Genomic DNA, 126,909 nt, shown 5'->3' on the forward strand with positions numbered 1-126,909 from the left:
CAATTTTCACTCCAATACATCCCACCATACGGTCCCTTCCTTAAACCCATTGAGGAGTTTTTTGTTTGTTTGTAAACCTTCCATGCCAAAAAAAACAACAATCTCCAGCCCTGTGTCAGGATGTGCCTCATTCAAGCCATGGAGAAGGCCTGACCGAACTGATGCAGGATCTGTGCAAGGATGGATTCACCTTTCAAGAAGATTCTTCCCTCGCTGTCTTGCGTGAAAGGACATCGCCTGGGATGTGGATGAAGCGCTATGGCCAGATCCAGCTAGGCCAAGAGATTTGGTGTTTTGTCTCCACAAATATTTTTGTTCGTGTAATATATTATATTTGGAATATGTTCTAATTTTCAGTGCAAAATATAACCTTTGGATAGGCATTGATGTATTGAATGGTTTTGCAATGTGGTGAGAAATAAATATTTTCATCAATGTGCAGTACTGATCTTGTGTTCATATATATATATATATATATATATATATATATATATATATACATATATATATATTCATGTACTTTACTCTAACAATATCTCTGAAAAATCAAATCCAGACTATATAATTAGAAAAGTATAAAAGTTACAAGTGTTTAAGATTGAGCACAGCAGTGTGTAAATGAATCAAACAGAATCAGAATGCATGAACCATGTGTGTTCCATACGGTGTCAAAGTTGGGTTTTGTTAAATTAATGTAAAGTTTTGAATGAAGTGTTTCATTTTGCAAATGAAACTGTTGCAAATGATCCGTTGTGTTGTGCTACTTTGGTGTAGGGTTGTGTTAATTGTGTGTAGTGTTTTGACAAACCGGGCCCGGTTTTCAAAATTGTGCTTACAGTTTTTTCCAATTGCTAACACACAATTTTTCAAACTAGTATGGTTTTATCAAAACACTTAACACAATTCACAAAACCACACACCCAAACTGCAAAATACCTCATATATCCTGCAAAATGAAGCACTGCAACCGAAACTACACAGAGCATTATCAAAATCAAACTTTTGCATGAAATGGCACACACTTCATTCATATTACCAGATTTTTGCCTAACCACCTACACACTGTTGGGCATAATGAAAAGCACCCCCATCTTTAGTATGCTTTGCCATAATACTAAAATATGTATCAGATTGTTCACATGCACAGAAATATTTGCAGATACACACACATGCTGTTGCAACATTTTTATTTTTTTTCCTTCACTACAGTAAACAAGTCAGTACAACATAAGCACAGCAGATATATTTACATGGGACTGAAAAATATTCTTACAAAAAAAGTAAACTGAAAAAGAAAATTTCTGAAAAAAAAAATATTACAGTAAAAAAAAACAAAAAAAAAAAAAAAGGCAAGAAAAATAATTAGGCAGCATCTTGCCGCACAGCCGGGTCTGGCCACAACGCCTCGTCAACATCACAGGCAATATCTTCCCTTGCCAGACATCGAGGGAAGAAGCGCCTTGAGTGCCTTATCCATCCCTGAATTGCACCCACATCAATCTCATCACATGCCTCTTCCATGGCCTGCACAAGAGGCATGCGCACAAAGGGCTGCCGGTCGTATACCTTCCACCGCCATGCCGAAAAGAATTCTTCTATGGGGTTCAGAAATGGTGAGTATGGTGGGAGGTATTGCACGAGAAATGTTGGGTGGTCAGCAAACCAGTTTTGGACTGGGGCTGCACGATGAAAGCTCACGTTGTCCCATACTACAACGTACCGGTTTCTTTGATGGTCTGCATCATTCATACGCTCTGGTGGTATGAGAATGTTGTGAAGTCTGTCCAGAAATGTGAGAATATGGGCTGTGTTGTATGGTCCAAGTTTGGCATGACGGTGGAGGACACCATGCATATTGGAGATGGCAGCGCACATTGTGATGTTCCCACCACGTTGGCCAGGAACATCAATAATGGCTCTGTGGCCAATGAGGTTTCTCCCTCTTCTTCTGGTCTTTGCTAGGTTGAACCCAGCCTCATCTATAAAGATGAACTCATGTGGGATTGCATGAGCATCCATTTCCAGTACTCCCTGAAAACAAAGAACAAAAATCACTCAATATGGTGTTATCCAGTACACTGGGAAACAATGTTGTGTGTAGTGTACTGCAGTCAATATAGTACTTACATCCACATATGCTCGTCTGAACTCTTTGTTTCTTTGAGAGTTTCTCTCAAACGGCACTTTATAAAGTTGTTTCATTCTGATTTGGTTTCGCTTGAGAATGCGAGCCAATGTGGACAGACTAACTCGTTGAATGTTGTTGAATAAGGTGTTGTCTTGGATGATGTGGCTTTGAATTTCTCGTAATCTGATTTCATTATTTTCCAAAACCAAGTTTACAATGGCAGCTTCCTGTACCCCGGTGAACATTTGGCCCCTTCCTCCACCATGGTGTCGTCTCTCAGTCCTTTAGAAAAAATAAAACAATATATAGGGCTTGGACAATGCAGCCTAAATATTTTCCCCCACAGTAGAGTACATTGTACAGGAAACTTGTACAGTTCATGAATGGCTGATGTCATACACTAAGTAAACAGGTGTCACCCAACTGATACACTATGACATGGGGTATACTACATGTGTACTACATGAAATTTTGGTTACATACCTGTTCTCCAGTCTAAAGGTCCGGATGACAGAGGCGACAGTAAAACGGCTCAAGTATGGCTGCACTCTCTGTCCAGCCTCACGCATTGTCAACCCATGGTTGATGACATGATCTACTAAGGTTGCTCTGATTTCATTTGAAAGTGTTTGTCTTCTTTGGCCATGAACTCCTCTACCTGCTCTACCCCTACCTCTCACTCTTCCTCCCCCTCTTATTCTCAACCTCCCTCTTCCTCTTCCTCTTCCTCTTCCTCTCTCTGCAATGTCTTCCATTGTTGTTGTAAAAAAAAAGGTTCTCACCTGTGGTCTTTTCATAGTGCTTACATCCTGATTGAAGTGTTAACAATTAACCACTGAGGTGTTTGGCCAGGTGGCACATGTAACTGGCCAATTAGCTCATGTAGTGTCATTTTGAATGGCAGTGTTTTGAAATGGCAAACATGTGACTTTATGTCAGATTGTTGTGTCTTATGCAGAGAACTGTATTTAGTGAATTTAAAAAGTGCTATTTTGAAATGCAAAATGTGTGTAAAACAGAAAAGGTGTTTAGACTTTTGGAGACTTGAGAAGAAGTTTTGCTCTCTGTGTGTCAGTTTAAATAATTGTGCTGTGCATGTCATTTTAGTGTGTTAGCAATTGGAAAAAACTGTAATCAGATCTTCAGAGATTTAATGTTTTTATCTTCAGTTGATTTCAGGCTGTGGCTGAAGAAAGTTGTAGTTTGTGTTCTTATTTTTCTTTCTTTCAGTGCTTGTTCACAGCAGATGTTTAAATGAATGAGAGACGAGAGAAGATGTCTGCTGTTAACAAGCAGAATCACCAAAGGAGCCATCATGGGGACCCTTGACATTTTAATATTAGATTTTGTTTGGGCTGAGTTATAACAGCCAAACAAGCAAAGATGAAAGATGATCAGGTGGTGTTGGTTATGTTTTCACATAATCATTATTTGACCTGAATCACTGAAGTCATTTAGAGATTTACATTATTTATTACAGCAGCACTGTGACTGTACAGCAGAAGATTTAATATAATCCAAATGATTTCTCAAAATTTGTTCTGAATAATAAAAAAAAATCTTTATTTTAGGCACACACACCATGACATCATGAATCAGCGTATGAATCTCAACAATTGATAAACAGATCAACTCTGAATATCAGAAAACAAGCTACTAAAAAGTCACATTAAAACAGAAAAAAAAAAATTGTGAGAATAAAGGAAATTATTAAGACAATTCAGCTCATAATTTATTAATGCAGCAATGCATGATGGGAGCCATGGATGAATTTTGATTGGTGGCACCCAGAATGCACTGCAACATGCGTTATTATTTTCACAATTGTTGAGATTCACATTGTTGAGAACTCAGTTACAACCGCCCAAACAAAATGTAATATAAAAAAGTCAAGGGTCAAGTGCCCAACTAAAGCAAACCCTAATCTCCATGATGGTGACTTAAAATTTAGATTTTCTCCTTTGATTCTCCAGATCATCTTCCTGACACATTAACTGTGTTAAAGTCATTAACACAATGAATGTGTCAAAATTAACACAACAAGTGTTGTCCCTTAACTAACACACTGATGTGTAAGAATTTAACACATTTTGAGTCAGTTTTAACACATTCGTATGGCAATAGTTAATATTTTTATACACTTGTATGGCAAGTTACTATTTTTACACACTCGTATGTCAATCACATATTATTAGGCCTATACTTAACACATGTGAAATTGGGGCTAGTTGTCAAACTTTTTACTCCAGCTATTGGTGGCAAGGTATACTTCTGATTTTTTTCTCGTATCCTGTGAGTTTATAACTCACAATTTTGACTTTATTCTTAGAATTGTGGGATATAAACTCTTATTTTTTATTCTGTGGCGGAAACAAGCTTCCATAACTAGACTATGTGAGTGGTTGAGTGTATAGTGTGGATATTATGTTGCCACTAGATGGCATCAGTCTCTTGCAGGAAATCATTTTCCCTGCCCCAAAGGGCACGTGCGTGGTAAGTACAAAAGACAGTAGGGTGTCCCGTTTGTCATTTCAAGTTTCAGAAGGGTGCTCGAGAACACCCTTTTTGCAGTCGATATGCGCTCTCGATGCGCACTTTTTTGAGACTTTTATCTGACTGACCAAGCGGCATTACGTCACAAAAGGTGGGCTCGGAGGAAGAACGCAAGGGATTAGGGTTACATTTGGAACAGGGACTGTACTTTTTTTTCCAAAGTGAAGTGAACCCATACTCAGAATTTGTCCTCTGCATTTAACTCATCCAAGTTAATGCACACACATTAGGAGCAGTGTGTAGTGAACACACACACTGCAACCCGTGGACACACACACCCAGTGGGCAGCACCTGGGGACAGTCTATTAAGAATTGAACCCACGTCCAACTCTCACAACTGCCCCCTAATGTTTACCCCTCGATGGGTAGAGAGATCGACCCCCTAATGGAGAGAGAATGTTTATAAACCATAAAAGAAATGCATGTTAATCAGTATATGAACTTGCATGTGCATTAACAATTTCATATAGCAAAAAGGTTATGTAATTCATGCTTCAGCCTCTTCTGCTACTGGGAAAGAATGAGACAAACGACTTGACTGAACTTTGAAATCACACTGTGAGATATAAAATCACAATTACAAGTAATCATGTGGTGGAAATCATGTATAGTTTTGTTAAACTGTGTGACTACAACATGGTAACTGTTTAAAGATCATTTAATTTTCAATAACCAATATCTCTGATCACATTCCAAGGCACACATATTCAGACAGATTGAGTGTTATTGTAAATAATAGATCAATACAAAAGTGGCTCCAGTGCATTTACAGTGAAATACAACTAGTCAAAATAAATTCAGTAGTCTCTTATATAGTCTCTAAATATCAGTTCTGACCCAAAGTGAGGAAAATAATTAGCTTCAAAGAATTATGTGTCTCAAAGGCCAAATATCATAAACTGCACCTCCATTATTTTAACATTCTGAGGGCACATGCTTGTTGAACTTCATTAGTGCACCATCTTTAAAAGTAAAAACTCAATCATAAGAGTAGCTTTCCAAGATTATTCTTTATAATTTAAAAATATACTAAATGACAATATAACAATATACCTGCTCTCTTCACCTATGAGAACTTGTACAGTACAATTGTCTTTTAATCAAAGAACCCTGAGTGTTGTCATTCAAATAATCTCTATGAAGAGAGAAACACGGAGCATATGAAAGGAATAATGGAGAATGTGAGAGAAATGGAAAATAAAATCAGGTTAGGTGAGCTTCTGAATCCATCGGAAGTGAAGGAGACATATCCAGGCTGGTTGCTTCCCATGTAAGAGTTGATCCAGTCCTGGTATCGAGACACTCGGGCGTACACACCAGGATATTTGGGGTCAGCACATCCTATACCAAAACTCACAATGCCAGACTGAATCCACAGAGAGCCGTTCCTACTGACCATTGGACCTCCAGAGTCTCCCTGCATTGATAAACACAACATTTATATCTGAAAATATACAGATAACTGTTAAATCAAAATCATGAAATCAAAATTAACAATTCTTATTTTTAAGAATATTGCAGTGTTTATTATAAATTATTTTCTCTGTGCATTTTTTTTTTTTTTTAATTCATGTGCCCTTGTATTCTTTAATCAAAATAACTTCCCCTCCCACTTGCAACAACATCTTGATGATGTGTTTACTGGCCTGGCATTTCACTCACATGAGATCACAGCATTAGCAAACCACAAAAATCTAATCACTTAATGATGGACAAAGTCAAGTCCCACCCTACATTTCTTCTTGTTTGAGAAGCCGCTTATTTGGATTAGGGTCATTGGGTAATTTTTGTAATATATAAATTAAAAAATGAATGGTTGATGTCATACCTGACATGCATCTTTCCCTCCCTGATTCAACAATCCAGCACACATCATATTGCTTGTGATGCCACCTCTATAAGCATTATTACAGTCGCTGTTGCTCACAATTGGTATCATCACCTCCTGCAGAATGTCAGGAGCTGTGCCTGTGACATGGACGAGAGGACCAATTTAATGTCATTTAACAGCCATTTAGAGTAAATTGTTGAGCTTTACAGAATTTGCAAGTAAATATTCACTCACCTCCAGACTGTAGCGCTCCCCATCCAGTGACCCAGCTCTCTGTACCTGCAGCAAATGTACTACCAGCAGCAGCCAAACAGACTGGCTTAATATAATCAGAGAAAGTCACGGAGGAAGAGAGCTGGAGCAGGGCTATGTCGTTGTCATCGCTAGGATTGTTATAGCTAGGATGGTTAATGAATCTACTCACTGTCTTGAATACCTGATTAGGGTTTGAGCCTGATTGGCTCTGAAGTCCTAGGTAGACCCCAATAGTACCAAGGGAGGAGCTGTAAAGAGGTAAAGTGAGTTTTAATTCCACTGCGATCCATTTGTAATTGTGTCTTGAGTTGTATTTAAAGGGGTTCCACCAAAAATTAAAACTCTGTTGTTACAAGACTTTCATTCACCTACGAAACACAAATGAAAATATCTTTGATGAAATCTGAGATTTCTGTCCCTCCATTGAAAGCCTATTAACCCAAAACTCTGACTTTTTTTTTTGTGGAACAACAAAAGAGTGAGTAACTGATGACAGATATTTTTGGGTAAACTAACCCTTCAAACTTGAATACCTCTGGAAGCAGTGAGCAGCAGACAAAACCCAGTCTTTATTAATCAGACTCCCGCCACAAAAATGGCCTCCAAAGCTGGCACTTTGAATGCTGACTTGCCATGGCCAGGACCCTGCCGCTGCATTTTGTCCTCCAACAATCTTGTTGTTGAGGGGAGCTTGACCACATACTGATCATAGGAAATAAAAGGTTTGAATACTAAATTAAAGTCCCCTATAAATAAATAAATGTAGAAAAAGAGTTTTATGGTCATTAAGACTATGACAACTTACCATCTAACTGGCAGAGAGAACCTGTCAGGGAGACAGAAACCAAATATTTGAATAAACACACACAGAGCTGATAAACTGGTTTGTTTGTGTTACCTGTGACCTCATTGTGTTAGTACATACCATTGGTATGAATCAAGATAATACCTCAACATTAATTAAAAAGGTGTTACAATGATTCAATTGTCATGAGTAACTGAACTTGTTCGTCCTGTGAGCTAAATTAGGCCTGTACCATACTAAGTAGCAGTGTAACTACAGGCTCATCTCAATACAGAAATTACAGTAATTTCTGGGTTACTGGATTAAATATTTGTTTAAAAAAATGGCCATAAATTATAAAATGGTTATCGGGAGCTGGTGACTGAGAACTACAAAATATAATACATCTAATTTATGGAATCAAATTTACACCCAAAGGAAAATTTATCAACACAGTGTGTCATGTTTGATTTATGTGATTTTTTTATTTTTAGTATTAAAGTATTTTATGCTGCTTAATAAAAGCTTTTGTTGTCAAAGATTCTGTTGGTTTATGATGTATTTTCATTACTATGCTGCACTGTAAACCCTAACACTCCAAATAATTAATTGGTTTGAGTAGGACAAACATAAATTGAACAAATTAGTTCAGTCAAATTAACTTTTATGAGTATTTAGAACTTTCTTTTTCTTTCGAGTTCACAGAACTGATATATTTTAAGTAAACTGAACTGTTTCATTGTTTTGAGTTTCATGAACTTATTTCTTTTAATTTAGACGAACTTAAGTTTAACTGAAACTGCATGTGGCTTAGTTTGAAAGCAAGTATGTTAAATGCTGTTTATTGTTGCACTCGTTCAGCAAGTGCTGTACCATGCTATTGTTAACATGTTAGCAAGTTAGCTTTTTCTGAATTAGCTTATTATAGCTAAGTTTAATAAAATGTTCACATTGAGGTTTCATGAAAGTTAAATGTATGAATTAGTGTACTCAAACGTTTCAAGTTGTACAATTCAAATGTAGTACAAAATTAAAATCTGCCAGTTCTGCTTACTTAAACTGTGAATTTCTTAACTTAAAAAATTTGCGGCAACTGTTTTGAGTTTTGCCAACTTATTCAGGTTTACAGTGTGCAAAAGATCTCAGTCACCTTAACAAATGATTACGACTTTGACCCTTCTTTGTATCATATATTTTTAGACCAGTTGAGCTTGTTGTTTAAATATACACCCAGATACTTCTAACTTGTTACAATCTCAATTTCTGACTCTTGCATATTCACTTGTACCACTTGCTGAGGAAATCTGCTAAAATAAACCACTATTTCCTCTGTCTTATCATTTAGCCTGAGACCGTTTATCTCACACCTATGTTTAGATTCATTTTCATGGACTTTTAGTTGGTTTGTCTTCAGTCACATGTTTCCTTTGTTCTAGTTTCCTGCCAATCGTTAATTGTCATGGGACACTCATTAACTTTTCGTCATTGTCTCTTCATCACGAAATTGGTCGAAAATAGATAGATGGATAGACTACTGCCACCGTAAAAACTCCTTTGAAACCATTATTTATTAGAGTATGGAAATCTTGATTGTTTATAGCTAATGCTGATTTTAAATGAAATATCTATAATTCAAATATCTTTCAAATATCAATCATTAATGTTATTATTTTTACAATAGTGAAAGAGAAGTATAAAAAGATAGAATGTTTGGGCTTTACGCATTCTTTATTATCATACCTGCTTTCCGAATTTTAAAACAATTTAGCTTCTTTAAAGTCGCTGTCCTTTGTCTATATGCCAGTTCATATTAAAATAGAATAGTAGGCTATATAAATACATTTTACATTTGTAAAGAAATTAATTTGAAAAGCACAATGTATATTTTATCTCCACAACCCTTAAGCTTAAGCCTTCAGATCAAAAGGTGTTTACGATCATGACAAACCTAAATTCAGTCAAGTGTAAAAGCCATTTCAGGTATTGGTGTGTGTGTTACAGAGGTCCTTCATTTCAGTTAAATTGGCTTGTCATTATTCAACCATTTAAATATTATTAAACTTAAACTTAATTTTATAGACTTTAGTAAGATCTTACCTGCTATGTTGAGAAGTAAGGCTCCAGCAACAGTCAAAGCTGTGTTAAACTTCATACTAATGCTCTGGTCTGTGTTATGACTGCTGTAACCTCTACTCTAATGAGATGTAAAGCAGCTATTGTGTGTTTATCAGGAGTTCTCAGCCCCCACCTCCATGAGACTCTGACTCAACATGACATGAGACTTTTCAGGTACCTTTATCATACAGCACACACCCCGGTCACCTTTACAGGTGTTTTATGGATCACTTACTGAGTGCCTTTTAGTTCGCTTTCAAGTCACTTTACTACAGGTTAACACATTTGTCTCTAAATAGATTTACATTTTGTCACTTGCGATTTAGGACCAAAAATAAATAAATAAATAAAAATAAAAATAAACAGCATACTGGATGAGCATACTACATTGAATATATATTGTAATACACAAAAGTCTTCAATTTTCTTTATTTGGTGTTATTATCTTTTGGTATCAATTATCTTTTTTGCTCTCATCAACCTCCCTGTTTGCCTCTGCCTCCTAATGGACATATAAACAATAAAGTTATCAAGTGAGTCTAAGACTCTTAGTCTCTTATTTCAATCATGATTTTAAACTTAATTTTTGCTTCACCAAGGCTGAATTTATTTGATCACTAATAATACAGCAATATTGTGAAATATAATTACAATTTTAATATCTCTTTAAGTTGTAATTTATTCCTGATGAAAAAGCTGTATTTTCAGCATCATTACTCCAGTCTTCAGTGTCACATGATCCTTCAGAAATAACTCTATTTAGGAAATATTTAAAAATTTGGTGCTCAAGAAACTATTTTAATGTTGAAAACAGTTGTGCTGCTTAATATTTTGTGGGAACAATGATACTTCCAGAATTGTCTAATAAATAGAAAGTTCAAAAGAACAGCATTTATTTGGAATATAAATATTTTCATTACTGTCACCTTTTATCAGTTTAGCAGTAAAACAAAAAATCTTACTGACCCCATGCAGACTTTAGAAATGGTAATGTATAATCATGCATAAAGAACATATTTGTGTTGAGTTTCAAAGATAAAAGTTTTGCTGGTGAGTTCATTAGGGCAAAGAGAATATATGAAAGAAGAACAGTGGAGTCATGAACAGTATAAATAAATAAAATAAAAAATAAATACTTTTATTTTCCTATACTTTATTTACGTTTTATTGCTTGTTCAGTGATCTAGTTTTACCGGATTTATTACAATGGACAACCCAGAATGTTTTTTAAGCCCTTAAGATAAACATTCTGGGAGATAATGGCATGTCATTAAAGGTATGTGAGAGGTGATGAACTGTACAATCACAGTTCATCACCTTTTTTTTTTTTTTTTATTGTTTCTGCCACAGAATAAAAACAAAAAAAAGGTAACTGCCACTTTTTCACTAATCTGACTTTTTTACCTCAATATCTCACAATTTTGCATTTTTTCCCCAGAATTGTGAGATATTGTGATAGAAAAGTCAGATTGTCACACTTACAAAGAAATGAAGGGTCTGTAATTTAATGGTAGGTTTATTTTAACAGACAGAATATCAAGCAAAAAATTTATCTGCATTTCAGTGGAGAATCTCTTGTTGGCAAGGTAAGACGTTTCTTGTAGTTTGTCACCAGGTTTGGTAGTATATTTTGGGTCATTGTCATGCTGGAAGACCCATCCATGACCCATCTTCAGTGTTATGGCTGAAAGAAGGAGGATCTCATGCTGAATTTTACAGTACATGGCCCCGTCCATGGGCCCCTCAATGTCCTGTACCCAAAGCAGAAAAAAAAAATGTTTCCACCTCCATACTTGACTGTAGGGATGATGTTTTTGGGGTCAAAGTCAGCATTTCTCTTCCTCCAAACACAGCGAGTCGAGGCCAAAGAGCTCAGTTTTGGTCTCATGTGACCACAGCACTTTCTCCCAAGCCTTTTCTGAATCATTTAGATGTTCAGATGGGCCTGTCCATGTGCCTTTTTGAGCAGGGGGACCTTGTGGTTCCCCCTTGTGTTCAATCCATTGAGGCGTAGTGTGTTACCAATGGTTTGCTTGGTGACTGTGGTCCCAACTGCCTTGAAATCATTAACAAGTGGAGAATTCTTGAATTCTTGCTAGTTGGTAGAGGATCAAATACTTACTGAAGTCAATTTATAATCGGTGTCCAAGTGGCATTCTACTGCCCCCACGGCTCTCCCCTCTTCACCCAGAGCCATCTGGATGCTTTTTCTGCTGCCTCCACGTTGTTGTCTATGGCTCTTCTTCGGTTAGCACCTGTTATGCCCAGCGTGTAGGCCTTGCTCAGGGAGTGACTGGCAAATCCCCTGCTGCCCACCTCTACTGGCATGCACCTGGCCCTCCATCCATTCCTCCGACAGTCCTCTACCAGTTCTTGATATTTCTCCCTCTTTCTCTCTTGAGCCTCCTCCCTCCTCTCCTCCCAGGGCACTGTCAGCTCCAGCAAGATCAGTTGTTTCATGGCCTCAGAGACCAAGATGATGTCAGGTCTCAACTTGGACAGTGTGATCTGTGTTGGGATTTTCAGCTGCCTTTCCAGGTCAGCTGTCATTGGCCAGTCCCGAGCTGTGGAGAGCAAACCTACAGAGCAGTTTTTCGATGCTTTCTCTGGCTTTTGTCCTTCCCGGATGAAGTGAATGGCCTTGGCTGTATTGGGTATGTCGGCTGTCCTTAATCTCCTTGCTGATGGATTTGAGGACCTGGTCGTGGCTCCAGCGATACCGGCCCTCACCCAGCGCCTTGGGTAATGTTAGTTATCAGTAACTGGTAATCCATTTAGGCAGCAAAAGATGGTTAAAAAATAACTTCACTGGATATAGATAATGGTATATTAGTGTAACATATCAGCATACCAACATTAATCATTTTACCGGCTTCAGTTCGTTTTCCATGACGGATTGAATCCCATCAATACACCTTTGCCCTTACAGATTGTATAAGTATTACTTAAGAAAAGCCTTTCTTAATACATTTAAGGATAATATTTCACCCCTATGTCATTTCATAATCAGTAATATTATAATTTTAACTGCACTGGCACTATCCTGGTGAGAACAAAATAAGCTAATGACACTATCATTGACACTGTTATTGAACCGAACTGAATAATGACACTATACAGAAACACTAATGATAAGACTGAAGTATTACTTATTGGACCAAAAACCTGTACACAGAATCTCTCAGACTACAATTTGCATTTAGAAGTTACTGTTACTCCATCCTCGACAGTTAAAGACCTGGGTGTTATATTAGACAGCAACTTGTCATTCAAAAATCATATTTCATATGTTACAAAAACAGCCTTCTTCCACCTCAGAAACATTGCTAAGATACGGAAAATGTTATCTATTTCTGATGCAGAAAAGTTAGTTCATGCTTTCATGACGTCTTGACTAGATTACTGTAAATCATTACTAGCTGGTTGTCCTGCTTCCTCAATAAACAAGCTACAATTAGTACAAAATGCAGCTGCTACAGTTTTCACCAGGTCAAGAAAATATGATCATATGACACTAATTTTATCATCTCTATCTGGTTACCTATTAAGTTCCACATCGACTATAAAGTATTGTTACTGACCTATAAGGCTCTAAATGGTTTAGCTCCTGTATATTTAACTGATCTATCACCCTACAATCCTTCACGCTCTTTAAGATCACAAAACTCTAGACTTCTGGTTTTACCTCACCCAGTTTAAATCTAGATTAAAGACGCATCTCTTTAGCCAAGCGTTCACATAATGCATCTCATATCCTTGTACTCCAGTTATATCAGATCAAAGGCACATGGCTATCTTTGCTTAATGTTATAAACAGCAGCTATACGCTTCATATATACTGCATTATATATGTACATTTCTGAAATTACATCCATTGGACAGTCACCTCCGATACCAGATTCACTAAATTGTAATGTTGACATGCATTCTCTGTAAAGCTGCTTTGAAACTATATGTATTGTAAAAAACCCTATACAAATTAATGTGAAATGAATTGAATAATGACGCTTGTGAAGCTGCCTTTAAATGATCTGTATTGTAAAGCGATCTATAAACAAATGAGAATTGACTTGACTTTTTTCTGAGCCAGAATCTCTTATAATATACATACTTTTAGCAATTCTTGCAACTACTCTAACCAGATATCTATTTTAATACATTTTAAAACTAGCTTTTCCCATAGTTGACACCATAACACCATAAAATTGTTATATTTTGTTTAGGAAATGTCATTTGCCTGAATAAAAAATGACAGCCATAAAATTATGTTTTAGATTAGCATTATTTTTGTAGGCCTATAGTTGCTAAAAATGTTTTATGACTCAGTCAACAAGCTGACATGTACCATAGGAATTCATCTCTTCTATTGAAAAGAGTACTCTGTTTAATGTAGCAGTGTTATAATTAATGCCAAACCTTAAAGTTGTGCAATGTATCCATCAGTTGTCATTATGTATGTACATCGTTGTAAACTTTGCCCTTATCAAGATGGCAGATTCCCAACGCCACTCTTCACCGGAAACATACGGCACAGCATTTTGACCTTCCTTCCGGTTGGCTCCCGCCCCACGTAGCCATTTTGCGTTTCCTGGACAAAAAAGGGGGTTAGATAGAAAGACAGTCAGACACAGAATAAAATTAGTCTTCAAATCATATCGAGAATCAAAAGTGCGGATGTAACTGTGCAATATGATAGGCGCAGGAGCGGGCGAGCAGGTACACCAGCCGCGGCCCGTATTCAAAGTGGAAACAGTTGGCTAGCTGGCTAACGAACCGTTAGCGAGAGAGTGAGATAAAGACTCCATAGGCACTAAAGAGTTTTAGGACATTCATATATATAAATTATGCTCTTCTGCACGTTAGAAGGCGGACGTTGGTAGAAAAATGGACCGTGTATTGATTTGAAACGTCGCAGCGGGCAAAAAACTGCAAACGCCACGGTTATTTGCGGAGGAAGCCGGATAACTGTTTATTCACAAGGAATAAAGAGGAGGATCGCGGCACGCCACGGTAAGACACATTGTTTTTAAGCACTTTTGAGTTTGAAACCTAATAGTGATTGTGAGAAATTTATTATAGCTGGATAAGACACGTTAACTCAGACTTTCTGTTGTTGACAGACGCTCATCTTGAGCCTGTCATGAACTAGCCGGACATCTTCCATCATAACAATATATAATCAAGGGTTTGTACTACAATCATAACACTAGTTTGTGCATGTGTCTCAAGACCTAGTGAGCTGCCCAACTAAAATAAGCATCAGGGACACTATTTTTCCTCTCTTTCCCCAAAATGCATTTCTCTGGGTTTTTAGAGACAGCCGGGATGTTTCTCTATTGTTTAGTTTCCCCCTTTCCAGCAGAACACCGGAAACTGATTGTGCCCCCATCCCTAATTAGCATTTATACAATAGTATGCAACTTTTTATACATTTTAACCACACTTGACAATTCATTCAGCTCCGAGGCCAACAAAAGCGCTCCACACTACACAAAGTCCACAGGAAAGGTTTTAGTAGTGTGAAAGGTGTGCTTCAACTGCACAAACACATTATAGACTTAAGTGCACTCAGTGAGTGGAAGGAAGAGCATTACTGGGTACCATTTAAGTACAATAATAGCACATTAGGGCAAGTGTAATCAATACATGGTATTTTGTCATGCAATGTTAGTAGACTGTAACTAGGAGGAGGGGTCCTCATCAAGACCTCATCAATACTTTGCAAAGCTGTAGTTCTCAATGCTGGTTGTGGTTGACACACCCAGTTCAGCTCTTGGAGCATCTACTTGTGAGCTGAAGATATAAATCAAGAGGGGTAAAAGGGTTAGTCCACCCAAAAAGTGAAATTCTGACATCATTTACTCACCCGCCTTATGTCGTTCCAAACCTGTTGAAACACAAAGGAATATCTTTTTAATGAAACCTTTCTGTCCTTCCTTTCAAAGTCTATTAAACCAAAACTTTGACAATTCAAAAGTTCATAAAACATTGTAAATGTAACCTATATGAATCAAGCCATTTAATCCAAATTTTATATAAAAATGGATCAATGTTTTTATGAACTTTGAGTCATCAAAGGTTTGGTTATGTGGACTTTCAACAGAGCAACAGAAATCTCTGATTTCATTAAAGATATCTTCATTTGTGTTTCAGAGAAAACAAAAGTCTTATGGGTTGAATTACTCACCCTCAACATGAGGGTGAGTAATTCGACAGAATTTTCATTTTTGCTTGAACAAACTCTTTAAAATAAAAGACATCCAAAATGTGCAGTATGATCATCAGGATTAAAGGTTTAGTTCACCCAAAAATGAAAATTCTGTCATTAATTACTCGCCCTCATGCCGTTCCACACCCGTAAGGCCTTCGTTAATCTTCAGAACACAAAGATATTTTTGTTGAAATCTGATGGCTCAGTGAGGCCTCCATAGCCAGCAATGACATTTCCTCTCTCAAGATCCATTAATGTACTAAAAACATATTTAAATCAGTTCATGTGAGTACAGTGGTTTAATATTAATATTATAAAGCGATGAGAATATTTTTTGTGTGGCAAAAACAAAACAAAATAACGACTTATCTAGTGATGGTCAATTTCAAAACACTGCTTCAGGAAGCGTCGGAGCATAATGAATCAGTGTGTCGAATCAGCAGTTTGGCGGTTTGACACGTGATCCAAATCATGATCTTACGGGTGTGGAACGGCATGAGGGTGAGTAATAAATGACAGAATTTTCATTTTGAGTGAACTAACCCTTTAAGACCTACTGTTGTAAAGAGTTTGTTTATGGATTGGTTAGCAGCTGTGGGTTTCCCTTAGATCTTGCGTGAACCTTTTTTCTTTAAACAGGAAATGCGAAATAGACTTCTCCATCCCATAGGCCCCCAACACCCTGTAATCATGCTGTTGAACCTCTGGTGGTCATCCACAGAGCTCAGATGACGTGCTTTTCCTTGATGTGTTTTCTAGTCTTCATTACAGCAACCAGAAATGTTTCTGTGCTGCTAAAAGCTTTGAAACTCAGATGAACTTATGAGTACAGTTGCTTGTCTCCCGCGGTGTTATTGAGTCACCGTCTGTCTTATTGTGCAGGGGTGTCTGGTTGAAACCTTATATTTTAATCTGAGCATCTCTTTTTCTAGAGTTGTTTTCTGAGCTGACTGTCCCAACACGTTTTTCAGGAACTGCCGTGTCTATCATTGTGTTGTTGACCATGTCAAATATATTTTAAGTTGCTGGCATGAACTGAAAATTCACCTTGTCTGTTTTCTAAATGCTTGTAATTTATTATAGTGTGAACAATTCACAATCATCCAAAAAAAAAAAAAAAAAAAAGGCGTAAAATAATTGATCTTGTAATGTTTAGTCAAAATATCATAATAAGAATAACAGACTTCTCTCTGGTGATATATGCAGGATTTCTCCAATCATTTATCCACTTAAAATCCGCTCTTGCAAGCTTGTTCATCTGCTCCACTTTTGAGTGCAACACCCACATCTTAAATTCCAATCAACAACTGATGCATAGAACCAGCTCCACGCCCTTCATTTCCCCCCCCCCATTTTTTCCGTTACACTCAAAAGGTACATCACAATACCAAAGAGAAGATTTGTTGTTACTTCTGTTCCATCACGACTGTAAAGACAATGTAAAATAAATAAACACTATTTGCTTTCTTAAAGTTGGGGTATGTATTTTTTCAACTACACTGTTTGGAAGTTAGTTGGGCTGACAGCAACAACAAACGTCTAACCAATCAGCATTAGGGGGCGTATAACGGTCGAGGAGAGAGGAGCAAGCGGGAGATTTGAAAATAAGAGAAAAAAACTGCATAGCGAGAGATGGGACACAATACAAAAGAATATCACTGGAATGAACGTTAATGACTGGGCAAGTGCTTTAGGACCAAGTTTATATTCGAAAAGCTTTCCAGTGCTGGAGGTTTTGAATGTCTGGAGCTGCTGTGCTGTTTGCAACTAACAATGAACACTTTGTATTTACTCTTGTGTACTGTATGTTCATTTTTTTGTGCTTCCTTGTCGTATGTTTATCAACTGCGATTTATTTTTCATAAAACATTTTGTTGCACGTCAGCTGTCATAAACAGACATCCACTCGCATTGCGTGTGTAACAGTGGCCAGATAGTGAGAGTTTGCAGTTATAAACTACTGTACACCTGATGATCGCTAGAGAATGCAGTTTTTTTAGAGTCATTGGTAGTGCATTCGCTTCGCATGCCAGCAGCGGACGGGCCGGGATTTGAGACCGACTCGGAACAGGGTGGTTAGAACTGTAGTGTGAGTTTTGGAGGTGGAGCAATGAAGAGAGGGTTGAGTTTGTTTGGGTTGATTTTCAAATATCAACAATGTCCAACAGCGTTGTTCAAAATCTACTTACTACACCTTTTAATGCATGTTAATCCTTTTACAAACAAAGTTCAAAAATCCCTCAATTTTTGACCTCCCCTCCAACCATCTGACTCCATTGTCAGTTCCCAATGGATTAAATCAAGTCCCACCCACTTCATTCAGAAACGTATCGATTTACTGAAGTAAAATAGGTTTCGAACTGCATTTAATGTTGACTTTATGGACCTCACAAAGGTCTTAAATTGAATGTTCATGTGATTTCTGTTCCTGCCCGTATATATTCACTGTAAAGTTTTTCTCACTTTTTCGTTCTTTGCGTTGGGTTAAAAAGAAGTTTGAAATATGTAAGCAGCAATATACCGTTAGCAAACAGCTACTGAGAGAGGCTTTAGATGAATAAGTAAATATGTACTTTGCACTTTCGATAAAATAAACGCATGCACAACAATAATGACGGCAATAAAAAAACAGTAAAGAAAGCATCTAAACATAGAGATGTGGATGTTTGCACGAGCTCTGCAATTCGGCATTCCAGTGAAGTCACATTGTGTTTATTTATATATGACTTTATACAATAGATTGTTTAAAAGCAAGCGGCTTTACAGTAGAAAACATGAAAAACAGTGTCAGTGTCTTTTTTCAATTAGAATTACAACTTACTTTTCTAGTATAAAGTGATTCTCCAGTGTGCATGTTTTTACTCGCGAACACCAGACCTCGATGGACTGAACAGAAGAAATGAAGTGGAAAACATTTCAACTAAAGAAGGCGGAGCCTCAGAGGCACACCTACCTATTATGCCGCTTTCCAGGCAACCCGTAACCTGTGTTTTTCCAACCTTCTACCCGTGAAAGTGCACTGGAACGGCAGTCAAACCCGTGACTTCCCACCCGTGAGCTTGTACTAGATCGATGTACTCCCAGTTACGGGTTCTGACGTCACATAGCCCGCGAAACAACAATGGCAGCCCCTACGGATGTGGTGTTTATGCAAGTGCACAGTAAAATAAAAGATATAACAGCATCTCTTGCCTTATGCGCCATTTTCCTCCTCTGTTTCCCTCACATAAGCAAGGAGTAAGCACCTTTGGCGATAGAAATAATTGTTAATGAGCATAAGCCCCGTATGGTCCGCCATGTTGGTTTGTTTACACTTTTACGCAGTTTGGCGTGACTTTCCTGGAATGCTACAAAGTTGTGAGTCGTGATTTGAAGTCGTGACTCACGGGCTCAAAAACCTGCCTGGAACGCAGCATTATATCATCACCACAGACCAGTGGTAATTCAATGGTGTTTACCAGCCAGAGCGAACTTTTCCAAACTCTTGAAATGAACACAAAACGAACTTCGTTTTTGGCCTCATTTTGATCAAAATGACATTCACCAGTTTGTTCTTCAATTTCGCTTGAAGTACATCAGGGTCTTCTTAAATCTTCAGGCCTTGACCTCAGACTGATAGCCTATTATGTTGTCAGTTTAGTTTACAGTTTAGTATGTGAGTTCTCAGTGTTTCTTGTATAATTTTTGGTGATTTGACAGATATTTTATTAACAGTTTAGTGTTTTGTGATTTTTTTAAAGTTCTGCAACAGACTCAATGAAGTCAGGGGTGGTGATAAAGTGCATAGAATTGGTTGAATTTTATATTTGTACTCTAAAAGCTTGAGCCTCAGGAGCCAGTGAGAACATCAAGATAACAATACAAGAATCTCAAAAAATTGCAAGACTCCACCTGTCTGATAAGCAAGCTAATGTGTCTCCAATGTGTCTGTGTTTTTTTGATTACAGTTTAGATGTGCTGCATCAACTAGCCAGTAAAGATTCAGATCATATTTCAGTATCGATTATCGTCACCAGAGCATAGATCAAATGAATGGGTTCATCTGGCCAGGTTGCTGGTGGTATTCTGTTCAGTGCTATTAATTTCTGTATGTACGGTGTTTTAATAAAAACATTTAATAGCATTATTAAATAGCGATATTTACGTGAAGATGATTATTTTTTTTTTTTTACCTTTTAATTTGCAAATTGTTTATTGGAATATTTCTGAAGATCTCGAATAACGCGATTCAGTTTTTTTTTTAGTAAAAATCAAATAACTAACCAATCTATAATCAAAATAGTTAATTAATTGCTGCAGAGTTTAACCCAATGATGTTTTTCGCTCCCTCACAAACCTTCTACCAAACCACCTCAATCAGCCTGAAGCCTAAATACATATTTACATTTCCACTGTGAATTTGAAATGCATATGCAAATTAGAAGGTCCATCAGGATGTTCTTTACGTTTTGATCAGAGTGTGTGTATTTTGGATTATGTGTTTGGATGTGAGTAAACTAGATGTGTGATGCATTGAAGTGATGGTCGGGTTTTCTCTGGTTGGCAATTCAAATAGTGTGAACAAACAGAATTGGATGCATTAATTATAAGAAGATGAAAAAAGGAACCAAACATCTGATTTTTAAACTCCATCATCCAACCAGGGCAGATTACAGCATCTTCTTCATTAATGCGCTGCACAGAATCTCACAACTTCTAACTGGGTCACAGTCTTCTGAGTCTTTTATAGTGTGCTGCAGATGCCAGATTGTGGCATATAAGCCAAGCCAGCGAAGAGATGAGAGGAGTTCACAAGTTTAGAGTGACATTTTGAATATTTTCACATTTGGTTCAGTTTTTGAAAGCCACTTTCACCCCAACCAAACAAACCTTTTTTTGTGTTTGTTTTTTCTCCCCCCTTTCTCTTGGTTACCTGTAGTTTGGTTGGATTTAAACTGTGCTAGGTGTTATCAGGTGCACACAGGGTCCATATTTAACTTTTTGCTAGGTAAAAGGTAGGTAGGTGGTTGCTTAACTGTTTCCCCGTTCTTGTTTGTGCAAGCAACACCTGATAAACAAGTCTTTTTCTCTCTCTCATTTGTTGACTTGGTGCGAGGAATATAGTGTCTTTGCGTTGGTGAATTTTTGCGATGAGATAATCTTTAGGTGACTTATGATTTGGAACAGATATTGTCTTACAAGACAGTATGTTCTTGATTTCAATCACTCACGTCACTGAGGCTACATCATTGTCGCAATCTTTCTTAATGCCACAAGGTGACTATTTACTCATCTAAAGCAATTTAGATTTTTCTATTCAAATCAGGGCTGTGAACCAGTTTAAGGAACGAAAACAAAAAAGAAAAAAAGGAAAAGAACAAATTTAACTGGAACAAAAACTAAAATGAAATCAAGTTTAATTGTTCTGTACAGAAACGCTTATTTGAAATTACTATTTGCCAGTTAATGTTATTTTATCGTTCTCTTTAATATTTTATTTTGGAAAAGTCAACTCCTCATGAATTCGCATAGTACAGCATGTGAGACGTAGATGCATCCAATATGAGCGAAATGCCCGTGCTCAGTCATAGGCAAGACATTTTAATCGCCACAACGACCTTTGTCTTGAATAACCACAAAGAAGCATCCAAAGGTGGTACAGAGTGATGTTTAGAGACTTGTTTAGCCACATAAAGTAAAGCACTTTTTATATGGGTCACCACTAAGAAAATCTTGTCATTCAGTACTTCTATGTCAAGTCATCTAATAAGTCAAGGGTACAAGGCAGTATTAGTCTGTCCAGTGGTTCAATAAAACAAACAGGTCAATATTTTTTTCTTTATGTTGTCTATGCTTTGTAATCAATGCAAGTAATTCTGTTGTGGTTTTACAATTTTATGCATTAAATGTTAAAAGCTTAATTATCTTTTTATGTGTTTTGTGAGTGAAATTTTGCACAAGTCTGATTATAAATTTGCATAAAGTATAGGCTAAATGAAAATAACATTGTTAACTGGTATTTTTTCTAATTAAACCATTTTCAGAATGGTAATGTTTAATAAGGACCGCAAGAACAGAAACGTTAAAATACCGATTCTACTCGGGAGTTAATAGTTGATCCAGACTTATGTCTTAATGAATGAATAGATAGCCTGTTGAGAAGTTCCCTGACTCAGTGCCTTGTTTTTGTGCTGTTGCAGATGAACATAATACAACATGATTGCTTATTCAGCATACATGCATAGTTACTAGATCTCTTTCTTTATTTTTCTCTGTCTCAGGAGCCAGCCATGCCTGCCAGTGTGCGTACTGGGACCCTGAAGGACTCGGAGGTGTCTGAGCTTTTCTACAGAGATGATCCTGAGAAGCTCTTCACTGATCTCCGGGAAATCGGTCATGGCAGCTTTGGAGCTGTGTACTTTGTGAGCAAACAATGGCAATATTTATTTATCCATGCATGTGAATGTACTAGGGATGTGCGCTTCGACTAATTTGACAGTCGTTTAAACAGAAGTTTTGTAACCGACTAGTCAACTGGTTTAAATTAAGAAACCCCCAAAGACTTGTGCCTATATATGATCTGTTTGAAACAATGATTTAAACAGTCAAATCCCATAATTAATGGCACTAAAAAACAGTCATAAATATGCAGTATGCTTGCCTTGCATTATGACTTTTCAGGAAGCCTTCTCCCTCAAAAAACTGAGTGGGAACATGTCTGTTGCTGTCGTCTCGGAGATAAGATATTTTTTTCAGAGTTGAAGTCAATGACGCGATGGGCTTCCTTCAGCTATCACGCATACGTGCATGTGCTGAATATGGCTACACATGGCTCCAGTGGAATTATTCCAGTTTGACTTGTTACAGCTTCCAGAAAACTTTTCTGGTTTTCTAAATTTGAAATTCTCCCATGCCTTGCTTGTCTTTCAAATGTCATTTCTGAGCTTACCTCTTAAGGTATTATTTTCCCCAGTGTTTTATTTTAATGTGCTGTTTAAAATGCCTTCGAATATTCATGTAACAAAGTTCAGAGCTCAGGGAAGTAGGGAGGACCGGCGAAATGTAAACTTAAGTTTTATTGACAAAGTAATTAAAACGAATGTAAACGGCAGGTGCATCATGGCTGATATACATAAACAACACGCAACTTAAATGTCCCAGGCCTGGTTCTCTTGTCCTCCACTGTCCAATGCGGCACACACTACTGCGCAGGTGACATTCATTTAACACTCGCACCACCGGCCTTGCTCCATTTTCACGGCTCTTGGCCGCACTCTGCTCAGCACAGTAACGTTAAAATGACAGTAAACTGAATGATAAAATCTTTTTTTTTTTTGTAATTGGCTATTTTCAGTGTCTAATAGTAGCTGCTGTACCATTTAGTTGACTTGTCTTGCACATCCCTAGTATTTATGTGTTATAAGGCTCTATATGACCATATTTTTTTACCCAGGCTCATGATGTGCGTTCAAATGAAGTGGTGGCCATCAAGAAGATGTCGTTCAGTGGCAAGCAGTCCAATGAGGTCAGAGTCAAAATACAACTTGTATCTCAACAGTATTGAAGACAAACACTTCAAACTTATTCATGGAAACAAACCACATTTTTGCTACTGTTTGGTGTGTTCTCTCTCTTGGCCCACAGAAATGGCAGGACATCATAAAGGAGGTGAAGTTCTTGCAGAAGCTCAGACACCCCAATACCATCGAATACAAAGGGTGCTACCTCAGAGAGCACACAGCATGGGTAAGTGCATATACATATGCCTGTGAGTGATGTGTTTGTCTGACGTGTGCTAATGTTGTCTGTCTCTCCTGTTAGCTGGTGATGGAATACTGTCTAGGATCAGCCTCTGATCTTTTAGAGGGTGAGTAGTTTGTTTACCCATCCTCACGTCCTCCCTTCTTTTCAAATAAAGCTGTTATGCTCTTCCTCAGCTGCCCTGTCTGACATTAGAGGTATCCATTTGTTTTTGCTGTGCTGTATTTGTACCATCATCAGTTCACAGGGAAACATGCAGGTGTAAATCATCAGATTTCTGTTATTTTCCCACGGTGAGGTATTTTCTTTTTTCTTTTTCTCCCACAGTGCATAAAAAGCCTCTGCAGGAGGTGGAAATAGCTGCTATTACCCATGGTGCACTTCAGGGCCTCGCCTACCTTCACTCTCATAACATGATACACAGGTGAGACCGCTGACCCTTTCCTTGAATTTCTGTTCTTACACCTACTCACTTTGAGATTTTCATTCGGCTGTTCTTTTGTAAGTTCCATCTAAGTTTTTTTACTCCGTTGTCATTATATATTTATTTTCAGCAAAATTTTTATTTTCAGCTGCACAGATCCTTATTTCATTTTATTTCTTTTCTTTTTCCAGAGATGTGAAGGCAGGGAATATTCTGCTAACTGAGCCTGGTCAGGTGAAGCTTGGAGATTTTGGCTCTGCCTCAATCGTTTCTCCTGCTAACTCTTTTGTGGGTACACCTTACTGGTAAGTTGTAAATACAATTTATTATTTGGTTAAAGGCACAATATGTAAGTTTCACCGCAAGATGACGCCGTGAATGAGTGTGGAATCATAGGAGTTGTCATCTTCACCTCCACAGCCAATGGAAAGCATTCAGACTCAGAAATCATGTTCATGGATGAGCTAATGAATTGAAGTTTTATTGACCTAATTGTAGTTTGAAGCAGGGCGGGTCAAGAGAATAGAATGAGCGAATGCTAATGCGACACTTGCTTGACACAACGTTCTTACAGGTCAGTTTACCCGAAAATGAAAATACGTCATTTATTACTCACCCTCATGTCATTCCGTAAGACCTTCGTTCATCTTCAGAACACAAATTAAGATATTTTTGATAAAATCCGATGCCTCAGTGAGGCCTCCATTGCCAGTAAGATCGTTTCCTTTGTTAATGTCCAGAAAGGTTCTAAAGACATATTTAAAACAGTTCATGTGACTACAGTGGTTCAATCTTAATATTATAAAGCGACAAGAATACTTTTTGTGTACCAAAAAACAAAACTGCGACTTTATTCAACAATATCTAGTGATGGATGATTTCAAAACACTGCTTCATGAAGCTTCGAAGCTTTACAAATCTTTGGTTTTGAATCAGTGGTTTGGAGCACATATCAAACTGCCAAAGTCACGTGAACTATTGAAATTTTGAAACACTTATGACATTAACAAAGCCTCGTTTACTGAAATCATGTGATTTGTGGCGCTCTGAACCACATATTTGAAACAAATGTTTCTTAAAGCTTTGAAGCTTCATGAAGCAGTGTTTTAAAATCATTCATTCGCTTCATAACATTAAGGTTGAACCACTGTAGTCACATAAACTGTTTTAAATATGTCTTTAGTATCTTTCTGAGCATCTGAAAGTGTTAATTATTTTGCTGGCAATGCTGGCCTCACTGAGCCATTAGATTTCATCAAAAATATCTTAATTTGTGTCTTACGGGTCTTACAGCTGTAGAATGACATGAGGGATAGTAATTAATGACAGAATTTTCATTTTTGAGTGAACAACCCTTTAAGTCCCATGCTATATGTAAGACTATATTAGCATTCACACCAGCAGACACATAGTTACATCGTCTGTCACTTTATAGGGTTGAACTTAAGTTTGGGTTGATTCTGATTGGCTGTCAATGTTTTTTTGTTTTTTTTTTTAAATGATTCCATCGATATTGTTCCACTGTGTCATTATGGTTATACTTGTGGTGTGGATTTCTATATTCTCATAGAATTATAATGATTATTAAAACTTTATAGTTAGTTATTTTATCCATGGTGTGGCTTTTTTTTATTTATTATACTAATATTCCCCAATATTACTGTTTTTACTGTATTTTAAATTGGTCACCCCAAACTTTTGAACATTAGTTAACATTGTAAACATATTATGTAAATATTACTGTTTATTACTGTTTTTGTCCATAAATGGTCTATGTAAACTGAGAGGAACATTTATTGTGAATATTAAAGTGTGTCTGTGCAGTAGATTGTGCTTTTATTTCTTTCAAGGCAGCAAAGAAAGTAGTGTTTACCATGATCCATCCCCTCTCGTGTTTAGGATGGCCCCAGAAGTGATCCTAGCCATGGACGAGGGGCAGTACGACGGGAAGGTGGACGTCTGGTCTCTCGGCATCACCTGCATCGAACTAGGTTTGTGATGTGTTGAAACTGCTCCATGACTTCCCACCTCCCACTGACCCCTGAAACTTCAGGCCATCTCGGGTATTAAGAGGGTTTATTTAGGCCAGCGTGTTTCGGTGCTTGCGAGTCTGTGTTGTGTCTACGTCTCTTGCTAGGGAAAGGGATTTGGGTTTTAGTGTCTAAGCTGCTTTGGGTTGTAAGCTAACTTCTCCTCTTTCTCTTGGTCTCACCCACTCTTTGTGCCTCCCTCTAACTCCTAGTGCTTTCATTTATTCACTCCTACCTCTTGGTCTCTGTTTGTAGCACTAATTCTGGTCTCTCATCCTTTTATTCTGACTTAATTCTCTTTTTGTGTCTGTGTGCTTGCACTGGTTTTATATTTCTGTTTATCTCTCTCTAGCTGAAAGGAAACCACCCTTGTTCAATATGAATGCTATGAGTGCCTTATACCACATTGCGCAAAACGAAAGCCCTGTCCTGGCGTCAAACCATTGGTGAGAACTTTGGTCTACATTTTTTTTCTCCTGTTCTTTCATTGTCTTATCTTAACTGTTTGGTTATGTCTTTCTATCTCTTTTGCATTTGCAATCAATTTTATTTGTTTTTCTGTTTTGCAATGAATGGGTAAAAGCCCATTTTATTATTATTACACTTGGAGTTATTTATTGGTAAATAACTCCAAGTGTAATACTAGAATTTAGTAGTGTTACACAACAGCAGCAGCATAATATAAATGTATGATTAATTGAAATATAGCAAATTATCATAGTAATTAAATAATAAATCATTCATTATCAACATGTTCTCTTATTCTGAGAAGAAATGAGAAGATAATGTTATGTCAAGATGAAACTGCTCTCTCTCTCTCTCTCTCTCTCTCTCTCTCTTTCTGCTGAGACACTTATTCAGAGCTTGTGGATGCCATAAGGAGGAGATACATAACGTGGAGTCATGTATTTGTGTCTGTCACATATGAGTGTTTTTTAGGCACTGTCAGTTTTAATGCTCTCTCATTTATAGTCAAGTCTACAAGCAGCCGTCAGCCAAAGTAAATCTATATGATGTGTTTGATTACTAGCCTAAAAAAAATTAAAGCAGCATAATCAATTACTTTCGTACAACTCTGTTTAAATTGCTTACTGGAAGTCTTCCACAAAGACTTTCAAAATGGCCTGTGTCCATTGACTCCATTCGTCAGTTTAAAATGTTTGATATTGAATTTTATATGACTGCTTATATTTTTATTGCAGCGTCATGTTTTTCTGCATGCTTGTCTTTTTATGTTTTCTGCGTATGTGTGTGTGTGTTAAACTTGTACTTTTCTTTTTCTCCCTTTAAAATGCAGGTCGGACTACTTCCGTAACTTTGTGGACTCTTGTCTTCAAAAGATCCCTCAGGACAGGCCTACCTCAGATGTGCTGCTCAATGTGAGGCTTGAAAACACACTTCCCTGTTCTAGCTAGGCCTGTAATTACATAATTGCCTTTTCGTGATAAGTTTGAAATAACTGCTATTATTGTGCACTCTATATTCCACTGGAATATAGAAATGTCTTGTGATGAAATGTCAAAAACTAAAAATGATTTCATGGCAAGACCTATGAGAAATTGCAAGTCTTTGTCAAATGGGGTAGAGAGTTTTGGATTAAAAAAAAAAAAATTATAGTTTTTTTTAATTTTAAATAGTGCAACCACTAGCTGCTAGGCAACCGTACTTCCAATCCATCCAAGAATATTCAGGCATGGTATGTTTGGTGTATTTTCACCATTGGAGTAAAAAGTATAAGAAAAGCAATGTTGCAGGGTTTAAAGGATTATTTCACTTCAAAATGAAAATATCTTGATAATTTACTAACCCCCATGTCATCCAAGATGTTTGTCTTTCTTCATATAATGGACTTCAACGTCTACCAACGGGTTGAATGTCCAAATTGCAGTTTCAGTGCAGCTTTGAAGCGCTCTACACAATCCCAGCCAAGGAATAAGAGTCTAATCTAGTGAAACGATCGGTCATTTTCCAAAAAAAAATTAAATTATAAACTTCAACCACAAATGCTCATCTTGCACAAGCTCTGCGATGCACATTAGGTAATCACGTTGGAAAGGTCACGCGTGACATAGGTGGAAGTACCGACCCAGCAGCAGAGTAGGGTAAACACTGGGTCGGTACTTCCACCTATGTCACGTGTGATTAAAAAGTATATAAATATTTTATTATTTTTAGAAAATGACGGGTCGTTTCGTTAGATAAAATCCTTATTCCTTGTCTGGGATCGTGTAGAGTCCTTTGAAGCTGCATTGAAACTGCAATTTGGACCTTCAACCTGTTGGTAGCCATTGAAGTCCACCAAATGGTGAAAAATCCTGGAATGTTTTCCTCAAAAACCTTAATTTCTTTTCTGATGAAGATAGAAAGACATAAACATCTTGGATGATGTGGGGGTGAGTAAATTATCAGAAAATTTTAATTCAGAAGTGAACTAATCTTCTAAGCTATATGTGGATTAAGCTTGTATTACAGGTGACAAAAAGACTATTAAATCATTAATAGCTATTATTTGTATGACATGTAACCGGTTATTCCATGTAATTCTAGCTCATCCATGTTTACAAACACTGAGATTGGGTCATGAAGTTCATCTATACATATAGTTCTGTGGGTCACACAGTGTATTCTCTTTGCAGCATCATTTCCTATGTCGAGAGCGCCCCCATTCTGTAGTGATGGATCTGATCACGCGCACCAAAGACGCTGTGCGAGAGTTGGACAACCTGCAGTACAGGAAGATGAAGAAGATCCTGTTTCAGGAAACCCACAACGGCCCCACACAGGAAGGAGGAGAGGAGGAAGAGGTACATCCAGAGGCTTGTCAACCTTTGTCTTTCTCTTCTTTTATCCTTCCATCTAGCTCAGCCCATTTTCTGCTCTTTTGTTATATTGTTCTACACCACAGAAAATAGGAAAAGATCATTAAATGTTTTCTTTTGTGTGTGTGTGTACAGGAAGCAGAGCAGTACCTCCTGCAGACAGGCACGGTGAACAGTATGGAGAGCTCTCAGTCTGTGCCCTCCATGTCCATCAGCGCCAGCTCCCAGAGTTCCTCAGTCAACAGCCTGGCCGATGGCTCGGACGACAGTGCTGAGATGGCCATGATGCAGGAGGGAGAACAGACTGTAACCTCTAACAGCTCGATTATACACCGCCCCACTGTACGTAATCAAAGCCAGAGAGCACACAATCTTCAAAAATTGTCCTTTCCTCAACTAATTTGTTTTTGTTCATTAGGCACGTGATAATATTTACGACGACCCCTATCAGCCGGAGATGGAGTCGCAGCAGCAGCCGTCGTCGGCCGCTCGGAGGAGGGTGCATAGAAACCGAGACCATTTTGCTACCATCCGCACAGCTTCTCTGGTGAGCACCTGATCGCAGTCCTCCGACTGAGTCCATATTTTGATTTCGGATCTGAAGTTAGGATAGACAACCTTCTCTCTCCCTTTCTTTCCAGGTGACCCGTCAGATTCAGGAGCATGAACAGGGCTCAGCTCTGAGGGAGCAGATGTCCGGGTACAAGCGCATGAGGAGGCAGCACCAGAAACAGCTGCTGGCTCTGGAGAACAAACTCAAGTCTGAGATGGATGAACATCAGCTCAGACTGGACAAAGAGCTGGAGACCCAGAGAAACAACTTTGGCAGTGAAGCAGACAAGCTGAGTAAGAAACATCAGGCCATCCTGGAAAAAGAGGTGAGGGGATTTAAGAAAAATGTTAATAATAATAATGATATTAAATGTTTGGTGATCCCTCCTTGTCTTGTGATGTGCAAGAATGGGATTTTTAAGAAAAATGCTTAAATACCATCTCAAATTTAAATTACGCTGTTTAATTTTTTTGTGTATTAAATTATTTTATTAAAAGTGTAAATACTACTAAAAAATAAATAAATACTACTACTTTTAAAAAAAAAGATAAATAATATATACTATAGGTTTGGTGTAATTTTTTTGTTTGTTTTATTTTGAAAAAAAGTCTCTTATTCTCAACAAGGCTGCATTTATTTGATCAAAAATACAATAAAACTGTAATATTGTGACTATTAATAAAATATATTATTTAAAATTTTTTATTTTATATATTTTTTTTTTCTTTCTGTATCAGCAAAGCTGAATTTTCAGCATCATTACTCCAGTTTTCAGTGTCACATAATCCATCAGAAATTTTTCTGATATGATGATTTTGTTTTCAAATTACAAATTAATTTTTGTGACATTAAAAATGTCTTTACTATCACTTTTGATAATTTTAATGCAAACTTTTGAGCATTTATGTATGTATTTATATGTATTATTTGTGTTTTTTATACTTATTTATCTGGTGTTTTTATTTCCTTCCAGATTAAAGCTGCACAGACAGAAGAGAAGAAATTTCAGCAGCACATTTTGAACCAGCAGAAGAAAGAACTCGGCAGCCTGCTGGATACCCAGAAACGGCAGTACAGGCAACGCAAGGAGCAGCTAAAAGAGGTACACAAAGAGTCCATTCTTCTCAGAGCTTCATGTTTATGAATTCAGAGTAACTGTACTTGATAAATCATTAACTTATAAAAGCATATTTTGATTTGCACAATATTCATCAACCCCATTACCGATCTTTTAAAGGGGACCTATTATGCAAAATTCACTATTATACAGTGTTTGAACGCAGATGCGTGTCCACAGTGTGTGTGTGAAAGCAACCAGCCTATAATGGTAAAAATCCACCACTCCTTTTTATAATCCCCATAAATCATAAATTGTCTCTCCCAGGGCTCTGAACCGGTTCAAGGAACGAAAACGAAAACCGGAAACGAACGAAATTTTGACCGGAACGTAACCAGAAATGGAAACTAAATCAAATTGAATCGTTCTGAACAGAAACGCTAATTTGAAATGCCCATTAACCGGTTAATAACGTTATTTTATCGTTCCGTTTAATATTTTGATTTGGCAGTCAACCAATCACGAATTCAAATAGTACAGCCTATGCAAATGTGACGCTGACGTATCCAAAGTGAGTGAAATGCTCATGCTCTAAAGTGAGATGCCCGCGCTGATGCGCTCAGGCTAATCTGTCAAGTCATTATAGGTTAGGTAAGTCACAATGGCAATGCACTGGCATTAGTTTTTCCGATGATATATATCACCAACCGTGTATAACACATATAAAATAAAAGGGAATATTTAGGCCTATAGGCTAAAAAATTAGGTCTACAGATTAACAAAACGAAAGTGGTTTGTTATTTGTGGCGCAGTCCAAAGATCTAGAAAAGGAAACAGACATTCTGCTAGTTTTCGTTATTTGAGAGAGTCTTTTATAAATGTATGAAAACAAATCTAGTGATCGCGCCGGCGCCTCACGTGCGTGCACAAATTCTTGCATTGCTTACTTGATACCGCAGCCTGTTAAATATTAAAATAAAATACAATCTACACTGCTCAATTCAATCCTGTAATACAGTCTGCAGTTTACCACCCATGACCACCGCCTGACTGTGCTGTTATATGTGAAGGATAATGCGAGTGAAGTACAAAGCTCATATAATAAATAATAGTTTAGCATTCGTCTCAAATGAAAACAGTTGGATTCGTGTCGAATGAGAAAGGTAGGCTACAGATTCACTTTAAATTAATTCGTTTTGCATCTTACTTAGTTTTATTTCCAATAAATAAATCTGTTTCTCGCCTTGAATATAGCAATAGAAGCTGGAATGGCGTTAAAAAAAGAAGAGAATTTTTTTTATTCGTTTTGGCTTGACGTTTATATAGCCTGAATAGTCCAACTGTTAACTTTAGAGGTTTAGTTGTGGAGTAGTCTACATAAGTGGATAGGTAAAATAATATAGTGCAGTTTTGTTCATAATTTATGTTTACAAACTTTATAAACAACTATGTAGGCTAGGCTTTTTGTAAACATTTTACTTTATTTACCGATAACTTTATTATCATTATTTCTGAATGTAATAATAAAATGCGACGTATAGGCCTATGCGACTTATCTTTTTTCCTCTCAGGAATAGCATCTGTATTTTTAACCATGCAGCAAACATTAAAATATCTTGAAAAAAATATTTTAATTTATAGACCATTGTTTTTCCTTTCGTTTAATAGGTTTACATTTAGACAGAATCTTGTTATAAAGATAGCCTAATTGTAGGCCTATTGGCTAAGACGGCAAATACACTCTTTGTTTTTTAATAAATAAAATCTTATTATTATCATTTAAGTAGGCTACATGCAAAAAAAAAAAATAATAATAACGTTATTAACCGTTATTTTTTCCTGATCAAACCGGTTTTGGAACGTTTATAATACAGAAGGAACGCTGGAACAAACATATACCGATTCTGCTCGGAGTGGAAAGATTTATTTATTTATTTATTTTTTTTAAGCCCTGGTCTCTCCAAATGAGTGATTTCCTCTTACTCATATGTGAGAGTTGGGAAGCCCTGCCCATGACTGGTCGTTTATCTGCTTTGTTAGCAAAGATACCGCCCTGAGTGAGCCGCAGGAGTCCGCCATTTCTGTTTCCTCGCTATAGCAGCTGTAGATGTACAATATCTGTGCCAAAAAACATTACAAATGTTCTGTTGTTGGATGTACAAATGAACATAAGAGTCTTCATAGACTCTCTGCATCTGAGCCACTGAGGACACCATGGTTGAATTTCATTTATGAGGGAAATGTGCAGAAGAAATTCGGTAAAGTGTTCATTTTACGCCGGACTGCTTCACAAACGAGGGTCAGTTCAACTCTGGATTTGCACAAAAGATTAACTTGATGGCACATGCTAGTCGATGCGTTGAATCAACTCCACAGCAACTGCATAAATTTATCCACTAACCATTCAGAAATGTCCAGTTGCATTCTAAAGGTCTCTCCATCAGTTTCCAACTCCGGTTTGAACAATGTAAGACTGAACACTGTTTCTGACAATCGTCATTTTGGCTGCTTGAAATTCTCTAGCTTTGTTGTTGTTTAGCAACCGAAGCATGAGCTGTTAAAGCTCCGCCCTCTTCTGGAAAGGGGGCCGGGAGCAGCTCATTTGCATTTAAAGGGGCACACACAAAAATGGCGTGTTTTTGCTCACACTTAAATAGGGGCATATTTGACAAGCTTTAAAGGATTAGTTCACTTTCAAATGAAAATTAGCCCAAGCTTTACTCACCCTCAAGCCATCCTAGGTGTATATGACTTCTTTCTGATGAACACAATCGGAGTTATATTAATAAGTAAGTCTTCGTAAGTTAAACACAGAAGGTGGTCTGGCGGAAGCTAGATATGTTACTTCATAACTTGCTAAATATGGATTTCTTTTTTTTACGCAAACGCTTCTCTTCAGAAGGCCTTTATCAACCCCCCAGAGCCGTGTGGAGTATGTTCATGAAGGATGAATGTGGATAGACACACTTTCTTCAGCTCATTCTCGTTGGTATCACTCACTGCTATTATAAAGCTCAGATGCGTCAGGATATTTGTTAATATATCTCCGAGAGTGTTTATCAGAAAGAAGAAAGTCATATACACCTATATGGCTTGAGGGTGAGTAAAGCTTGGGGTCATTTTCATTTGAAAGTGAACTAATCCTTTAATAAATAGTCTGTGGGGTATTTTGAGACACATTCTGGGGACACCAGAGACTTCTATTACATCTTGTGAAAAGGGGGATAGTAAGTCCCCTTTAACTTGCTTTTGCCACCCTGAAAATCCTTCCCCATGGCAACAGGAGCTGAATGAGAACCAGTCCACGCCGAAGCGAGAGAAGCAGGAATGGCTGGTGAGGCAGAAGGAGTGTCTGCAGCAGATCCAGGCTGAGGAAGAGGCCTCTTTATTACGGCGACAACGGCAGTATTACGAGCTGCAGTGCAGACAATATAAGAGGAAAATGCTGCTCGCGAGACACAATCTGGAGCAGGACCTGCTTAGAGAGGTGAGATGGACATGTGTTAGTGAGTGCTTTTCCCTTTCATTTTTACTTTCCTCCTCCACTTTTTTGGCTTTTTTATCTATTATTCCCTTTCTTTGCATAATTCATTCTTTTTTTTGTCTTGATTTGTCCCTGTAGGACTTGAATAAGCGTCAAACCCAGAAGGATCTGGAGTGCGCTATGTTGTTGAGACATCATGAGTCCACTCAGGAGCTGGAGTTCAGGCAGCTGGCACTGGTTCAGCGTACTCGGGCTGACCTGATCCGAACGCAGCACCAGAGTGAACTGGCCAACCAGATGGAGTATAATAAGCGACGGGAGCAGGAACTCCGTCAGAAACATGCTGTGGAGGTCCGCCAACAACCTAAAAGCTTAAAGGTGGGGATAACTTTTTTACATGCTTGGTGAGGTGCTCACTAGGTTTGGACAAACTGTAGTGCCATATAATTCTAATTCTAATTTCCCTTATGGGAAAGTTATTTTATTACAGTGATAGATGGCAATAAATATAAAAATACTCTTCATCTCTGTCTTTATTGTTCAAAGTGTTATTTCAAAATGTACACTTGAATTGATACTGCTCTGCACTTCACATCATTGTAGCCTAAATGTAGTCCCTCTGTGCTGTCACATTCGTCGTGCAGCTATGCCACATAGATTTTGATAGCTGGACAGCTAAATAAATCAGGCAGTGTTTCAAATATGTTGGCTAGGGGTAGTTGTGGTTGCAGATGTGAAGTAAATTAATATTTATGAGATAAAATAATATTTCACGGCACACGTAGATGTCTACACAGAAAAAGCTTTGTCTAGGCTCTGCCCCGGTACGGTTTGTGTCAACCCATTTGTTAGTCTGATTGTTTGATGAGAAAGAGATGAAATTGAGTTGAAATAAACACTTTAAGAATTCATAAAACTGTAGCAGCGGATGACTATTATTCTGTTGCATGGAACTGAGGAACAACTGATGACAGCATGGTTTGATATTTGTTTCACCAATCAGTGGAAAGGGCAGTTTTATTCCCACCCATGTAGAGATCTAATATTCAAGCTGTTTATCCGTTTTAGTTTCATTGTGTTTCCATTTGGCGAATTAGAACAAAGTGTGATGAAAACAAATTATCCGAAGGTAAACAGACCCACCAGATGAATGTGAGATGTTTGTTTGGATGTTGACTTTCAAAGAGTGCTTTTTTTGTTTTTTTGCGTTCTATCAGACAAAAGAGCTCCAGATCAAACGTCAGTTCCAAGACACGTGTAAGATTCAGACACGGCAATACAAAGCCCTGCGCAACCACCTGCTGGAGACCACGCCCAAATCAGAGCATAAAACCGTACTGAAGAGACTCAAAGAGGAACAAACTCGTAAACTGGCCATCTTGGCCGAACAGTACGACCATTCCATCAAAGACATGCTGTCCACACAGGCTGTGAGTAAGGCAAGGAGAGACCATTTTTTTAATGCTTTGTTTCTCTTTTATTGGTGAATACTCGCAAAATGATTTGCAGTACCAGAATAATATATGTATAAATTCACATGCATGGGTCAGTCTCATAAAACTGGACAAGAACATGTACAAATCATGATTCACCCCAAAATCCAAAGAATAATTTTTAGGGTTTTTTTTCTCAGTTGCTTTTTCTAATATGTTTTTTTTATCTGCATAAAATAAAGGCAGTTATTAAATGCTATTAATACATACATAATGTAAAAATTAAAAGAAAAATCTAGTGGCCCTAAAATCAGTATTTTTTCTTTTGATTTTGAGGTGAAATATGATGGAAAATGTTCTTGACTGGTTTTGTGAGGTTTGCCTACTTATGGTTAATCTACAGATCCTAAAAACCTCCAAGTTAGACCTAAATCTTTTCATTGGCTGCTTCTCTACTGATATCACACCTTTTCGTTTTCACAAAAGTTGCGATTGGATGAAACGCAGGAGGATGAGTACCGAGCACTGCGCATGCAGCTGCAGCAGGAATTGGAGCTGCTGAACGCCTATCAGAGCAAAATAAAGATGCACACAGACACACAACACGAGAGAGAGGCCAAAGACCTGGAGCAGAGGGTGTCTATACGGAGAGCTCTCCTTGAGCAGAGGGTGAGAGAGAGCGAAATGGAGTGAATGTTAGTGAATGAATGGTATACAATGGCTCTGTTCTAAAATCTAATGAGCTGCCTTAATATGAGACCCTGGACCACAAAACCAGTCATAAGTCGCACGGGTATATGTGTAGCAATGGCCAACAATACAATGTATGGGTCAAAATTATCGATTTTTCTTTCATGCCAAAAATCATTAGGATATTAAGTAAAGATCATGTTCCATGAAGATATTTTGTAAATTTCCTACTATATATATATATATATATATATATATATATATATATATATATATATATATATATATATATATATATATATATATATATATATATATATATATATAATAAATTTGAGTACATATGCATTGCTATGGACTTCATTTGGAAAACTTTTAAGGTGATTTTCCCAATATATATATTATATGAAAATTAAGCTTTGACATCACGGAAATAAGTTTCATTTTAAATATTATTAAAATAGTTATATTAAAATTTAAAACACATTAAAATAAAGTATAAGAGTCATTTCAAAAACATTTGTATCACACTGACGTCTAAAGCAGCATCCTAACTGAAAATTGACCTTTTAAGTGACTGATTTGAAATGCTTTACATAGGCAACAACTCAAATGCATCAATTAATTTCAGTAAGCTGACACTATGATGCTATAATGAGCATCAAAAGATATCCAATGTCTCTTCTAATTTTCTCTCTTTGTCACCCTTTTGTCTTTCTTCAGATTGAGGAGGAGATGTTGTCTCTGCAGAACGAGCGTTCTGAGCGAATCCGGGCTCTGCTTGAGCACCAAGCTCGAGAAATCGAGTCCTTTGACTCAGAGAGCATGCGTCTGGGCTTCAGTAACATGGCTTTGAGCGGAATCCCTGCTGAGGCTTACAATCAGGGTTACCCCAACCCTCCTTCCTCCGGCCCCGGGGGCTGGCCGTCCCGTCCCGTGCCTCGCTCAGGCAGCCAGTGGAGCCACGGCGTCCAAAACTCAGCGGCGCCGCCCTCTTGGCGAAGTCAGAACAGTACAGCGGGGTTCAGCCGAGGGGAGCAAATCTCCAGCCGGGAGAGAGATCGAGAGCGGGATTTAGATGGAATGGGTGCCCGTGGCTTTCCGAGCTCGCGCTCCTCCGCCTCGTCTGCGTCATCATCATCCTCGCATCATCACCTCCGCTACATGCCGCAGCATTACCACCACCAGAGTACGCCACACCTGTACCGCGACAGCCGAGAGAGGGAGTGGGGAGGTGGTGGTAGTGGAGGAGGAGGAGGTGGTCACCACTCATCTTCATCCTCCTCTCATGGCCACTCACATCACATTTCTTCCCATGCCTCTTCCCAATCCCTTGCTCTCCTCCCTCCACCACCTCCTCCTCCACCCATCTCTCTTTCCTCATCTTCTCCCCCGTCCTCCTCCTCCTCTTCCTCCTCTCAGAGTGGCTACGGTGGAAGGGGCGAGAGCTTAGCTGTGAGGGGCCCCAGCCTGATGGCTCTGAGAAACAGTCCAGGACCCCTTCGGAGAACCGCCTCGGGCGGAGGTGCTGGTGGGTCTGGCGGGGACGGAGGTTTGAGCCGGAGTACATCAGTGACGTCGCACATTTCCAATGGATCCCACCTCTCCTACTCGTAGAAATCAGGCAGGAAGTTCAGAATGTTTTGTGGGCTTTAGCAGGGAAGAAAAGGCCTTCACATAGCTCGTTTAGGAGTTAAACGGAGGCGAGGAGGAGAAACAGTATTTAGATGGGCACACCTTTACTTAAAAGAAGATAGATCTCAGGGTTTCTGATGGGTTAGTGATTCGGGAGGGCTCAGGGTTTAGATCGGGAACAGAAAAGATGAGATGTACCGTTACAGGAAGCTATACTGTTGAGTGTGTGGGAGGGAAAGAATGAAAATAACACAAGTGGTGCCAATGCTGTAGATTGGGCTCATCCTCGACTGGTCCATTTTAGTTTTATTTTATTTTAAATGGTCAGACAGACCCATTGAATTCTGCTCTTTCATGTCCAGGTATTTTCTTGCACGTCTAAAGGTTTAAGATTTTAAGTTTTTCACAGATATTATTTTATGCTTAATCCTGGATCATATTAAGCTGAATTCATTTAGTGCAATTCATTTCAAGAGGGTTTTATTTTTTTAAAGAATAGTTTGCCAAAAAATGAAAAATCTTATCATTATTTAGTCTCTTTCTTGTCATTACAAACTCTACATACTGTTATTTTTTTCATAGAACACGAAAGGAGAATTTTTGGAGGATCTTAAAGCCGCACTTTTATAGAGTTCTTACAAAATCCAAATTAAAATTAAAAAAAAAAAAGGTAGTTTTTTACTCTTGTGCCATATTGAGTCTTCTCAAGCCATTAGAGTGTTTTGTTTGAGAAGACCAAAACTTGGGTCTGAAAATTAATAGTACTTTCATGCATTAACGACAAAACAGCTTTTCATGCATCAGAACCAAACGTAGTTCGCTTTGTCTTGAGCTATGAACTTGTATGGGGAAAAAAATTGCTTTAAAGGTAAAGTTAACCCAGAAAATGAAAAATACTTGCCTGAATTTCGCTCCAAACCTTTATGACTTTCTTTCTTCTGTGAAAGATATCATAAAAGATATTTTGCGAAATGTCTGTGTTTCTGTCCATACATAGAAAGTAAATGTTAAAAAACTCTTCAGAAAGTAAGTCATGTTTGACATTACAGAAAATTTCATTTTTAGGTGAACTACCTCTGTAAGCTTTAATATTGCAGACAAACGACAAAATAACACCATGCCGGTTTGAAATGACATGAGGGTGAGTGAATAATGGCAGAATTATTCATTGACTCTGATGAGCGTCCCTTGAGTTTGAGCCAGAGGATCTGAGCCAGAGGATGAGTCCTACTTTTCAATTTTACTGCTAACGAGAGCAGAGCGAGCGAGTCGGATGCAATAGAAGGTGCTGTAGCATGTGCAGAAACTTGTTTCAGGGAGACGAGGCGTAAACTGAGGAACTAAAAAGGTGATTAAACTGATTTTTGTGTAATTATGTAGATAGTACTAAAACAATACTAAAATAACATCTATCAGTGATGGGTTTTAAACTGTACATTTCTATTCGAGTCAAGGACGGGAGGCATATTTTTTTTTATTTTGAAATGATTTTTGTATTCTGTATTCTTTTGTTTATTTTTTTTAAACAATGCCACATGTCATACTGCCATCTAGAGACTCAGCTGACCTAAAGCAACTCCGCCCACTGTCCTTATAAGGGCAAGCTGCCATTTAAGTTGCAGTTGGTTTAAACTGGGCTGTAATTCAATGTCTGTTTTTAGCATAGGCGTGATAAGATTACTTTTAAAAAGAGATTGAACCTGGCTAGGTGAATAAGCCATCTCCTTGACTCTAAAATGCACACTGTGTAAATATAATGTACATGTCCATAAGAGAGTTGGGTTACAAGTTTCTGTGCACGAGACTGATGTACAGAGACCATTTGTATACAAACATACACAACAGACGTTTATATGACTTTGAGTATATATATGTGTATAATACATCACCTGTGGATGGTTTGACGGGGAAAGTCATCCGATTGTTTCCTGTTCGACACTTTTGATCTATATTGTACTTATACAACATGTGTATATACAAGCACTAACTCTTATTTAGGGTAATAATAATTTTGCTATGTGAATTGGAAAGTGGGACATAAAAAATAGATACTGTCATTATTATTACACCTACTACTGCCGCTGTAATATTTGTGTTGTACACTAATTTTTCTTTTTGCAATTTTTCTTTTTTAAGACATTTTTTTAATCAATGCTTACCACTAGGTGGGAAATGTTGGCAGTGTCACAGTGAGAATTTTGAGTCTCGTTTTAGATTTAAAAATAAGTTTAAAAAAAAAAAAAAAAAAAGACTACCTATCCCAGCATTCCTTGTTACATCTCAGGGTAGGAGTCTATTGTGCAGTGCGTCGTCAGGAAAGTAGTATTTTAGAGCCAGTATTAAACTTGTACAGAACATTTTAAGAGATTTTAGCTGTATAGAACATTTCTAGACGACTGTAAAGTGTCTCAAACACCCCCCTCTGATCCAGCAGGCTTTTCTCCCTCCATCTTATTTTCTGGAATGCATTAATTTTGTTTTCGCATACTAACCTTTTATGTACAAAATGGACACAAGGCAACACGAGATGTTTACATTGACAACCAAAATCTCCAGCATACCCTTAAGAACGTGGTGAATGATGAAGCTAGATTTTGCCGGTAATGTTATTTTTTTGCCCTTTGGGAAAACCGAAATCTTTTGTGCTCCCACACTGCCAGCCCTCTTTAGACACCAGCGTTCACACGGACTCTCCCTCGGCCTCCTGAACCAAGGAGACGTGCAGTACCTCACTTCCCGGTGCCTGGCCAATCACTTCTCGCTCTGTTTTCAGTGTTCACTTCATTCCTCTACCATTCCCTTATGTCCTTCCTTACTTGGTTACTAAGATCTATGGACAGAAGAGGAAAAATAAATCCTCAGCCCATCTGTAACTCTGGGCTATCATGTAATGTGTTTACAGCAACACATGCTGGATTCTTATTAGTGTATCCTCTTTTAGGAGGTGTTTCAGTATCTGGTGGTAGAAACTTGAGGTAAATGTATGAAATTACTGTCATCATCCTGCAGTGTTTGAAGGACTGGAGCTATAAGGCAACTGTGGTTGCATATGTGTGGAAAAAGTGTGTGTAGCCTGGGCTGAAATGTATTGCAAAGTTGAGTTGTTTGAAAGGCTGATGGAGAGCATGGTTGTTCAGGGAGCTCAGAAAAAAGGCCAAATTACATTCAGGTGAAATGATTACAGGAGAACTCTTTAACACATGGGCTATAGAACTTGTACAGAAAATGATTAAGTCATTAAAAAGGATACAAACAAAATGAGTTTTCCTGTGTGTTACGTCTAGGAATAACACTCAATTTGTTTCCAGCGCTTCTAGTCTGTTTTCTGAATGGCGAGAATGCGGATCTGCTATGTACCGACACCCTGGTGCTGCTGAAGGTAAAGAAAAGACAGTTTCCATAGAGACAGAGGCGATACTTAAGTGGAAATTACTGGTTTCTGACAAAAAAAAGCACATGTTTGTTCTGGTGTAGGGCTATTTTTAGCCCTAGTCAGAAAATTACTTCCATTTATGGGATGTTTTGCAGTAATATTCTGTATTTTTCTGATGTGTTCTCATATAAAGGGTTTTGCTATTTCATTTTTGTCAAAATAATAATAAAAATAGCTAAACGGATGCAGTTGGTACAAGATAATTCTCAGGTTGGAAATTCTTGAACGTGGCTTAAAAGATTGTGGAGATGTTCAACATTGTTGAACGTTTCCATTTTTAGTTGAATTTTATTGCTGTTTTTTTATTGTTCCTCTTTTGCAGGGAGGTTTTTGTGATTAACCTAACTTAAAATAAATAATAGAAAATGATAAACAGTTAACTCCCTAAATATAAGAATTTACATTATGTTCTCATTTTATAACTCACCTTCCCAGAATGTCGCAGGGAGCCTTTTATGTGAAAACATTGAAGACATGATTTTTTATTAATCATAAACTACATTTTGTAAAATTAAACAAGTCTGACATAGATATTTGTAAAAATACAGCATTCTAATTTATTCTAACAAATTATTGCAAAGTGCCCATATCCTTATTTAGTGATGGCCGACTGAATGAATACGATCCTTTAAATATGAATATTTCGGCAAAAGCTTTTCAAATTGACCCAAAACCACTGTTAATAGACAAGACTTAAAATAGTGCACGATAGATATACACACAGATAGATAGGAGGGTGGATAGAAAGACAGACAGACATAGATATACAGATAGACATGGATATTCAGATAGATAGGAGGGTAGATAGAGTGGATAGACATGGATATACAGATAAATAGATAGGGTGGATAGACAAATAGATCGATAGGGTGGATAGACAGATAGACTGATATACAGATAGATGGGAGGGTGGACAGGTAGATGTATAGATAGGAGGGTGGATAGACAGACAGACAGAGTGGATAGACAGACATGGATATACAGATAGGAGGGTGGATAGACAAATAGATCGATAGATAGGGTGGATAGACAGATAGACTGATATACAGATAGATGGGAGGGTGGATAGATAGATACATAGATAGGAGGGTGGATAGACATGGATAGATAGATAGATACATAGATAGGAGGGTGAATAGATAGCTATATAGATAGACATGGATACACAGATAGAGTGGATAGACATGGATATACAGATAGGAGGGTGGATAGACAAATAGATCGATAGATAGGGTGGATAGACAGACAGATAGATAGACAGGTAGACGGATATATAGATAGATAGGAGGGTGGATAGACAGACATAGATAGGAGGATAGGGTGGATAGACATGGATATACAGATAGGAGGGTGGATAGACACACAGATAGATAGGAGGGTGGATAGATAGATACATAGATAGGAGGATGGATAGACATGGATAGATAGATAGATACATAGATAGGAGGGTGAATAGATAGCTATATAGATAGACATGGATACACAGATAGAGTGGATAGACATGGGTATACAGATAGATAGGGGGTGGATAGACAAATAGATTGATAGATAGGGTGGATAGACAGACAGACACAGATAGATAGACAGACAGGTAGACAGATATATAGATAGCTAGGAGGGTGGATAGACAGACAGACAGACATGGATAGGAGGGTAGATAGATAGATAGATAGATAGATAGATAGGAGGATAGACAGATAGACATGGATATACAGATAGATAGGAGGGTGGATAGACACACAGATAGATAGGAGGGTGGATAGATAGATATATAGATAGACAGACAGGTAGACAGATATATAGATAGCTAGGAGGGTGGATAGACAGACAGACATAGATAGGAGGGTAGATAGATAGATAGGAGGATAGATAGGGTGGATAGACAGATAGACATGGATATACAGATAGATAGGAGCGTGGATAGACAGATGGGGTAGATAGACACAGATAGATAGATAGATAGGAGGGTGGATAGACAGACATGGATATACAGATAGATAGGAGGGTGGATAGACAGAAGGGGTGGATAGACACACAGATAGATAGGAGGGTGGATAGATAGATATATAGATAGACAGACAGGTAGACAGATATATAGATAGCTAGGAGGGTGGATAGACAGACAGACATAGATAGGAGGGTAGATAGATAGATAGGAGGATAGATAGGGTGGATAGACAGATAGACAGACATAGATAGGAGGGTAGATAGATAGGAGGATAGATAGGGTGGATAGACATAGACATGGATATACAGATAGATAGGAGCGTGGATAGATAGATAGATAGATAGATAGATAGATAGATAGATAGATAGATAGATAGATAGATAGATAGATAGATAGATAGATAGATAGATAGATAGATAGATAGATAGATAGATAGATAGGAATGTTGAAAGGTAAGCACAGAACTACAGTGCAAATTTATAATGTGTCTTGAAAAACTTAACGTTTCACTAAATATATGTTTTCATTGCAGTTATAGCGCGTCTGGGTTGAAGGCAGTTATTTCACTGTCACGGTGCTGTCAGTGACACACAGCTGATTTGGGGTCAGCCGTGTCACGTGATGCTTTGGGTGACATCGAGGATAGAGCGAGTGCCAATTAACACTAGAACTACCAAGGCAGTCATTTTGACCGTTTTAAAGATTTGCAGTGTAATAACTTTGTTGAAATAAAACCCATATAACTACAGTTCCATGACTTTTCTTAAATTAATGTAAATTTTATTTTAACATTGTTATTTTATTAAAATTACAAAACACAAGAGTTCTGAGTATTTCTACCTTGAATGGCCATAGCGGTCAATTTGACCGCACATAGCCTATTACAGGCGTTGTATCTCCTCAGCGCTTTTTCCCGCCGTTAAAGATGTGCGTAGCTGTTGCCTAGCAACCTTTCTCTGGCAGTTTTGTATGCTTTTGCTAAGCTAAAACTTAGCTTTACCGTCAAAATGGCAACAAGAAAGAAAATGACTGTCACTGAGGTTTTATCCTTGCTTGAGAACATTGATGATGCAGAGTCTGATTGAGGAGCAGAGAGCGATATCTCTTGGTCTCTTGACAGTTCGTCTGACACTGATTCTGAGAGTGATTCAGAGATAATTCTGGTTCGTAAAAAAAGGAGAGTGGACACTTCAAATTCGACAACTGTCATTTCATCTGCTACTTTGGGTATGTTATCGATACTATCCTGGCTGTTATCAATAATTACGCACTTCAATATCTTTGTATGAATAAAGACAGATGTAATCATTTCCAAAATTCACAATATGTTTTTATCTAACGAAATATTCTGCTTCATTTTATATTTGTTGACATTTTGACTTTCAAAAACAACATTTTAACTGCGGTGAAAAACTTTGATCTCCAGCTTGCCGGATGCAAATTGCGGAAAGCAAATTGCGGCATGCACTTTTGTGGGAGGTCTACTAGATCTTACACAATAATATCACGAACATATTATATTATGTATGCTTAAATTACCCCACATTTTTCATAAAACATGACCATAGAAGCTTTGAAGTAAATATAACATGACAAAAATGACATTCACTGCTGTCTGGTATGAACAGTCAAAATGACCGCTATTGGCAGTTCTAGTAGTTATAGAATTCCGGTAGTGCTAGTGTTAAAGGGGAGGATTCCTTTGACGACGTACGCGCGTACAGGAAACATGACGTCACGCGCCACGCTCAGCTACAGAAGAGGGAAATAGAAACCCAGAAGAGACATTTCAGGGAGCTCCGTCCAAATAGAAACGCTCGTTGCCATGGCCGAAGAAAATATCTTCCTGTTCGTCCCGAATTTGATCGGTGAGTCAGTCAAATGAGCGAGTTAACGAACGCGAATCGCCAGCGCGCGACAGGGTTCTGCGCACAGTACACCGCGGCTGCCGCACAAATAATAGTTATCTCGTTAAAAACACACGAGTATAAAGACCACAGAGGTTTTGTTTAAAGATGCGTAAAGTCTGTACGACTGTACTAGCGTGCGGTCTGCATGATTGTTGTGTTATAGGGGTTGCTTTGACTTCCTGCGGATGTTTGACATGATGTCACTGTAATCCACTAGAGTCAATATCGGATATTACCATCTGACCAATAAGAGCAGAGGAGTTTAGAGAGACTGAATCCTTTCAGACACTGAGAAAAGAGGTGATGCTGCAGTGTTATGCATTATGATTAATGCATTTATTTATTTATTTACCTTGGATGCATGTAAATCTGTTGTAAGAGACCTCCAAAACAAAATTAGGAACTTTTAAAATAGCTTTAAATTTTCAACTGTCCCTTCAAACTTGAATATATCTTCCTCCTCTTTTGAGTGCAATGCCCACATCTCAAAATCAACAATCAAAATAACTTCCCTTCCCTCTTGCAGTGACGCATCTCTTTTCTTTTAATGTGTTTTTTGGCATGAGGGTGGGATGACTTGTCACTTACATTATATCACAGCAATAGCAAACCACAACCATCCAATCAGTCCCCACCCTGCATTTCTGTTGTTGTTTGAGAAGCCAATACATAACATCAGGGAGGAAAAGACTATACACAGACTTTAATACACAGTACCCATGTATGTACACTCCCCGTTCATGTACTTTCTTTGAATCTTTTTAACGTTTTTAATAGGATATGCCCGTATTGTACTGGCTCTGGTATCCTTCTACTTGATGCCCTGCTGCCCGGGTCCGGCTGTGTTTTGTTACCTACTGAGTGCCCTGTTGGATGCCTTCGATGGACATGCAGCCCGCGCTCTTAATCAAGGTAGTGATCTGCAGCTCTGGTGCTGTACATTATTCCTCTTTCTGTGCTTTTCTCACTCCTTGGACCCATCCCTGCCCTTTTCTTAGGTACAAAGTTTGGTGCCATGCTGGATATGTTGACTGACCGTTGTGCAACAATGTGTTTGCTGGTGAATCTGGCACTGCTGTACCCGTCCTACACTTTCCTGTTTCAGCTCAGCATGTGTCTGGACGTGGCCAGCCACTGGCTGCACCTGCACAGGTGTGTCCAACACATTTTGTTCTGTACACACACAGTTCAGTAATATAAGGGAGTTCTACACTAAAATGCCACAATTTAACTATTTCTTAAAGGGTCAGTTCACGCAAAAATGAAATTTCTGTCATTAATTACTCACCCTCATTTCGTTCCAAACCCTTAAGACCTTTTGTTTATCTTCGGAACACAAATTAAGATATTTTTTGATGAGATCCGAGGGTTTCTGAGCCACCCATAGGCATCAATGACATTGCACCTTTTGAGGTCTGGAAAAATACTAAAGGGATCATTAAAAGGTGGTTCAACCTTAATGTTATGAAGCGACGAGAATACTTTTTGTGTGCAAAAACAAAACAACAATAACTACTTTAGATAGTAGTTATTTTTGGACCATACAATTTTTTTTTCTTCCCTGCTAGTCTCCCACGCTGTTGACATTTTAAACGCAGTTCAGCGCATCCAGGTTTTTGCATTTACAGATTATCTCACCCCAAGCTGGTACTCAGTATCCATCAGAGGCAGATCCTGGCATAGCCTACATAGTCATTTTGTCTAGACTGGCACTCTTCGCTTGTGCAACATGAGACACAACTGCAACCCCCTCACATAGCTCTCTGACGCACACTCCACTTGACTAATTGCTAATGTGCAGTGAAATGGCTAAATTAAATGTGCCCCCATTACCACTACACATCTACTGACAAACAATTTCAGTTTTATTGTTTAAAAGGTTTTGAACTAGATTTGAAACCACAGTCTCTCACATTTTTAGGAGGAATTATACCTCTAGACCCCCAGTATTAAAGGGGACCTATTATGCCCCATTTTACAAGATGTAAAATAAGTCTCTGATGTGTCCAGAGTATGTATGTGAAGTTTTAGCTCAAAATACCCCATAGATAATTTTTTATAGCATGTTAAAATTGCCACTTTTTGGGCTTGAGCAAAAACGGGCCATTTCAGTGTGTGCCCTTTAAATGCAAATGAGCTGCTGTGCTCGGCCTAAGAGGGCGGAGCTTCAAGAGCTCGTTCTCCAGTGTCAGGAGTCAGTCAGGATGCACTATAATGTCAGAAACTGCAAATATATGCTGCATGGAGACCGAACAGGTATAGTTTAGTTTAATTACAGTTCTAACTTATATTGTCTTATTGTTTTTATCCACTATATTAGTACAAGCCTGTTGTACTGGACCCCCTTCAACTGTATTGTTTTATGACGTTTATTGTACTTCACACAAAAGATGAAGCGTCCATTTTCACTCTAGAAAATCTCTGTAAGAGCTTAATAAAATACAGTGCAAGTGTGCATTAAAATATTATCCATAAACTCTCTCTCTCCCTTCACATTATCATCAACATACATAGCGAAGTACACAGAAACACTCATTACAACTAACAGTAAACAAATATATAAAGACCTTATGCCTTTTCGTGTGGTTTTTAATAAACTGGTATACTTTATATCTGTAAATCAACTCCGATGAACTGTAATAAAGTGCTCTCACCTTCATTACTGCCGTATCCAGTATCACTCTGGAGGCTGTAAGCTGGATCATGAACAGTTTACTCATCTATCCTTGAGTGACAACTTTTTAGCACAACCTCTGTTTTATACTGTCCCTTTTATATTGACATTCGCTCACAAAGCAGTCCGTTTGTGAATTGATTCGCGCAGACATAAATGAATTTTTCGGTAAAGTTGAAGGAGCATTTTCTTCAAAAACAAAATTAATCCACCTCGTCTTCAGCGGCTCAGATTTAGGGAGTAAATGGAGAGAGCTATGTGGATTAATCCATCCAGTTACAGAACACCAACTGGCTGTGAACTCGCTCAGGGCGGTTCTATGTTAAAACGTCAGTGTCTGTCAACATTCGTGGGCGGGGCCTGTGGCTAATGTGACGTCACATACCAGGGATCTGGAAACAGCTTGTTCTGAGACACTGCTTATGATTTATGGGGATTTAAAAAACGGAGTGGTTGGATTTTTATCATTATATGGTGGTTGTGTACACACACTGCCAACACACATTTATAGCCAAAGTGAATTTTGCATAATAGGTCCCCTTTAAAAAGCTATATATACGTTGTAACAATTTATATTAATCTTTGGTGAAATCAGTAATTTATTAGATTACAAAATGCATATCAGAATATTGGCTAATGTTCATTCAAAAAGTCAGAAATGACAGAATATTCTCTGGATCTCCACTGACCCCTAGAATTCAGTTTTATTATTTAATTTATTTATGCATTGTATAGAAAAATGTTCCTGCATAAATCATTGTTGAAGTCACCAAGAAGTGGAAACCTTATCTATTTTGTAAATTCATTTTAATGATCTTACTGTGAATGATTCATCAAAACAAACGTTTCCTTTTTTTGAACTTGCAATTCGCAATCAAAAGAAATACTTTCTTTTAGCTACTAAAATCAATATCTAACACTAATAGATTATTTAATGCATTTCAAAATATGAATGTAGATACAAATAGTCAGAAATATCAAAAAACCTTCTTGGATCTCCACAGACCCTGAGAAGAATCCAATTTTATTAGATATTAGTATAATATATTATATTGTATACAGTATCTAAAGGATTAGTCCACTTTCAAATTAAAATTTCTTGATAATTTTACACACCCCCATGTCATCCAAAATGTCCATGTCCTTCTTTCTTCAGTCGAAAAGAAATTAAGGTTTTTGATGAAAACATTCCAGGATTTTTCTCCTTATAGTGGACTTCAATGGACTCCAAACGGTTGATGCTCAAAATGACAGTTTCAGTGCAGCTTCAAAGGGCTTTAAACGATACCAGACGAGGAATAAGGGTCTTGTCTATTTTTGAAAAAAAAATTGAACACCTTCTTACACCTTCCCTATTCAACTTATGGGAAAAAAGGAACTGGCGCAGCGTTCGTTCCGTAAATTCAATAGTGAAGGTGTAGGACATACAGCGTAAGCTTTTTGAAGAATACGGAAAGCAGAAGCACGTACAAGGTGATCATTTGTGTTTATAAAGCATATACAGTTGTATTTTTTTAGGAAATGACCAATCGTTTCTCTAGATAAGACCCTTAATCCTCATCTGGTATCATTTAAAGCCCTTTGAAGCTGCACTGAAACTGTCATTTTGACCTTCAACCGTTTGGAGAGACTATTGAAGTCCACTATAAGGAGAATAATCCTGGAATGTTTTAATCAAAAACCTTCATTTCTTTTCGACTGAAGAAAGAAAGACATGGACATCTTGGACGACATGGGGGTGAGTAAATTATCAGGAAATTTTAATTTTGAAAGTGGACTAATCCTTTAATTTAAGCACCTCTGTGAACTACATAAATCATGTTAATGTCTTTCTTTTTTTGTCCTGCTCTTTTCTTCCAGTTCCATGATGAAGGGAGCCACCAGTCACAAGACCATTGACCTCTCTGGCAACCCCATCCTACGACTCTACTACACATCGAGGGTAACGGGCGCACTCACGCTCATTCTTTCACACAGTCAGAAACTCCCATCAGAAGCTTAATTAGTTGAGTATGCATATATCTAGTGAAGAAGTTCACATGTACTGTCTGTTCTGACATCAGTGTTTTTCCACAGCCGGTGCTGTTTTTCATGTGTATGGGGAATGAACTCTTCTTCTGTCTGCTTTACATAATGTACTACATTGAGGAGCCCCAGGGTGAGTATCAGCAGGCTCTTGCTGACTGTCTTGCTTTCTAATTTCACTATTGTCCCACTTTTTTTTTCTTCTTTTACTTTCCTTTTGCCAGTTCTAATCATTGAAGTGCTGTTGAATTCATATGCACACACTACAGCAATGTTAAAGGACACTGACGTCATTTTACTAATATACTGGTTGCATCATGACTTCTCTCTCTCTCTCTCTCTCTCTCTGTCCAGTGTGGCTGCAATGGCTTTTGGGAGTTTGCGGCGTGGTCTGTCTGCTGAAGTCTGGCATAAGTCTCCTCCACCTCATCACCGCCTCCCGCAACATGGCTGCCATCGACGTGGCTGACCGCGAGAGAGAGCGGAGCAAAGCTCAATGAGAGATGAGAGCATACAGAAAACAGAGATGAAGGCAGAGCGAAGAAGATGAGCAGAAAAAAGCGCTATGAGAACATTGGCCCGTATAGACGAGGATGAGATGGTGGAAAACAATCATTGGACCTTGCAAAGCCTCACTGAGCATTTATATTTATTTGAATATAGATTATCAATGGTATGACACTAGGGGAAATACCTTACGCGTTTTATCCATATTCCTGCAGTTGTGCTTTTCATTGCTGTTGATGAAACTAGTTGCACTATGAGTGTACCATATATATGTCATCTTTGGGGTGTCATCATACTATTATTATTATTTTATGGCTGTTTTTATTTGTTATTTGAATAATCATGCATAATTTTATTAGAATAGCTCAGCTGTTTAAAAGCAACATTTCCACACACGCAGACACATAAAAGACAGGTACATTCCACACTTAAACTGAAAGCCACTTGAGTGTTACTGTATTTGGTGTTTGATTATTATTATTATTATTATTATTATTGAACTGAACTGTCTGTATATGAGCCTGTCTTTTATTAGACTCTTTTGTTTCGCTGCAGGTCTATCAAACTGAACATGTACCTGTATTCAAAGAGTGTGAAGCCATTATTATATTATACAAGAGTGGCTCTGGCATAATTTTCGTCCATAGCCTTCTGAATGTATTCTTGGGTTGTGTTAGAGGATTAGACATACTGTTTTAGAGCTGTTATATAAATTATGAGAGTTATATGATTGTGGAGAAATGCCCTTTTGTACTGTAACAGGTGATTTGACAATAAAGTTATCCTGACACCAAGATCGAGCTGTTATTTCTTTATTTTTCTTATTACAACAGCCCACAATGAAACAATACTGTAGTAATTTATAGTAAATACTACAGTGTTTCTGAACCATACTATAGTAAATTGTAGTATACTGCATATATTATAGTATTTACAAAAACTTTGTTAATAAATGCTTCAGCATACTGTAGTATTAACCATAGTGAACTTATCACCTGTAATAAATACTGTAGGTTTTACTACAGTAAACTAGTGTATTCATTGTAGTATAATATACCCTATAGTTGTAGAAGACAGTATTGGGTAAAGTAATTTGTTTACTATAGTTCTTATATTACCAGAACAACTATATAATAGCACAAACAAATTAATTCAAGTACTTTACTATAGTATGGTTCGAAAACACTATAGTATTTACTTTAATTTACTATAGTATTTTTTCATGTGGGTGATGATATTCCCGTCAGCAACAAAAACAAAACGCTCCCCAGTTTCAAGAACATTTAATTAATTTAATAAGAAATATTATGTGATATGGTTGGTTTATTTCGTGACTACAGCAATGTCTGAAAACAAACAAGATGGTGTAATGTTGTAGAGAAGTTATGTGAACGTTAAAATAACGTTCCCTGAACCATCGCGCACAAAACAAACGTTTATTTCCGTTTAAAAAATGCGCTGATCTGGGAAGGTTGAGAGAGAAAAATTATATCACACTGGGAAACTAAAAAACGAGTCTGAGATGTGTGTTTAATCCCACTGGACGCGTACAATTATTATCGGCAGTGATCTGGAACCGCTTATTATTTACCGCGGCTGCGTCTGCGTGCGTCTTTACCTTTAAGGACCTGCGACATTTTCCCCCATACGAACATACAGTTGTCTACCACCGATAATCTTTGCGTTGTAGACCTAGGTTTTGGGAAATAATGCGCTGAGGGCTTCTTTTAACTGATCTCGATGTTTATGGTGTAATTTGCGTCGGCCGAAATCAAGCGCCGGAGGGGCGCGAGAGGACGACACCGCGCTCACGCTCGAGAGCATCGCGTGGAGGAGGGGACGAAGACACAGAGGGGGTGTTCACTCAAAATATACTATCCCTTTAAAACAAGGGGGACACGGCGGTGGGGGAGAGATAGCGGGGCAGAGAAGACGGGATAAAAAAAGAAAAGGAAGAAAGAGCGAGGGTGGGAGGGTGAGAGTATTGCAGGAAAAAAAAAGGAAAAAAATGTCATCCTCTCGATTGAAATGCCGAGGCGGAGCCATGGACGACGACCGGTGAAGCGCTCGCCAGACACGAATGAGATTTAACGCAACGCCGAGGCTCGCGCAGATGCCGCTCGGGGCCTGGATGGAGAATCTTATAATAAAAAAATTGATGGAATTATTTTTACCAACGCCATGCTAGCAAATGAAACATTAAACTGCCATTTTAATGATGTTATTTTTGCATGAATTATTGCACAGCGGTCTAAATAGCAAGAAAACATAAAATGCAGAAATTCATTATTATATATTATATTTTAAGCATGATATGCCACTGTTATGTGACAATGCGATGTTAATAACAGACTCTGACTGACAGCTGTCATTTCTTAATGTTTTTTAATATTTTGAAATAAGATGTATGTCAGAGTAATATGCATTCTTTCACTTTTTAAATAACGTTATTTTACATATGATAGCTTTACATTTACTAAGCATATAACAGTGGAAGAAGTCTCTCAGTGTGGGGGGAAATCGACTAGTTAATTTCACACGGCATTTGTACTCTTCTACGCGTCATGATGGATGCAGCTTGGAGCAATTTTCTCTTTCAGGTAAGACAATGCTTGTGTGACATAATGTTGATGGCTGTTTTGTTATTTAATTAACGTTAAATATGATTGTCATAATAGTGAGCATCTGTCCATAATGGCACCGGTGTAATTTCATTCACAAGTTAAGGCAAAAGAATGTTTAAAATCTGTGATTTTGCCCCTTCTCACAGCAGACTCCGCCTTCACAGTCCCAAACTGACGCGACCCTCCAATCAGATCTTCTCCCGGAGCTCGCGGATGCCGCTCAGGACCCGCCCCCTGAGCACATAGCCCCGCCCCCATCCACGGTGGACACAGCAGCGCTGAATGAGGAGCCTGAACCGGGTGAGGGAGGGGCAAAAGAGGACGGTGGGAAGGGAGAGAACGAGGTTAGGCTGTTTGTAGTTGTGGCATTAGTGGCTGGAGAATAATGTAAATGGGTGAGGATGCTAATGGATTCATTTATTTGCTTAAGGCTGGAATATTAGTATTTCTCTCCTATGGAGTGCTACAGTTCCGGAAAGTACAAACTGAATTCGTTTTCCACATAAGGAAACATTGATTTTGAATGGTAACTTATAAACCTATAGACCTACTGTGAGCTACGAGTTTGTTAATTCTGCTGAAGCTGTCAGCCCGCATTATTTCAGCTTGTTTTTAAAATAATTGTTTAACATTGAAATTCCCGGTGATAAACTACATCACTCATGATCCTTTACAGAAAATTACACCAATCAGAGAGTCGAAAAAAGCCCACTCCCATAAGGCACTGTGACGTAATCGAGTCGATCTCCCTTTGCTCTCAAAATACTGAAATGATTATGCATATTTTGCAATAACCTTCAAATATGTTGTTTTTATACATACAGTCAGCATTTGTAAATGAATAGTTTTATATTTCTTCATAGTTTTTAATTAGATTATGCTGTTCGCAATGCTTCATGGGATTTTTCCTTTAGTAAAACTGTTTAGTACACAGTCTTGTAACTTTGTCTTTTTGTCAGATTTTCAAAAACGTTTTGCTTCAAATCAAATTTTGTAGTGTTGTGATTCCCCTCGTAGCTGATTGGCTTGGTTCACGGCTTATTACTCTTTTAAAAAGAGGGAGATTTGCCATTCAGAGAAGTTGCTGTAACCATAGGAACAGAAATAGGGTTAATGAACCAATGTCGTTATAGTTAACTAAAACTATTAAAAATCAGTAATTGAAAAAGCTGAAAAATAAATATTAGATGAAATACTTAAAGTTAAAGAAATTTTAGCCCCCTAGAATGAACGATTTCTACACCCTATAACACGATTTTTACCCCCCAGAACATGATTTGTACCCCACTGAATGTGATTTTTATCCCCAGATTCACGATTTATTGATAGTTTTGAGTTTTGATAGTTTAGGATAGTTTTACCCCTGATTGTGATTTTTACTCCCAGATCACGATTTTTAAGCCCCTAGAACATGATTTTTACTCCCAGATTGTGATATTTATCCCCCTAGAACACAATTAGGATATTTTTGATAGTTTTACCCCTGAACGTTATTTTTACCCCCAGAACATGATTTTTACCCCCCAGATCGTGATATTTACCCCCCTAGAACATGATTTTTACCCCCAGATTGTGATATTTAACCCCCTAGAACACAATTAGGATATTTTTGATAGTTTTACCACTGAATGGGATTTTTACCCCCAGAACATGATTTTTACCCCCTAAAACATGATTTTTACCCCCCAGATCGTGATATTTAACCCCCTAGAACACAATTAGGATACTTTTGATAGTTTTACCCTTAAACGTGATTTTTACTCCTAGAACATGATTTTTACCCCCTAGAACACAATTAGGATAGTTTTGATAGTTTAGGATAGTTTTACCCCTGAACGTGATTTTTACTCCCCTAGAACACGATTGGGATAGTTTTGATAGTTTTACCCTTGAACGTGATTTTTACCCCCAGAACATGATTTTTACCCCCAGATCATGATATTTAACCCCCTAGAACACAATTAGGATAGTTTTGATAGTTTAGGATAGTTTTACCCCTGAACGTGATTTTTACTCCCCTAGAACACGATTGGGATAGTTTTGATAGTTTTACCCCTGAACATGATTTTTACCCCCAGAACATGATTTTTACCCCCCAGATCATGATATTTAACCCCCTAGAACACAATTAGGATAGTTTTGATAGTTTAGGATAGTTTTACCCCTGAACGTGATTTTTACCCCCAGAACATGATTTTTACCCCCTAGAACATGATTTTTACCCCCCAGATCGTGATATTTAACCCCCTAGAACACAATTAGGATATTTTTTATAGTTTTACCACTGAACGTGATTTTTACCCCCAGAACATGATTTTTACCCCCTAGAACATGATTTTTACCCCCCAGATCGTGATATTTAACCCCCTAGAACACAATTAGGATATTTTTGATAGTTTTACCACTGAATGGGATTTTTACCCCCAGAACATGATTTTTACCCCCTAGAACATGATTTTTACCCCCCAGATCGTGATATTTAACCCCCTAGAACACAATTAGGATACTTTTGATAGTTTTACCCTTAAACGTGATTTTTACTCCTAGAACATGATTTTTACCCCCTAGAACACAATTAGGATAGTTTTGATAGTTTAGGATAGTTTTACCCCTGAACGTGATTTTTACTCCCCTAGAACACGATTGGGATAGTTTTGATAGTTTTACCCCTGAACGTGATTTTTACCCCCAGAACATGATTTTTACCCCCCAGATCATGATATTTAACCCCCTAGAACACAATTAGGATAGTTTTGATAGTTTAGGATAGTTTTACCCCTGAACGTGATTTTTACTCCCCTAGAACACGATTGGGATAGTTTTGATAGTTTTACCCCTGAATGTGATTTTTACCCCCAGAACATGATTTTTACGCCCCAGATCATGATATTTACCCCCCTAGAACACAATTAGGATACTTTTGATAGTTTTACGACTGAACGTTATTTTTACCCCCAGAACATGATTTTTACCCCCCAGATCGTGATATTTAACCCCCTAGAACACAATTAGGATATTTTTTATAGTTTTACCACTGAACGTGATTTTTACCCCCAGAACATGATTTTTACCCCCTAGAACATGATTTTTACCCCCCAGATTGTGATATTTAACCCCCTAGAACACAATTAGGATATTTTTGATAGTTTTACCACTGAATGGGATTTTTACCCCCAGATCGTGATATTTAACCCCCTAGAACATGATTTTTACCCCCCAGATCGTGATATTTAACCCCCTAGAACACAATTAGGATACTTTTGATAGTTTTACCCTTAAACGTGATTTTTACTCCTAGAACATGATTTTTACCCCCTAGAACACAATTAGGATAGTTTTGATAGTTTAGGATAGTTTTACCCCGAACGTGATTTTTACTCCCCTAGAACACGATTGGGATAGTTTTGATAGTTTTACCCATGAACGTGATTTTTACCCCCAGAACATGATTTTTACCCCCCAGATCATGATATTTAACCCCCTAGAACACAATTAGGATAGTTTTGATAGTTTAGGATAGTTTTACCCCTGAACGTGATTTGTACTCCCCTAGAACACGATTGGGATAGTTTTGATAGTTTTACCCCTGAACATGATTTTTACCCCCAGAACATGATTTTTACCCCCCAGATCATGATATTTACCCCCCTAGAACACAATTAGGATACTTTTGATAGTTTTACCACTGAACGTTATTTTTACCCCCAGAACATGATTTTTACCCCCCAGATCGTGATATTTAACCCCCTAGAACACAATTAGGATATTTTTTATAGTTTTACCACTGAACGTGATTTTTACCCCCAGAACATGATTTTTACCCCCTAGAACATGATTTTTACCCCCCAGATCGTGATATTTAACCCCCTAGAACACAATTAGGATATTTTTGATAGTTTTACCACTGAATGGGATTTTTACCCCCAGAACATGATTTTTACCCCCTAGAACATGATTTTTACCCCCCAGATCGTGATATTTAACCCCCTAGAACACAATTAGGATACTTTTGATAGTTTTACCCTTAAACGTGATTTTTACTCCTAGAACATGATTTTTACCCCCTAGAACACAATTAGGATAGTTTTGATAGTTTAGGATAGTTTTACCCCTGAACGTGATTTTTACTCCCCTAGAACACGATTGGGATAGTTTTGATAGTTTTACCCCTGAACGTGATTTTTACCCCCAGAACATGATTTTTTCCCCCCAGATCATGATATTTAACCCCCTAGAACACAATTAGGATAGTTTTGATAGTTTAGGATAGTTTTACCCCTGAACGTGATTTTTACTCCCCTAGAACACGATTGGGATAGTTTTGATAGTTTTACCCCTGAATGTGATTTTTACCCCCAGAACATGATTTTTACGCCCCAGATCATGATATTTACCCCCCTAGAACACAATTAGGATTCTTTTGATAGTTTTACGACTGAACGTTATTTTTACCCCCAGAACATGATTTTTACCCCCCAGATCGTGATATTTAACCCCCTAGAACACAATTAGGATATTTTTTATAGTTTTACCACTGAACGTGATTTTTACCCCCAGAACATGATTTTTACCCCCTAGAACATGATTTTTTCCCCCCAGATCATGATATTTACCCCCTTAGAACACACTTGGGATAGTTTTGATAGTTTAGGATAGTTTTACCCCTGAACGTGATTTTTACTCCCCTAGAACACGATTGGGATAGTTTTGATAGTTTTACCCCTGAATGTGATTTTTACCCCCAGAACATGATTTTTACGCCCCAGATCATGATATTTACCCCCCTAGAACACAATTAGGATACTTTTGATAGTTTTACGACTGAACGTTATTTTTACCCCCAGAACATGATTTTTACCCCCCAGATCGTGATATTTAACCCCCTAGAACACAATTAGGATATTTTTTATAGTTTTACCACTGAACGTGATTTTTACCCCCAGAACATGATTTTTACCCCCTAGAACATGATTTTTACCCCCCAGATTGTGATATTTAACCCCCTAGAACATGATTTTTACCCCCCAGATCGTGATATTTAACCCCCTAGAACATGATTTTTACCCCCCAGATCGTGATATTTAACCCCCTAGAACACAATTAGGATACTTTTGATAGTTTTACCCTTAAACGTGATTTTTACTCCTAGAACATGATTTTTACCCCCTAGAACACAATTAGGATAGTTTTGATAGTTTAGGATAGTTTTACCCCTGAACGTGATTTTTACTCCCCTAGAACACGATTGGGATAGTTTTGATAGTTTTACCCCTGAACGTGATTTTTACCCCCAGAACATGATTTTTACCCCCCAGATCATGATATTTAACCCCCTAGAACACAATTAGGATAGTTTTGATAGTTTAGGATAGTTTTACCCCTGAACGTGATTTGTACTCCCCTAGAACACGATTGGGATAGTTTTGATAGTTTTACCCCTGAACATGATTTTTACCCCCAGAACATGATTTTTACCCCCCAGATCATGATATTTACCCCCCTAGAACACAATTAGGATACTTTTGATAGTTTTACCACTGAACGTTATTTTTACCCCCAGAACATGATTTTTACCCCCCAGATCGTGATATTTAACCCCTAGAACACAATTAGGATATTTTTTATAGTTTTACCACTGAACGTGATTTTTACCCCCAGAACATGATTTTTACCCCCTAGAACATGATTTTTACCCCCCAGATCGTGATATTTAACCCCCTAGAACACAATTAGGATATTTTTGATAGTTTTACTACTGAATGGGATTTTTACCCCCAGAACATGATTTTTACCCCCTAGAACATGATTTTTACCCCCCAGATCGTGATATTTAACCCCCTAGAACACAATTAGGATACTTTTGATAGTTTTACCCTTAAATGTGATTTTTACTCCTAGAACATGATTTTTACCCCCTAGAACACAATTAGGATAGTTTTGATAGTTTAGGATAGTTTTACCCCTGAACGTGATTTTTACTCCCCTAGAACACGATTGGGATAGTTTTGATAGTTTTACCCCTGAACGTGATTTTTACCCCCAGAACATGATTTTTTCCCCCCAGATCATGATATTTAACCCCCTAGAACACAATTAGGATAGTTTTGATAGTTTAGGATAGTTTTACCCCTGAACGTGATTTTTACTCCCCTAGAACACGATTGGGATAGTTTTGATAGTTTTACCCCTGAATGTGATTTTTACCCCCAGAACATGATTTTTATGCCCCAGATCATGATATTTACCCCCCTAGAACACAATTAGGATACTTTTGATAGTTTTACGACTGAACGTTATTTTTACCCCCAGAACATGATTTTTACCCCCCAGATCGTGATATTTAACCCCCTAGAACACAATTAGGATATTTTTTATAGTTTTACCACTGAACGTGATTTTTACCCCCAGAACATGATTTTTACCCCCTAGAACATGATTTTTACCCCCCAGATTGTGATATTTAACCCCCTAGAACATGATTTTTACCCCCCAGATTGTGATATTTAACCCCCTAGAACATGATTTTTACCCCCCAGATCGTGATATTTAACCCCCTAGAACACAATTAGGATACTTTTGATAGTTTTACCCTTAAACGTGATTTTTACTCCTAGAACATGATTTTTACCCCCTAGAACACAATTAGGATAGTTTTGATAGTTTAGGATAGTTTTACCCCTGAACGTGATTTTTACTCCCCTAGAACACGATTGGGATAGTTTTGATAGTTTTACCCCTGAACGTGATTTTTACCCCCAGAACATGATTTTTATCCCCCAGATCATGATATTTAACCCCCTAGAACACAATTAGGATAGTTTTGATAGTTTAGGATAGTTTTACCCCTGAACATGATTTGTACTCCCCTAGAACACGATTGGGATAGTTTTGGCTGTGATTGGGCGGGTTTTGAATAAAAAATTGGGCTGGTTTTGTTACGTAAACCTGGCAACCCTGTATAGTACCAGCATCTTTTTCCAGTTTTTCAAAACCTTTCTACTTCAAATAAAAGGTTGTTTTGATGTGATTCATGTTGGAGCTGGATGATTTGGTTCAAGTCTCAGAAGTCTGTACTGTGAATCTTTTTCTAATCCCTTTGGTGAAAATTCTTCCAGAACCAAGGCAAATTGGGGCATTTAAAAAAAAAAAAAAAATTATGTAGCCCTGATGAGGAAGTGATAAAACATCTTAGAAAATACTATTCATTGTGCTGGTTTATCATATTTCTCTAAAAGCAAGAGAATAATAAAATACATAGATAAAGCATTTTTTGCGCTTTAGTTTGATGCATTAGTGCTAAAACGTTTCCTGTCGTTTTTGTCAGTAAGTGGAGAGAAAGAAACATGAAAAAAATTGCTCATGTGATTTCACATCCTATCATAATTACTGTCTCCAAGCTCTTAAATAGGAATACAGCATAGTATGTTCTTGAGTATCATTCTTATCCTAGCCAAGATGTTTGTTTGCGACAAATAGACTACACCTGTGTATGCCTACTTAAAGTGTCCTTTAACCATCTCTCTCTTTCTCTTTCCCAGTGAAGCCAGTCACGCGACCAGCTCGGCCTGCACACATCTGCTCCATATGCAACAAGCAGTTTAAGAACAGTTACAACCTGCGGCGTCACCAGTCTGTCCACACTGGAGTGAAGATGAAGGACAGAGCCGCTAGAGAGAAAATAGATGGAGGGAAGACTGGAGCACGATTGGAGAGGCAGACCATCCCCCTTTCTCTCCTCCAGCTGTCTATACCTGCCTCCATACCCACAGCAGTCGACCCCATGGCCCATCCTTCCCCAATCGGCAATCAGCAGGTAGAAACAGTTGCGGTCTCTATCGCCCCGGCAACGGTTGCCATGACAGTGAACCAGACCCTCCCTACTGCAGTGGTGGTTACTGGGACAATGGTGCAGGTCGGGTTGGTTTGTGTCTTCGGTTAATACTTTGCTGCACTTCCCTTGTTCTTGCTTTGACTTTAACCTGATGCCTTGTATGTCGTTGTCTCTTCTTATTTCATTTTTAACTCTAAGCTATTAGCCACAATTCATAGATTCACAAAAAAATGAAAATTCTGTCATTAATTACTCACCCTCGTGTTGTTCCAAACCCGAAAGACTTTTGTTCATCTTCAGAACACAAATTAGGATATTTTTGATGAAATCTGAGACCTTTCTGTCCTTCCATAGACAGCAATGTAACTACCACTTTGACGCTTCAAAGGGCCTGTTTACATCTGATCACTTCATTCGTTTTCTCTGATCGGATAGCTATCCGATCGTGAAAAGACCTGGTGTAAATGCCCTCCGAAACGCATTCGAGACAGATTTAAATTTTATCGCTCAAACCACTTCAGGAGGTGGTCTGGGCCACATTCCAGTCAAAACTGAACAGGTCTAAATGCATCTGGTTGTTGAAACCACATATGTAAATTTTACTCCTCCCAACACTGCCAAAAAATAAACGTGTGAGAGCATGTTTAAGGCTATATGAGGTTATAGCCAGATACGACAGCGTTACTGCAACACGTATCGCCACAGATGAGCAGCTGAGTATCTCTTCAGCAACATGAAACTGAAAGTAAGTCGCAGACACTCAACACACAATCATCTTCATTAAAAGTAATGAGACTAAATGATCTTACCAGTGCTGTTGCTGCTCTCGCCTATTGCGGTCTTCGATTTTTAAATTAGCTGATGATCAATAAAATGCAGCTCATATTTGTTGCTTTCTGTGAAGTGAACTCCATTAAATCTGCATATAGCACAGGAATTGAAGATCGGGTTTATATCTGTTTTGCGGAGACACATTTATGTGACCAAGTGTAAATGGAACCTTTCTGATAAATCAGATAGATATCCGATCAGTAAAAACGAATGACCAGGTGTAAACAGGTTCAAAAAGTTCATAAAGAGATAAAGAAAATGAATCCATGAATTAATTGTATGTATGAATTGAGCGGTTTAGTCCAAATTTTACATGATGAAAAGATTTAATTTAGGATTTTGTTCTCATATGAACATTGATCAGCAAACCTAAACAGAAGCTCAATCAAACCCGCTTGATGCGCGAGAGCAATCCTCTTGGTAACACCCGAGAATAAACCTCATTGGTTCTCCCACATCAAGCAAACATGCTTGATTTTACGTTTACCACAACTGATGAATGTTTATAAGTGAATAAAAGCATAAATTCAATCTGTTCATCAAAGTGATCTTGTCTTTCTTGAAAATTTGGACTAAACCACTAAATTCATATGGATTCATTTACGATCTCTTTATGAACTTTTTGAAGCGTCAAAGTGGTAGCTGTCAATGAAGGGACAGAAATCTCTCAGATTTTATCCAAAATTACTTAATTTGTGTTCCGAAGATGAACGAAAGTCTTACAGGTTTTGAACGACATGAGGGTGAGTAATTAATGACAGAAATTTCATTTTTGGGTGAACTAAACCTTAAAATTATTTTTTTTTTTAAAGGCCAGTGAAACAAGGTGCTTAACAATTAGAAAAGGTTGATCATCAAACGCAGAAGGTCAAGCTAAATTTTATATGAGCTGTTTTATTTTCCATTAATTTTATATGAGGTTTGGCATTTTTGCAACCAGTTTCAATTATTCAAGCCTTTAGGGATGAATTGCTAATTTTATTTTAGATAGATTAATAGTTAACCTAACATATCTGATAGTTTTCACATCACAAAAACATGCTATTTATGCATTATAATTTATTATAATTTGTATACTAATCATGGAAAGTGCCATTTAACATGATTTCCTCATTATTTCTCCTCATGCCTGATCTCCTGTAATGAACTAAAATAGCTGGTTTCAAACATTCTACCTCCCAATTCACAAGACTCTGCAAAAATCAGGCTAATGCGTCAGCAGTTGTATAACATGGTCTCATACCTGCTCTCACCTCATTTGTTGAACACTTGCAGTCAGTTGGTTAGTAGGTCAGCAAACATTGTGCTTGCTGTACCCAGAAGACACTTTATCTGTGGATTTAAACACAAAAACATCAAGGCCATAAAATCTGAAATTCTGTTTTACTGTTTTTCAGGCTGCACCAAATAGCAACATCAATGATAACCTAAGTAATCCCACCCCGATTCAAATATCTATCCCAATAACAAACCCATTACCCATCAATCCAACTCCCAATCCTAATCCCAACCCCAACCCTAACCCCAATCCAGTCAGGAAGAACCATGCTTGTGAGGCTTGCGGGAAGGCGTTCAGGGACGTGTACCATCTTAACCGGCACCGATTGTCCCATTCGGACGAGAAGCCGTACTCCTGTCCAATCTGCCAACAGCGGTTTAAGAGAAAGGATCGAATGAGTTATCACGTTCGGTCACACCAGGGAGGAGTGGAGAAACCGTATGTGTGTCCGCACTGCGCCAAGGGCTTCTCACGGTAAGAGATAAAGCTTCATCCATCAGTGAACTGAGATTATGAGGATGTGCATTTTTAATGATTTCTATAAACACATGCATAAAAACAAGAACTGTTTATCAGGCCAATCCACAGCAGGGTTCAACAGTGAGCATTATACTGCAGTTCTGACAGTAGTCGAGGACTATGAATTTTGTCGTTTAACTGAAAGCTATGGAGAGATGCCCTAATTACTAATTTGAGACGGAAAATGGGTTAGTGATGAGGAATAAATGACCTCCTGTCTGTATTTATCAATCTGTCTCATATATTTTGACATATATCTACATCCATATTCAGAGCTCTACAATAAGTGAATAAGTCAAGCCAATAGAAAATTTTTTTTATTTAGCCTGGTCCCAACTTCACTGGCCCTATATTTTATATATATACAGTACAGTCCAAAAGTTTGGAACTACTAAGATTTTTAATGTTTTTAAAAGAAGTTTCGTCTGCTCACCAAGGCTACATTTATTTAATTAAAAATACAGTAAAAACAGTAATATAGTGAAATATTATTACAATTTAAAATAACTGTTTTCTATTTGAATATATTTGACAAAGTAATTTATTCCTGTGATACAAAGCTGTATTTTCAGCATCATTACTCCAGTCTTCAGTGTCACATGATCCTTCAGAAATCATTCTAATATGATGATTTGATGCTCAAGAAACCCTATTCAATATAAATTCTCTATATATAAAATACTTTTATTCAGAAAAATGCATAAAGTTTATTAAAAAGTGATAGTAAAGACATTTATAAATATATAAAAAAAGATTTCTAGTTCTAGAAAAGGGTTTCTAGAATCCTGGAAAAATCTTCGAATGATTTCTGAAGGATCATGTGACACTGAAGACCGGAGTAATGATGCTGAAAATTCAGGAATAAATTACATTTCATAATAATTATTAAAGGGATTGTTCATGATTTACTCACCTTCGTTCCAAACCTGTATGAGTTTTTTTCTTCTGTTGTTTTCATTTTTGGGTGAACTGTCCCTTTAATAGTTATGGTCATTTAAAAAAATCTTACCAACCCCAAACTTAAAATATACACATTTATAGCATACACTACTTTATATTATATACAATTCATTATATTATAATATATTATTTTTATAACTTTATAACTGTAGTTCTTGCAGCTCATCTGATGAACTCTGAGGCCACAGATTTGATTCCCACAGCACACAAATGCTGCAAAAAATATTTAACTTTGAATGCAAGTTGGTTTGGGTAAAAGCATCTGCTACATGAATATATGCAAATAATTAATGAAAACATCTGTACAACCTGTGTCCTCCTGCTGTTTTAAAGGAGCCCTGATGCTACAGACAGAGGCAGATCTCTGCTGGCCCTCCTCTAGTTCACATGGAGATGGAGTGCAGCATGCACACAAATGCACAAGGGCCTCTGCTAATTACTGTGGTTTTGTGTTTATTGTATTCTTTGGTTGAGCCCTCTCTCTGTCTCCTCCAGGCCTGACCATCTTAACAGTCATGTGCGACAGGTGCACTCCACAGAAAGACCCTTCAAATGTCCGGTAATTAAAAGATACAGCTCTGCTCTTCTAGTCTCTCTGTGTTCCTCGCTCTATTTTTCTTTCTCTTACTCTTTATCACGGTATTTAATTTCTTCTTGCATGCTCTATGTGATTTGACGTGCCATTGATTACCACTAGACTTCTTCCTCAGTTGGTAAAAACAAAGGAAAGTGCACTTTTTTTTTTTTACTTTCTATTCATCAAATAATCCTGGAAAAAAAAAAAAAATCCTTTGATCTCATATTCCTTTTTTATTATCCGTTTATTAATCAAAACACTTTTGTGAATGATTTTCTTTAATTATGCTGTAATATACACCATTGTTTAAAAGTTTAACGTCAGTTTAATTGTTTAATGTTTTTAAAAGAAGTCTTTTATTTTCACCAAGGCTCCATTTATTTGACCAGTTATTCAGTAAAAGCAGTATTATTGTGAATAGTATCAAATAATACTATAATTTAAAATAACTGTCATTTTTTTGGAAACGAAATCGCTACTTTTATTCAGCACAAGTCACAGAAAAGACTTTTACATATAAAAAAAAAATCTCACTGTTTCCATAAAATTATTAAGCAGCACAGCTGTTTTCAACATTGATAACAATAAAAAATATTTCTTGAGCACCAAATCTTAGAATGATTACTGAAGGATCATGTGACACTGAAGACTGGAGTAATGATGCTGAAAATTCAGCTTTGCATCACAGGAATATTATAGGAAAATTCACAGGAAAAATGTATTACCATAGAAAACAGTCATTTTAATAATATTTCATAATATTGCTGTTTTGTATTGTATTTGGTATCAAATAAATGTAGCCTTGGTAAGCCTTGCTGATCCCAAATGTTTGAACAGTATTGAATGTGTATGAATTTGTCTTTACAGACCCATATATTAATGGATATTACTTTCTATGATAATCAACAGCATAATACTACATTCAATACCTAAAATATAGACCAGAGTCTTCTTTTAAATCATCCTACCTTGTTTGTTTTGGCTCTTTATTAAAACTATGAATTTGATTACAGTATTGCAGAGCTCTTGCATGTGCTTTTCTGCTCGTATGTGTGAAGACGTGTATGTGGGCTGCAGCCATATGTGTCTGGCAGTGTGTGAGTCGAAGATGAGTCATGATGTGTGTGATGAAGGCAAGGATTTGGATAGAGCTAGAACACCATAATGAAGATTGTGTTTGATGAACCGTGCTGTTTGTTTGTGCAGACCTGCGAATCCGCGTTCGCTACTAAAGACCGGTTACGAGCTCATATGATCAGACACGAGGACAAGGTTCCCTGTCACATCTGTGGCAAACTTCTCTCCCCTGCTTACATCACAGATCACATGAGGGTCCACAACCAATCACAGCATCACGTCTGCCACCTCTGCAACCGCAGTGAGTTTCATTGACTATTTAATTTGCGGTTACCTTTTATTATTATGCTTTTATTAAACAAATGACTTTTGTGAATGTGTTTCTTTAAATATGATGTAATCTACACTGCTGTTCAAAAGTTTGGGGTCAGTAACATTTTTGAATGTTTTAGAAAAAAAGTCTCTTATTCTCACTAAGGCGGCATTTATTTGATCATAAATTGAGTAAAAGCAGCAATATTGTGAAATATTATTGCAATTTTAAACAACCGTTTTATATTTTAATATATTTTAAAATGTAATTTATTCCTGTGATGGCAAAGCTGAATTTTCAGCATTATTACTCCAGTCTTCAGTGTCACATGATCCTTTTGAAATCATTCTGATGATGATTTGATTCTCAAGAAACATTAATTATTATTATCAATGTTGAAAACAGTTGTGCTGCTTAATAAATATGTGGAAACTGTGATATGTTTTATGATTCTTTGATTAATAGAAGGTTAAAAGAACAGCTTTTATTTCAAATATAAATGCTTTGTAATTTTCTAATATTAAAAACTCTTTACTCTCACTTTTGATCAATTTAATATGTCCTTGCTGAATAAAAAACATTAATTTATTTTATTCAGTCCCTCCAGAAAAACGCGATTATGCGATTGCCTGATTTAATGCATAATCAGCCAAAGTCCGCATATTTATGCGCGGATCACTTTTTTTCAAATACGCCGCACTTTCGCCGCATAAATTGCCGATTTCAGCAAGAAAAATATGCGGGGCTAGCATGATGATTCATAATCCCTGTATTTTCATTGCAAAAAAGTCACATATCTTAGCAGAAAGTTGGAAAATGTTGCGTTTACTTCACACAAGTAAAGCGCCATTATTTTCCCTCCTGTTGCCATGGGAACCTTATGAAGTGACGTAATCACGCGACGTGAACATCATCTGCAAACCCCGCGGTGAAACCATGATGAAGCAATCATTCTCACTTGCCAACAAAAATAAGCGCAAAAGACTGATGCAACTTTACAGTTGTAAGATTGCACTTTTTTGTTACAGAACAGTACCAAAACCTTACAGTTGTAAGTATATTAGTAGTATGTAAAATAATTTACATTGCAGTAAGAGATTGCAAATATTCTGTGATTTAGTATGCTTGCTTATCATAGGAAGTAATAAGAAATGACTCTTTACATTAAGGTAGTAGCCTAGTGAGAACAGGAAATCACCTTTTTTTCTCTTTTCCATCAAACCGCAGTTTTTGCAAGTTCACGCAATTTCATCACATAAAATAGCAAAAATATCCTGCATATTCCATCACATTTTTTAAGAAAACGTGCCGCAAAATCAAGGATTTTTGCCCGTAACAATCACAAAAAAAATCTGCGTTTTTCTGGAGGGACTGTTTATTAATTTATTTTATATAATTAATCAGACTTTAACTTCTGTTAAATTAATAATTTAATACATAATATTTTACCATAGCTCTATAGATTGAATCATTTGGCTCAACTGACTCTTATGAGCTGATCCTTTTTTAATGAATCGTTTAAAAAGAATCACAAATGCTCTACTCTATCATTTTATTTAAATAAAAATTAAACTGAATAGTTAAAGCACATTTGTTCATTTTTAAAATTAATATTTTCATAATTTACAGCACTAAGAAGGTGACGAGAAAACAATTACATTTTTCATAAAAATCATCCTTGTTTCGCCTTAGGTTTCACCACACTGACGTACCTGCGCGTCCACGCTCAGAAGCACCATGGGCAAGAGTGGAAGGAGAGTGGGGTCGGCCGTGGCTCAGGCCCAGGCGGGGTGCTCTTGTGCCAGCTGTGTGGGGTACACTGTAAGACACCCACACAGCTGCAGGGTCACATGGCCACGCACGCCAACCAAACGGACCCCAGCATTCCTTGCCCCATCAGCAGCAGCAGCAGTTCAGTGCCAACAGTGGGCACAGCCACTCCTGTCTCCAGCCCTCCAGTCACAGTTGGGCTGCTGGTGACTGACTGCTCCAGCATTGCTCCTCAGAGCCACAGCTAGCCAAAAGCACACCACGAGGAGGGAGGGCGGGGTAGATGAAGCGGGGGTAATGGGTGGGAGGGGAGAAAATTGTGCAAGAGGATGAGCCTAATCTGGACAGGTGAGGATTGATATATTAAATATTCACAATATATTTGCAATCATTTTGCTGCCACATAATTGAAAGTTGCAGAAATGTTTATGCAATTTTAATTAACCCATGTCATGTTCATGTTCTGTTTCTGTTGGCTATTTTCCCATTTCTCATTAGTCTCTTTGCTTACTGATTAATTTGTTGTTCTGTTCAGCTGTGTCCTGATTAGTTCCATTTGTTTTCCTCTTGTATTTATGTATTCCCTGAGTTTCAGTCTGTTCCCTTGTCCGTTTTCATTTATACAAGTGGCTGTACATTCTGTTCTCCTGAGTTTTCCTAAATGTTATATTAAAAGACTGTTGTATTGGTATTCCTGTCGTTGTGCGCTTCCTTCACAGAGCTACATGTTAGAGCCCATTCATTTTCCTAAGGACTGATTCCATGATCTCTGCTTGTCTTGCAATTAATGGATTTTTTAAAGGGTTAGTTCACCCAAAAATGAAAATTTCTGTCATTAATTTCTCACCCTCATGTTGTTCTACACCCGTAAGACATTCGTTCATCTTTGGAATACAAATTAAGATATTTTTGATAAAATCTGATGGCTCAATGAGGCCTGCATTGCCAGCAAGATAATTTACACTTTCAAATGCCCAGAAAGCTACTAAAGACATATTTAAAACAGTTAATATGACTACAGTGGCGCCAAAAAAACTTTATTCAACAATATCTAGTGATGGGAGATTTCAAAACACTGCTTCATGAAGCCTCAAAGCTTTATGAATCTTTTGTTTCAAATCAGAGGTTCGAGCGTGAATCAAACTGCCAAAATCATGTGATTTCAGTAAACGAGGCTTCGTTACATCATAAGTGTTTCAAAATTTCAATGGTTCACGTGACTTTGGCAGTTTGATTCACGCTCCGAACCACTGATTCAAAACAAAAGCTTCATGAAGCAGTGTTTTGAAATCGCCCTCACTGAGCCATCAGATTTTATCAAAAATATCTTAATTTGTGTTCCTAACTAACCCTTTAATATTTGTATTAAGTTTGTTTCATTTCTGTGAATCAGTTCAAACTGCCATTTAAATGAATCAATTCAAAACTCTTGTTCAGTGGTTCATTTGTGTTGTCATTCAAAAATGTTCACAGAAATCCCCATCTGGCATTTTACATACACTACCATTCAAAATTGGTAATTTGGTTGAAGTCGAAGTATGCATTAATTGGATAAAAAAAATCTGTAAAAATAGCAATATTATGAAATATTATTACAATTTAAAATGACTGTTTTCTATGGTAATGTATTTTAAAAGTGTAATTTATTCCTGTGATGCAAAGTTGAATTTTTAGCATAATTTCTCCAGTGTCACATGATCCTTTAGAAATCATTCTAGTATGATTTGTAGTATGCTCAAGAAACATTTATTACTATTATTATCAATATTGAAAACAGTTGTGCTGCTTAATATTTTTCTAGAAATCATGGAAATAGAAGTCTTTGTAACATTATAAATGCCTTTACTGTGACTTTTGATCAATTTAATGCATCATTTGCTGAATAAAAACATTGATCTTTTTCAGAAAATATGACTGACCCCAAACTTTTGAATGGTAGTATACCTTAAGAAAAAAATATAATGTAATATGTGGTATACCTATGTAAATTATTAGTGCTTGTACTCATATAATATAATAATATAATTGAAAAGTAATATATATATATATATATATATATTTTTTTTTTTTTTTCTTGTCTTGTCTTCAGTCATTGAAAAAAAAAACTGTAAAAACATGCACTGATTATTTTAACTTGAGTTTTACTTGGAAACAATGTACGTGGTCAAAATGATGGTTAAAAAAAAACATCTTAAAAAAGATTAAAAATTAGCCATTGCAGAGCAAATGCATAAATACTTAGATATTTATTTTTAGCTATATCAGTACTAATGTTAAGTGATGATAAATCAGTTTTTTTGTCTTTTATATTGTCCACCTTTTTGATGTAAATGATTTATTAATAGAGGAGGAAAGTGATTGCATTCAAATCAGCATTACCAATCAAACCTCATGTTTTCTCACTCCAGGCTGCCATGGAAATGCCAACACAAAGATTGCCATGGAAACCTACCCATTACCCCACCCCTCCCGTCCACCTCAAATCTTGCTGCCACTGTGCTAGACATGAACGACTCTCAAAATAAGTTTGACTTTTGAATGAACTCAAGAAACACGACCCTGCTTCAGATTCACTTTTATGTGCAGACCGAGCAGCAAGTCTTATAATTGCTTTTCCTTCTTATTCTTTGATCTGGTCTGATGGATACACTCTAAAGGTGTTTTGAAGAAGAGCCTACAAAGATCTGATAGACGACTGGTTTGGGTGTCGCTACATTTTCCTGCAAAATCCCATTGGAGAGATCACTGGTTTTAAATGTAGGCTGTTATTAAGTGCTGTCCCAGTTCATTATTTAAAAAAAAAATCTAATGTTGAGGAATGTAGAGCACTGAGAGGAATTGACACATTATACATCCCAACCATTTCCTTATATTATACTGGCTCATATCTACATGATCTTGAAGTTCAGGAAGAGAGATCATTCCATCATAAATGATCTTGACCTGAATGACAACATTTAAGGGGATCAAATATGCCATTTCCTCTCATAATTTCCTCATTTGAACGTGGTTACAAGGATAAAATATTTATATTTGCAATGTACATAGTATATGTGAATACTACAAATGTGTCTATTGTTCATTGCCTCCTTTGATATTTTTCTCATTGATCTCGATTTTTGTTAAAAGACGTTAAACAAATGTAACAAAATGTTGATTACATTGAATAAGATCTGTAACCTATGTTTCCAATTCTGTTTGTGTTGATGCTTGTTTAACGCCAATATGTGTTGGTGTCGCTGTGCTCTTATCCTAATTAATCTCTGTATAATGAACATGCACCTAATTATACTGAATTTAACTATTGCTGTCTCGCTTGCTTCATTGAGATATCATGCGGATGTGCGTTTATCCATTTGAATCACGGTTGCTATAGTGATGGAAAGAATTGATTCTTTTGAAAGAAAACGATTTTTTTTTCTGTGAATGTTACACAACATTACTTTTTTTCAAACACCATATTTTTGTAATATGAACTATTAGATATGTCTAATGAAACTATCTATTATAAAATTAATAAACATAGCTAGTTTTAAAAACATCAAATGACTGTCCCACCTTAGAGGTCTTGACCTTTAACAATATCATAGGTCATAATATAATATTTCATGTATTTAGCTTCAGTTTTTACTGCTTTATTGGCATGGCAAATATATAATATAAAAGGTGCAAAATTAAAATGATCATAAATTAAGAAAAACTCTAATTGACAGATATTAAAAAAACATTAATATCTTTTTTAAGAATAAATATTAACATAATGGCCTGGTTTCAAAGCTTAGATTAAGCCAGGATTAGGCTTTAGTTCAATTAGGACCTTTAAGTAGCTTTTATAAACATGCATGAGAAAAAAAAAGAAGAAAAAACACATTACTGATGTGCATCTTGAGACAAAACAATGGCACTGACATTTGCCATAAGATATCTCAGTGCGAGTGGCTTTCAGTTAAAACAGCTCAAACATGCATTTTAGTCTGGGACTATCTTAAAGGGTTAGTTCACCCAAAAATGAAAATAATGTCATTAATTACTCACCCTCATGTCGTTCCACACCCATAAGTCCTTTGTTCATCTTCAGAACACAAATTAAGATATTTTTGATGAAATCTGATGGCTCAGTGAGGCCTCTATAGACAGCAATGCCATTGTAAATCTCAAGATCCATACTAAAAAACATATTTAAATCAGTTCATGTGAGTTCAGTGGTTCTATCTTAATATTATATAAAATGACAAGAATAACGAATTTTCAACAATATCAAGTGATGGCCAATTTCTTGAAGCTTTACGAATAAAATCAGTGGATCGGAGCGGCAAAGTCACATGATTTCACAGGAGATCCGAATCACTAATTCAATTCGTAAAGCTCCGAAGCAGTGTTTTGAAATCATCCATCACAAGATATTGTTGAAAAGTCGTTATTTTTTTATTTTTTTTTGGCGCACAAAAAGTATTCTCGTCGCTTTATAATGTTAAGGTAGAACCACTGTAGTCACATGAACTGTTTCAAATATGTTTTTAGTACTTTTATATGGCTCTTGAGATTTACAATGGCATTGCTGTGTAGAGAGGCCTCACTGAGCCATCAGATTTCATCAAAAATATCTTAATTTGTGTTCTGAAGATGAACAAAGGTCTTACGGGTGTGGAACGACATGAGGGTGAGTAATAAATGACATTATTTTCATTTTTGGGTGAACTAACCCTTTAAGTCTTGTCTATGAAACAGGGGGATAACTAAAAAAGCATGTAACAATTGTAGAAAATGGTTTTTACACAAATTTTATTAGGCTATTAACTGTGTTCATCAAGCTTTTATCAAGCTCAACCCTGTTACGTTACCCCAATTTTTGCAAAACAAACTATAGCATCACACAAATAAGGGTATTAAACTGTATTAGACAGTCTCAAATTATAGTAAATCTCTGACAATAAAGCTTCATTTTTTAAAGTTTCAGGCTCTGTATTTTGAACTCTATTCGACGCAGTGAGTGTATTATTAACACAAGACAAGAGTGAACGGTTAAACTGCGTCTCTCGCATTGTTTACACCGGTGGTCCTCCCCTCCCCCATACACTCATCCCTCTTTTCTTTCACTCCATCCCCCTCTCTCAACTCCTCCTTCTCCCTCACTACCGCTATTTCCAACAGCTGATTTCCAGATCAGAAAAAGAGGAACACGGCGAGACAGTTCAGGTTTGGGATCAGCAGCTGAAGCAGAAGGATTTAAAGCGAGTAGAAATGCAGGGAGAGCGCTGCGACCCGCAGCATCCGTCATGAAGATTTGAGCTCCGCCGCCGCCGCCGCTGTTGCCATCAGCTCCGAGAGGTTAGCCGCCGAGCTAAAGCTAACTTTACAAACAACTGTAGCCAATAAACCTACATTATCAGCCTTCATCACGACTTACAGCTCGCGTTTCCCTTTCTTGGTGCATTAGGAGTGATTATATTCACTTTATGTTGTAATTTTCGCTCTGAAAGCATCGTTTGTGCATATAAACATAATATATAGGTCACGGAGCAGATTAATTAGCCAGCTAGCCAGAGGTAACAGCTGGTGAGGTCGTATTAGCTGCATTATATTAGAGTTAACTGGCTTGAGAATTATATGAAATTAAAACAAAACATGTAGAAGATTGAGATATGTGTTGGCAGACTGCTGTGGTGTGTGGACTGGCTTGTAGCAGCTTAAATATTAACCTTGTAACGAGTTGTGTCATTGCAGCGTAGCTTGTTAGCTTGGATATATAGAGGAAAGAGCAGCTTGCGAACAAAGATGAGGAACAAAACTGATGCTAACTTTCCAGACGAGCTGCAAGCACCTTTTTTATTTATTATTATTATTTTTGCAGGCTGTTTAAACCGATGTTATCGATGAAGGTGCTGTCAGGCCACCGAGCGAGCACATGATTAAAGTACATCAACCTTTGGCATGCATTTGGTCTAGTAATGTTTCTGATTGATCTGCGGTGTTGCAATGCGGATGCACTGCAACTGAACACTGACTCCAAGACAATTTGTTTGTTTTGCCTAATATTTGCCAGTTTTACTTTATTTATAGTTCTTCATTGTAACTTAATTCATGTTGGGCTGGTTATTTGTTGAGGAAGTCTTTACCTTTTAATGTACCATAACATACTACCATATTGCCATGAAGACTGTTCAAACAATGATATGTTGAAAGGAATAGTCAAATATGTGTATAATATATACATTTAAGATTAATATATCTAAAAAAAAATTGTCATTATTTATTTACACACTTCATGTCATTACAAACCTGCATGTGACCCTGAATGTTAAGCCCCCAAAATGACACAAACACCATAAAAGTGGTCCATACAACTCGTACGGTATATTTCAAAGTCTTCTGAAGGAATATGATAACTTGGTGTGAGGAACAAGCTAAAAATGAAAATTATGTCATTTATTACTCACCCTCATGTCATTCCACACCTTCGTTCATCTTCAGAACACAAATTAAGATATTTTTGATGAAATCCGATGGCACAGTGAGGCCTGTATAGCCAGAAATGTCACTGAACCTCTCAAGATCCATAAAGGTACTAAAAACATGTGACTAAAAAAAAACAGTTCATGTGACTACAGTGGTTCAATATTAATATTATAAAGCGTCAAATACTTTGTGCACCAAAAAAACAAAATATCGACTTTTTTCAACAATATCTAGTGATGGGCGAGTTCAAAACTCTGCTTTATGAAGCTGTACGAATCTTTTGTTTCGAATCGGTGTTTCGGATCATGTATTAAACTGCTGAAATCACGTGACTTTGGTGCTCTGGACAACTGATTAGAAACAAAATGCTGCGTTCACGCCACCTCGTATTTACCGGAATCTTGAGATGACAACACGTGACGTTATATTCGGAGCTGTTCACATCCTCCGTCTGGGAATTCTGCGTTTCTATGGCACCACTATCAATGCCTAAATGAATCTACAGTGGCCACGTGCTACATTTCAGAAAACTCCCAGCTTACAAGCTGTAATTATGAGCTCTACGAGGATGTGAACACTTTTTACAAGCTAGAATCACGTAATTACTGGAATGATGAGATGGTGTGAATGCACCTAAATATTCATAAAGCTTCATAGCTTCATGAAGCAGAGTTTTGAACTCGCCCATTACTAGATATTGTTGAAAAGTCCTTATTGTTTTTTGGTGCACAAAAAGTATTCTCGTTGCTTTATAAAATTAAAGTAGAGCCACTGTAGTCACATGAACTGTTATAAATATGTTTTGAGTAGCTTTATGGATCTTGAGAGGTTCAGTGATATTGCTGGCAATGCAGGCCTCACTGAGCCATTGGATTTCATCAAAATGTCTTAATTTGTGTTCTGAAGATGAACGGGTGTGGAACGACATGAGGGTGAGTAAGTAATGACAGAATTTTAATTTCTGGGTGAACTAACCCTTTAAATTCACTGGGGAGAAACTACCCCGTACATTTTGATTGTCATTTTCCATCCCACATAATGAGACTTCAATTTTGTTGTTCAATTTTGACAAACATGAGAACCGATGTAGCAATGTGTCTAATGGTTACATATTTTACATGAATAAAATTTCATGTAGAGCCTGTTTTGTTCCATTTGTCTTCCATTAAAAAATAACAGGTACGAGTATGAGTAAATGATGACAGAATGTTTTGTTGTTGTTTTTGGTAATATGTCACTAAGAAATTTAGAATAATTTAGAAATTTGTGATTTTATTTACCTACTGTCGCGGTGTAGTTAAATAGTAAAATCATTTTAAAGGGATTTTTCAAAAATGAAAATGGCCATTTACTCACCCTCATGTATTACTGACTTTCCTCTGTGGAGAAGACATTTTGAAGAATGTTGGTAACCAAACAGATTTGATTCCCATTGATTTCTATTGTATGGACAAAAATACAAAGTCAGTAGCAAACTGAAATTGCTTGGTTATCAACATTCTTCAAATTATCTTATTTTGTGCTCAGCAGAAGAAAGAAATGCATACAGGTTTGGTACAACGTGAGGGTGAGTAAATGATGACAGAATTGTAATTTTTGTGGTGGACCATCCCTTTAATGATCATTTCTCACCTGTGTTTGTTCTAGGATGGCGTTCCATGGATCCACTCGGCCGACAGTGTGTGGTAACTTGTTCCCTGGATCAGATTTAGGCCACAAGTATTTTTGTGTCAACACCACGACCGGCACTACCTCAACGGGCCTCAGTGCAACACCAAATCCCACTGGACCCAACGCACCGGCTGGGACTCCCAGGCACCCGGCATCTCTCGGGGGCAGCGCAGGCGGAGGGGCGGCCATCCCGCAACCTCACAGTAACCCAGCAAGTGAGGTTCCAAGTCCAGCTGAAATGGAACCAGATCGACCTATTGGTTATGGTGCATTTGGGGTGGTCTGGTAAGTCCTGCTGTTGTCCAAACACACTGATTTATGATGACTGTCTGTCCATGTAGGCACTCTAAAGAAGTTTCTTTTATAGTTTAATACATTTTAAAATTAAATCTCAGTGGTTTTATATATTACACACTCACATTTTCTTCAGTAATGTTAACACCTAGCTACCCTGTTGCATTGCTTCGGTAGGTCTGTGACGGACCCTCGGGATGGGCGAAAGGTGGCTCTGAAGAAAATGCCGAATGTCTTCCAGAACCTGGTCTCCTGCAAACGTGTGTTCAGGGAACTCCGGATGCTGTGTTTCTTTAAACATGACAACGTAAGTTTTGCGGGCTGAAAAGGGAATCATGCATTCATGAGTTTTAGAATTTGTTTGTTTTTTGTAATGATGGAAATTTGCTTTGGCAGGTGTTGTCTGCCCTTGACATTCTCCAACCTCCACAAATCGACTGCTTTGAGGAGATGTATCCTTCAGACCCACATTTCGCCTAAATCTCTTCCCCTCTGAATCTTTTCTCTTTATTTATTATTTCTATTCATGCCTATGTAATAATGTGATTAAGTAATTGGCTTGCCTCCATTAGTAGTAGGTGACTGTAAATACCATGTTCCTACTGGTATAACGTTATACCACAGTGTATGTATTTGCATTCTATCACTAGCTATGTTTAAATCCAAAGTTGTGAATATAACTTAATAAAGCTTTTTTTTTTTTTTTTTTCTCGATGCATTATCCAAAAATGTGGATCATACTTTTTTACATTGAAAACATAAAGCAGCATAAACATGGAGAAATGCCAGATCAGAACTGATGTAAAGAGTTTAGTTGTTTTCAGAGCAACTTGCTATATTAATATAGAGTGTAACTTGTATATGTGAGTTGGAAATTGTAGTCTTACAATACAAATTTTTCTGTCTAGTATGTTTAACTCCAGTGCAGCATAATGTGAAGCTTTTTTGCACATAACAAATTAATTTGTTATGAATATCCTGGTTTGCATCCAAAATGAATACCTCACCAAGCACCAAATGCAAGTGAAAATTAGCTTTGGCGAGTAAATAAACCTGTTATTTGCCAGCTGGAAAACTAACTGTGTTAATATATTTAACAGATGTATGGCTAGATTTTTTTCAATTCACATGCCATTGATGATATAAAATAATGTGTTGATATTTTCTTTTTTTCCCCTGCTAGTTTCCATCTTGTGCTCTCATGGTAGAACTTGCTATTGTGTCTGTAGATGTTTTGCAGGTCAGTTATGATCTTAACTGGGTCTGTGGTGTAGATACGTGATCACTGAGCTCATGCAGAGTGACCTACATAAAGTCATCGTTTCCCCTCAGCCTCTCACCACCGATCACATCAAGGTGTTCCTCTACCAGATACTCAGGGGTGAGTTCACATGGCCATATGTTACTTTGGGATTATAATTTAAAAAAATATATGTTTTTTTTTTATTTTGGGGATCAGGATTATTTAATCAGGACAGATGAGAGTTTGGTATGTTTTGTGCCTGTCTTGCAGAATGGGATTATGTTTGACCTTGTAATCGGCCTAGAAAACTTTAATCTTATGTTCTGAAAATAAAATTTGTTAACAAAATCCTACTGAACTGTTAATCTTGTTTGAGGCAGTTTTGACTCGTTGCTGGAGGAGTCAAATGAATCTTCTTGCTGAGACTGTTTGTTTATAATGAATCTGGAGTAGATATGACAATACTAATATTAATGGTATTATACTCTTAAAGTTTTGGATTGGAAATATATTTTAAAAGATATTTTAAGCATCTCTAATGCTTAGCAAGGTTGCGTTTATTTGATCAAAAGTACATTGAAACAGTAATATTGTGAATTATTATTACAATTTAAAACCTTTTGTTTTTTATTATATTATAATTTCAAAATATAATTTATTCTTGTGATGGCAAAAATTATTCTAATATGATGATTCAATGTTAAAAACAGTTGTGCTACTTATTATTTTTGTGGAAACCATGACGCTGTTTTCATGATTCTTGGATAGAAAGTTCAAAAGAACATCATTTATTGGAAATATATATTTATTTAATATTTTATATACATTTAATATTTAATATTTTATATATATTTTATATATAAAAAAAAAAAAATTAAAAAAAAAAAATATATATATATATATATATTTTTTTTTTTTTTCTTTGTCTGGTCTGTAGGCTGCATCTTTGCTGAGTTGCTGGGCCGGCGTATTCTTTTCCAGGCTCAGGGCCCCATAAAATTACATTTTGCCTGGCAAATAAATAAATGTATTTTCTTTACTTGATGTGAAATAAGGTAATAACTTTTAGGGGTCTTTTTATTAATATGAAAAAGAGTCAGATCCTCCTTTTTTCTTTCTGCATTTTCTCTTTTAGGAGGATTTGTTTTCCATGCCTGCCTTCCAACTTTATCCATGACACAATTTTTGTTTTGTACAACCAAGCTTGTGGAGACACAGCACCTTTAATAACATGGGTGTTGGTATTAGCAAGTGCAGGAAGTCTTGGGTTTCCTAGTCAGTAGTTGGTGTTTGCTCATGTTGTGTGATATGTTAGTATTGTTCCTCCTATTGATGTCCTTAATGAGGCATCCTCTCTCTATCTCTCAGGGCTGAAGTACCTGCACTCTGCAGGCATTCTGCACCGAGACATCAAACCAGGGAACCTGCTGGTCAACAGCAACTGTCTGCTTAAGGTAACTGTCTGCTCAAATGTACTCAGTCAAATAATAATGGCAAGATGAGTAATGGCACTTTTCCTTCTCATTTAGATTTGTGACTTCGGCCTGGCACGAGTGGAGGAGCCAGATCCTTCTCGTCACATGACCCAGGAGGTGGTGACGCAGTATTACCGTGCTCCGGAGGTTCTGATGGGATGCCAGCATTACACTTCAGCTATAGATGTCTGGTCTGTAGGCTGCATCTTTGCTGAGTTGCTGGGCCGGCGCATTCTTTTTCAGGCTCAGAGCCCCATACAACAGGTAATGACTTACGCTACCGTTCAAAAATTTGGAGCCAGTAACATTAATTTTTTTTTTGTATACTTTTAATCTGAAAGGATGCATTAAATTGATTAAAAGTGACTTTCACCTTGTCAAATAAATGCTCTTCTTTTGAAATTTCTCTTCAAAAAATCCTGGGGAAAAAAAACTCATGTTTACACACAAATATCAAGCAGTGCAACTTGCCAACATTGCTAATAATAATAAATGTTTCTTGAGCATCAAATCAGAATGATTTCTGAAAGATCATGTGACACTGAAGACTGGAGTAATGATGCTGAAAATTCAGCTTTGCCTTCATAGACATAAAATAAATTTTTAAAACATATTAGTAGACCCTTAATTTAAATTGTAATCATTTCACAATATTAGTTTTACTGTATTTTTCATCAAATAAATGCACTCTTGGTGAGCATAAGAGACTACATAATTTTAAATGGCAGTGTATAATAAAGGGCAATCTTTAATATACAATAAAATTTCTAAAATCTTTCTAAAATTTAATTTATTTTGTTAACTTGATTTTGAAACCTCCCTCGCTCAGTTCCTCCTCCTCTCTTTTTCTCTCAGTTGGATCTGATCACTGATCTTCTCGGGACTCCTCCTCTTTCTGCCATGGCATCTGCGTGTGAAGGAGCTCGAGCGCACATTCTTAGAGGACCCCACAAACCAGTTCTGTACCCTCTCATCCAGTGATTTATTAGTCTTTAAAAATGTAATGTTTGAATATATCCTCAATTCAAATGCAATGTTCTAACTTTTCTACTTTTTGCTTTTTCTCCCTTAGCCATCATTGTCTGTTCTGTACATGTTGTCAGATGGGGCGACACATGAAGCTGTTCATCTTTTGTGCCGCATGCTAGTTTTTGATCCAGTGAGTATGATGTATACATTTTGACATTTTGTGGTAATTTTTTTAATAGCCTACACTTAAAATAATAGTTCATTTTAGTCAATATACATATCATAACATTCATCCTTAAATGCTTGACTCTCACAAAACTTTTATTTTCACAAAATGCTTTTTATTGTAATGAATACTAAATATATAAATAAACAAATTAGAGTAATTAGAATATAGTGAATCATTATCATCATTGAATAAAAGTAAAATGATCTAAGATGTCGGTAAGAATTTTTTATTTTTTGGGGGGGGGAAGTTTCTTATGCTCACATAGGCTGCTTTTATTTGATAGTAATATTTTGAAGTATTACAATTAATACGTTTTCCATTTTAATATATTTTTACTCTTATTAATGATGCATTTTTTTTTCAGAATTGTTTGATTGTTTAAAAGAACAACATTTAGAAATAGAAATCAACATTATAAATGTCTTTACTTATAAATGTCACTTTTGATCAATTTAATGTGTCCATGCTGAATATAAGTATTAATTTCTTTAAAAAAATAGAAAATAAAAATCTTACTGACCTCAGACTTTTGAATCGTAGTGTAAACTTCATGTTCTTTTATATAAAATTATAGTTATTTTGTATTTATATATCTTTTATTTATTTATTTATTTATATGTATTTGTATGTCATATTATTTTATAGTGAAAATGACTGTTGTTGTTATAATTATTATTCTGTGTGTTTCCATCTATAGGCCAAACGCATCTCGGGCAGCGATGCTCTGTCTCATCCATATTTGGATGAGGGTCGTCTGCGGTACCACACCTGCATGTGCAAGTGCTGTTACTCAGTGCCCAGCGGGAGGGTGTACACCCGAGACTTCGAGCCGCCTGCGGATCGACCTTTCAGCCACAACTATGAGCAGAGCATGCACTCTGTCTGGCAGGGCAAAGGTGACACTCTTTTTATCACTCTGGCCCTTTGTTATAATATTAAACTTCATCTTCTTTTGACATGAAGGACCTATTTTGATGACCCGTTTTCTCTGTTCATCTCAGAGCTCATCCATCGTTTTATAACGGAGCACCAGCAAGGCAAACGAGTGCCTTTGTGTATCAATCCCCAGAGTGCAGCCTTTAAAACCTTCATTAGGTCAGTACAAGGATATGCGTTTTCTGACAAACCTTTTTCAAATGCATTCACTCAAAATGAACAATGACATTGATATATTATTTACTATTATTTTAAATGTCTGGTGTTAATACCGATATCTAAAAAGCAGGGTGGCCTCTCTAAAAAGATGTAATATAAGTCTAAGGTGTCCCCTGAATGTGTCTGTGAAGTTTCAGCTCAAAATAGCCCATAGATTTTTTTAAATTAATTTTTTAACTGCCTATTTTGGGGCATCATTACAAATGAGCCGATTCAGGGCTACTGGCCCTTTAATTCTCGTGCTCACCGTCCACGGAGCTCGTGCTTGCCTTGAACAGTGCATAAACAAAGTTTACACAGCTAATATAACCCTCAAATGGATCTTTACAAAGTGTTCGTCATGCATGCGGCATGCTTGCGTCGGATTATGTGAGTATTGTATACTGTTATATTGTTTACATTTGATTCTGAATGAATTTGAGGCTATGCTCCGTGGCTAAAGCTAACATTACACACTGTTGGAGAAATTTATAAAGAATTAATTAATTATGAATTATACAGACTGCAAGTGTTTAAAAATGAAAATAGCGACGGCTCTTGTCTCTGTGAATACAGTAAGAAACGATGGTAACTTTAACCACATTTAACAGTATATTAGCAACATGCTAACAAAACATTTAGAAAGACAATTTACAAATATCACTAAAAATATCATGATATCATGGATCATGTCAGTTATTATTGCTCCATCTGCCATTTTTCGCTATTGTTCTTGCTTGCTTACCTGGTCTGTTGATTCACCTGTGCAGATCCAGACATTACTGGCTGCCCTTGTCTAATGCCTTTCATAATGTTGGGAACATGGGCTGGCATATGCAAATATTGGGGGTGTACATATTAATGATCCCGACTGTTACGTAACAGTTGGTGTTATGTTGAGATTCGCCTGTTGTTCTGAGGTCTTTTAAACAAAAGAGATTTATATAAGAAGGAGGAAACAATGGAGTTTGAGACTCACTGTATGTCATTTCCATGTACTGAACTCTTGTTATTTGACTATGCCAAGATAAATTCAATTTTTGATTCTAGGGCACCTTTTAAAAAATATAACTGACTGTTTATGAGAATACTTGCCGAGAAGGGTATTTTAACATAATTTTGTTTTTGTGTCCAAAGATCAAGCGCAAAGAGACGCGAAAGAGGAATGTGTTCTGAAACGCGCCTCTCTCTGTGCGCGCTCGCTTCGGGTGTGTGCAGCTATGTGCACAATCAAGTTCTCTTTCGCCTCGTCTTGTGTTCAAATGGTTTAAAATCACTTGAATGTGTAAATTAATAAAGAAACTGATAAACTTTCACTCTATGATGGTTAAACTTAGCAATTAATTTGTGAATCATATGTTTTGTCATTAATTATTCCCCCTCATGTTGTCCCAAAACTGTAAGACTTCGGTTCATCTTCAGAACACAAATGAAGATATTTTTAATAAAATCTGTCAGATTTATTTCCCTCCATCGACAGTCCACGCCAGTACCACTTTGATGCTTCAATAAGTTTATAAAGAGATGGTAAAACTAATCCATATGAATTGCGTTTTAGACCAAATTTTCTAGAGAGACTGGATCACTTTATATGATGAACAGATTGAATTTAAGTTTTTATTCACATATAAACTCTGATCAGAGAACACGAACAAAAGCTCAACTGAACTTGCTTGATGCGCGAGAATAAACCTCATTGGTTCTCGCACGTCACGCAAGCTTGCTTAAGCTTCCGTTTATCATAACTGATGTGTGCATTGATGAATGTTTATATGAGAATAAAAGCCTAAATATAAATTGATCGTGTGAAATTTGGACAAAACCGCTCAATTCACATGGATTAGTTTTTCGATCTCTTTATGAGCGTTTTGAAGTGTCAAAGTGGTAGCTGCATAGCTGTCAATGGGGGGACAGAAATTTCAGATTTCATTTAAAATCTCTTCATTTGTGTTCCGAAGAACGACATGAGGGGGAGAATTTAAATTTTTTTGAGTGAACTAACTAAATGTTTCTTTTGCTGTCCTAAGTCTTTCTTTTTCTTTATTTCTATATCAGATCCACAGCATGGCATTCATCAAAAGTATCAAGAAAAGAAGAGAGATGAGGGATGAGGTGGATTCTGGGAAATGTGGATCATAGGATCAAGCTTGCGTTGGAGATGTCTGAAGGATCACATGCTTTTGAACGCATTCTCAGCACTCTTTCCAAGAGAGTTTCTCAGAAAAACATCTTTTCCAGTTCCACTTTCACAACACTGATGAATAATGCTTCTGATGCTGCTGAGAACAGTTTTATACTGACTGTGTGCTTGAGGATTATGGGAAATAGAGTTTTCCACAGGAAAAAAAAGAAAAAAAAAGAAAAGAAAATCTCATGGAATTTTGTTGAATTTTGACTAAATGAGCCAACGTCAATGTTGTGCAATACAGATATCTGGAATAATGCAAATCACAAGACTGCGCTGACCGTGATCTTACTAACAGATGAGATGACAGTGCCCACAAGTCCACAGCATCACCCACGCGGCCATCTTTAATCCGTGGTGTACCTCCAAATTCTGTCGATTTAGACTTTTATCACTGTGGTCCTTTTGCGGGTTCTTAGGTTTTATTCTTAAAATTCTGATAACCAAAAGTTCTTCTCAAGTCTTCTTTCTTTGTTACTGCTTCCTCATTCAAACGAATGCTTTCTGTTCGATATCACGCATACTTTCTCTAAGATATTTTTTTCCCGTACTGTTATTTTCATGTAATGTAGTTTTTTTTTGGGGAGTTGTGTTGTGCAGATTCCTCTATTTCTTATGAAGCATCCTGTGCAAATGATCCTTGAGCAAATGCATTAGTTTTAGAGTTGTATTAGAACGCTGTATAGGGGTGATGGCGTCTCGTGTGCAGATGGACGTACATTTTTATCTGAGGAACGTAGGTACTGTGCTGTTCCCGCCTGAAGCATCTTCCCAAAGGTCCCGGCCCTCCTCCTCCTCCTCCCTCCTAGGACCAAACGAGATTGATATCAGTATCCTGCTCTCTGATTGGGCGAGGCTCTGTAGGCAGAGAAGATGGATTGAATCGTATTTATTTTCGCTTTTTAATTTATTGTCGTCTTGTCCAACTTGTTCGGTGTTTGTGTTAGGTGGACCAGGTGTGTGGGTTTCATGGCGGCATGAGCGAGCCATCTGGTCCGTGCGTGTTTTTAAAAACTGTGCGGTTTCGGCGAGTTTAGGGATTGTGCAGTGTTGTACCTTTTTGAATATTTCATTACCTCAACTGGCCCTCAGTTCACTGGGCTTGTGTGTGTATAGACTGAACCCAATCATTTATCAAAAAAAGTACTGTAATGCAGCCAAATGACGCCAAGTGTGTGCGAAGCTGCTCCACTGGGCGGCAATCTCTCCCTGAAATGTTTCTGAATCGATCTGCTTTTCTTTTTCCTTCAGAGCGAGGGATTGTTGGGACGATGGCTGATGGGTGAGTTTTAGATGCTTGTTGGGGAAAAAAAGCTGCTGTTTTGTGTAATACCTCCCTGACTCATTTGTAAAAGTAACAAGTCTAGAGCTCAGGTTTCATATTATACAATATGGACTAGACTGTAGACACTGTAGACGTGGATCCAGGCAGAGTTACTGTATACAAGCAGTTGTTGGTGCTCTCTGGGTTTATTGCAGAAGGCTGAATACTCAAATGCCCAGTACTGTAGATGTTTGCCTCCTACCAGCAGGTGGCAACAAAAGCGTAGGGCACGATTGGATGCATCAAGGCTGTTCCTCATCAGTAATGTCTCTCAGTGCATGTGTGTATGGACTTCACTTGGATTTGCAAATTGCAGTGCATTAGGAGTTTTATTTTAGAAACTTTTTAAATGTGCTGTTGCTATTTAATTTTATTATAGGAACATGTTCTTTTTAGGCTTTGTTTTCATGTATTGTGACCAATTCTTTTAGGTTTTGGTTTTATTTTTTTTTTGTTTTTATTGACCACTTTTGCTATTGTGTTGGTAGAAAAACTAGCAAAATAGTGGCTGGAATGAAGATCAGTGGATTGGTTTAGTCATTTTCATCTTAACCGACTGCCAAGCAGAAAGTTAACTTTTTTTTTTTTTTTAGTAAATAGTGAATTTCCTTTAGTCGTAGGATAATAGATGTTAGACATTTTTAAGATGAAACTGAAAACTTGATATTCGTGTTAATGACTATTATGGCTTTGATAATATGATTGAACAGTTGTTTTTAAGATGGTTATTATTTCTTGTTATCTGTTTTATTAGATTTTTCTTTTCTTTCTTTTTTGTCTTTGCATTTTAGAAGAAAAAAATGTTTTTGGACTTTGTGTTCCCAACAAATACTTGAAGTTTTTAACGTAAAAAAAGAGAAGTGGATTTGGATAAAATAGACATTAAAGAGACAGACACTGGAAACCTTGCCTCTGCATCTTATTGGCTTGTCAACACAATTGCATTCCAGTTCAAGGACATGCCTATATTTCACTTACAAAGATTTGAAGAGGTTTTAATGTTCATGTTGTTTTTTTACAATTATTTCAGCATGAAATGAAAATTCTCTATTTTCTAAATGCATATTGTTGAGCTTATTTTGTGAACAATTTGTGCATGTTTTTTTTTTTTTTTTTTTTTTTGACCTTGTAATGTTTAAAAAACAATACGTATGTCACAATACTTTGATTTCATTGTGACTTTAAAGTTAAGTGATTTTTAAAAGATCTACTCTAAAAAAATATATATATATATATATATATATATATATTAGTTTGTTAGTCAGTTGATCATGGCACACTAATTGTTATTTATAAACATGTTTGTTCAAGGAGGATCTTCTAGAATAGTTTCACATGACAAACATAAATATAGGAAACTGGTAACAAGTCAGCAGACTCTTAAAAAAAAATAAAATCCTTATGACCAAGGGCCTCATGTATACAAGGCTTTGTGTATGTTTCATCCTAAATGTATATGTACACAAGTTTTTAGATTTGTAAAGCCATATATATGTCAGAATCTGCACCTGGTTCACTTGATTTAAGTATATGTGTAAGCTTTGTCACTTTTTCCCTGAAGTAACCATGGCTTAGGATACCTTGCCTTGTGACCATATCTCCATAAAATTTCCATATGCATATTGCCTTCCAGACCAAAAAAAAAAAAAAAAAATTATATATATATATAATATATAAAAAATGCACATATTTCTGGTGAAAGCTTAGATCTAACCATCTTTCCCATCAGGAATACTGCATATTATAAAAGTAAAAGAAAAAAAAATTGATACAGATTGCAGGAGTCTCCTGCAGTATTTTTGGTAAATGTATAAATGAAAGGGTTTGATGTATATATAGAAAATTTTCATTTATAACTGCGAATGCAGACATTGCTGAGAGCTTAGATCTAACCATCTTTCCATCAGGAATATTGCATATTATAAAAGTAATGAAAAAAGAAATGTGAAGTCCGCACACTGAAAATAACTGCTCTAATAAATAATTTATTAAATAATGCAACGTTTCGATCCACAGGTCTTCATCAGGCACAATATAATATATTATAAAAGTAGAAATATAATGTGATGTGAAAGACTAATTTGTGCTGCATACCAACATTCTGTCATGTCAGGAACTGTATATTTTGTTAACAAAAGTAATATATGTAATTAATTTGCTTAGTAAGATAGCGTTTTAAGGAAATGAAATGTTTTATTATGTATTAGTAGTATGTTTCTTTTTATCACAGATTTATTTATTTTTTTTAAATTAGCAAAATATTGTCAGATATGTAGATGGAGTAAATAGGCAGCTATTCATATCATCATCCCCGTTTTTTAAAAACCTTACACTCTGTAAGCGTGTATTGGGCAAATCATAATAATTTTGTCAGCAAAATATTGATAATTCTGCATGTTTAGTACACGGACTGCTGAAACAATGAAAAGACGTCGGACCATTAATAGTTAATGCGGTCGTACACTATCAGGTCACTTTGTTTTTACTCGCCATTGGTCAGATTTACTGTCAATCAAACGTTAAACCAATAAATGAACGGAAAATCTGTCGTGTTCGTCTCACGTAGCCAATCAGCGGTTAGTTACTAAGAGTCGCGGTGCAGATTTAAAAGTAAAATTAATCTCTTGTCAACACATTTAGGACTGGGACCAGTCGAAAAGACGTGATTTCTGAACCGAGAGCGATGCACAGTAAGTTGAACCAGCTTTTTTTCCGTTTCCGCGTAATGTTTCCTGACTTCTCCGGCGATAATAGTTAAAGGTTATGTACAAAGACAACGGAGAGCACGGCTGTTTTGATCCACTCGGCGAGGCTCTGAGTCATGTTAGCACAGCGCTAGCCTGGAAGCTAGCGTGACTCTCTTTCTCTACTTTGCATACTGGGGAATTAGAATAACGCCATTATTTAGATAACTTTAGGCATTTGGTTCAGGATTTGCACATGTTTTGTAGTCAAATAAGAGCCATTCCACCCTCCCTGCCTTCCCCGATGCCCACCTATTTTGTCTAATCCTAGTGAGCTGGTCAGAGAGGCAGAACCGGGGACCAAAGTGGTTGCCTGGAGACCTGCTTCTCTCTCCTCCATCTGGCGCAGGTATCCGCTCTCTGCCACGGATAGCTTACATTTTCATTGAAATAAGTCATTTGCAAGGCCAGTGTTTGAGTGTGGTCTTGTCTGACCACTGCAGCTTTTGATCTGCTGACTCAGCTTGAGTTAAGAGCTTTGTGTAGACCAGATGGACGCGGATCAGCTCTCTTATATGTAGGGATGCACTCGTCTCCTGGACAGGTGGATGAGGACAGACAAACTTTGCATTAATACTGGTCGTCCTTGTACTGTGTCTTTCCCTTTATTGTCATATGTTAACACTTGTATTTTCCCAGCAGGTGCTGTTCAACCAAAACTGTGAAGCTTTCTGGGATCGAGAGCTTATGGGATATATCGACAACATCATGTCGACTGTCTCACAGATGCTTCATGGACCTTGTGATCCGATTTCTGCAAGACTGTGACAGGATTGTCCTGCCCCATAACCGACGCCGCTCAACTTTAAAGTAATCTTCATCTTTTTTTGGCTTGCTTCTCTTGCTCTTATCTAGTATGACCCTGTCCCACTGCTGCTTTTATACAGCAACGATTATGAATGTTTTAACCCATTCAGACCCTAATTTGTCTCACTTTTCTTTGCCATTTTTATGTATAATACTGCTTGATATGGTTTCAGTAATACAGTCTATAGATTGTGTGCTATCTTCACCAAAATGATGATTTTCAGACAATGCCTGTCCAAAGTTGTAGAATGAAATAGACATCCGACCAATGCTCATGTAATGACATTCAACTTGGTGTCTCTAAGGCGATATGACAAAGCTGTGTCAGTGGTGTGGCATAGTATTATAAGAAAATATATATGAGCTGGTTTGAGCCCTGCAGAGAAATATAACCATAAATAGGGAACATACTTTTTCCAATATGATTTTTTTTTGACTCGTTTCTTTGTTTAAGCTAGTGTATTGTATTTATAGTTATATTTTGGAATGGTATTCTTTCAACAATGAAATTAAAAAAGGAATATGTTTATTAATTCAAAATGCACATGATTCTCAGATTATTTGCAAAATTTGATTTATCATAAAATGAAAGTTTTTCTTTTAGGTCCTGTCAGTTTAAACATTCAAGCAATTTTAAACCATTTGAGCGCACAAAGATGGAGAACTCTATTCTGTGCTGCTGTTTTATCACACAGACACACACACACACACACCGCAGATGCACACGAACACTGAATCGCTGTTCTCTGAGGCGTCTATTTGTGCCTAAACAGACAGTGCACGTAAAACATTGAGTAGTATCCTCATAAACACAGTTGCTTAGGTGAACTAAAATTGAGAAGAAAAAAAACGGATGTGTAACAATATTTTGTGTAACAGCACATTCGGTCTTAAAGTGACAGAAGCCCCTGCTGCTTTCTGTGTCATGAATGTTAAAGGTGCCATCGAATTTAAAATTGAATTTACCTCGGCATAGTTGAATAACAAGAGTTCAGTAGATGGAAATTACATACGTTGAGTTTCAAACTCCATTGTTTTCCTCCTTATGTAAATCTTATTTGTTTAAAAGACCTCCGAAGAACAGGCGAATCTCAACATAACACCGACTGTTACGTAACATTCGGTATCATTAATATGTACGCCCCCAATATTTGAATATGCCAGCTCATGTTCAAGGCATTAGACAAGGGCAGGCAGTATTAACGTCTGGATCTGTGCACTGCTGAATCATCAGACTAGGTAAGCAAGCAAGGACAACAGCGAAAAATGGCAGATGGAGCAATAATAACTGACATGATCCATGATATCATGATATTTTTAGTGATATTTGTATATTGTCTTTCTAAATGTTTCGTTAGCATGTTGCTAATGTACTGTTAAATGTGGTTAAAGTTACCATCGTTTCTTACTGTATTCACGGAGACAAGAGCCGTTGCTATTTTCATTTTTAAACACTTGCAGTCTGTATAATTCATAAACACAACTTCATTCTTTATAAATCTCTCCAACAGTGTGTAATGTTAGCTTTAGCCACAGAGCACTATCAAACTCATTCAGAATCAAATGTAAACACCCAAATAAATACTTACGCGATTAGACATGCTGCATGATGAACACTTTGTAAAGATCCATTTTGAGGGTTATATTAGCAGTGTGAACTTTGTTTATGCAGTGATAGAGTCGAGAGCTCGGGAGGGGGCGGAGAGTGCGAGCATTTAAAGGGGCCGCAACATGAATCGGCGCATTTATAATGATGCCTCAAAATAGGCAGTTAAAAAAATTAATTAAAAAAAATCTATGGGGGTATTTTGAGCTGAAACTTCACAGACACATTCAGGAGACACCTTAGACTTATATTACATCTTGTAAAAAAATGTTCGATGGCACCTTTAATCAAACAACAAATCACTTTTGTAGTTTTAACACAGATTAATTATATTTAATTTATAAGTTGAAGACTATGAAGTGTTATTTTACATTTGATTATTGAATTTTTGTACCAGAATACTGTTAGACTTACCTAAAATATATAAAACACTTTTTATTTCATTTCACTTTGTTCTATTATCTAATGCTTGTAATTTGTTCATTATTTTCTATGCATGTTCACTCACCTACAAAATCACCGCAATCATCCTAGAATGATTCATTCTTTCCAAACAGAGCTATTCAAGTCATCTGGTGAATTTTCTTTCATATCACAATATATCTCGCCGAAAAGCTAAATATCGCAATGTCCTATAATAAATATATTTATTATATAATCTTGTAATTGAATATAATGTATGGCTTATTTAGTGTATAAATAAGACATGCTGGGATTTTTTTTTTTTTTTTTTTTTTTTTAGTTTCTGGGTCTGAATGGGTTACAGCAAAAGAGTTACATGGCCAGACTGCTGTACAATATCGTATCTGGGGCTTTGGGGGCGCATCCCCATTTTACCAATTGTTTTTTTTCCATCAACCATGTGAAGAAAAAAGCAATTCATTACTGGCTGACGTAAGCACACACACACACATACAGCCAGCAGGCCTATCGCCTACAACCTGTTAGCTAGAGGTCTCGACGAGACTCCCTCTGCCTCGTGTGCTGCTGGACTGCTGGCGATGACACAATAGGATGGAAGCCGCTAGCCTGCTAGCTCTGAAGGTAGCTTTGTGAATATGCGAGCTGCTCACGCTGCTTTGCTGTCGTTTATATGAATGGAGAAAATCAGAGCGTGACCTGAGATGACGTAAGGGAACGGCGGAGGGTTTTATAATATAGTTTGTGGGAGATTTAGAGTTTGTTTGAAATGCAAAAGCATCATGTGCTGCGCCATTATGTTTTCATAATAGGATTCGCGTGTGCTGTTTAATCTCTTGAATTATTTGCATGTTGCATGAACATATTTGTTAGTACAAGCTTCAGAATAATAAACTAAAGCACATTCACTGTCATGCACTTCTTGATTTGGCTGCTGTAGATTTTTATTTCTTTTTTGAAGACTTTTTACGCAGCTTTTGTGATTGGCTTGCTGCAGATATGCACCCACAGTCCCAATGTAGCAATAATGTGAATAATACACTCCCTTTCACCTCCTCCCACAAGGTTTCCCTTGCTGTACCACAGAATTATGGCCTGTCGGCCTCTACCCTCCCACATTCCCTCTTTCTTTCTTCTCGGGCTCCCCTCGTCTCGCTCCCCTCCCTCTCCCTGCAGTAATCTTTCTAAATCTCTTGCTGCTTAATCCTTTCCGCTCCTATTTTAGTATAGACACTCCCTCCATCCCAGCTTCTTCTGCTTCAATATAAATATGGCAGTCATCTGGAATAATTTAAGGACTCCTTACAGTGCAATAATGAGATCAGTGAAGGGATGCAGTTGCATCGGAAATCGTCTGAAGATATCTGGGGAATCTATCCATGTCATGCCATTGCAATGTGTACCTTGAATTTGACTCTTGAGTTCAGTGGTACTTAAAGTTAAACTGTTTGTGTAATCTGGCACAGTACGATTTATGTACGTTGCATTTTCTAAGGTATGTGTTTGTTGTTGTGACTTCTAATGTGGATTTTTGTGGCCTAATTTTCCTTCTTTACTCTCCCCATTTGTTTCGTCCTTCTGTCTTTGCCTTGCCCTTCTCTCTCCTTTCTTTCAGTGAACAGATTTTGGTGAGAATAAAGTTATAATGCTGAGTATGAATGCAGATGCTAATCTTCTAAATGATGAAGCAAAATGTCTGTCACTAACTAAACAAACATGATTTAAAAAAAAAAAAAATATATATATATATATATATATATATATATATATATATATATATATATATATATATATATATATATATATATATATATTTTTTTTTATGAATGGCAAGGTTGTTCTTGTATACATTCTATTATATAAATACATATATGGATATTTTCAGATGCCCATTCAAACAAAACACTAAAATGTGTGATATTTATCCCCTTTAGACAGACAGTGACGTTGAGCAACATTTCCCGAGATTATGCTGAGCATCCTTGCAGCTGGCTCCATATTCTTCCCCGGCCTTTTCCTACTGTCTAAACGATTCCTGAAACATGGTCCTGGGCTCAGATGGAGCGAGAAGGATGCTGTCATTGTCTCGTCCAGGTAAATAAAGAGAAAGTGAGATGTGTTGAGAGGTCCTGTCAGGCTCAAGTTACCTGCTTTTATTATCTTTAGCCTCACAGAAACTATATGCTAGTAAAGAACATTTAGAAACGGGAAAGTCATGGCAGTGGCTGCATAATTGTATTTTTTTGTGATTTATTAAGATTGTTAAAAAATGCTAAATTGATAAAGGATAAATATCTGCATCAGTATGTGACTAGTGAATGATACATATCATTCACTTGTCACATAGCTAGAACATATTTAGACCGTTTGTGAACCCTATTTTGTTTTTAGACAGTTTAATATAACTTTCAAAAAATTCTACAAACAATACTGTCACTCATCAATGGCAGCTGTCACAGTTGCTATGTGACAAGAACAGCCTTCCGTTGGCCAGACCGTCCCATTTAATAATGCCCAGTCTGACCTTCTGAACTTTTGAAGGTGTGGCCTTTGAAGTCCACGTCCTTCGAAGGATGCAGCCTTTGAATTGGGACACAGCCATGGTCAATAAGGCAATCTGCTGAAGTTGTAAGACTAATGTCGGACTGTCTGGACTGAGAAAGGGCTACTCGTTGAGAAAACAAAGGAAATTAACATTCAAACTCTCTCTTGCAAAATTAGCATCCCATTTGAGACGTAATCACACTGAGTCGATCACACCTCAGCAATGCCTTAATCTACATCTCCCTTCCTTCGCCCCCCTCTTCTCTCTACATGCAAAGATGACCTGAAATTCACCCAAAATCTATATGGTTTAATGTGAACAGTTATCATACAACATTATACATGTTTGGTATCATTTGAAATTTCTCAGTGCGACTGGTACAAAGGTCTCATTCCCACAGAAGTAAACCAGAAGGTAATAAAGGTTTAAAGATTTTAGAGATATTTTGCTCTCTGTAATGGGTGTGTCCACCTTCACAGGGTCTTTCATGCAAATGGCCTTCTGTCTCCAAAAGGTGTAAACTACTCAGTCTGGGACCCTGATTAATGCAAATTCCAATTGTGAAGTCATGTTTCCATTTGAAAGAAGTTTCTGTCTTGGTCTGAGTATTTAAAGAGATGTTGCAGGAGACTCAGGTGCAAATATAGCATCAGAATGGGGAAGAAAGGGGATTTAGATTACTGGTTGTTGAGGCCAGACGGGCTGGTCTGAGTATTTCAGAAACTGCTGATCTACTGGGATTTTTCACACACAAACATCTATAGGGTTTACAGTGAACAGTCTGAAAAAAGAGAAAATATCCAGTGAGTGGCAGTTCTTTTGGGTGAAAATGCCTTGTTGATGCTAGAAGTCAGAGGAGAATGTCCAGACTGATTTGAGGTGATAGAAGTGCAACAGTAACTCAAATAACCAAACGTTACAGCTGAGGTATTCAGAAGAGCATTTATGAATGCAATCTTGAAACCGATGAGCTACAGCAGCAGAAGACCACACCAGGTGCCACTGCTGTCAGCTAAAAACAGGAAACTGGGGCTACAATTCACACCGACTCACCAAAATTGGACAATAGAACATTGGAAAAACATTGACTGGTTGCGATTTTGGACAGCCTTTGGGATCCGTTGGTTGAACTTTCAAATGACGTTCAAAACACTGCGTCATGAACGCGACGCAATCAGATCCCGGAAGTCCTATAGCTTTAGCCAAGCAGCATGTCATGTCACTCCGTGATCTACGCATTGGGTGCTTCTAAAAATCCCTCCTTGTTTCTTCGCTCCTCCATCCTCCATCATATGACCCGGATACCGATCGAGCTCAGCCATCTTGAAGGACATCTCGGTTCTCTAATTGCACCATGAGGAGGCGAGGATCGAGGAGTGAGGAAGCTTCCCGAGGAGTTATGAGCGAAGATACACATGTGCACGCATAAATTCTCCTCCCCCTTCATATGTCACAATAATTTAAATATATGCTTTAATGTATGCAGTTTAAATAAACTTTACATCTCACATATTTAAAATGGGCATCTTGCTTTATTAATATTTATTATATATATTTTTTAAATAACCAAACTTTAACAGCATGGGTAGATCCCTCGAGTGCAGCTGATGACGCTTTGAAGTGACGCTAAAGGAAGCGAGGATATATCCTTTCACTTGATTCAATTCCTCCGTCCTCGCATCTTTTCCTTGCGTCCTTCCCTCGCATCCTGAAGGGGTGGAGCTAAGACGCGAGGAAAGGAAACAAGGATGCACAAATAAGAATTGAGAAGCACCCATTGTCTTATGTTGTGTTTGGGCTCTTTGAGACTGCCTGCTCTAAATAAAGAAACGTGATCTACTGTGGTTTACTAATGTTTCGCATTAGGTAAAGATAAAGATACAAATCTAAACGTGCTGCAAATGCATCATGTGTATACTGTGTATACTCTCTCTGTATTAATAATATATTTAGTTACCACTTATAGTACACTTGAACCCATAGCGGTAGCTAAACTACTTTTTTTTTTTTTAAATACAGAGATAGTATATTAAAAGCACATTTTAGTTCTTATTTCATGGTGTCTCAAAATTGCACAGTTGAGGACACTTGATATTCTTAAGTACTAAAGAAGAATTTTTAATATATTAAACAAAATTAGTGCTGAAAATAGAGCACTTTAAGTACATTATAGAAGTGTACTTGTTTTTTTTTACCCAGGGCACGAGCTGCAGAGTCACAGCAGCACAGTCAGCAGGAGTCAGATTTCACTTCTCATGTGCAGAGAGTAAGGAGAGATGACTGACTGTACTATGGCAGAGGATTTGGTGTGCAACAGATCATGACAAATGTCATATCTTGTAAAATGTGCAGTCAGTACCGCCGCACCTTATACACAAATAATGAAAGCAGAAGTGAAAAGCGAGTGCACATCCAAAAGCGATATTAATACCCTGCATATAGATAGCTGCTCCCTGATGCCTGCAAATTATAGGCCTATAAGACCGTACGTGTGATCGTGAATTCGAACATGCATTCAAAATACAACACCCCACCCCCACCCAATTATTTTCAGTGTTGTTGCAAAATTTCCTCACCGTGACATCCATAATTCAGTTATGAAGGCAGAGGGAAGTCCTAATAAAGTGACTGGTGAGTGTAGGTATAAAACTGCATTAATAAAATGTTCACTTGCTAAACTGAAATATTTGTTAAAGTCACAAAAAATATAACTATTGGTAGGTTTTGCTGGTCTATCACTAAATGTGAAACTAAGTTTATGCTAGAGATTATTATCTTGTTTTGAAGGCCTTTTTACAAGAAATGTGTCTGATTAAGATCTGCTGAAGGCGTTGCATGTAAAGATTGTTTAGTTGCAGTGCATTGATGCATTGACCTTTTTCTGATTAGCTAGGAAAGCTACTGTGTAATATCCTGGTGTCATTAAAATCTGCTATTAATGGTTTCAAATATCTCTTATCTAAGGGTGTTTGCAGTCTGTTTTGCTCTCTGCTTTGGCTTTCTTTCATGCTTGTGGTTTTTCTCACTTTTTCTCAGACTGGTGTCCTCCATTCAAGCCATTATGGCATCCTCTGCTGGGTACATCATCGCCTGTTCTTGTAAAGACATCATTGAGGACCAGTGAGTATCAGCTGAAGATGTGCATTATGGCTAGAAATAGAACAGAGAAATTTTTAATTTTTTTTTTTGTAATTCCAGTTGATTTTATAGGCAGGAGGATTTACTGTTTTACTACACTCAGCGCTGCTTTACTTTGCTGTTTATTTTTGTTCCCATGTGCATGTGTCTCTCTCGCCTTGTTTCATTTGTGTTGCATAATTTGCGTATACACCTGAGAATTCTCTTATTTCTATGCAGTTATTCCCAGGAGTGTAGGAGTGCAAAAGTATTCCCTTCACTCTGAGCGTTTCTAAGAATGTGCTATTCCTCCAATGTACACCTTATGTCAGAATAATCTAATTAGGCTCTTAACCTAATTAGTTTCTATCTGTAAATCCACTGTGGCACACCAAGCCAAGGGAGTGAGCGAGAGTAGACTGGCAAAATACTGTGGAAAAACTTGACTTAACTTTTTGTGACAGCTTTAGTCAGCGGTTTCAGTTCATAATTTAAAGCTGCATCTTAACACTCTGTGAAACCCATTCGATGTGTTCACGCTAATGGTTTATGGAAAACGGTTGGCTCTAATTTGATTTGCCTCACCTAATCAAATTTATCTTGTTTTGAACTGTTATCTCATTTATTTTGTGCCATAACCCGAAGGTCCACAAGCGAATTAAGAATGGCAGCTCAAATAGGTCAGCAATCATGTTTCATAAATGATTTAAGCCAGGTAAACTCAATTACTCAGGGTATGTGTTGCAAGTCTGGAAATTAGACTAATGCTGTGTCTCAATTCACCTACTTAGACTATGCCCTACAAGTATGTACTCTTTTCGTGGAGAAAAAGTACATACTTTTGAGTGTGTAGCAGAAGACAAGTTTTGTAGACAAGTTTTGGGACACACTATCACGTCATAAAATAGTGTCTTTAAAGGATTAGTTTACTTTCAAATGAAAATTTCCAGATAATTTACTCACCCCCATGTCATCCAAGATATCCATGTCTTTCTTTCTTCAGTGGAAAAGAAATTTAAGGTTTTCGATGAAAACATTCCTGGATTTTTCTCCATATAGTGGACTTCAATGGCCTCCAAACGGTTGAAGGTCAAAATTACAGTTTCGGTGCAGCAAAGCGTTCTACACGATCCCAGACGAGGAATAAGGGTCTTATCTAAAGAAACCATCGCTCATTTTCTAAAAAAAAATTAAAATTATATACGTTTTAACCATAAATGCTCATCTTGAACTAGCTCTCTTCTTTTTCTTTTCTATTATAATTCCGGCAGTCTAGACACTGACCTGAGGAGGGCAGTAATACACTTAGCAAAGTTTGAACTATATACTTGCACTAGCATATTATATATGACAATTTAGTTTAAACTTTAAAGTAATACACAGTAATACACTTAGCAGCGTCTACACTGCCGGAATTCTAATTCTTTTTTTAGAAAATGAAAACGCTTTGAAGCTGCAATGAAACTGTAATTTTGACCTTCGACCGTTTGGAGGCCATTGAAGTCCACTATATGGAGAAAAATCCTGGAATGTTTTCATCAAAAACCTTAATTTCTTCTCGACTGAGGAAAGAAAGACATGAACATCTTGGATGACATGGGGGTGAGTAAATTATTAGGAAATTTTCATTTGAAAGTGAACTAATCCTTTAACTGGACGCTGTGTCACATAGTTACATGCATCTTGTCACTGTAAACTTGCCTGTCAATCATCTTGTCACAGTTAACATCGTCCACATTTTTAATTTCATTTCCTACAATATCGGGGAGATAAGTAGCACATTGATCTTCTAGATGTGGGTCTTTCATGCAGAGAACCTCATATTTTTGCATAATGATGTATTTATAAGTTAGTGGCCAAACACATCTTTATAAAATTTAACATTGTTGTTGATGAAATATAATATGGATAACATTTTTTTTTTTTTTTTCCGGTTCAATTTTGATTATCAGTCACTCAAACCACTTTATCTAAACCTCTCTACTTAAATGTAGGTCGCGCATATCCGGCATGTTGTAGTTTTAAAAAAAAATATTTTTTGTGTTTTTAGTTCTGAACTGAATCCTCCTTCAAAGAGCAATGGGTTGTGAGTAATATCGTGACAGCCATGCACATTCGACTTGTGTCTAAAAAGCACCAACTTCCACAAAATATTACACAATGACATGACGTACAACGCATTATAATGTAGGACATAGCGTAGTATGTCATGGTGTAGCGTAGAACGTCATGTCTCGGAAGTTAACTATCTTCTACTTCTATTTTAAGATGTCATTTATTCCAGTGGTGGCAAAGCTGCATTTTCAGTCAGGTCACGTCACCTACAAGTGTCCCCTACTAAGCAAACCAGAGGTGACAGTGGCAAGGAACCCAACCTCCATCTAGATTAGTCTAGATTTAAACTGACAGAGTGTGTCTGCTTCCTGAACAATACTAGGAAGACTGTTCCAAACTTTGGGTGCTAAATAGGAAAAGGATCTACTGCCTGCATTTGATTTTAATATTCTAGGTATTATCAACTGGCCAGAATTTTGAGATCGCAATAGATGTGAAGGGCTATAATGCTTTAAGAGGTACTGGGGAGCTAAACCATTTAGTGCTTTGTAAGTAGTTAGCAAGATTATAAAATGTCTGCATTGTTTAACAGGGAGCCAGTGCAGTGTTGACAGAACTGGGCTAATCTGGTCATACATCCTGATTCTAGTAAAAACTCTAGCTGCTGCGTATTGGACTAGCTGGAGTTTGTTTATTAAGCATGCAGGGAAACCACCCAGTAGAGTATTACAGTAATCTAGCCTTGAGGTCATGAAATAACATTTCTGCATTTGTCATAGAGGGCATTTGTCATAAATTAGATTTTTAAGATGGACAAATGCGTTTTTACTAGGGCTTTCAAAATTATGCGTTAATAATGCATTAACGCAAGTTCATTTTAACGGCACTAATTTTATTAACGACCGATTCATGTAGAACACATTTTCTGTTTGATCCGTGGCCTAGCCCCTACTTGGAGAAATGGAGATGCAGCCATTCACATGTCGTGTCTAAAAAAGCATGGAAAGCGCAGCTGCGCCACTTTATCCTTCTTTCCAAAGCGCTTGCACTGCAGTGGCATCTGTCATTGCTATGCAACCATGAACTGTGCTCTCAATGACAACGAGGAAATTTCAGCAAAGGATAACCCCAGTTGCATTCTAGTCCTTGCATTAGCTCTACTACTAGATATATTTGTGGAGATGATGAATAATAACCTGCCCTGAACAGCTATGATCAGCTGTTTGTCTGAGCTTTCTCTGTTTTATCACGGAAAAAAATGTAAAGATTACAGATAAAAATGTGTGATTAATGTCGCGATTAATCACGAGTTAATTCATGGCGATCATGCAATTAAACATTTTTAATTGCTTTACAGCCCTAGTTCTTACAGATGTTAGAAATGTGGCTTTCAAATGAAAGATTATCAAAGAGCACAGTTGTGCTGCTTCATATTTTTTGTGGAAGCCATGATACATTTTTTCAGGATGCTTTGATGAATAGGAAGTTCAAAAGAACAACAGAAATATACATACATTTGTCCTCACAATTCTGCATCAAATTTGACTCAGGACAATTGTTTGCTCTTGTGTCCACATTTATCTTGGGAACACAGAGACGTTTTACTGCCTCTACAGTGCTTCATTTGCTAGTCAAATTTTAAGGGAATACTTCACCCCAAAATTAAAATGTTGTCATTTACTCACTCTCATGTTGTTGTTCTAAACCTTTATGAATGTTTCTCTTACATGCAACACACAAGCATCTTAGAGGAGCTCTTTTTTTACATACAGTGTTTTCAAGCCCAACACTCATGCCTGTAACCTCCAGGTGCAGTACTGAGCACCTTGAACATGTTTATAGAAATATCAGGAAATAAGTCATGGAAAGTTAATTTAAATCTGCACTGGTTTGAAATATTTGTTGCCTTTCTGAGCATAAATTTTTTATTTTTTATAAGTCCTTATCAAATATAAAGGACGACTGGGGGTTTCTCACTCTCCTTTCATATGTATCTCTCTTCTCCCTCTGTCCAGGCATTGGCTCACCAGCAGCTACATCCTCTTTGCGGTCCCCTACTTCATCTATGACATCTATGCCATGTTCTTGTGCTACTGGTACAAACTTCAGGTCAAGGATCACGAGGAGGATAGCGAGGCCAAACCGATGAGGTCAGCCATCAGTGGCTATCTGCGCCGAGAGTTCCTTATGGTCTTGCACCATGTCGTCATGGTTACTGTCTGTTTCCCTGTCTCCGTGGTGAGTGAAATGAGGGTTGTTACCATACGTTTTTTCATAAACGCACACACATAAAGTACATCTTTTTTGGAATATGATTTCGGAGGCCCATCAGAGCCATATGTTTGGAGTGTAGTAACGCAGTGGCTTCGTGACGGTTTAAGAGTGATTTGATGAGATCATGCTATGTAGGTGGCTTGAAGTGTGGCTGAGTCGAACTTGTCCTAAATGGGCCTGTGTACTTTCACCCTGTGATTATACTCTCCATCACTCTCCATCTGTATCCATGGAGACTGTTGCTGTCGGCAGCAGTGCAGCAGCCAGCACCCTAGCATTAGCTGCACTTAAATGGCTATAAGTGTTATGGACTGATAAGACAGGAGAACCTCTGCAGCACTTTCCTCTGATAAAACCACACTAAGCTTTTCTACATCTGACACAACTCTGACTTTCTCTGCCTTTTCTTTCTGTTTTGTTTTTCTTCCTCCTTTGTCTACTTTCCTTCCTTTATCCTTTCTTCCTTTTCCTCTTCCTCATTCCCTTTCCCTTCCATTTCTGTATCCTCGACCCATTCACTTTTTCATCCTTGTCCTTTTCTTTTCCCTACCCTTCCACTCCTTTCTCTTTATCTTTTTCTTCCATTTTACTTACCCTTTCTCCTTCTAACTTTCTTTTTTTCGTGTTTTTCTTCTTTTCTGTTTACTCCCCTTTCCCTGGCTTTGAACTTTATATTCATTCCTGTAATACCACCATTCCTTCCTTTCCTCTCCTCTCCTGTCATCTCATTTCCCTTTCCTCTTCCCCCTATGCATGTTCCATTCCCTTCCATTCTTTTTTCTTTTCTTTCCTAATTTACTTTTTTCCCCTCTTCCTTCCATTTTCCCTTTCCATTTCAATCCTTCCTTTTCCTCCTGTCCTTTTCCCCTTCCCTCTGTAATTTCCTTCTCCTTCATTTTCTCATCCTTCCCTTTCCTTTTTGTATCTTTTCCCTATTTTATTTTCCTCTCTTTCTAGTTCTGGAGACAGGGCAAAGGGGATTATTTCCAGGGTGTGATGTTCCTGGCAGAACTCAGCACCCCGTCTGTCTGTCTGGGAAAAATACTCATCCAGGTACTAAACACAATCACTCACTCACTCACCACAATCACTCACTCACCACATCTTTCCATATCTTTCTGACTTTCTTTTATGTCAGAGTATCTTTCTTTTTAATGACTTGGACAAGCAGATTTTCAGATTTCTTTCTTTTCTTTATAGTGTATGGGTAATTTTCAGACTTACTAATCTTAAAACATCTCATTGAATGACAGTGATCTTTCACAGACTAAAAACTCTCTTGTACATGTCTCTTTCACTCCTTGAGTGTTAAATGTGTAGTGGGGAATATTGAATCACGGATGTCAGAGTTCATTGCTCTGCCTATTAATAATTTTTTTCTATCTGTTAAACACTCTCTCTTTCACTACTTCCTGCTCTCCTTTGTTTCTTTGCCTCAGTACAAGCAACAGCACACTCTCCTACATAAAGTCAATGGAGCTCTTATGCTGGTCACTTTCTTCATCTGCAGAGTTCTTCTCTTCCCCTACCTCTACTACGCCTACGGCAGGTATGATCACTGTTTAACACTCTTAATCATTCAGTCTTTTACTAGGTCTTCTATTTCTGTTGATCATCTATTCCTTCTTTTTTTATCCTCTTTCTTTCTCCATTGAGGCAAAGTGCCTCTGATATCTGATAACCACTGATAACATGAAATCTTAAATCTGAAGGTTTTCTTTTTTGGTCGTATTTTTCAGTCTCGACACGGGAATGAGTTTTGAACATGAGTTATTTAAAGATTCCTCCTAAACTACTGTAATAACCATTAAAGGTCATGAGTTGTGTTGTTTTGGTATTACGAGATTTGAGAATCCTTAGACTTGACAATTGTCCTCCGAGTTACATCTGTCCTCCAGTGTTGTCTTACTGGCAAACAAACAGCTTACAAGTTGAAATTGCTTGCACCAGGAATTCCATGGAAAAACTAGAAATATAAGAGAATTTTTTTTTAAATGTTATTTCCAAAACTGAACAAATCATGAAAATTGCTCTGAGAGTGCAGTTTTGCATTTCAAAGTCAGGTCACAAAAGTAGTTTGACTTTTCCAAAGAGTCATCCAGTTTCTTTGATCAAAAAGTGTGAAACATCAAGTTTGTATAATTTTGATGTTAGTTACTTGCATTATCCTAAAGACAGTGTGTTTGTGTGTATACATATCAGATTGATTCACTCATTACTTCAAAAGTGCAATGTGCAATATGGCAGACTAAGTCCCGCCTCCCGAACAAAAGAGCCGTTCGCCAATAGGTTGTTTGCAATCACGTGGTTCTGGTGACGCGTGAAATTCCGGAAGTGAAAGCAGTGAAAATTAGAATGGAAGAGATGGAGAAAAGTCCTTTCTTTGCTGGTTTAGAAAGGTATAAACAGAAAATCACAACATATGTTGGGCGCGATCCTTATGTTATGAAGAGGGGCGATTTTATTTATTTATTTTTTTTCTTTCGCTGAATTAAAAGACTTTCCTGCCATCAAGGAGGCAGATATAGAGGATGTGAAGCTGCTGTGAATATTTACAAAAACATTAAAACTAGTTACATTTACACGCTTCCAACAAATGAATGGATCGACATCTGTCAGCTTGTTGAACGCATTTATTTTATTTGGACATTTTCTACCATACGATGGCTGAAGCAGCAGTGCGTGACACTGTTCTCATGGTAACCAGATCAACATTGTAAACAGAATACTACAAAACTGAAGTGAAAATACCAAATTATAATGAAATAGGATAAAATATCTTCTCCTCCCTGCAAACGATAGCATGAAGAATGTGAATATTTAACCAAGTCAAAAAGGTAAGCAGGTATCCATATTCATTTAAGTATCAGCAGACACAACGGTATAAAAGGCTACAAATTTTAAAGTTAAAAAACGAAATAAGTTATAAAAAACGGTATAAGTTATGTAAACGATATAAACCCCTTCTGGATTCTCGATTTTATCGATTTGAGCAACCATAAACGACACAAAACAAGCGAATTTTGAGTTTTTGATAGGATTCCTATATAGAAACATCACTCCCTGCCCTCCAGACTCATTCACGCTGCTGCTGTGACGTCATGTACAAACAACCTATTGGTAGTAATCAAATCACTGCAGCTGCCATTAGAAACTCTGGTTCCCACTGAAACGGCCAGTGTCCTGAAATGCATGCTTGGGACTGCACATGCAGAAAATATATATACCACTGCATATATGGACACAGAGTGGTCAAACTTTTTTTTTAAAGGAACTTTGATTATAGTGAATACATATAATCCCTTACACCAGGGGTGTCCAATCCTGCTCCTGGAGGGCCACTGGCCTCCAACCCCAATCAAACACACCTGAACCAGCTAATCAAAGTCTTAATAGGCAAACTGGAAACTTCCAGGCCAGGTGTGTTGAGGCAAGTTGTAGCTAAACTCTGCAGGACAGTGGCCTCCAGGACTGAATTTGGACACCCCTGCCTTACACTTCGTCTACACCAGACGCAAGCGGCACTACACGACAAACCCATTATAATCAGTGATGTTGTCTACACTGGATGCATCGCGCCATGACAAATTCCTAATGGTAAACTGATTCCTTGTTCTATTTCCAACGTACTTCAAGTGCTCATGCTGCTTCCGATACAAAGAACAAATGCATTTATGAAAGTCGCTTTGTTGCGTCCAGTGTAGACCGAATTTGTCGGTGTAGACACGGTGTTATTCACTGTAAGCTGACTCTATGCATATGTTTGTTTGTGCTCCTATCACAGGTACGCATCCATCCCCTTCTACATGGTGCCGCTGTCTGTGCCCTGGCAGTATAACGCAGGTGCAGCTTTGCTCATGGCCCCGCAGGTTTACTGGTTTTCCCTCATCTGCAGGGGTGCCTTCCGCCTCTTCACCAGAGCCTCACGGCACAAAGCGGCCAATATCAGCACAGACTCTGAGCCGAAAACCTCACTCCAGCCCCCTGCCAATGGATACAGCCCAAGAGAGACTGACTCGCACTGAGAGAGGGGTAGAAATAGAGATGTAGGTGCAGGGTTGTTAGGTTTAGGCCAATAGGAAAAAGAAGGCAGATGGACTGAGTTCAATGGGTGGATCTTTCTTTGACCCTGCAGCGTCGGTCCGCAGGCAAAGAAACTGAAGCTGTGTACCCTCACTATTCACCACCATCCTCTCTTTGAGAAGAAAAATAAGACTTCAGACCAAACCAAATGATTATTTTCTCTCTAACATGCACATCCTCTGTGTCAGAGCAGTAGGTTGGAGAAATGTCATCTGCTGCTTTGCAGGGTTTGTGTGTCATTTGTAAATTACCATGGTCAAAAGCTTCAGAAAAAGGGACTGATGTGGACGAAGCAGGAACAGTATTTAAAATGAGTGATGGATAGTAGGATTGAAAGATCCCTCCTGTTCTCCTCTCTCGAGTATCTCTGTCTCTTTGTTTGTTACAGTTGCATAGAGGATACGAAAAAGGGAACAGAAATTTCTCTGTCAATTTGTATATACATTTTTATTAATATTTGTGTTTGAATTCCAAATAGATTTTGAATTTATTTTAGATTTTTCTAGAATCTTTATTTATTTAGTTCTATTCCTCATTAAGGGTGGATAAGTTTAAAGCAACTACTAAAAGAGTGAAAACCGAAGTTGTTTGATTCGAAACAACCCTCAGATGCATGGCTTATTCCCAGTTATCCATCTCTCCTTTTTTCCCCATGCCTGGTTCTCATCGCAGCTGAAAACAAGATGGCAGCGTCTGCATCCAGTTAGTTAGTGAATCAGCAGTTATAAAAAAAAGAAGGGGAGTCATTTAAAGGATTTGGATGAGGCTGAGGTAATGCATTAGCATATCTCTGCTGCAGTACTCCAATCCTTTTAAGATCCAGATGTCGGACGGAGGGGGAAGGGACCGAACTGCCCATTGAAACGCTGCACTTGAAAACCAGGCTGAAGTTGACAAGGAACTCGGACGAACCTGAGCCAATCGTTTTTTGTGAGGGTTTAGACTGCAAGCATAATGGCCCTCACTATCCTCTTAGTAGATCCACACCACAATACGGAGTCCATACTACCACTGATGGTAATCTGCACATTAAATGGAAAACAACTGTGGTCTTTCTCTAAGCTGACAAGACGTTTATCCGCTTCTCGAGCTGTCAGGCTTTTGTTTCTATTAGGCTATTTAGGAGGTCCACTGATGACGTGTTGTCGCCAATTAGTCCTCACTTTTATGGTAAAAGTGTCATCGGTGTAACAATGTTGTCATGTGCCTCCCTTAGGCCTGCTTGTTTTGCCATACTCACAAACGGGACTGCCATTTCTATGCTAAACAGTATTATTAGGTGTTGAAGTGAGAGGATGGAGCACAAGTTGGATTCAAAGAGTGAAACTTGCACTGAATTATCACAAGTAGGGCCGCTAAACAAACATTCAAGTCTGTGAGATACTTTAAAAGCACTGCATAGACGGCTCTGTCTTGGATTTAGTTCTGGACCACTATAATTGAAATCTTATAGGTTAGTCATGTTTCTGTTAACTTATTATTAGAATGTTTTTTATTTTTCTGCTTTACAGATAGTGTGCTCAAAGGCATCAATGTAGCTATAGAAAAGAAGCTTTTAACATGCTCTTTACACAAAGTACTACTGTATTGTTTTACACTGGGGCATCACATCACTAACTCAAAGGGACTGCCCAGTGCTGGGCATGAATAGGGCCAGTATTTTCAACTATAGCAAAGTATACTGGTGTGGGAACTGGTTAAAATATTTTGAGCTAGGAATGACTGTCTTCTGACTTTGTTTTTATGTAATACTTATTGTTAATTTATTCTTATTTATGTATTTATTTGGCCAATTCTGAATGTACATATGAATACACATCTAAATGTTCTTCTGAGTGGGCTTCTGTTTATCTAGTTGCCTGAAGACTGTTCTGTAATTATGATTCTTTCAGCTGAAATATACTCTTGCTCTCTCTCTCTCCTGTTGTGCTGTGATGCTGTTTGACCTCATTTTAAACTGAAACAAAGGCTCTGAGTCACCTGCTTGGTGTGTGTGTGTGATTGTGTGCGAGAGAAAGAGATAATTGCACGCATTGGTAATTGCCTAAATGTGTTTTAAGGCCTTTGCACACTGAGTTCGCATGCATTTTTTCGTATTCGTAATCCTAAAAATTCGTCACGCACAGAGACCTTGCACACTGAGTCCGATGCGCATTAATGAATGCGTTATTACGAAAAAAATAGCAAAACGATACAAAATGAAGTCTTCAAGCAGTGAGCATGATTTAGTTGTCCTCTCCTTAAAAAGAGGAAATATTGGGTCCATCCAATTTCGAGATTGCATAGAGAGAAAGGAGAATTCACCTCATCAAGGAGCTGCGTGATTATCCCGAGCGTTTCAAAGTTTACTTCAGGATGTCAGTGGCTCAGTTTGATGCTTTGCTACTGGCACAATATGTCTTTATATTCGGTCTCTTTGTATTCCTCACGTTGTTTGTCATTCAGTGCTGCTGTTTTGTGCTGTAGGCAACGTGGATCAACTTGTCAGATGGCATTCGGGATTTTTGCGTTCGCGTACGGTGGCTCTGAATTGTCAAAACGTCTCTCAAAATGCATGCCACGGATGCGAAAAACGCAGAAAACCGAACCTGATCCGAATATTTTTTTTGACGGACGAAAGTTTCGGAGGCAGTGTGCAAAAGTGAGGTCGAATTTATTTTTTAAATGAAATAATGGTCACCTTAATATAGTAGCCTGCCTATAATATATATATATATGGCCACTATATTAAGGTGACCATTATTCTAGAGAATTATTTTAAATTCCCCGCAGTGTTATTAACGAACCAAACGTAAACAACATAGCCTACTATGGACAGAAAACCAGATGAGCCCAGAATATGAACGCAACACATTTAAAGGGATAGTTCACCCAAAAATGAAAATTTGATGTTTATCTGCTTACCCCCAGTGCATCCAAGATGTAGAGGACTTGTTTTCTTCAGTCGAACGCAAATTATGATTTTTAACTGCAACCGCTGCCGTCTGTCAGTCAAATAATAGCAGTGATTGGGAACTTGAACAATAAGAGTCGAAAAAACTTCCATAGACAAATCCAAATTAAACCCTGCGGCTCGTGACGACACATTGATGTCCTAAGACACGAAACGATCGGTTTGTGCGAGAAACCGAACAGTATAATTTTTTACCTCTGATACACCACTATGTCCAACTTCGTTCAACTTCCGGTTAGTGAGGTCTGATCGTGCTCTGACAACGGAAGTGATGTCTCGCGCTCATTGAAGTATATGGGCGAGACATCACTTCCGTCAACAGAACGCGTTTATTGACCTCACTAATAGGAAGCTGAACGGAGTTGGACATAGTGGTGTATTAGAGGTAAAAATTATATACATACTGTTCAGTTTCTCGCACAAACCGATCGTTTCGTGTCTTGGGACATTAATGTGTCGTCACGAGCCGCAGGTTTTAATTTTGATTTGTCTAAGCAAGTTTTATTTACTGTTATAGTTGAAGTTCCCATCTACTGCTATTATTTGACTGACAGACGGCAGCGGTTGCAGTTAAAAATCATAATTTGCGTTCGACTGAAGAAAAAAAGTCACCTACATCTTGGATGCACTGGGAGTAAGCAGATAAACATCAAATTTTCATTTTTGGGTGAACTATCCCTTTAAAGTGTTTTCCTCTCATAAAAAAAGACTGTGTCATTAAAAGACCAAACTAAACACTATATTAAAGCATAATATACAGAAAAATTGATTTGTGCCGAATTTGATCTTTTAATATCATTTGCTACATTAAGCGACGTTAAACGTTTTCTTTATAATCCGTTTTTTTATGAGAAAACGCTCATGAAGGCTAGGCTACTTTATTAGTATGATGTTTAGTGAGTTTTGTCTGTTAATATCACTGTCTTTCTTAATAGGCTACATTAAGCCACGTCAAGCGTTTTCTATAACGGTTTTCTATGGGAAGAAAAGGCTTAACGTGTTATTAAACGCATTGAGATCATTCAGGACTCATCTGTTTTTTGTTTTTTTTTGTAGGCCAACATAGCTTGTTGCAGTGATATTAACAGACCAAACTCACTAAACATCGTACTAATAAATACTAAGTTAAGCTTTTTTGACGTTAAGCGTTTTAGGATGTCCCGTTGCCGACGCGTCATGCAGCCACACTATGACAGGTATAGGCTATCACGTTTATTTCGTTAATTTCCTTTTTATTTAAAATATTCACAAACTCGTTAACTATATCATGAATTATCGATATATTCCAATTGTCAAATATTTGGAGTTTTGTTGTTTATTATGATCATGTTGATAAAACAGATGATCAGTCGGATTTACATCATGTAAATCAGTTTTTCCCGAAATACATAAACGTAAGTGAACTGGGAGAAAAGAGTCAACTTTATTGTTTCATACGCAATGTAGGCTATCTGATATGAATAGAAAAAATAACAAAAAGGATTATTTCAGCTTCCATATCTTTTTTTATATAGGATATAGCTAGGCTAGTAGGCTACATAATTTAAATGTCTGAAACTTCAAATAAACATTATGTGGTTGAAAACACTGAGTAGTTGTAAAATATGAAAAGCAGCACCGCGAAAACAGGTTTGAATTTAGCAGTGATGCATTGAAAGTTTAATCACACCAGTGTGATTGCACGCGTTAAAGGATAAAATTGGGAGTGAATGGGGGAAAAATTTAAACTTAGGGGGCACAAATCAGATCTGAGGGGGCAATGCCCCCTTTTGCCCCCTCTTGCCCCCTCGTGGCGCCAGGCCTGCAGGAACTGACTGAGGCTATGTAAATAGTAGCTCGAAAGAGTTGAAGGAGCCAATCAGAGAACACTGTCCTCTCGCATGTTCGAATCCACTGACTGAAATGTCTTTGAGCACAGGTTAGCAAAACAGCTCTACAAGTTTTCTCTACTTTTAGGGGCTGTTTACACTTAGGGCTGCACGATTTATCGTACGATATGAAAAATAAGACTGAGATTAAACGCGGTTCTTAGTGCGATTATGAAATCGCAAATGCTGCGATTGATTTATTGATTTATTTATTTTTTTATGCGCAGTGTGTCAATGAAGTATGGCTCCAAATGCTAATCCATCTGAAAGCACTGCGAGTCCAACAAAAGTCATAATTTAATACCATGTTTTTATTCCAAACTCACTTCATAAGGAGAGTTGAGCATCCTTCTGTGGCTTCTTACACAGAATAAGGCAGTCGTGTGTTTATTAGTCATGTTTAAAGCATTTCAATCTGCTGTTTATTCAGCTACAGCAATATGAAGGGTGTTATCTTCCTCTGCGGCGGGGCATATTTGGAGTTTCTGCGCGAGAGCGCCCTCTAGCTTTCAGATGGAGAAGCATTTGATACTGATCACAGAACCGTACAGCTCTGACAAGCTGTGCATAAAATATACGCAGCCTTTGCCAATTCCCCAGCGATAACATTGCGATAAATCGTGCAGCCCTACACGTCACCGTTTTCAACTAAAAACGGAAAACTTTTTATGCAGTTTGGCTGTTAATTTCCATGACAACAGCATTTTGGTGGCCTGAAAACGCGTTTCAAAGTGCAAATTTTTGAAAACGTCTCTGTGTAAACAACAAAAACATGAATCGATGTAAACGATGATGCCATGCACATGCATATTACATGTTCAGTCTATAGTGTTTCATTGCCATCTAATGGCCTGAAAGCAGAAAACAGCATTTTTAGCCATTTTCACGGATTTGTATGAATGGGGATCGTTTTGACAATGGTGTCATCTGTACACGGAAAACTCAAAGGAAAAACTTATCAGTTTTAAGCATATCGTTGTCGTGTAAACGTACCCCAAGTTTACTTTTTATGTTTTGTTAGTAATTTTGTAAAAGAGACTTTTAAAAAAGGAAAAATCATAGAAATAATTATATTTGTGTATTAATAATAATGTATTTAACCATAATTTAAATATAACCCTATCATCCCTAAATTAAGTTTAATATGTGTTCATATCAGCCCACAAGAATGACCAATTCCATATATTTCTAGTAAGTAAAATTCCAAAGAGGCTTTTTATATCTTAATGGAGGCTATTATACTAACTGAATTTAGATTTATGTTTGATTTTAAATCAATCTGGTTCAGAAACTCTTCTGTCGTGAGGGAGCTACAGCGTCTGCTAGAGAAGGTAAGAAAAATACGGTGAATGGCGCCCCCTGGTGGCCATTTTACACTTGTTTTTTAAACTAGTGTAAAAGCAGCTGATTTATCCTAGTAGCTGAATCATCTAATGACCATGTGATTTTGTACAGCACTGCTTTTAATTATTTCAGTAAAATTATATAGCCTACAGCCAAAATGTATTCAGACACCTTGAACATTTCATTATTACAGTTTATCAACTATAGTTAAAAAAAAATGGTAATATGACAAGATCTAAGAGTTAAAACAAAAATTCATCTTAATTATGTCAGATAACACTTAATCAAAACGTGGTCAGGTCAAAGTGTCTGAATAATTTTTGGTCCCAAATTTTTACTGGTAGTCCACTGTATGAAGAATGTTTGGGTTTAATATGTTTAATATGTCACAGTTTATTTTATTTAGCTATCATCACTTACATAAATGAACCATAGTGTCCTGCACCCACTAGTAATAAAATATAAAAAATGTTATCTAGTGCCTGAATAATTTTTGGTTTGACTGTATACAGGCTATATATAATACGTTCAGATATTCTATGAATTCCTAATTGACCCACTGACAGAGAGTCAGAGGGTTTCATGAGAGCCAGGCACAATAATTTATCACAGATTTCTCTACTAGCCAACATTCACATAGTTTCAGTATTTCCAATATTTTCCCACCTTTTAGGCAAAACATACATGTTTAGACGTGCTAGCTTTTAGATGTTTTATCTTTGTACCCCGCTCTCCTCAGCTGGAGTGGGCATACCTCCATACAGCAGCAGCAGCAGTCCGGCGGAAGGAGGGAGGGGTTTGAGCCGCACCGGGAAACTAGAGGCTCGATGCAGCCTCCGCAGATTCATGAAGTCAGGCTGTCTCCAGACCGCAATGGCTATGGGTCTAACGTCGAAAAAATCGTCTTCTAGAAATGCCGGTGTGGAGCGCAAGAATCTCATCACCGTCTGCAGGTAGCTAGTTTACTGCATGACACACCGAACCGCTTTTCACGACACCAATCGTGTTTTCTTTTAGATGAGAGATTATCTAGTATTTAGAATTTAATTTTTATTATTATATATTTCATTAACTAGGGCATACGTCATAGGATATTGCATATTTTCTGTTTTAGATGAATGCGTAAACGCTTAATATTGAGCACGAGGCCCTTAAGGACGTCGGTCCCTTATTTCATACCAGCATCCCTGACGTCATTGCATCCATCCGACCATTTTCATGCCGTGGACACGACATGCTAAACCACACTATGACCTTCACCCTCACAAAGCCTTTCAGTAAAGTATGAGTTTGCTCAAAGAGATGAAATTGGCTCTATTGTTGATGGGTTTTCTCAAATAAGGGCTGTAAAAATAACTAATTAGCAATAAATGGTACTCTAAGAAATTAAATTTTGATTTCATGTTGACTTTTAATGCATGTTCCTGGTCTTTTTGTGAACGATTGGTGCATATAATGTTATTCATAGTCGATAATCAAACATTCAATATCTTGATCTCTTTATCTGAAGCCAATTTCTGCTAATGTAATGTGCTAAATAGATATTAAATTGATTCCCCTTACATTTACTGTATATGAATACTGAATAATTCAAATGCAACTCACATTGAATTACACTTTTCAGTGTAGACATACATTTTCCTCAAACTTTGTTTTCGATTGCATCATTCATTCATCATGCCAGTGAATAAGTCAGTTTACTACATTAATATTGTTGTCTGAACCTTATTAGTACAGATGCTTTATCAAATCAGATATCGAAAGTTATTCTGTTTATCGCAAGATTCACATCATAAGGATCTCGAGTCGACTTTATTGCACAGTCATTGCATCCATAGATTAGCGAGTCTCAGCCCTGTGTTGTGTGCTTGCAGTACTATGTGCACATTTTGTCCCAGGACACTGTGCAACGTGCGTTGGTGAGTCATGGCCGAAGCTTATGAGGCATATAGAATTCCATCACTGCATTCTGTTCGGCAGGGCTGTGTGGGACTGCACCAGAACTGCATTTTACCGGGCGCTTGGACGTTAAGTGGATGTTGAATAATTCATTTTTAGGGGCGCCCCAGGCATAGGCCATGTACAGTTGCTGAATGGACACAGAACACTGGTCACTCCTGTTGGGACAGCAGCACCATTGTGTTGTCATAATGGAAATGCAGTCAAAGAGATGATTGTGATGTGGCAAGCTGTTGTGACATCATCACCCCCATCTCTTCGCCTGCTGACAGTAGGAATATGGGTTGTAATCCTAATCCTAAAATTGATCTACAAGAATAAAGATCTTCATTAATGTCAGCACATATTTATTAAGCATACAGCACTGTGGTTAGAACCAAACTTTCCAAGGTTCTACCATCATAATGTAGGAACTGTTAAACACATGAAACACATGCTATGCTAATGCATGGTGGAAAAATGAACAAGAAAGAATTACAAAAATGGACTTCAGACCTCACAGATTATTATAAACACAAAGACGCTTTTGTTGAAAAGGGCAGAGGCCTTTCTCTGCTACCCACATCCCTTGTTAAGCCACGCCAGTGTTGTTTGTAACATTTAACAACAAGATACACAGGACGAAGACAAGAAAAAAAAAATATTTTTTGAATCTTAATTAATGGCTGCTAGCAAAGAAATCTCAAACAGTGCTTAATTAAATCGGATCGTGATTAGCTCAGATTACTTAGGGACACGTAGCTCAGAATAGCTAAAACCAACCTTGTCGTATTTCTCTGATACATTGAGATCAGGAGACATTTCATTTCCTTCACTCTCAATCAATCATCAAACCCTCACCCCCATTGTCATGTCTCTCGGTCCACAAAGCAATGCTCATTTATTTAAGCTTTTGCTTCGTTTTTAACTTTATACCAGGTTGCAGTTCTCAGTGGTCAGGGAAATGTTTGATTTTGGCCCATCTTCATGGGAGATGAGTTAAGCTGCAAATCTAACCAATATATTTATCTGAAGCATCTTTTGCTGAAACTGAGAGCTTTTGACGTTGTGGAGAAGAGTTTTGACCAACAGACACATGATTAGTTTCATTCCCCATAACCCACCCACTTTTCTCAAATCTGAGTTCCTTCTGCGCTAAGATCAGAAGCATTAGCGATGTTGCATTTCTGCTGCCTCTTTTACAATGGTTACACATATACAGTCTTGATCACTGACATAACTATAGACAGTCACACAGTTTACACAGTTTCAGTTTTCTACTTTTTCAGTTTTTACACTCAGACTAAACAAATGTCAGTTTAAGAGGGGCTAAATAAAGGTTTCACTATAAGGGCACTCATTATACGTTTACATGTTTGTTTTGTTTGGTTTTTACTAATGAAATACATTGAATGCATTGTAGATGTTTTGGATAGAAGTACCTTCCAAATGTTGTCATATACAAGACAGTAGCTCAGATTTGTAACAGTGTATGGCAGTAACATCATCATTGTGAGGGTTTATGAAGTGTAAAATAGGGCATGGTGACTGCCTCCCAGGTCAAAGTCAAAAGGTAAGAGTTCCAGCGGTTAAAGAATGGCTCTTGTTGATGTCTCCAAGTCTTGACTTTCCAATAAAATGGAATGGCCCGTTTTGCTTTTCTTCTTGAAAAGGTATTCCAGACAGCTGAAGCTAGTAATGTAAAGGTGTGGACTCCGATGATTCAAGAACTCTGCAAGGATGAGCATTTGAATTCAGTGTCAGTCTTTGCATCAGTACAATCAACAGCTTTAGTTTTGTGTATGACTTTTCATCTGAAATGATATACAAGAAGTCACTGTTGATGATGTTTAATGGCACTTAGAACTTAAGGGACATAGTTCTCTTGATAATGCTTAGGAGGCTGTTGATTAATATTCTACTTGCAATGATTTTTAAAAAAAAAAATTTATTTCCCTTTAAGGTTTTGGAGTTCAATGTTATGCAGAGATGTTTTTAAATGAGATGGAATTAATTGGGTTTCAAATGGCTTATTTTCAGCGCAATCTTCATCCTTGAAATGTAGTTCTCTGACCATCTGATTTCTTAGGAACATTTCAAAATCACATTTGTTACCAAACATGTCTTGGCACCAGCTCAGCGACTTCTGACAGGTTCTTCTACGATCAACTTTAACTTCTAAATCAGAGCAGTCGGGCTGAATGCACAAATACACAATCATTATCACTTACTTAGCTTCTCAGTCAACACATACCTAACCCATTTATATACTCCCACTATCCTATCTTCCAGTTCTAGTTAGCAATGTTTTGTTATCTGTAAGATGTGCAACAATTAAATTTCATTTAAACTTAATAAAAGCTCTATTTGTCATGGAACTGTTGGGTGGAATGTGGGGGAAGCAAATCCAGAATTAGCAGACAATGCTGGTACTGCCTACAAGAAGGGGGAGGGGAGGTATATTAAAAAGTTGAAAATTGAGAGTGGGAGGGAGATGTAGCAAAAGAATGGCTGGTCAAGCATGGGAGAGGAGGGCCAGAACATGGAAATGGGGATGATTGATAGAAAGGGTATAGGAGAGAGGGACCAAGGCATAACAAGAAACAAGCAAAAAGAAAATCTAGACTTATAATCAAAAGCTGAGAACAATCCAGAACCCTGAGAGAATTAGAGGTAATTCAGATGGTGTGTTGTCAAATGAAAAAACTTGAAAAAACTACCAAAACTCTTAAGAGCGAGTGCCATGAAGTAATATTTCATAGAAGGGTCTGTTTTTTGGCCTTTTACCAAAGTGGGCAAGACCAAGAACACAAAAGGCATTTGTCAAGTGGCTGCACGTTTGTTTTTCAGTGTCAAATCGTACCAAGACTGTCTTGCTGCCACATTCGTCCATTAGCATTTCAGCCCTCACCCTGACGACCTTCAGAGACTTGCACATCTTCATATGTGACCAGGCATAGTGTGCAATCAAATTATTTGGTTGGCTGGTGTTGGGAGTTGTCCTCCTGCAATGATTGGCATTGTTCTTGGATTGGGGATTGCCCTGTCCTTGTGGAATATACGTCTTGGGTCAGCCAAAGAGCCAAGGAGAAAACCGAGACTTATGAATGTTTATAAAGTTTAAGGCATTGAAATCTTAACTGTGTTGTCATTGCAGAGGGACAAATTTTGCTCTGGTCAAATGATGAAGCACTGAAACAGCCACGATAAAACAACTACAGGTGAATAAACTGAAATCCAAGCTGGCAAGATCAGCAATCCTTGTAGAACCTTGGAATATCAGTATAACATAATGAGAGGTGTTAAAAATTGCCATTTAAGAAATTACTATGTGTCGAATAAATAGCTCTATTACTGATACAAATACCATCATCCTTTGGAGCTGGATTCATTAGTTACTAACCTGTATCTGGGATGTATTCCAGAGAAATGAAAACAAAAAAAAATATACTTGGTCCAAAAGGGATTATTTTTTTTTTTTTTTGAATGGCAAAAAAATTTAGATGCAATAAATTATCTCCACAGAAGGTACGCTGTGATGATGATGTTTCCTCAGCTGTTGGTGATATTTGCTTATGTTTTCTTTGTTCCCAGCTTGGTGAAACTGTCCCCCCCATACCACTCCCAGCACCCTGCACCCTCCCCAAAGATTTGGCCTTACTTGCCGTTAAAGAGTCTTCCTCTTGGGCATAAAAGCTTTTCGGAAGGACGTAGTCTTGGTGCCTCGGCTGAAAGAGGCGCCACCCATGGAGATCTTTGTCTTGCCACTGGTGATGGTGGAGGAGCCCAGGGATGTTGTGCTCTTCCCGCGGGAGATAGAAGAGTTTCCCATCATGATCTTGGTCTTGTCTCTCTTGATTGATGTGCTCCCCAGGTTGAGGGCTGTCTTGCCCTCTGTGATACTGGTGTTACCCATGGTGGAACCGAAGGTGGTGATGGAGAAGCTCCAGGAGGTCCCCTCCAGCAGCCAGCCTAGACAATCTGACCTGGAGCACGTTCAAGGTTAAATTTTATCTACTCTCCCTTGGGAATATTTTGCTCTCCTGGCTCTACAGGATGAGGTTACGATGGCTCATCGCATGCCCTGGCAGCAACGCATCCCAACACACACAGACAGTGCCTGGCTGGGTGTGACAGTCCAAACAGCTAGTGTCGGGATGGGACAAGAATGCTAAGCGTGGTGAGAGCAACCCCCATGCAGCAGCATAAAGCACTTGTTGAGCAGTATAACGTGGGCTTCGCAAGGCCACATACCTCCCCTGTGTGCCGTGAATGGACAGAGGCTGCCGTAGGAGGCCTTAGTTCTATACGGGGGCAGAGCGGACAGTAGACCACATTGTACCGTCGCTAAAGCGAGGCACTGAAGAACACATTGTTGAGCGACACAATCAGTGGTGACATCACTCAGTTCCGTGGCATTGTGCCTCCCTAGAACCGCTTTCCAGTGTCTTATACTGTACACGGCTTCTGAAAAAGGTGTTGTGTTGACTGAGCCCACCACAGATTGCTGAGACTCAAGGGTGTGGTCTAATTTAATGAGTTTGTTCTTTCAGACCCCCAAAATGTGTAGTCAAATTAGTTATAACCGAAGGATTGTTTCATATATAGCCAATTTTTGAGATGCTTGCTAATTGTGCAAATTAAAAGGTAAAGCCAGGTTCACAGTGTATTTGTTTTTGGCCACCAGCTTAGCCACCAACGACGTTCTGGAGGTGTCAACAAAGTCTTGAATACAGTTGTACAGTCTGACAAAAGAAACGGCACGGTGTTCTGTGGCTTTACCTAAGGTATGATTGTGATCACATTGACAAGCAACAGTGTGTGCTTAGCTTAATGTAAATTAAAATAAGCCCTCTGAAATATTTTAAAGACAGACACATAATTTGTTTTTTACCATTTTAAAGGTCTATTTATTGACAATTCTGATTTAATTCATTATTATACTGGTCGATTTATGCTACATTAATGTAAGATTAAGAAGTTAAAGAATTAACAATGCACATTTTTATTTTGTAAGGCTGTGGTTGAAGTTAAAACTTTTTACTATGACTTGGTTAGTACCAATTAACTGATACAATTCCACTTGCAAAACAGAATCTCAGATCTGGATTCTCGATCATTATCCAACTTAGACCCTTCTGCATGTGAACAACAATAAAAGCCATTCCAGTTGTGGAAGTGCACACCCTCACACATGCATGCATGTTCTCTTCGTGGAAACCAGATTGGCGCCTGATCTCTGAAAATGTTCTCAGACAAATCTTTCTTAAAATCATCTGTATTCTCTTTCAGGGACAAAGACGTCATGCTCAGTTTCAAACTAATTAAGGTACACTTGCACGTCATTTTGCCTCCAGAATGCATTTGTGTGCAATTCTAGAGCAAGCTGGCCAACACTTGCATCTCACAAGACATCCAACCTGCTTGAACGCTCTACTTCAAAGTCAGTCTTTGTGGTAACTTATACTGTACATATTCTGTTTGCAGTTATATTTGTGTCTTTAAGTCACAGATGAAAATCCCAGTAGAGATTCCATTGCTTTTCCTTCCCTCTTTTGAGGGAAGTCTTAACTACAGTGACAGACTTTTCCCCTTGACTTAAAGTGGCCTTGCTCAAAGAACTAGTAGTCTCTCCATGAGTGATTGTAGTTGTACCCACCACAAACGCAGTCTCTCCCTTCCTCATTTTGGTCTTGCTCCTCGAAAGAACTGTCTTCCCCCATGACATGGCCTTCTTGCTTTTCATCAGTTTGATTTTCCCTTTTGTAAAGCAGGTCTTTCTCAATAAAAGAAAAGCCTTTCCTTTTGAGGCTTTTGAGTCGTCCTCTTGCTGTATATCTGTTGTCTCGTCCTTCTCAATGCTCTTTCTGGCTGTTGAAATCTTGCTTTTTGTTTCAGCGTTTGCGGATCTCCTTTCCATCTACTTGGTCCGGCGCTTGGGCATGAGGGCCTTGCGGAAGGAGGTTGTAGTTTTGCCTCGGCTGAAGCTGGCTGTGCCCAGGGATATGGTGGTCTTGCCTCTGGTTATGGTAGAGTCTCCCATAGAGGTAGTGGTGACCCCACGGGTGATCGAGGACTTGCCCATGGTGATGGAAGTCTTGCCCCGGGCTATTGAAGAGCCGCCCACAGACAGGGCAGTCTTCCCTTCCGTAAAACTGGTGTTCCCCATGAAGGCATGTAGGTCGTCAGGTCTTCGAACTCTCAGTTCTCTCTTTGTTTCCTCTCCCCGTTGAGTGGGCTAGAGTCTTAGCATACCAGCGCCTTGCAGGTTTGACTGCGCTGGGAGAAAACTGTACACAGTATCGGGACAGCCCTAAATAGATCACACCACCAATTCAGCTAGTGGGTGGGTGGAGAAAGTGAGAGTGTGTTAGGATACGAGGGAGATTCGCTCACTATAGTGTTCCTTTAAAAAAAAAAAGAAGAGGTTTGAATGGAACCCAGGCGAAAGGACAAAAGTCGCCACGCCGACAAATAGCATAACGCTGTTGGCCGGGGCACAAGGACTCTGATTGTGATGGCAGGAGTGATAACGTGAACATGGCTTCAAAAGGGCATTGTCTAGCACACAGGACAATTGGGATTGACCTCAGCAGTCCGCTGTGGCACCGCTCCCGAAAACGCCCGTCTTTACATCAGTCAGAATGGCAGCATTGAGTGGGGCCTGCACCAATGCTAGTTTTTGTGTCTGTGAGATGCTGATCATACTCTTAGCGAAGCATGGTGTTTCATCACTGTGGTTTTGAGTTTTTGATGAATTTGGAGTTTCCAAATCGGATCTGTTATGTAGCATAACTAACGTAACTTAGTTTTACTGTATTTCTCTCAATGTTGATCTTTCTTTCTCTCTCAGGTTTTCTGTGAAGACGTTGTTGGAAAAGTACACTGCCGAGCCTATTGACGACTCATCGGAGGAGTTCATCAACTTCGCGGCAATTTTGGAGCACATCCTCAGTCACCGTTTCAAAGGTATACATTTACTCAACTTTTTCTGCCAATGAGTAATGTGTGGTGGTACTCGTGAATGATCTTTGGTGATTATTATGATTTTTTTTAATCAGGTCCAGGTGGTTGGTTCAGTTCAGATGGCCAGAGGAGTTTCTGGGACTATATTCGTCTGGCCTGCAGTAAAGTCCACAACAACTGTGTCAGTAGCATTGAGAGCATAGAGAACATTAGCACATCACGTGCAAAGGCAAGACACTTTCAACCTTTCAGCTTCAAGCACTCTATCTTTAACTTGTGAGAGGATTAGCACATCATATGCTGTTTTGGATGGTATGTTTATAGGTCCTTAAAATGGGATGCTGATTTACTAGTGTCGCAATTAAAGGTGCTAAAGAGGATGTTTTGTTTTATACACTTTTGCAATATTACTTGAAACTGTGTTTACTAACTGATAAAAAACTATTTATTAGGTGCACTGAAAGGAATAATATTAATATACATCATCTGTGCACGAGGTAGGGCCTTAAAAACATCAGCCAATCGCGTAAACGATTGGCCCTCTGGCTTGTCAATCACTGCCATGACGTTCCTTGTGAGAGACGAGCGCAGCTGCGCGCTCCAGTAACTTTCCACACTCCACAGGCGCCGCATGCAATGTTTTTGTCCGGAGACAGGAATAACAACTGCAGATTATGAGTTACCTGCGGTGAGTCCGACATAATGAATCCACTAACACCACACAGCGAATGCCGGTGGTAAACACTCGTGTTCCAGTACTCCTGCACGAGTTTTGGGAGGCGTTCCCTCGAAAGGAGGGGGGTTGTTCTTACGCATGCGCTCATTTCAAAAACTCAATAACAGTCTTTGGTTTCTCAGTCGACGAAAAGATCCTCTTTATCACCTTTAAGCATCTTAACTAGGGCCACATTCACACAGCAGCAGAATACGGTTGTCAGTCCTGTATTTGTGTCCTTAATATGGTTACGTTCACACAGTTTAGTTATTTTAGTGGAGTGGCTACCGTATTCTATAACCAAACTCATACTTGTAAATTTTCAAGACTCTTTTTTTGGAGAACCCGCTCTGTGTGAACGAAACCGGACTGGACTACGAGTTGTCTGTTGCGTCAGACAGCATGAGAGAGCAGCTACCATGTGTTGCGGGTTTTCATGTGTGATTTCGCTTTTGGTAACTTACAGCAGTTTTAGATCGAGTCACTGTTCCCCACCGGAGACCGAGACACTACTTTAAGTTGCTGTTTGAACAGGACATTTCGAGACTCAGACCTATAAATCAATGCGGATGTCAATCCAAAATACTGTGACGTGAACGTAGCCTAGGTCATCCAGCTTCACTTGCAAACTAACGGTTCATTTTCTCATTGTCATACAGGGGCGAGCCTGGATTCGTGTAGCTTTGATGGAGAAGCGTTTGTCTGAATATGTTGCTACTGCATTAAGAGACACTCGGACTACCAGGTCACAACTCTGCACTGTCTATACAATGTGTTTTACAGCTGTCTTTATCATTTCGAAGTAATTTGATGCATTTGTAAATGTATATTTACACTGCAGGAGATTTTATGATGATGGTGCCATTATGCTAAGGGAGGAGGCTACTGTTCTGACGGGTATGCTAATTGGACTCAGTGCCATCGACTTTAGGTAAAAAAAAACAACGCATTTATGAAAACCTCAAATTTTTTGTGTTTTTTCTGAAATGTGAAATTTCTTTGCCACCAGCAGAACTAAATAGAATAGTGATACGAGACTGACTGTCTGTCTTTTTGTGCTACCATTAGTTTCTGCCTGAAAGGAGAGGTTTTGGATGGAAAGACACCCACAGTGATTGACTACACACCTTACCTTAAGTTTACCCAGAGGTAGGAGGTTTTAATAAATTTAATTTGCTGACCAAACACAAAGCCTAAAGCTTATAGTATCCTTTAAAATATCATTACTGCTATTATTGTGACCCTGCAGCTATGACTACTTGAGTGATGAAGAGGACCGCCGCAGTGTGGACAGCAGTGCCAGTGATGAGAGTGTAGCCGAGCATCCTTACATTCCTCTGGTCACGGACGAAGAGACCTGGAGCAACAAGTGCCGAAAGATGGAGCAAAAATTCAAGATTATCTATGCCCAAAAGGTACTTGAACTTTTTGAGTTCAAGGCACTGGATGATTTGGTTGACCTAGTTCAACTTGGGTTTGTATCTGTAGCAACTAATGAGAAACCAGCTGCCATGTTCCAAAAAAATGGTAACACTTTACAATAAGGTTTCGTTTGTGTTAACAGAAATAGTGCATTCATATCCTAATCCATGAATCTGTGTAATTTTAGGGTTATTTAGAGGAATTGGTGCGCTTGAGGGAGTCCCAGCTGAAAAATGTAGAAACTGAGAACAAGAGGCTAGATGCTAAGCTAGAGGAACTACAGGTCCAGAGTCAACAAGAGAAGAAAGAACTGGAGGCCATTATACTGGAGCTACAAGCACAACTGTACGCACGCACACACACACACACACACACACACACAATCTGAATTTTCAAGAAGTATTTTTAGCTTTATTAGCTTTATTCTGTTATGTTTTGCAGCACTGGCATCATTCCTTGTGAGTCCTCTCATTTAGTAAAAGGCTTATCTATACCACTCGTTAACCAATGGACAACTGCACAAGGCGCCAACAACCAAGGAAACGTAAAGCTGTTCCGTCGGTAAGCATCGAGTCCAAATTTGAAGACCCTCACCACTCAGAACACCTTAGCAACTGCATAGCAATATTCTGGAAGTCAGGAAAGCACCACTCAGTCTAGTCAATCTAGTCATCTATTTATGTGTTTGGGTTTAGGAGAAGTTTTCATAGTTTGGACCTCTCGGCTGATGTGAGTTTGAACTCTGACTCTCAGAAGGAAGACGGCAATCAGAATGGAGACAACGCCTGGTCAGCAGGTAAAAACCACACAGATTAAAGGGTTAGTTCACCCAAAAATGAAAATTCTGTCATTTATTACTCACCCTCATGTCGTTCTTTCATCTTCAGAACACAAATTAAGATATTTCTGATAAAATCCGATAGTTCAGTGAGGTCTCCATTGACGGCAAGATAATTAACACTTTCAGATGTCCAGAAAGCTACTAAAAACATTCATGTGACTACAGCCTTAATGTTATACTTTTTGTGTGCCAAAAAAGCTTTGAAAAGTTTCAAAGCTTTACAAATTTTTGTTTCGAATCAGTGGTTCGGAGCGCATATCAAACTGCCAAAGTCACATGAAAAATTCAAATTTCGAAACACTTCTGACGTAATAAAGCCTCGTTTACTGAAATCATGTGACTTTGGCAGTTTAAAACACGCTCCGAACCACTGATTTGAAACAAAAGATTCAAAGTTTTGAAATCGCCCATCACTAGATATTGTTGAATAAAGTTGTTATTTTGTTTTTTGGAACACAAAAAGTATTCTTGTCGCTTCATAACATTAAGGTTGAACCACTGTAGTCACATGAACTGTTTTAAATATGTCTTTAGTAGCTTTCTGGGCATTGAAAGTGTAAATTATCTTGCTGTTAATGGAGGCCTCACTGAGCCATCGGATTTTATCAAAAATATCTTAATTTGTGTTCCGAAGATGAAAGAAAGTCTTAAAGGTATGAAACGACATGAGGGTGAGTAACTAATGACAGAATTTCATTTTTGGGTGAACTAACCCTTTAACACATAATACAATCATGTCTGAGTACTGATGTTTGTTGTTTTTTGTAATCTCTTCTCTTCTCTTCTCTTCTCTTCTCTTCTCTTCTCTTCTCTTCTCTTCTCTTCTCTTCTCTTCTCTTCTCTTCTCTTCTCTTCTCTTCTCTTCTCTTCTCTTCTCTTCTCTTCTCTTCTCTTCTCTTCTCTTCTCTTCAGCTAAAGACAACACTCCCTCTATGCTCGGTCTATGTGGTTCTTTGGCTTCTCTACCCAGCTGTAAGTCTCTGGCAAGTCTGAAATCCAGTGAGTATTTGGTCAACATCAGCACAGAGCCAAGTCCTGCCCTGTCTCCCAGCTAGGGGGCGCCAAAGTCCAATCAACGACACTCACTGTCTCAACTGTACTTTCCCTCAAGAGAAATGACAATTGTCCTACCAACATCCTCCAAACTTCCCAATGATCTGAAACAAAACATAATGACAATGTGGATTGATTGTGTTTTATGGGTGAAGGTGTTTAATCTGAATTTGGTATTTGTGAAGCGTAAGATCCGATCTTAAAAATCCATGAATTGACGAACCCAGCGCTCTTACTTTCCTACTTTTACTCACCAATTTATTATTCGCTCTTGTCTTCCACCCTTCAGTACATTCTTTATCAGCATGTTTGAGTGTCTGTAACATCCAGATATTAGAGCCCAAAGGCACAGCAGCTTCCCAGCCCCAAAGGCACAAATAGATCAAAGTGATACACAAAACTCAAGACTTGGCAGTTATTCATTATACATAAATTCATCTAAAATTAGCATTAACATAGAGTGGCACATCTGGTCATTTGTTAGCCACAGTCAAACCTATGATTTAGACATTACCTTCTTCCTAAGCTTATCAGCTTACAGCAAAAGATATGTGTGAATAAAAGAGAGATAGACGAAGGGAGGGAAAGGGCAGAAGCTGCATCTGCATGTGAAATGCGCTTTATTGAGGCTGTACATGCCTCGGCTGCCTCGTTGTACTTGCGCCTTTGACAGTTATATAATATGACAGCAAGCATTTCAAGTGTTGTCAGCTAAATTCAAATATTTTGTCATATTTATCTTACTGGTGTCTCTTCATTTCTTGTGTTTTTTTCAGTTTCTGTATGTTTATATAATTGTCTATTTTATGCGGTGGTGGCAATGCTCTGCAGTTCTGAATTGTAATAAATGATTCTTATGTTATCTTAACTCAGACTTGTTTCTATAAATATTTCAAAGCACATAAATCTCAAATACTTATCCCAGAATGCCTCAGGGTAAACAGCGCAGTAACAACATCAGCACTTTCTGAGAGAACTCGACATCTAGTGGATATTGCATGTAATGGCTTTGCTAAGCAGGAGATGATTAAATAGAAAAACGCATGGTATATCTACTCAGTAGGGACTCGGGAGATGTGCTTCCCTGTTAAAAACACATTTAAATAGATTTCCTTGAAATGGTTTCAGATTACATGTTGCATGTCACATCCAAGTGACGCTCCCAATAAATAATTTGTTAAAGCATCTACGTTCACAAACCATTGTTAATCTGAATAGAAAAGCAAGCATATTGTATGCAGGATTTGGCATGGCAAAGAGCGCTACCTTTATAATCAGTAAAAATCTGTCACTCAACTTTCACTTTTGTTCAGTGCTAACTTGAACACCTCTGATTGGCCATTGCATTCAAGAAATCAACAGATATGTTTGTGATTGGCTACATTGCTCAATGCTGCAAAACACATTGTAAATAGAAACCTATGATGTTCTCCAAAGCACAAGACAGATTCACACTGGATCGTTTGTCAGATTTGTTTTGCCAACATTATTACAGAGATAACTGACCCAAGACCTGCTGTTATGGGCAGCTTTCTTCTCTAAAAGCAATCAGAAGCACCAGTCGGGATGGTTGCGCCTTACCCAGACTTACACATGCTCTGACTAATTTAGTTTAGTGACTAGTTTCTGATTCATATTTCTGAAGATAATGTGTTATTTAAAGTATCCGTTGAAGATATTAATGTTCCTGTGTGCTAAATGCTGCTGAGGACGTTTCATTATGGAATACCTGAATGGCCAAATCCACAAAAAAAAAATGTTTTTTTTATTCTCTCAATAGTAAGTTCGCTGAATGACCATACGATTAGGGGGGCACGTTGTGTCATCTGGGGGCCTTAGTTCAGTTAGGAAATTTAAGTAGCTTTTATAAATATGCCTTAGAAAAAAAAAACATTACTGATTTTAAGATATGTCAGTGCAAGTTGCTTTCGGTTAAAACAGCTCAAAAGTGCATTTTAGTCTGGGACTAGTCTTAAGGCTTGTCTGTGAATCCGAGGGTAAATGTCCCATAAATTATTTTTGCATCAGCAAACCCATATTCTTAAAGGGTTAGTTCACCCAAAAAATGAAATTTCTGTCATTAATTACTCACCCTCATGCTGTTCCACACCCGTAAGACCTTCGTTCATCTTCGGAACACAAATTAAGATATTTTTGATGAAATCCGAGAGTTTTTTTTTTATCCTCAATTGAAAGCAATGAAATTGACACATTCAATGTCCAGAAAAGTAGTAAAAACATTGTTAAAATAGTCAACATGTTCGAAGCCCCACACATGACATGCAAGAAAAAAAATTAAATTGTGCGTACGATTTACTAATTCGTTCCCACGATTTACTAAAACGTGCGCATGATTTACTATTTCATATCCTTGATTTATAAATCATGTGCATGATTTAGCCTTCTAGTTTTTTCCTGCAGGTCATGTCTGGGGCTCCGTAAACGTGACTGCAGTTGTTAAAGCGACGAGAATCCTTTTTGTGCACAAAAAACAAAAAATTACGATTTTATTCAACAATTTCGTCTCTCCTCTGCTACGCTATTTTTGTTGCAGCTTCCAGGTTCTACGTCCGAGCGGCGTCTCAGTATTGGCCAATGCCTGTTCACGTGAGCAGCACGAGGCATGCGTATGTTGCTGATGCAGGAGCCGGCCGATAATAAGCCGGCGTTCAGCGTAAACACAGAAACGCAGCACTGCGCCAGCTGCGTCAGCTGCGTTACAGAGAGGGAAGAGGAAAAATGCTTCAATATAGTCCTTATTTTTGTTTTGTTTTTGCGCACAAAAAGTATTCTCATCACTTCATAACATTAAAGGTGCCTTAAAACGTCTTTTTACAAGATGTAATATAAGTCCTAGGTGTCCCCTGAATGTGTCTGTGAAGTTTCAGCTCAAAATACCCTGTAGATTTTTTTTAATTCATTTTTTTTAACTGCCTATTTTGGGGCATCATTAACTATGCACTGATATATAGGTTGCGGCCCCTTTAATTCTCGTGCTCCCTGCCACACAAGCTCTCGACTATATTACAGTGCATTTACAAAGTTCACACAGCTAATATAACCCTCAAATGGATCTTTACAAAGTGTTCGTCATGCATGCTGCATTCATTCATTGGATCATGTAAGCATGGTATCTATTTGGATATTTACATAGATT

At 37.8% G+C, this 126,909-nt stretch overlaps 7 protein-coding genes and 1 long non-coding RNA gene across 19 annotated transcripts; 7 read left to right on the forward strand and 1 right to left on the reverse strand.

Annotated features, from left to right (window-relative positions):
- Window positions 1-3,681: 3,681 nt before the first annotated feature.
- LOC137017424 (trypsin-2-like) lies at window positions 3,682-9,775 on the reverse strand. Its single transcript, XM_067381680.1, has 6 exons — window positions 9,650-9,775; window positions 7,574-7,594; window positions 7,302-7,470; window positions 6,748-7,016; window positions 6,511-6,650; window positions 3,682-6,099 (listed from the first exon to the last, which is right to left on the reverse strand). Exons 1-6 carry the CDS (start codon window positions 9,702-9,704, stop codon window positions 5,818-5,820), a joined length of 936 nt encoding a protein of 311 aa, XP_067237781.1. The 5' UTR covers window positions 9,705-9,775; the 3' UTR covers window positions 3,682-5,817.
- Window positions 9,776-14,231: 4,456 nt separating this feature from the next.
- On the forward strand, window positions 14,232-41,428 carry taok2a (TAO kinase 2a). Of its 2 annotated transcripts, none has more exons than XM_067381682.1 (20): window positions 14,232-14,677; window positions 22,139-22,279; window positions 23,311-23,382; window positions 23,502-23,603; window positions 23,679-23,724; window positions 23,946-24,042; window positions 24,234-24,347; window positions 25,942-26,033; window positions 26,425-26,518; window positions 27,370-27,451; window positions 28,709-28,876; window positions 29,027-29,233; window positions 29,310-29,438; window positions 29,533-29,769; window positions 30,418-30,546; window positions 33,785-33,988; window positions 34,124-34,363; window positions 35,203-35,424; window positions 35,905-36,087; window positions 36,832-41,428. In XM_067381682.1, the coding sequence occupies exons 2-20, from the start codon at window positions 22,148-22,150 to the stop codon at window positions 37,723-37,725; spliced, it is 3,444 nt and encodes a 1,147-aa protein (XP_067237783.1). In that variant the 5' UTR covers window positions 14,232-14,677; window positions 22,139-22,147; the 3' UTR covers window positions 37,726-41,428. The 2 variants fall into 2 exon arrangements, with proteins under 2 accessions (XP_067237783.1, XP_067237784.1); XM_067381683.1 differs by having other exon boundaries at window positions 35,203-35,415; window positions 36,832-41,427.
- Window positions 41,429-44,846: 3,418 nt separating this feature from the next.
- Window positions 44,847-51,029, forward strand: cdipt (CDP-diacylglycerol--inositol 3-phosphatidyltransferase (phosphatidylinositol synthase)). Its single transcript, XM_067373029.1, has 6 exons — window positions 44,847-44,992; window positions 45,812-45,946; window positions 46,033-46,186; window positions 49,569-49,650; window positions 49,785-49,866; window positions 50,088-51,029. The coding sequence occupies exons 1-6, from the start codon at window positions 44,950-44,952 to the stop codon at window positions 50,231-50,233; spliced, it is 642 nt and encodes a 213-aa protein (XP_067229130.1). The 5' UTR covers window positions 44,847-44,949; the 3' UTR covers window positions 50,234-51,029.
- Window positions 51,030-51,679: 650 nt separating this feature from the next.
- On the forward strand, window positions 51,680-68,286 carry LOC137017427 (myc-associated zinc finger protein). 9 transcript variants are annotated; one of them, XM_067381688.1, is made up of 8 exons: window positions 51,680-52,840; window positions 53,011-53,164; window positions 60,403-60,785; window positions 62,924-62,957; window positions 63,060-63,279; window positions 64,780-64,843; window positions 66,068-66,239; window positions 67,944-68,286. In XM_067381688.1, the coding sequence occupies exons 1-8, from the start codon at window positions 52,805-52,807 to the stop codon at window positions 68,267-68,269; spliced, it is 1,389 nt and encodes a 462-aa protein (XP_067237789.1). In that variant the 5' UTR covers window positions 51,680-52,804; the 3' UTR covers window positions 68,270-68,286. The 9 variants fall into 9 exon arrangements, with proteins under 9 accessions (XP_067237789.1, XP_067237791.1, XP_067237792.1 ...); XM_067381690.1 differs by having other exon boundaries at window positions 60,403-60,776; XM_067381691.1 differs by having other exon boundaries at window positions 60,403-60,677.
- Window positions 68,287-68,333: 47 nt separating this feature from the next.
- Window positions 68,334-71,298, forward strand: LOC137010753 (uncharacterized). The gene is made up of 3 exons (XR_010893400.1): window positions 68,334-68,369; window positions 68,741-68,824; window positions 70,430-71,298. It is a non-coding gene; the product is annotated as an uncharacterized lncRNA (long non-coding RNA).
- A 1,833-nt stretch (window positions 71,299-73,131) lies between these two features.
- On the forward strand, window positions 73,132-86,485 carry nlk1 (nemo-like kinase, type 1). The gene is made up of 12 exons (XM_067381694.1): window positions 73,132-73,349; window positions 76,125-76,433; window positions 76,620-76,749; window positions 76,839-76,894; window positions 77,717-77,823; window positions 79,054-79,139; window positions 79,215-79,424; window positions 80,016-80,117; window positions 80,233-80,319; window positions 81,056-81,254; window positions 81,360-81,453; window positions 83,548-86,485. Exons 2-12 carry the CDS (start codon window positions 76,126-76,128, stop codon window positions 83,594-83,596), a joined length of 1,428 nt encoding a protein of 475 aa, XP_067237795.1. The 5' UTR covers window positions 73,132-73,349; window position 76,125; the 3' UTR covers window positions 83,597-86,485.
- A 1,120-nt stretch (window positions 86,486-87,605) lies between these two features.
- On the forward strand, window positions 87,606-106,542 carry tlcd3ba (TLC domain containing 3Ba). 3 transcript variants are annotated; one of them, XM_067381701.1, is made up of 9 exons: window positions 87,606-87,691; window positions 88,385-88,555; window positions 92,194-92,230; window positions 92,513-92,672; window positions 96,160-96,243; window positions 100,311-100,533; window positions 101,527-101,622; window positions 102,009-102,118; window positions 104,354-106,542. In XM_067381701.1, exons 4-9 carry the CDS (start codon window positions 92,548-92,550, stop codon window positions 104,592-104,594), a joined length of 879 nt encoding a protein of 292 aa, XP_067237802.1. In that variant the 5' UTR covers window positions 87,606-87,691; window positions 88,385-88,555; window positions 92,194-92,230; window positions 92,513-92,547; the 3' UTR covers window positions 104,595-106,542. The 3 variants fall into 3 exon arrangements, with proteins under 3 accessions (XP_067237802.1, XP_067237800.1, XP_067237803.1); XM_067381699.1 differs by lacking the exon at window positions 92,194-92,230; XM_067381702.1 differs by lacking the exons at window positions 92,194-92,230; window positions 96,160-96,243.
- A 5,104-nt stretch (window positions 106,543-111,646) lies between these two features.
- On the forward strand, window positions 111,647-124,558 carry rundc3aa (RUN domain containing 3Aa). The gene is made up of 11 exons (XM_067381695.1): window positions 111,647-111,770; window positions 119,609-119,724; window positions 119,817-119,950; window positions 121,096-121,181; window positions 121,278-121,367; window positions 121,505-121,585; window positions 121,686-121,851; window positions 122,046-122,203; window positions 122,300-122,419; window positions 122,554-122,654; window positions 123,612-124,558. Exons 1-11 carry the CDS (start codon window positions 111,664-111,666, stop codon window positions 123,752-123,754), a joined length of 1,302 nt encoding a protein of 433 aa, XP_067237796.1. The 5' UTR covers window positions 111,647-111,663; the 3' UTR covers window positions 123,755-124,558.
- Window positions 124,559-126,909: the final 2,351 nt, after the last annotated feature.

The sequence above is a fragment of the Chanodichthys erythropterus genome, chromosome 3 (genome assembly GCF_024489055.1).
Source record: "Chanodichthys erythropterus isolate Z2021 chromosome 3, ASM2448905v1, whole genome shotgun sequence".
Lineage (NCBI taxonomy): Eukaryota > Metazoa > Chordata > Actinopteri > Cypriniformes > Xenocyprididae > Chanodichthys > Chanodichthys erythropterus.

What these genes read in the sequence shown, in the direction of transcription:
- tlcd3ba (XM_067381701.1), top strand. Translation starts at nt 92,548, where the DNA reads ATGCTGAGCATCCTTGCAGCTGGCTCCATATTCTTCCCCGGCCTTTTC. An exon ending in GCTGTCATTGTCTCGTCCAG is followed by an intron (nt 92,673 to 96,159) that starts GTAAATAAAGAG and finishes ACTTTTTCTCAG; the next exon opens with ACTGGTGTCCTCCATTCAAG. An exon ending in TCTGTTTCCCTGTCTCCGTG is followed by an intron (nt 100,534 to 101,526) that starts GTGAGTGAAATG and finishes CTCTCTTTCTAG; the next exon opens with TTCTGGAGACAGGGCAAAGG.
- LOC137017424 (XM_067381680.1), bottom strand. Translation starts at nt 9,704, where the DNA reads ATGAAGTTTAACACAGCTTTGACTGTTGCTGGAGCCTTACTTCTCAAC. An exon ending in TTCTCTCTGCCAGTTAGATG is followed by an intron (nt 7,471 to 7,573) that starts GTAAGTTGTCAT and finishes TCCTATGATCAG; the next exon opens with TATGTGGTCAAGCTCCCCTC. An exon ending in GGGAGCGCTACAGTCTGGAG is followed by an intron (nt 6,651 to 6,747) that starts GTGAGTGAATAT and finishes TCCATGTCACAG; the next exon opens with GCACAGCTCCTGACATTCTG.
- nlk1 (XM_067381694.1), top strand. Translation starts at nt 76,126, where the DNA reads ATGGCGTTCCATGGATCCACTCGGCCGACAGTGTGTGGTAACTTGTTC. An exon ending in GTTTCTTTAAACATGACAAC is followed by an intron (nt 76,750 to 76,838) that starts GTAAGTTTTGCG and finishes TTGCTTTGGCAG; the next exon opens with GTGTTGTCTGCCCTTGACAT. An exon ending in CTCAGAGCCCCATACAACAG is followed by an intron (nt 79,425 to 80,015) that starts GTAATGACTTAC and finishes TTTTTCTCTCAG; the next exon opens with TTGGATCTGATCACTGATCT.
- rundc3aa (XM_067381695.1), top strand. Translation starts at nt 111,664, where the DNA reads ATGAAGTCAGGCTGTCTCCAGACCGCAATGGCTATGGGTCTAACGTCG. An exon ending in AGATTATCTATGCCCAAAAG is followed by an intron (nt 121,852 to 122,045) that starts GTACTTGAACTT and finishes GTGTAATTTTAG; the next exon opens with GGTTATTTAGAGGAATTGGT. An exon ending in AGACAACGCCTGGTCAGCAG is followed by an intron (nt 122,655 to 123,611) that starts GTAAAAACCACA and finishes TCTTCTCTTCAG; the next exon opens with CTAAAGACAACACTCCCTCT.
- cdipt (XM_067373029.1), top strand. Translation starts at nt 44,950, where the DNA reads ATGGCCGAAGAAAATATCTTCCTGTTCGTCCCGAATTTGATCG. An exon ending in GTTCGTCCCGAATTTGATCG is followed by an intron (nt 44,993 to 45,811) that starts GTGAGTCAGTCA and finishes CGTTTTTAATAG; the next exon opens with GATATGCCCGTATTGTACTG. An exon ending in CACTGGCTGCACCTGCACAG is followed by an intron (nt 46,187 to 49,568) that starts GTGTGTCCAACA and finishes CTTTTCTTCCAG; the next exon opens with TTCCATGATGAAGGGAGCCA.
- LOC137017427 (XM_067381684.1), top strand. Translation starts at nt 52,805, where the DNA reads ATGATGGATGCAGCTTGGAGCAATTTTCTCTTTCAG. An exon ending in GGAGCAATTTTCTCTTTCAG is followed by an intron (nt 52,841 to 53,010) that starts GTAAGACAATGC and finishes CCCTTCTCACAG; the next exon opens with CAGACTCCGCCTTCACAGTC. An exon ending in CTGCCACCTCTGCAACCGCA is followed by an intron (nt 66,240 to 67,943) that starts GTGAGTTTCATT and finishes GTTTCGCCTTAG; the next exon opens with GTTTCACCACACTGACGTAC.
- taok2a (XM_067381682.1), top strand. Translation starts at nt 22,148, where the DNA reads ATGCCTGCCAGTGTGCGTACTGGGACCCTGAAGGACTCGGAGGTGTCT. An exon ending in AGCCTCTGATCTTTTAGAGG is followed by an intron (nt 23,725 to 23,945) that starts GTGAGTAGTTTG and finishes TTTCTCCCACAG; the next exon opens with TGCATAAAAAGCCTCTGCAG. An exon ending in GTCCTGGCGTCAAACCATTG is followed by an intron (nt 26,519 to 27,369) that starts GTGAGAACTTTG and finishes TTTAAAATGCAG; the next exon opens with GTCGGACTACTTCCGTAACT.